Source organism: Chelon labrosus, assembly GCF_963514085.1.
Source record: "Chelon labrosus genome assembly, chromosome: 18".
Lineage (NCBI taxonomy): Eukaryota > Metazoa > Chordata > Actinopteri > Mugiliformes > Mugilidae > Chelon > Chelon labrosus.
Window position 1 is genome coordinate 2,185,085 of NC_140351.1, and position 144,179 is coordinate 2,329,263.

Here is a 144,179-nt window from a genome sequence, read left to right on the forward strand (position 1 = left end):
TCCTTCCTCCTCCTCCTCCTCCTCCCCTCCTCCTCCTCCTCTTCCTCCTCCTCCTCCTCCTCCCTCCTCCTCCTCTTCTTCCTCCTACTCCTCCTCCTCCCTCTCCTCTTCCTCTTCCTCCACCTCCTCCTCTCCTCCTTCTCCTCCTCCTTCTCCTCCTCCTCTTCCTCCTCCTCTACTCCTCCTCCTCCCTCTCCTCTTCCTCCTCCTCCTCCTCTTCCTCCTCCTCTACTCCTCCTCCTCCCTCTCCTCTTCCTCCTCCTCCTCCCTCTCCTCCTCCTCCTCCTCCTACTCTCCTCCTCTCCTCTCTCCTCTCTCCTCCTCCTCCTCTCTCCTCCTCCTCCTCCTCCTCTCCTCCTCCTCCTACTCCTCCTCTCCTCCTCCTCCTCCCTCTCCTCCTCCTCCTCCTCCTCTCCTCTTCCCTCTCCTCCTCCTACTCCTCCTCCTCCTCCTCCCTTTCCTCCTCCTCTACTCCTCCTCCTCCTCCTCCTCCTCCTCCTCCTCCTCAGCATGAAGAAGAACACGGCTGCAGATACGGGACCGTCCCGTTCCCCTGTCCCGCCCACAGTGGCCATCCTGGGTTCAGGAGACTTTTCCAATTGTCTGACCATGCGCCTGCTGCGCTGTGGCTTCCATGTGGTGGTGGGCAGCCGCTATCCCAAACTAGCAGCCCATTCATTTCCTCATGTGGTGGACGTGAGCCACCATGAGGACGCTGTGGGGAAGGCTGACATCGTCTTCCTGGCTATCCGCCGCCAGCACTACTCCGTCCTGTGGGACCTCAAGCATCTACTGGAAGGTACATGAGACACCTTCAGGCTAGAGTCAGAGAGTTTTTACATTTCCTACATTTATCTTCCAACATGTAGCACCCACTTAGACCAGACCAGGCCCCCCCCACCCCATAGCAATGACACTCCTTGATGGTTTACAGCAGCCATCCCCAGCAGGATGCAGCCTGACACACACACACACAGACACACCCCTTCTCTCCGCAGGTCTTCATCTGCACGTTATGGAGTTAGCTCGACAGATCCACTTCCAGCCAGTGGACATGGGCGACCTGTCTTCGTCCTGGGACATTGAGAACAGGTTAACCCTAACCCTTGAGTCTTGACTTGTACTGACAGCCATCAGCAGCTCCTTCAGTCTCTGAGGGACGCCTCATCTCTTTGAGTCTCTCTACTCTGTGCAGGTCCAGGTGTCTGAGTGATTCAGCTCTTGTTAGTGAGTGAAGGACACTGAAAAGCTTGAACCTCCGTCTCTGTCTCCTCAGCTGTTCAGCAGTCGGATCAAGATGTCCGACTCTCTGTCTGGACCTCTGGACAGTCCTGTGAGCAGCCACACCTCTCCCGTTATAAACCACCACCTCAGTCCTCACCTGGCCTCCCCTAGACCACAACACCTCAGGTCAACGCTGGCCACGAGCACCGGCCAGAGCCACAGACACCAACACGGCCTGCACCCCGACAAAGCCAGGGGGGTGAGGCCTAAATGTCCTGGTTGCTATGGTGACAGAATGAGAATGCTTGTTGAGGATAAGGACAACTTTTTTATTTGCAGCCTCGTAGCTCCTTGCGAGGAGGCGGAGGCGGAGTCGGTCTGCACGCCAGCAGACAGTCGTATGCAGAGATGCACAGATGTCAGCAGTAACAGTGCTGTACTTTAATAGATGTCTGTGCTTGGTTATCAGCCACAGCTGCTTCATTAACATCATGAGTCATATTAACAAACACTGAGTTCTTCTATTTATTTATAGCGTAATCTCTGCTAGAAAGTAGCCAGATAAATGACATTTCATTTCTAAAAGGACATGTCTTGTAGACGTGGTGTGTTTCCTCTGGAGTTAGTTAGTTAGTGTGGATGCTGGGAGCTAAAGAAGAGGCTGGCTTTCAATCCTAGACAACGATGCACTTCTTAGAAGAACAACAACTAAAACCAAAGAGCACAAGTAGTTCTGAGTTCCTCTGACATCTAGAAAAGGTCAGAGGTCAGACAGGTGTCCCAGTTACTTCCTGGTCATGGTTTGCTGTATCTCTGAGCAGTGAATGGTGGACGCGTCTCCTGTCTCTCCTGGACTGGAATTAAATCAGGTCTCAACAAATGAAAGAGCTGTCACGCCTCGTCACTCTGGCCTATTTCTCAGGTGTGTTTCAAGACGTGCTGCACAACAGCTCCAGCTGACACGTATGTAAACAGTGGACAGTAGAGTGGATGATGGATTAGCATTTAGCATGGAGCTAACACTGTCCATCAATGTAGGTCCTGGAATGAATCCTTCCTCTTTTCTCTGTAATGTCTGATCCAACCTTCTAAATGATCAAGGACAGCACAGCAGCTGAGATCCAACTCTGGACAGAGATCTGTACAAGTCAACAAATAAATGAAGCTAGTTTTATGCTCAGGGCTAACGGGGTAAAACAGCTGTTGACGTGGACTCCCAGGTCACAGTGGGATTCTTCAGCATTCAGACGGAGAAAGCAGCACAGGACCAGAACCAGAACAGAACCAGACTCAGTCAAAAGAGACTGGTTAGCATCCAGCTGAGCAGCCTAGCGCTGCACCTGCACAGCTGACAACAGGTGAACGTCACGTTGGTAGTAAAGTGGCATCAGGTGCGTTTGTATCAGAGCTGTTTTCCAGATAGCAGCACAGTGTGGGACCCATGTCTGTGTTATCAGTTCATCAGTCATTGTGTCATGGAGCTAAACCTCCCTGTCTCCATGTCACATTTAATGTCAGTCTTATTCTTCAGAAGTCAGCACCTGGAACAGATCATGTCTGCTCTGTGATACTGTTCCTTTCACTCCAGTTAAAGCTTTGACTGTTTGTTCCATCATCACTCCATGAGTCTGAACTAAGTCACACTAACACGCTGCTATTAGACTCAAACAATCCACTTGATCTGAAAGATTCATTTACTAATCAGTCTTTTCTAGCTACACTTTCTAACTGATTTCTACAACCAGAGTAAAACACTGTTCTCTAATGCTGTCCTGGATTTACCTGCACAGTCTGATCCACACCCAGAGAGGAGGAGCTCACCTGAGCAGGTGATCAAGTTTCATGAGAACAGGGAGGGAACTCTGAGGTGGACAAAACAAACACACAGACAGAAATGTGTGTGTGGAGTTTTCTTGGAGTGTGTCTCTTTAAAGACTTGTTGGTCCTGATTCATCTCAGACTGACTCCATTAGAAGAGGACGAGAAGACAGGACCAGCCAAAATGAAAACTCCAACTGGTCATCACAGAGATAGCTGTACAAGAACTAACACACACACACACACACGTCACTTCCGGTAAACGGAGCAGAAACGAAACTAAAGTTTGTTCAGACTCCATTTTGATTCAGAGTAGAAGGAGGAAAACTGAAGGTTGAAGCGACGTAAGTGTTAATATTCTTCTTCTTCTTCTTCTTCTTCTTCTTCTTCATGTGGACTGTAGAGGGAAGAAGAGTCAGAATTTAACAGTTTGATTCAACCATTGAAACAAACTAGTGATTAATCAGTTGTAGTTCTGCTGCTTTTATTAAACTGTGTAGTTTGTGTTTTACTTCCTGTTCTCAGTCAGACTGACTCTGATATTATATTATATTATATTATATTATATTATATTATATATGACCTTTAATGTTTGTTTCGGTACTGAAAATGTGTTTGTGTTCTTCCGTGTTTTTCCTTCCACTGCTTTTATTTTGTATTTCCTGTTTATTTAGTTTATTTTGAAAGGAACGTATCCGGATGTGATAACCGTTAATGACAGTAACGGAAGTTGGAACAGAAACGATAATTCTCTGTGTTTGTGTTAAATTAAATTATCGTGTTAGAGGTGAATGACTTTAATGATTTCTCCTGTTTCTAAGTGTTTTGAGTTCATTTTTAAATAAGTTAGCTAACTGCGTTGTTAGCAGACAAATGTAGCATTAGCATCAACTGTCACTTTGAAGACTGCAGAGGGACCGTTGATGCTAATGCTAATGCTAACGGTTTTCCTTCTTTAGTTTGTTGGACTTTTCTGTTGCTTTGTTAAAGTTTCACTGAACTAAATGATTAATATACATTATAGAATCATTTTACTCTTCTCTTCCTTCAGTTTGAAGCTAAATTATTTTTATGCTAAGCTAACAGCTACTGACGCAGCTTTTTAACTTCTGTTCTAAAAGTCTGGAAGTTCATTTTTACTTTTTAAAGCTTAAACACAACGTGTGCTTGTGGTTTTCTGTCCATATTCTAAAATACACAAGTGTTTATTTTAACTTGACAGATAAATCTTTAATAAAAACTACAGTTCCCATCAGTCTCTGATCAACCTGGAGTACTGTAACTGAAGTTGATGTAAACTCACTGAGTGTTTCTGGTTTACCTCTCAGACTGACTGAAGTCCAGAAGATGGAGGAAGAGGAGGACAGAGTCAGCTGTCTGTCTATGAAGAGTGACTGGTCCAAAGGAATAAATCCTCCACACTTCAGAGAAGAACCTGGACCCTCAGACACAAAGTAAGAGAACTACTACTAACTTGTTCATGACTCATTTTAATCACTTCTGTCAGTTCCAGTTTATTTTCTGTCTCTGATGGTTGATTCATTTTTACTAAAATACTCTGAAAAGGTTTTTGTGACTCCAACATAAATAGTGAGTCCTGTCTTCCTCTCAGCTTCTCTGACAGCTGTCAGTCACCTAGAAAAGCTGTAATCTAATCTCAGAGGACTGTTACAAACATGAAACCATCTCATTATCTGCAGCAGCTGTAGTTTGTGTGTTTACTGCTACTGAAATGACTTTATCTCAGAGTTTATCAGTGATTGATGAGAATAAAACATATTTGTTTCTGCAGAGGTCAGTACCACAGACAGAGACCAGAGTCTCCAGTATCCAGCTGTCTGTCTATGAAGAGTGACTGGTCCAGAAATGATCCTCTAAACTTCAGTGAAGAACGTGGACCCTCAGACACAAAGTAAGAGACTGTTTCTACTGTAAACTGACCTGATGGAAGATGATGATTTTAGGATGAAGCAGAAATGTTCTGCTGAAAGATTTCTAGTCATGATGCAGATGTTTTAGTGCAGGTAGGTAAGATCCTGGTCTGGGTTTTAGAAGCAGGAAGTACTCATGGTATTTGTGTAGTAAAACACCTGAGAACCTCCATTTCAGAATGTCCACTCATCAATATTCAGATATATTTGTCCTAATGTTGAAGTGTGTAAAGATGTTCAGCTGGGCTACTAGTGGATGGATTGAACTGCAGTTTTCTCCTCCTCCCATAGTCAGTGTGTAGCAACTAGCCAGTATAGTTAGAATGTGATCTTTATCTGATCAATACTCCCTATCAGTCCAGTTCACTATCAGTAACACTTCTTAGACTCTTCTAAGCTCAGTTCAGACTGAACTAACTCAAGATAAAACAGTGAAGGACATAATCAGCTCTCTTTGATGGAAGGCTTTTACTGTGAAGTCTCTGCAGGAAGTGTTGAGTTTGTATTAACAGCAAACGGCAGGTAGATGACTCAGTGTTTAATAAGACAGCCAGATAGGAAAAGCAGTTGATTGGTGTTGATGAAAGCAGGAGAGTTGAAATCAAAGGAAGTCAATTCAAACTTTTCCTGTTCTCTGTGAGCGTCTGAGCTTCTGGACAGTGATGTCAAATGTTGACAATCTGCAAATGATTTTAGTGATGAAGAAATGTGTTGACAGAGAGAGGAAGAGGAGTCATGTTTCTGTGGAGGAGCAGCTGTCCTGCTGTGCTTTGTGTCAGGACGTCCTGAAGGATCCAGTCTCTAGCAGCTGTGGACACTGGTTCTGCAGACAGTGCATCACCTCATACTGGGACCAGTCTGCTTCATCAGGAGACTCCTCCTGTCCCCAGTGTGGACCAAGATCCAGAACAAGTAAGACTGTACATCTGTCTGCTGATGGACTCTTGATAAAATCATTTATTAGTTTCCTACAGTTTTATTTATTCTCTTTTCTTTCCCTGCACTTCACATACCAGCCTTATTTTACTCATAACTGAGCTTTGTTAATTACTGTTGATATAAATTAATCTGTTCCTGTTGTGACCAGCCACTAAGAGGCTTTTATTGTGAAACAGCCAGAGGAAATGTTTGTCACCTGATTAGCAGTATTTTGTTGTTAGTGCAGTTAAAAACAAGAGATGAACATATTGCTCATCATTTTATTAGTGGATCAGTCTTAAATGTTACAGAGAGGAAGGAACAACCACAGTGAGCTGTTAGATGAAGAGCTGCAGACGAGCTGCCTCTGCTGTCAATCAAACACTGACACGCCCCCTCAGAGGCTGATAGAACAAAGAGCATTTCTAATGTTTCCTCTAAAAATGAGTTATTATGAGAAGAAAAAAACTCTTTACAAAACATTTTAAGTCAGTTTTCTGTTCTTTGTGACTTCAAACAGGGATGACTGTTTTCTTTCTGTCTCACGTTTGTTCTTCTTTCCAGCAGATGTTGGTCTGCAGAAGGTTTTAGATGAACATAAGATCAGTCTGAGGAGGACATGTGAACGTGTGACTGAAGGAAGTGATGTAACAGGAAGTGGTACCCTCCTCAACAGGATCTACACTGAGCTCTACATCACAGAGGGACAGAGTGAAGAGGTTAATACCCAACATGAGGTGAAGCAGCTTGAGACAGCTTCCAAGATGAAGGCCCTCCATGACACTCCAATCAAGTGCCACGACATCTTTAAAGCCTTACCTGACCAACAGAGACACATCAGAGTGGTTCTGACCAACGGCGTCGCTGGTGTTGGAAAAACCTTCTCAGTGCAGAAGTTCACTCTGGACTGGGCAGAGGGTTTGGAAAACCAAGATGTCAGTGTGGTGATTGTGCTTTCGTTCAGGGAGCTGAACTTGATCAAAGATGAGCAGTACAGTCTTCTCAGGCTGCTCCATGTTTTCCATCCAACATTACAGAAGGTCACAGCAGAGGAGCTGGCTGTCTGTAAACTTTTGTTCATCTTTGACGGCCTGGATGAAAGCAGACTTTCATTGGACTTCAACAACAGTGAGGTTGTGTCTGATGTCACACAGAAGGCATCAGTCAACGTGCTGCTGACAAACCTCATCAAGGGGAAACTGCTTCCCTCGGCTCTGGTCTGGATCACTTCCCGACCTGCAGCAGCCAATCAGATCCCTCCTACATGTGTTGACAGGGTAACAGAAGTACGAGGCTTCACTGATGCCCAGAAGGAGGAGTACTTCAGGAGGAGGTTCAGTGATGAAGAGCAGTCCAGCAGAATCATCTCCCACATCAAGACATCCAGGAGCCTCCACATCCTGTGTGGAGTCCCAGTCTTCTGCTGGATCACTGCTACAGTTCTGGAGCACATGTTGACTACAGAGCAGAGAGGAGAGCTGCCCAAGACCCTGACTGACATGTACTCACACTTTGTGATGGTTCAGACAAAGAGGAAGAAGAACAAGTACCATGAGGGACATGAGACGAGTCCACAGGAGCTGATGGAGGCTGACAGGAAAGTTCTTCTGAAGCTGGGGAGGCTGGCGTTTGAACATCTGGAGAAAGGAAACATCATGTTCTACCAAGAAGACATGGAGCTCTGTGGTCTTAATGTGACAGAGGCCTCAGTGTACTCAGGAGTTTGTACAGAGATCTTCAAAAGAGAGAGTGTGATCTTCCAGAAATCAGTCTACTGCTTTGTTCATCTGAGCGTTCAGGAGTTTCTGGCTGCAGTCTACATGTTCCACTGTTGCACCAACAAGAAGACAGAGGTGCTGAAGGACTTCCTGGGGAAAGACCACCAGGTCTCCACTGAGTCTCTGGATGACTTCCTGTATGGAGCCATGAAGAAATCCCTGCTCAGTAAAAATGGTCACCTGGACCTGTTTGTTCGCTTCCTTCATGGCCTCTCTCTGGAGTCCAACCAGAGACTCTTAGGAGGTCTGCTGGGTCAGACAGTGTCCATTCAGAGACTCTTAAGAGGTCTGCTGGGTCAGACAAAGAACAGTCCAGAAATTATCCAGAGAGCCATCAGCAAGCTGAAGAAGATGAACACTGATGAAATGTCTCCTGACAGAAGCATCAACATCTTCCACTGTCTGATGGAGATGAACGACCTCTCAGTTCATCAGGAGATCCAAGAGTTCCTGAAGTCAGAGAACAGATCAAAGAAGAAACTCTCTGAGATCCACTGCTCAGCTCTGGCCTACATGCTGCAGATGTCAGAGGAGGTTCTGGATGAGTTGGACCTGAAGAAGTACAACACATCAGAGGAGGGACGACGGAGACTGATCCCAGCTGTGAGGAACTGCAGAAAGGCTCAGTGAGTCGTATCATTAACAGAATCAATCAGATGTTCATCAGATGATCACCTCACTCTGTTTAATCCTCATTCAGTCTGTATCTAGAATGTAAATGATCTGATTTTACAACAGGTTTATATGTTTTCTAATCACAGATTTACTGGATGTAGACTCTCAGAGACTCACTGTGAAGTTGTGGCCTCAGCTCTGAAGTCCAACCCTTCCTATCTGACAGAGCTGGACATGAGTAATAATGACCTGAAGGATTCAGGAGTGAAGCATCTGTCTGCTGGACTGGAGAGTCCAAACTGTAGACTGGAGACTCTGAGGTCAGTTCACTGACTGGAGCTGTTGTAGGTTTTCTTTATTTATTCAGTTCAAATCATTGACTGATGTGTCAAATGTTCTTTAGTTGATAAATGTTCAGTATTTCAATGAGCACGATTATGAAGAAGTTTGTTCTTTTTCTCATTTTTTTTCCAAACACCTGAAGAACACATCATACATCATACATTTAATTGGAGATCACTTTAATACTTTATTCAGATTGAGGGGCTGCAGGTTGTCAGAGATCAGCTGTGATTCTCTGGGACCAGCTCTGAAGTCCAACCCCTCCCATCTGAAACATCTGAACCTGAGTAACAACAAAGACCTGAAGGATTCAGGAGTGAAGCAGCTGTGTGGTTTTCTGGAGAGTCCAGACTGTAGACTGGAGAAACTAGAGTAAGTTCACTGTCTGTTACTGTTGTAGATCTGATATGTTTAATCACCAACTGAATCTAATTCATGTTCATCCAGAACTTTCCTCCATAAATCTGTAAATGTTCTTTAGTTCAAGACGAGTGTTTGTATCAGAAACTGTAGAAAATGTCCACTGTTAGTTGTTAAAGTCAATGAAGCTTAAAGGCTGTTAGGACACAGTAATGCAGGGGAGCTGCCTCTAGGGGGGGCACCAGATGAAACATGTCATGGTGTAGAACAGACCTGGGGCCTCATGTACGAAGACTAGCGTGGATTTCCTTCTAAAACGTGGAGCACGCTCAGATTTAGAAGCACATTTCCTTCGTACATCCCAATTGACCTATGGCTAAACCACGCCCCCTCCACTCACTAGGACAAACAATCAACATTCGGTGACAGGCGCTATGGCAACTTTCACAGAAAGAGACATTTGTCAGGAGGCTATCGATGATTTTTGGAGTCAGAAGGATTACATTTCATCTCGAAGTGACCAAAAGGGTCTACACTATGCGTTGGAAGGTTATATTAATGATGTTATCATTGAGAAGGTCGGTAAGAAGCTTCTACTTCAGGTAGGTTTGCCAAAGTACAAAAACTACATAACAGGCAAATTAACTCCGAGGAAACGAAGTGAAATGATGTACAACGCAGCTAGAAGCTAACATTAGGCTAGTCTAATGTTTTCTAACGTTAGTCTAACGTTACGTTAAGCTAACGTTAGCCTAACGTTACGTTAGACTACGTTGTTAACTAATAAGTCCTTTGAACAGATGTAGACGTCTTTGTTGATTTTATTCACGTTTAGTTGGTGGTGTGGTCTTCCACATAACTAATTAATCCAGAGCAGACACTTCTCTCGGTTGAGATATGGCTTTGGAAAGGGTAAAAAATAGACACCGTTGTGGCCCAGCCTCTCAGGATACCTAGTATCGGAGTTGCAGGTACCCCATGCACACCGTTTGACCATTTTAAACTTATAATGTCACGAAAAAACATATAAAAACATTTAAAAACGAACGAAAACTGACTAACTGCAATGCATTTCAATGGACCACGCCCCCTTTTAAATATCTCGACAGATGATCCAGACAGAACATTTATTTCGTGGTGTCCTAAGTAAACTGTGTGTATGGCATCAATATATTGGTTGTGTCCATTTTTATCATGTGTCCTAATCTTCCATAGTCTAGTTAATGTATTTCATGTATGAGTGGAACATATTTAGTCTTGTTGATCTGACATTAAACCGCACTGAAAAACAAGGAGATGAGGCAGCCAGTACTTCTGCCTCATGGAAGAGGGCGCTAGTGAGCCACTGCTTCATGCTGTTGCTCTTCTTCTACTCTGAGTCAACTCTACTGTCCAGGTCCATTTATTGGGATCTATTCTTTGTGTGAAAGATAAAAATAGAAGATTGTAAATCTAAACCTTCAGTCAAAACAGGAAGTGGTAAATGATGGAAGATATTCTGTTAAACAGTCTGAATTAAAAATGGATCAGATCATCAGAAGATTTAACAACTCAATATTATAATTTGATTAAGGTGATGATTTAGTTTCAATTCTAATCCATATTTCCATTTGTCTTTATTTTTTCTCACTGGCTACTCTCATGTTGAATGAATGAACTGTGGAGTTGTGGCGGCCAACGCTCTCTCTGTCTCATTCTGTCTCTTAACTGCTATAGATTGACATTGGTCCTTTGTCCAGATATGAACCTTATACCTGTGTAAAGAATCCTCATTGAGATATGAAACGTAACCAGTTAGTGTGAAAGCAGCCAACTGATGGAGAATTGAAGCTGTTTCATTGGGTTCATGATTGTAAATGTAGAGGCAGGGATGTGTTTGTCACTTGTCACCAGGGCTCCACAGTGCGAGCACCTCGTCGCAAATGCTGGTAAAAAATAGTTCTGTGCGAATTGTGAAATGCAATTAGTAGCACGTGTGCGACTACCGAAGTTTACCGTTCAATAAATGTTTTATGATGTGTTGCTGACGTTTGGAGGTTGAGGCCGGTTGTGCTCTTGAATGCAGCCTCAGCTGAAAAAATAATAATAGGTGATTTACACGTAGTGAGCGTGGTTGCTGACGTGCTGCGGAAGGCGGTTAAAGGCAGAGGGAGAATCTATGGCAGGGTCAGCGCCGTCGTTTAGGGGGGAAAGGTGATGACAGGTCTAAGGGCCCACAGCCCATCAGGGCCACACACAGCCCCCAGTAGCCTCTACGACTACATTATATTCATAGTAATGAATCAGAACTAAAATAAAGCCACAAAGTCACGACATATTTTAATTTTAATAATTTCAATAACCCTCTTGGCCCCTTCTTAAAAAATGGTTTGGTCCACACCGCGGATTCGAATTGAGCGCGAGCGAACTCCAGCAGGGAGTGAGGAAGATGAAGATGATGGAACAAAAAACACAGATCTGGAGACTAGAAAAGACTAGAAAGGGAGGCCAGGGCTAGGAGCAACAGAGCAGGGGCCCAGGACATCAACATTTTATAAGAATGGTGAGAGTAAAACTACCGAGGGCGCCTCTTGTTCATTCATTCATTCATTCATTCATTCATTGTCTGTAACGCGTAGCTGACGGGGCCAGGGGCTGTAGCTTACCTTAGCTGTCAATCATCGGGTGAGAGGCGGGAAGTGGCCAGTTCATTGTAGAGCAGCGATTCCTAGTGTAGATAACTGAACGTTACTAATGTGGAGGCTATCTACAGCGGACTGTGTGTTTCACACATATTACTGTCGGACAGTGCTCCAGTCAGCACCAAGCACCCGCTCACTTACCAGGCTACACTGAACTGTATTATGACGCATTCAAGTTCTACTCAGTAATTATGAGCATTAGGCGAAGGTCAATAACGTTATCATGATGTGTTCAAGTGTGGTCTTGTAAAAATGTGTTCGCTATTGGTGGGACATTTGAAAATACAAAGAAGTTAAATGTTCCAACAAGATTTGTTGTTGTTTTCACAGCGATATAAAATAAAATAAACCATAATGGCTGACAATAACAAAAAGACAATTTAGATAATAATACTCCAACTCATTGTTGAGTGATTATACACCAGGCATCAACAGTAAAACAAAGAAAAACATCATAATACACAGTTGTAAAAAAAAAATTTGATATTATTTCAGGGGCCCAGAATTCCTAGCAGCAGCCCTGGGCAGGGGCCTCATTGAGTCGATCGTGATCGACCGGTAGATCTCTAAAGTAGTGCGGGTAGATCACGTGCCATTGAATTTTAGTCTAAAACATTCATCTGTTGCAACTCCAAAACAAACAGCAAGACAAACGTTCATCTTTATTTATTTTACTTTATATTTACAACATACCCTCAGTTCAGCGGCATAAATCCACAGCCACGCACAACTTCAACAACAATCAACAATCAAGACTACCGTCTTTCTGAAAGAGACAGCGCTGTTGTTCTAAAGGTGCAGTGAACCAATTGTTCTTATAAAAATAAAAGCAAAGATGGATAGAGCTTTTAACACTGTAGCAACAATTAATATGACAGTTAATGTGAAAATACAGGTTTAATGCTGACTGGCAGAAAACATTCCCGTGGCTCCTTTACCAAAACCAATTAATGTAAGTACTGCAAAGCTCAGAAGCAGCTGGAAAGTCCGTTTATGTCACAGGCAACGTGAACTTCAGACGAGATAACTTAGTGAAACACAGTAAATCACATTATGAACCTGCCTGTTGTATGAATGTTCTATGTTATAACACAGGCCAGATAAGCTTCAGTCTGTGCAGTACTTGTAAAACTTAAAAAGATATGAATTGAATTGTTTTGCTTATAAATGCCTCCTCGTTGACCTCATATCACTTTATTAAAGAAATACACATTATTTGGTAACTTTTCATCGTGCCCCTAAAATTATTTGTGTGCTACTAGATTTTTCAACTTAGGAGAACACGTGCTACTTGGGACAATGCTAAGCTCAAGCCCTGCTGGTCACCAGGGGCAGTGGGTGTGACTGGGGTTGAATGATTGCCTCATGAATATCACCTGCACCTACCTGTCAATCTGTTCTGTCTGATACAGAGAGAGGGGGAGGTAGGGGAGGGGTTTTACTGTTGACCTCTTAAGCTATTGTTCATCATAGTTTAGTCCTGCAAGTCCATCTGCATAATAATATAACAAGAAGTATGTGTTATCAGAAGGATCAAAATAAAGGCCCTTAAATAGCAGTAATGGTTTCATGTTTCCTCCTTGGACTCAGCGTGTCAGACAGAGCTCCACTTTCTCCTCTCAGTGACTAACTTAGTCCTGATAGTCACACTACAGTAAATCTGAGCCACCAACCTCAGCGTACGTTACTGGTGCACACCAAGCTGAGCCACCTGCTCTGCTCTTTAACATCCTCAGATGGATCCTCTTGTTTTATCTCTTCCTGAGCCTATGCTCTTTGTTATTTATGTTGTGGCTCGTGTGGAACTTTATTACAGTTTCATTCAAATGACTGGCGTTGTCATTTTATCTCCATAACCGCTGTGCTATGATGACGGGTTGTGTTAGCTCCACGCTCATTTAAAGTTGCTGCAATTTTAGTTGAAGGCGTCTGAAAATCTTCTAACATTTCCTCCAACTGATCTGCTTTCTGCCTCTGATCCTGAGCCTGTCATCATCCTCTTTGCTCTTTAAAGTGGAAGCTTGTGCTAAATTTGTTCCATTCTATTGAAAATGTTAGTGTTTGACTTTAATTCAAATGTGAGAGCTCATTGTTGTGATGTGATTATTTTGTTCTATGTGTGTTCTGGTCATTTGAGCAGATTAAACATGCTGCCTTTAATATGGCTATAAAAAAGATGGTTGTGTTTTTAAAGGTGTGGGGGATTGGGGGGGTGTCAACCTGGTTGGGACATAGAAGGGGGGGCACAGCCAAAAAAGTTTGGGAAACGCTGCAGTAATGTTGAGCTGCACATTTAAAACCTGAACACATCTGATTGAATTATTCATCATTTAATCTACATCTTTTATTCTTTATTCAGATTGAGGGGCTGCAGTTTGTCAGAGATCAGCTGTGATTCTCTGGGACCAGCTCTGAAGTCCAACCCCTCCCATCTGAAACATCTGGACCTGAGTTACAACAACCTGAAGGATTCAGGAGTGAAGCAGCTGTGTGGTTTTCTGGAGAGTCCAGACTGTAGACTGGAGAAACTAGAGTAAGTTCACTGTCTGTTACTGTTGTAGATCTGATATGTTTAATCACCAACTGAATCTAATTCATGTTCATCCAGAACTTTCCTCCATAAATCTGTAAATGTCCTTTAGTTCAAGACGAGTGTTTGTATCAGAAACTGTAGAAAATGTCCACTGTTAGTTGTTAAAGTTAATGAAGCTTAAAGGCTGTTAGGACACAGTAATGCAGGGGAGCTGCCTCTAGGGGGGCACCAGATGAAACATGTCATGGTGTAGAAGATGTGAGCACCAGGGACGTGTGGTCAGGGGAGTCATGTGAGGTAGTGCCTCACCTAGCATCATGAAAAGTAATGACAATAAAATAAATTATACTATTGATAAAATAACTTCTGCTATTTATCCATTGGTCTTTGATATAAATCCATTTTCTGTATGATTCCAGTCATTTCAATCATTTTTATTGTCAGAATCTCTGGATTTAAGTATTTCTAATGTGAATACAGGGAGCGACCATATATGGTCATATAGGGAGAGACACCAGTTGAGGCAGCAGGAAGCAGAGCCTCGGATTGCGCAATCTGCCTGTGGCTAACTGTGTGTATGGCATCAATATATTGGTTGTGTCCATTTTTATCATGTGTCCTAATCTTCCATAGTCTAGTTAATGTATTTCATGTATGATCCATGAGGCAGCCAGTACTTCTGCCTCATGGAAGAAGAATTAAAGTGACAGTGCTCTACTGGAGTCTGTGCAAAACGACTGCATTCAGTGCAGAATGTATCTGTGGTTGGTTGTTGGGGGTCAGGGGCTACAGGGGTCCTCCAGTGTTCAACAGTCTCACAGCCTCCAGGAAGAAGCTGGTCCTCAGTCTGGTGGTCCTGCTCTTGATGCTCCTCAGCCTCCTGCCTGAGGGGAGAGGAACAGGGTGGGTGGAGTCTCTCTGAGGGTGATGGAGGAGGAGGAGACATCGTGGATCCTCACAGACTGTGGCCTGTCTGTTAAGAAGTCCTGGAATCAGTTGCAGAGTGTGGAGCTCAGTCTGAGTGTTGTCAGTTTCTGTACCAGGGTCTGTGGTCTGATGGTGTTGAAGGCTGATGTGAAATCCACAAAGAGCATGTGAACATCAGAGTCCTTGTTCTCTGAGTGGGTGAGGGCTGTGTGGACCACAGTAGATATGGCGTCCTCTGAGGATCGGTTCTTCCTGTATGCGTACTGGTGCAGGTCCACAGTGACGTCGATGCAGTCCTTGATGTGGACCATGACCAGTCTCTGGAAGCACTTCATGACTATCAGGGTGAGGGCTACTGGTCCATAGTCATTCAGGCTTGTCACTGTAGACGTTTAAGGAATGGGGATGATGGTGGTGGTCTTCAGGCAGGTGGGGGCCACCGCCTGTTGGAGGGAGGTGTTGAAGATGTCTGTCAGCACCTCGCTGGTGTGTGCAGCCCCTCAGCACCCACCCAGAGATGTTATCTGGACCAGCAGCTTTGTGTGGATTAATCTTCCGGAGCATTGGTCACCAAACTACGGCCCGCGGGCCGACTCCGGCCCGCCACCCCCCTTTGACCGGCCCCCCAGCCCCTCTGCCCCGCACCACTTGAACCGGCCCCATGAGGCAATCCCCAAAAGTCGTCATGGCCTATTTTTTTTAATTGCTTCTTGGAAAATAATAGCATGTCTGCATCTGGTATTTTGTTGATTGTTTCAGTTAAAAATTGATATTTAGTTATAAAATGAACTATATTTGCCGAATTTTCATCACATGCTCGAGATCATAGCCGCGAGAACATATTCTCAGTAGGGGGTGCTGAGAAAAAAAAAGCTCTGCGCTGCAACTCGCTACATTAATAATAATAAAAATAAATATCCTACCAGCGCGGCTTGACTCCTACACCATGGCAATATTGGTACATGCAGCAGTGACACATAGTCAGCAGCGTTATTTATTCACGAAGCCACCCAGAAAATACACAATGATACAAGTGAAGCATGTGTAGCCTACGTGTAGTATACACACTGATATGAATCTCATTATTAGAAATAAAGAGAAAGTCATGAAACGCAAGACATGAGATCAGTTCTCAATCGGAAACCGAAAGGAACTTTTAATTCAAAGATAATTCAGAGCTGATTGGTCGTAGGTTTGTAATGACAATGAACCCGGAGCCTCGGCCACATTCATTAAGCGTGCAAAAATCTTAACTTGCACAAAACAATATTAGGCTACATACACATACATAGTGGAACCAGAACAAACAATGTGTCACAGAGTCCGTGTAACTGTTCATGGTGCTGATCACTTTGGCAACAGTAAACAATTTACCACAGCTGTCCATGTAACTGTGGTGCTGAACACCTTGCGTAAAGTCGTGCTGCGCAGTTGCAGCATTTGAAAAAGAAACGTGACTTACCGCCTGCATCACACAACTCCAAATGTGGCCTTCCTCTCCGGGTTGGCGCTGATCAGACCGCGACAATTCATAGTTATTAGTGTTTCCAGCAGTTTCTTTTTTCCACACATTTTTCACTTTATTTCGTGTATTTATTTTTGGGTAAATACATTTTTGGGGTGCAGCAGCCCCACCAGCAGGGGGAGCTGCAGCACCCCCAGCACCCCTACTTCCCGCGGTACTGCTCGAGATCAAGCAGTGACAGACAACGTATAAATAATGTCTACTGAGCATGCTCACCTGGATAGGCATAAGAGCCGGCTAGTTGTTCTATTACTCATATTATAATTTCAATGTTTTTTTTAAATTCTTTTATTTATTTTATAGGCCTATTTATTTGACCTTTATTAAGTGCTGCACACAATTATTATTAATATTATTATTAATATCAATAGGCCTACCTATATTTTTATCTTTATTACAAAATAAATAAATGGAATACCTGTGGTATTGCAAATTAAAACAAAGTGTGAAGACTCGATTACTACTTTTGCAAAACACTAGTAAAGCTAAACAAATATGTGCCAGGAATCAAGTGTTGATATAGTTGTGTGGATATAGTAGTGGGGATGGCTGTGCCAGGCTAGTAATCTCTACTACACAATGCTGGTGGTCATTTTGGTCTGGGTCATACAATTCTATGTTATATAGCTGACCAGGCCCCGGCCCCCCATCACAGTCAGGAACGATAATGTGGCCCCCAGAGAAAAAAGTTTGGTGACCCCTGCTCTGGAGGGTCCTCCTCACTTCTGCTGGGGTCACACTGAGGGGCTCTTCTCCTGGTGGGGGGGTGAGTCTGGTCTAGGTCCTCAAAGCGGCCGTAGAATCTGTTGAGAGCGTCGGGTAGAGAGGGGTCCCTGGGGCATTGTACATCTCTGATGTTATAGTCTGTGATGCACTTTATGCCCCTCCACATACTCCGTGGATCGCTGGACGTGAAGTGTCCCTGGACCCTCTGGGCGTATGCAGCCTTAGCCCTCTTCACTCCTGCAGTCAGCTGTCTTCTAGCCGCCCTGAGTGTCAGACTGTCACCAGACCTGAACGCAGCATCCCTGGTTTTCAGCAGAGAGTGGACCTCTGCATTCAGCCAGGGTTTCTGGTTCAGGTAGCATGTTACTGTCCAGGTGGTGGTGACATCCTCTGTACACTTGTTGATGTAGCTGAGGACAGCAGATGTGTGTCCTCTAGATCCAGCTCTCCCTCACAGACAGCTGCCTCTCTGAACATCTGCCAGTCTGGAAACAGTCCTGCAGCACAGGGACAGCATCACTGGGCCACACGGTGATGGTCCTCTGTGTTGGTGTGTGGCGTCTGAGCAGGGGACGGTAGGCTGGGACCAGCATGATGGAGATGTGGTGGAGAAGCTGAGGTGGAGGTGGGGGACGGCTCTGTATGCGTCTGTTTTGTTGGCGTGAACACGGTCCAGCGTGTTATTTCCCCGTGTCGCTATGGTGACATGCTGATGGAACTTAGGCAGTGTGTCTGTCAGGTTCACGTGGTTGAAATCCCCCACAATCACGTAAAAAGCCTCCGGGTGCTTGTTCTGGAGCGAGCTGATGTTGTTGTGGAGCTCCTTTAGCGCATCGTTAGCATTAGCACCCGGTGGATGTAAACAGCCATAATAAACACTGCTGTAAACTCAGGAGGCAGATAGTGTGGCTGCCATGTCACAGTCATATGCTCTATGGCCTCAGAGCAGTGGCTGTTCACCACAGTACAGTTCATGCACCAACCTTTATTCACATAGAAGCATAATCTGCCCCTGTGGGCTTTCCCTGACAGCTGGTTGTGGTAAACACAGAAGAGAAGCTGGCCGTCGATCTGGAAGGCTTGGTCCGGCATGTTGTCGTTCAGCCAGGTTTCCGTCAGACAAAGCACTGCACAGTTCCTCATCTCTCAGGAAACCCCCAGCCTCAGTCCAAGTAAGTCCATCTTGTTGTCCAGGGAGCGGACATTGGACAGGAACAGGGACGGGATCGGTGGTCTTCCAGCGTTAGCCTTTAGCCTAGCTAGCAGTCCGCCCCGTTTGCCCCTCTCCTCCTTCCACCCACACCGCTTCCTCTTGCCCTCTGTCTGGTGTGATCTGCTACACCAGTCCAGTGTCCTCAGGAGCTGCAGTCTGCCCAGCAAGACTCTTGAGTCTGAGCACCGCTGTTGTTGTTGTCTTTATACCTATTGGAAAGGTTAGTCTGACTATGAATGGACCACCTGACAACTTCTCTCCAATCAACAGCAGAGAATAGGTCCAGAATTAGCGCTGAGACTTCAGCTTAACCACTGTTGAAGAAAAAAACAATCCAAGTCTAGTTCCAAGTTTGCTGCAGTGGTGGAGGTTTATTGGAGTTCCAGGTCATGGTGAGCCTGCCGACACAGAGTGGATCTGAGACCAGAGACTGACCCTGAACGCAGGGCCAGAGCACAGATATACCCTGTCCCCGGGTGTGGTTGCAGACAGTTCCTGATTAGATCGTATAGTGGATGTATATTGGTCAGTCGAGAGCAACTTTACACAGGAGGGTGAACTCAGTAGGGGGCAGGGGTGGCTCCCAGACATGATCAGAACAAAAGGACAAAAGGACAAAGGAGTGACACTCAGGTAGTATGATCAAGGCTCTGATCAGCAGGGGAGAGGAGATGGGGAGGGTAGACAAAGGAGTATGATCAGGAGGCTCTGATCGTCAGGGGAACAGAGACAGGAGAGATCAACATATGGCTGGAGTTGCCCCAGACGTGTCAATTCCAATGTCCCTTCAAAGTTTACTTCTTCACCACCTTATGGGTAGAAAAGGAGAAGCCCCCAACTATGTGTGCACACAAGTTTGATTCTATCTGGGCTCCACCCGAGGACAATAGGAGGAGCGCCGCCTTTAGTGGATCAGTAGTTTCCCATGTGTAGCCGAGGCCGGCTCTAACTGGTTTCTACAAGGTGAAATATTAGAGTGTGGTGCATCTGATCTAGTGAGCAAAGCTGCAGCAAAGTGGTCAACAAGCCCGTACCTAGTACGATAGAAGAAGACTTCTTTCTGTTTCTGATCTCACATAACTCTTTAATATCCAATATTGTTATTGTTGCGTTGGTGGCTGAACCATCCCTTCTATTAATAAGGTCGTCCAGCTGCACCTTACACGCTTCACACATAAAGATACTCATTGAGATATGAAACGTAACCAGTTAGTGTGAAAGCAGCCAACTGATGGAGAATTGAAGCTGTTTCATTGACTTCATGATTGTAAATGTAGAGGCAGGGATGTGTTTGTCACTTGTCACCAGGGGCAGTGGGTGTGACTGGGGTTGAATGATTGGCTCATGAATATCACCTGCACCTACCTGTCAATCTGTTCTGTCTGATACAGAGAGAGGGGGAGGTAGGGGAGGGGTTTTACTGTTGACCTCTTAAGCTATTGTTCATCATAGTTTAGTCCTGCAAGTCCATCTGCATAATAATATAACAAGAAGTATGTGTTATCAGAAGGATCAAAATAAAGGCCCTTAAATAGCAGTAATGGTTTCATGTTTCCTCCTTGGACTCAGCGTGTCAGACAGAGCTCCACTTTCTCCTCTCAGTGACTAACTTAGTCCTGATAGTCACACTACAGTAAATCTGAGCCACCAACCTCAGCGTACGTTACTGGTGCACACCAAGCTGAGCCACCTGCTCTGCTCTTTAAAATCCTCACATGGATCCTCTTGTTTTATCTCTTCCTGAGCCTATGCTCTTTGTTATTGATGTTGTGGCTCGTGTGGAACTTTATTACAGTTTCATTCAAATGACTGGCGTTGTCATTTTATCTCCATAAGCGCTGTGCTATGATGACGGGTTGTGTTAGCTCCACGCTCATTTAAAGTTGCTGCAATTTTAGTTGAAGGCGTCTGAAAATCTTCTAACATTTCCTCCAACTGATCTGCTTTCTGCCTCTGATCCTGAGCCTGTCATCATCCTCTTTGCTCTTTAAAGTGGAAGCTTGTGCTAAATTTGTTCCATTCTATTGAAAATGTTAGTGTTTGACTTTAATTCAAATGTGAGAGCTCATTGTTGTGATGCTGATTATTTTGTTCTATGTGTGTTCTGGTCATTTGAGCAGATTAAACATGCTGCCTTTAATATGGCTATAAAAAAGATGGTTGTGTTTTTAAAGGTGTGGGGGATTGGGGGGGTGTCAACCTGGTTGGGACATAGAAGGGGGGGCACAGCCAAAAAAGTTTGGGAAACGCTGCAGTAATGTTGAGCTGCACATTTAAAACCTGAACACATCTGATTGAATTATTCATCATTTAATCTACATCTTTTATTCTTTATTCAGATTGATTAACTGCAGTTTGTCAGAGATCAGCTGTGATTCTCTGGGACCAGCTCTGAAGTCCAACCCCTCCCATCTGAAACATCTGGACCTGAGTGACAACGACCTGAAGGATTCAGGAGTGAAGCAGCTGTGTGGTTTTCTGGAGAGTCCAGACTGTAGACTGGAGAAACTACAGTAAGTTCACTGTCTGTTACTGTTGTAGATCTGATATGTTTAATCACCAACTGAATCTAATTCATGTTCATCCAGAACTTTCCTCCATAAATCTGTAAATGTCCTTTAGTTCAAGACGAGTGTTTGTATCAGAAACTGTAGAAAATGTCCACTGTTAGTTGTTAAAGTCAATGAAGCTTAAAGGCTGTTAGGACACAGTAATGTTGAGCTGCACATTTAAAACCTGAACACATCTGATTGAATTATTCATCATTTAATCTTCATCTTTTATTCTTTATTCAGATTGTGGAGATGCAGTTTGTCAGAGATCAGCTGTGATTCTCTGGGACCAGCTCTGAAGTCCAACCCCTCCCATCTGAAACATCTGGACCTGAGTATCAACAACCTGAAGCATTCAGATGTGAAGCAGCTTCTTGATCTTAAGAAGAGTCCAGACTATAAACTGGAGACTCTGAGGTGAGTAGAGGGTTCCAGTCAGTCCATGCTGCTTTCATCAGTATTGTCCTAAACACAGTTAGTATCAAAGATCCAGTGTTTCCTGTAAACCTGCAGCTTCTCAGTGAAGCTGTGAGAGGAGAATGGAGACAGGCTTCAGGATTGGACAGAAAGACAGAGAGAGAGACAACAGTCAGCCAATCAGATGAGCCAGAAGCTTGTTGTGATCATGTGTTTGAGTTGATGTGAAGACGACTGTTGTTGTTGTGTTGATGTGTCCAGGAAATAAAGCTGGATTCCAGCTGACAGCCTTCCAAGATGTATAGAGACAGTGGTGGTCATTCATCAGATCTGATCAACAACTGATCACAGCTCTGAGATCAGTCTGACTGAAGCCTGCACATCACAGAACCAGCATTACATTTAGTAACCATGAGCAGAGTCATCACATGTGTCATTAGTTCGATCAGATCTCTTCAATGACAGCCTCCATGTTTATTAGTCAGCTGATCTTTGTTTAAATGGAGCAGCAGTAAATCCATCACTAAAGTGTTGGTGCAGTAATGAAGCGTTCAGGACTCTCAGCAGTTTATTAGTCAAATCTGCAGAGGAAACAGACTTGATGCTAAAAGTCTCTGCAGGTCTGTGTGTGTTCACTCCAACACGTTAACATGAAGCTGAAAGGAAGCTGGCTGAGCTCCACAGCTGCTCCACAGCTGCTCTGAACAGGACTGAAGTCCCTGCTGCTCTTTCTACTGGATGTGATGATGAAGGGAGACTCTGGAAACACTCCTTCACCTCCTCTCTTCTTTCTCCTCCTCTCTACAGGTGGAAGTGGTGATAAGTAGGACGGTGTGTGAGGTGAGAGGATGAGCTGTGTCCTGATGCAGAAGCAGCTTGTGTGAACAGAGACTCTGACTACAATCTAACATTAACTCTGATCATAGACTGTATAGAATTAACTGCAGTTTATCTAGTGGCCGCTAGAGGCACATTTCCTGTGTGTCAGCAGATATTTTGAAACTTATAGGAACAGGAACCTTCTTGCTGTGAGACATCAGTGTTAACCACCATGCCACTGAGCCGCCCAACCAGAAAACAACTGAATTGTATTATTATATCGCTTAATCAGCTTTTATAACTTGTTATATATAATATTATTTTAAGGATGCACAACAAGATAACAATAAAATCCAATAATAATCATCATATCTTATTCAGACTGAGATCATTTCACCTCAGACACCTGTAGGTTTTGTTGGGTGACTCTTAAATGACCTCTGACCTCCTGCTCCAGATGTTTCATTCTGTCGTCTGATCACAAACAGAAGCTACAACTTGTCGCCGTTTTGAAATGTTTATTTATTTATTTACAGTAAACAGGACATTCATTCATTTACAAACCCGTTCCTATGGTAACAGAGCTTATCGTTTAACGTCCAGACCTCGTGGAAGTACGGAGCGCTCGACGTCGTCGTCCGCACAAACAAAGCTGGAAATGAAAGAGGACTGAAGCCTCTAGGAGGAATATGTGACATGGCTCTTTAAAACAGCAACGGTCAACACAAATTATAGTAAAAAAAAAAAACTGCAAGAGCTAAAAATCATCAAATATTTTCCTCATGGCACCAGATACAAAAAAACAAAGGAAAAAATACAAACACTTAAAAGAGTTAAGAGCTCGTTCTGTTCAGAGGAAATGGAGAAGAAGAAGAAGAGTTTGTTTCTGCTCAGATGCTAATCAGTCTCTTCAGTCGTTAGTTCACATGCAGATCCTTTAAATGAGGACTGGAGCCGCTGTACACTCTGAACCAAACTCAGAATTAACTCTGTGGCGTCAGGATGTCGTTAGTAGACTCTGTTTGGAAAACTGTGACGGGTGTTATTTGGGAACATGCAGCTGCCAGACTTTTAACCAGAACCAGAACCAGAACCAGAACCTCATCAAATGGACGCCGTGTCACTTCCTCCCACTGGTCAAACTGAGGCTCGTATCCCAGGGATACGGGCGGCGCCATCTTGTTTCAGTTTGGATCCAGAGTCTGATCAGAGCCACGTTCCTCCTCTAGACTCACTGGTGTTTTGTTTTTTCATGCACTTATTTTATTTTAATTTACAGGACAGCTTCACAGAGGAGCTTTAGAATCTATGTTGTCCACTGGCTCCCAGTACGTTTTAGAAACCATTTTAAACTGTTACTGATTAATTTTAAAGTTCTTGGTGGCCAGAGGCCCGGCTGAAATCAAAAGGGGACAGGGTGTTCACAGTCAGGGGCCCCAGGGCTGCAGAACGATCTGCTCGAGGAAATCAGGTCAGCTGTGATCTCCTTTAAACCTCTGTTTTCATCAGAGAGATTTTCCAAGTTTTTAACTTCTGTTTTTAAAATTGCAGATTTCTATGTTTCTGTGAAGCTCTTAGTAAATTTGTAAAGTGCTAAATAAATAAAGATTATTCTTACTGACAGATGTTATGTATTAGTGAATGTTCAGATGGGTCGACAGAAGGTTATTTATGGCGTCTAATATATGAACATGTTTTAACCTCTTCTTCGTGGTGACAAATTTATTTCAGTTCTCTAAAATCCATTTTTACCCTGGCTCTGATAATACCTGCTTTTACAAGACTGTACACGCTCTGAAGTCCTGAGGGTTCATATTTAGACCGACGTCTTCCTCTGCTTTTAAATCCAAATGTTCAAATTAAATCTTCATTTACAGAGCAGCAGACTTTACAACCTACAGGTCCTGGGACGTCTAGAGAGGCTGAGGCTGAAGCTCTACGGATCTAACATAAATAATAATAATAATAATAATTAGAAACTATTTAGATATACTGTATTATACACATATTTGCTGTTGACGTCACACAGTTCACTGAGATGTCATGGAATTAAAGGTAAATGGTCCGTGTACATTCTGGTATTTAGTTTTATTTTCTGGTATAAAATAAAAAGTAAATAGTGAGTGTTTATTAGATTTTTTTAATTTAAATTCCCCAGAAAAACTAAACAGGACTACTTCCTGGACCAAGGACTGGTTGAACTTCTGTTTTTTAAATTACGTCAGTAGAAAGAAAATTAAGCCAAAGATTGACTTGATTATTTTTTTTTTAATAAATTTGAAATAACAAAAAATGCATGGATCAGAATGTTTTAGTTTTTGCTTTTTAAATTTAAAAATAAACTCTCATTTATTTATTTTCTATTTTACTTGAAATACCCAAAAGTACACGGACCGGTGTATGAACTGATTTACGAGTCTTTATGGGTCTTCATATTGCACTCAACTCAAACTCTTATAAATGTGGATTTTCTTCAGAGAAACTCAGAGAGAATTGTGACATAGATGACAGTAGTGGAGCTGCTGATGAGTCGTATGTGAGAAGATCCTTTAAAAGCCAACTACTTAAATAACAACAGCATGTGATCACACACTGACTGAGTAGAAATGGAGGGTGTATTTTATAATCAGGAGCTTAATGTCGTTACTGTGACAACACTAACTTGTCCTCCTTTTGAGGCTGGTGCAGGGGGAGCTGGGGGGGGTCAGTAGATGAACTCTCCAGGGACGTCCTGCAGGGCGCTGAAGGGCTCCTCGAACTTGAAGCGTTTGGAGACGGCCTTCTGCTCGGCGGCCAGGGCCTCCTTCTCTGAGGTGGAGCTGGACGACTGGCGGCACTGGCCCAGGGTGTAGGCAGCCACGACTATCAGCTCCTCCGTCACCAGGCCACCCACCTCCTCTGCCTCCTCCTCCTCCTCCCCGGCCGTGCTGGAGCTGCTGGGGGGTTCGGGGCTGCTGGCGGAGCTGCTGATGCTGCTGACCTCCTGGTCCTCCGCTGGGACGATCTCCTCCACCGTCTGGGTGTCCTGAGGCTCTGAGGGCTGGAGCCAGGGGTGTTTGAGGCACTGCTCCGCTGTGGCCCGGTCCCTGATGACACAAGAGTCTAAAGTGATGCCTCATGTTTTCCTAGACATAGTACAGATACAGGTTAGACTGTGAACAAGCGTCTATGAGGAGGAGAAGGTGAGGACTGACTGTGGCTGTTTGCGGAGCAGCGTCTGGATGAAGGACACGGCCGTCCGGTCCAGCTGCTGCAGCTCCTCCTCGGTGTAGCTCACGTTGAGCTGAGAGATGTTGAGGAACGTCTCCTGTTTGTCCTCGCCCAGGAACGGAGAGATCCCCGTCAGCATCACGTACGCCAGAACACCGATGCTCCTGAGGAACAGAGAGCAGACCAGGTTAGAAACAAGAACATGAGGGACATCAACGAGTAAAGTCTGATCACTTCTTATTGAGATGGAGAAATTATGGACAAAAAACTAATAACTTCTTTCTTTACGCACTGACAGTGAAAAGAGAAATATGTCGACTCTTTAAGTCACTAAGATGGATTTACATTTCCAAAAGGAACTGAAGGAAGAACAATGGACTTTATTCCTGAGTAATACTGAGATAATATTTAAACTGCCGTTTGGTTTATAATGTGATCAAAACTGTATAAAGCAGAGGTTCTGCAGTGTTAAAATTGATTAAATATAAGACTTTATTGATCAGTTTATATTGTTTATTACTCTACATGACAGAAAGTCTCCAGTTTTACGTTGTTGATATGTTTTATCAGACTATATTTATGTCAGGGTCTTTGGCAATAAAAGCTTTTAAAATCCTTCTCAGGACTTTTTCTGGTGGAACTGAATTTGTTTTTAACTCCTGCAGATTATGCTCTTTGCTGGTAATGTCTGTAGGGGGCGCCAGAGTTTGAGATTCTACAAACTATAAACAGGAAGTTACTTCAACATGAAAAGAAAAGCAACAGATCACACATGACAAATACATAGAGGGTAAAATAAGACATCACTATAAAATGAGTAGGTAATAAATGCTATGAGTGTTATAAATAAAGTTATAAATGGAGGATGTGGTGGTCTAACGACAGGAGGAGAGTCCTCTGGTGTTTCTAAACCTGGGCCGTTCTGTTTGGAATAAAAATAACGGTTCATCGTCCAACTTAAACTGAACTCGGTACAAAGAGAAACACTTTCTTACCACATATCTGTTGCTGTGCTTATGGGCTCATAATTCAGAATCTCAGGAGCTAAAAAGATAAAAACAGAAACAAGTTATCATCAACTATCAGACGACTGCTGGATATTCCTGCCAAAGTCACAGAATCAAGAACTCACCAACGTACTCCGGGGTTCCCATGATCTCTCTGAGTTCCTGGTGGCTGCTGACCATCCTGGACAAACCGAAGTCAACGATCTTAATGTCTCCCAGAGGAGAGCTGCTGGTCAGCAGGATGTTCTGAGGCTGAAAGACAGGAGACACGTTACTGTCTCTCCTCCATGTCAGAGATGTCTTTTATGTCTTTTAAACCCTGATCACTGTGTTTAAAGGTCTCTATCTCCCACATGTAGGTAACACCTGTTTATTGGATGGTGCCACTCATCAGTTCTTTTCTTATATATGTGAGTTATATTAGTCAGGCCTCTCATCTTCCTTGTTGGTTGTTCCTAAATTCCCTCTCGTGCCACCGAGGGATGTAACCACATGCAAAATAAAGTGACAGCAGAGAATCAGGTGTTTTTTGTTTCCTCTGACCTTCAGGTCGAGGTGGACCACGTTGTTCTGGTGGAGGAAGGCCACTCCCTCTAGAATCTGTCTCATGAGCCTCTTCACGTCCTCCTCCCTGAAGGACTCGTCCTCCCGGTCCGACACACACTGGTTGAAGATCTCTCCTCCGGCAGCGCTGCAAGAGACACATACAGACATGTTGTTTAGAGTCAGCTGTCCGTCTCTCACAGAGACAAAGTTTGGTCAGTGGGAGGAAACCGGAGCACCACAGGAAACCCAAACCACAGCCTGCGTTCCCTCCTTCATCTACAACCTCAACAAAACGAGCATGAAACTTGTCTTTTTTTTTTTTTTTTTTTATGGCGAGTCCCACGAGACACGGTGGATATAAAGCGCTCCCTGACCTCGGCGAGTCAACGCACGTGTTCTGACTCGCTGGAGGCGGCGTCAGAAATAGCGAGGCACCTCCAGATATAGCAAACTAATTATGAGCTTGGGTTGAATGAGGCCGTTTGTAGGTGTTGACTGATGGTTTTCTCTCCACCGCCACGTGAGGAAACACGGCTGTGATTATAAAAACAAAAGTAAACTGCTGCCACCTTTTTCTACCACCTTTAATTTCCTCTGACCTGAAATAAACTCTGATGGATAAACAAAGAAGAAAATCCAAATAAAAAAAGGAGGGAGAGGACATTCAGGAATAGACAAGGCGTCCCCTAAGGGTGCTGGTGAATTAGGCTTTGTCTCAGAGGAAGGTGGAAAGATATAGGATATAGGATATAGGAGGAGGAGGAAGAGGAGGAAGAGGAGGAGGAGGAGGAGGAGGAGGAGGGTTGAGTGACTGTTATATTATTTCAAAGTGAGAAGAAAAGGCCTTTAGCATGACTGGTGAGAATTAGAAAAACTAACCGAACAAACTAGACGTTAGAAACAAGACACGTTAAAGTCAGATCAGGACACATTGATCAAAGTATGAAGAACAAATCAGTGAACTAAACTATAGACAAAGACATGCTGGTTAGGTTCATTGGTGATTCTAAAATGGCCGTAGGTGTGAGTGTCTCTCTGTGTTAGCCCTGTGATAGACTGGAGACCTGTCCAGGGTGGACCCCCCCTCTAGACCAATGACAGCTGGGATAGACTGGAGACCTGTCCAGGGCGGACCCCCCCTCTAGACCAATGACAGCTGGGATAGACTGGAGACCTGTCCAGGGCGGACCCCCCCCCTCTAGACCAATGACAGCTGGGATAGACTGGAGACCTGTCCAGGGTGGACCCCCCCTCTAGACCAATGACAGCTGGGATAGACTGGAGACCTGTCCAGGGCGGACCCCCCCCCTCTAGACCAATGACAGCTGGGATAGACTGGAGACCTGTCCAGGGCGGACCCCCCCTCTAGACCAATGACAGCTGGGATAGACTGGAGACCTGTCCAGGGTGGACCCCCCCTCTAGACCAAAGACAGCTGGGATAGACTGGAGACCTGTCCAGGGTGGACCCCCCCTCTAGACCAATGACAGCTGGGATAGACTCCAGTTGGGAGTAGTTTCAGTTTTAGGAATCGTGCAACAACTTTGTCTTCTTCCTCTTTTGGGATTTTGAATTTTGGAGATCTTAGATACACCCTCCCATCACTAAAGCCACTGTCTGGTGATGAATGAATGACCATTAGGACCAGTAGGGTTAAGATCAGAATCTACAAATCATAAATGATGTGATTTTCTTTGTTAACTGTCGACACAGAGATTGTAACGTGTCCCATGTGAACATCTGCGCAGCCAGAACAAACTTGAACCACCTCCCCACAGAGGAACAAAGGCCACAGTGAAACGTGTGAGGTTTGATTTTTCATTGTTGAAAACCACGACTCTTCATGAAGCTATTGGCTATCAGTTATTGGTTTAGTATCTTAGCCGTGGCTGAGAACGCTCCCTACACACAGACAGCCTCTTATTACATACGGCAGAGATCACTGTGCATTAATGGAGGGAGCGCCAGAAGAACAGAAAGGATTATGATCAACAATTAGGTCAGAATGTGTGAAGTAGTGACGGCTGGTCACACCTGGTCACACCTGATCACTTGGCTGCTTTCTCACACGTGCATGAAAATAGTTGGAGTGAAGGTTAAATCCACAGGATCAGGCAGAAACTAATCCAGTCTGACAAACAAACAAGAACTTTTTAACTAATGTGGCTTCAGAGGAAACACAAGCTTTACTGCATGGTCCTGATCCTCTAACACTGATTTATAAACTAGAGGTGGTCTCCTGTAGCGTCCTAAAGTCTGTCCTTGTCTTCCTTGTCTTCTCCTAGAGGTGGTCTCCTGTAGCGTCCTAAAGTCTGTCCTTGTCTTCTCCTAGAGTTGGTCTCCTGTAGCGTCCTAAAGTCTGTCCTTGTCTTCTCCTAGAGTTGGTCTCCTGTAGTTTCCTAAAGTCTGTCCTTGTCTTCTCCTAGAGTTGGTCTCCTGTGTCTTCCTAAAGTCTGTCCTTGTCTTCTCCTAGAGGTGGTCTCCTATAGCTTCCTAAAGTCTGTCCTTGTCTTCCTTGTCTTCTCCTAGAGTTGGTCTCCTGTAGCGTCCTAAAGTCTGTCCTTGTCTTCCTTGTCTTCTCCTAGAGTTGGTCTCCTGTAGCTTCCTAAAGTCTGTCCTTGTCCTCCTTGTCTTCTCCTAGAGTTGGTCTCCTGTAGCTTCCTAAAGTCTGTCCTTGTCTTCCTTGTCTTCTCCTAGAGTTGGTCTCCTGTGTCTTCCTAAAGTCTGTCCTTGTCTTCCTTGTCTTCTCCTAGAGTTGGTCTCCTGTGTCTTCCTAAAGTCTGTCCTTGTCTTCTCCTACTGCCTCCTCAACAAATATCCACACTGTAATATTTGGAAACAATCTCTCTGGCCTTATTTTCCAGATTAAAGTTCTTCCGTACAGCAGCCATCTTTAAGCACGTGATTCTTCTTCTTCTTCTTCTTCTTCTTCTTCTTCTTCTTCTTCTTCGAGCCAACCGCCATTAAAACAGAAGAAGAAGACGACGTTTTGACGCTACCCGATTGCATTATGTTTTATGTTTTAGCTGTTGAAACAAGCTGGTAGTATAGAACGATACGACTACCCCCAACAAACACAAACATTGCAATATTTAAAAAATCATAAAATTATTTTCTAAACTTGTTGATTTCATATTTATTATACTTCTTCCAGACGGCAGCCATGTCCTTCTTCTTCTTCTTCTTTGATTTTTGGCCATTAATACAGAAGAAGACGACTTTTTAACACTACAGGGACGTGGTTTTGGTTTATGTTAGACCTAAAATAAATAAATACAAAAGCTCAGGTCTGTCTGAACTCACATACCATTTTAAAAATGCCTGGATCGTCCCCGATACCGATGTCCCGATACACTCCTAATTCATATTTGGAAGATATTATCATGTTACTAATTTCCTTGCAGGGTCAGGAATCATCAACCACTACATGAATATAAAGTCAGACACTGTTCTTTTATGGTGAGGCTGAAACTCAAAGTAATTGGTTTTATCTGTCAGATTCTGGTTAAATCTATGCTGGTTGATTTTTTAAAAGGCACGTTTTAATGATAGATGACCATCCTTTCTAACATGGAGTTGAACTGTAGTTGCTCAACTTTCTAAATAAATAAGTTAAATTAAATACTCTTAAAAACATTTTGAATGAGTGGCCGAGAAGCCAAACGAACTGGGTTTTTTTCTGTTTCCGTGGATGACCCAGTTCCACGGAAACATGATGTGATCCTGAACAAACTATTCAAGCGGGCTGGAGGGCAGCTGCAGTTTGATTGGCGTGTTACTAATGTAATTAATGAAATCAGTGTCAGAGCAGTTCCTGTGGGAATGGATCGATTCATCTGTGACCAGTCACCCGTTACGCTCAACCTCAGAGAACATGTCAGCTGACCTGAATAACCTGCTTCATATCTGACCAGGAACACAAACACACGCATCAACCAGGAGACATGAAGGCAGAGCGTAGTCCTTTAAAGGAACCGAAAGGGTTTGAGTGAAAGAAAACAACATCAAACGTGAAGAGGATACGATCACCACAGGCAGCAGAGACAAATGTGCGTGACCGTATGAAGGGGAACAATAAAGTCAGAGCGAGGTCAAGTGAACGCCTCGGCGTGGCCCTGAACTCATCGTGTATTCATGTCCAGGAAACTAGAGAATCCCACATCCTAATGGCTCTATTTATGGCTGCTAATGAACCCACGCTTGTCCACATGGCTGAAACCTGACACCACCACTTCATCAAATATACGGGCGAATTAACCTCCTATGGGGTAGCAGGGTAAAACATGACCTATGGGCCCCTAGTGAGCCACACACGGGCCCTGATCAGACCTCGAGTTAACTGTGTTCACACCTGGTATTAACATGTGTCTCCATCCAGCTCTTCACATCTGATCTCAGTTTCTCTGGATGTAAATAAACTCCAGTAGAATATTTTAACATCTACTGTCTCTAATGGATCTCTACTGCTGTTTCAGAACCAAGAACAGAGCTGTGTTTTGTGTGTGTGTCCGTCGTACAGTCTACAATAATAGAAAGATACTGGGGCAAAGTGTGTAAATATATGTGACAGTATAAAATATGAGCTATACTGTATATATGTAAATAAATATTTTATATACAATAAGTAAGACTATGAGAATATGCACAAAACTATACGAGATATGTAAATACTGTAAATATAAAAATGTCTGAGATGCATAAGATGTTAAAATCTGTAAAATATAAAAGTAATTGGAGCAGAGTCCAGTTCTGTCCTCACAGGGAGACGATGTAGAGACATATTCTGATTTTTTCCAAGGACTGAAGCATCTAACTAACGGCTGGTATGTGTTTATCAAAGCCTGACACATCATATCCCTCATCTGTGCCACAGATCTACAGTGTTATTCACCTACTGAACTTTGAATTAATAAGCTGTACTAGGAAATGACTGAGGTCTTCAGGTTGGAGGTTTGTTTTTGTTTTGTTTTTTGCCAAAACTTGGGTTTAGGTGTCTCATACACACTAGGACTAAGAAATAACTGGTTCTGATGTCTCTTGAATGAAAGCCACAGCTGAAGTCAACAGAACTTCAACTGGTCCAAAACACTGCAGCTCGTATCATCACCAGAACTCCCTCCATGAACCACATCGCCCCAGTTCTTCAGCAGCTCCACAGGCTTCCTATAGCATCACATACAATACAAGATCCTGCTACTTACCTTCAAGGCTCTTCACAACCAAACTCCATCATATCTGTCTGAACTTCTCCAACTATACGAACCCTCCCGTTCTCTCAGATCCTCCTCAGCCACCTCCTACCTGACTGTCTACCATGGGTTTTAGAGCTTTCAGTCGCTCAGCTCCACGTCTTTAGACTCCAACATAGACTCTCTGACAACCTTCAGACTCAAAACTCATCTTTTTAAAATCTCCATTTAACCCACATTCCCTATTAACTCATGCCCGTGTATTTTTAAATGTGCATTATATGTTTTATTCGTATGATGTTTTATGTGAGGTGACACTGAGTGCTTTGAAAGGCGAGACAAATAAAACGTATTATTATTATCAGAGCACTAATAGAGTCTTTACAGTTACAGTCAGTGTGGATATCAACTGTCAACTCATTCCTCTCTCTCTCTCTGTCTCTCTCTGTCTCTCTCTCTCCCTCTCTCTCTCTCTCTCTCTCTGGGCGAGCGGCCATGCTTTGGCTGGTCACGTGCTCTCATGCGGCTCAACTGACATAATGAACTCTGGGCTGGATCGAGGCCAGCGATGAGGCCACGGACCTCTACCATCACTCCATCAATTCATTCTCTCCGGGCTCCTTCAGAACCACTCTCCCCGTCACATTTACACTATTCTCGTCTCATCACTCTCCCTCTTTCTTTCTTTCTTTCTTTCTTTCTTCCATTTCCTCGCCCATCCTCTCCCCCCATCCATGAATGGCATGAATAGTTTTCTATGACCCTCATTCGTAGAATATCTGCCCACCCCCTCCCCCTTCCTCTCCTTCTACTCCTCCTTCGTATGTATCCTTCAAATCATCCTTCATCACCATTTGCCCCACTGCCCGAAATATCTGTCAGCTGCCAGGCGTATAAAAGACGGGGGAGACTATGTTGTCAACATCCCTCCCCAGAAAGAATGAAAGCATTATGCTCCATTTCCCTCTCATACAAGACAGACAGAAAGACAGAAAGACAGAGACAGAGATAGAGAGAGAGACAGAGACAGAGACAGAGACAGAGAGAGAGAGAGAGACAGAGACAGAGACAGAGAGAGAGACAGAGAGAGAGAGAGAGGGGGTTTGACTGTTAGATGGACTGAATGGTTCCACACAAGCCCTACATCTTCTGTCCTTTGTTGTTTATTAGGAGCTGATCAACATAATAATAGGTCACTGACAAATAAAGAGTGACAAGGAGAGTAATTCATTACTTTTTTTTCAGCTTACATCAAAAAAAAGAAATAATATTAAATAATTGTGATTACCTAAAATGGGATGACAGCTCAGTTTGTCACTTTGATTTGGTTTGACCTCCAGAGGTTTGTTGTGGGCGACGTCGCCATAGAAAGTCTTTTCTATTTCTGGATGGGGTGGTAACGCCACGGCTCAACACAGGAAGCAGCTGGACGGTATCGTCTGTATCATCCACTAACTCGCAAGTTATCAGACCAACATTTAGTAAAAAGACCTTAGAAGGCTACAGGACAACCTGCCAACCCCCGTTCACCACAGTAGAGATGAGATCACATGTCATTTTCACAGATTAAAGATGTTTATCTTTAAAAGGAATCCATAATCAATTCACGTCACAATCCAAACCACAGTGTCTTCCTGTGTCAGCTGACTGTGTGACATGGATCCTCCACTATCCTCATTCAGGACAGCAGTTAATTCTGGGATTATCCTTCATATGAACAATGGCTGGGAGTGGGATTATGGACTGAGGTGGGGGAAGCCTGAGGTGACTGGAGACTTTTATGGGATCCCCTTAACGGGACAGATTGCAGTGTATGGCATGAGCTGCTGACAGCAAACACTGGTAGCACCTCTACTGTAATCCAAACCTCAATTAATGCTAAAATAGAGTGAAATCAGAGAGACAGACTGTAATTAAATTAATTAACAAGTTGACCAAAAGTAGTAATAAAATAAATGGTACAAGAGCCTAGATTTCTTGCTTGAGCCCGTAGACTGTAAAAAAAGTGGACGCCATGACAGCTCCTTTAAAGTGAAGCCAAAGCGAGTAGAGCTCCCCCTGGTGGCTGGCTGTAGTATAGGTCATATAGGCTCCGCCTCCTGTGTTAATAGATGGGCCGAACTAAAACACTAAAATACACGTAAATAAAAGATGTCATTTCAGTTAATACAGTAACAGTAGTTAATACAACAATGACGTGTGTTCAAGTTTCATTCCAGTTGTAGTTGCCGTAGCAACGTCAAAACAACCGTTTGTAATTAGTTGGGCTGTAAACTGAGCTGATCTTTTTAGATTGTCAGTGAATTAACGTAATTAACTAGCTGACTAAAAACAACACTAATTAGCATTTACAAAGTCTGAATCCATAACGGTTTGCTTTAAAACTTAGTTCATAGTGTGTCGTTATTATAAAATGTTACCCGTTTATTCTTTTAATTCATCATGTGCAATTAACTGTATAAATGTGCATAAATACAAGGTTTAAATTAAATGTTTATTTATATTATTTTTCATTAAATACAGTAGTAAAAATAAAAGTTAAGTGAATGACAGATAACAGCTGATCCAGAACACGTTCATACCATCTAACCCTTCGACTATTTTAACACAGACTTTCTGTGTCTATATTGGGGGGGGGGGGGGGGGCAGAATCCGATGTGGCACGACCAGACACAAACACAAACGCTATGGGAACCAGGTCAAGCGTAGCCCAGGCATGACCAGCGAGATGAGCTCATCGACAACTGGTGCAGCCGCCCGCCGCGGTCAACGCCACGCTATGTCACGTGTGGATCCCAGATACTGGGTCAAACCGCCTCAGCTGGTCCTCATCCAGTGTGACCGATGGATTTAACACATCAAAACTGTTGTCAGTCTCAGAGCCATAACTCAGCCAGAACACAGGAAACCTAATCCACACATATCCCACAACACAAACTTCCATGTGTGTGTTTGTGTGTGTGTGTGTGTAAGAAAACAAGCGCGCCTCACATTGTTGGAATAGCTGGAGTTTGCTGGAGCATTAACGTTTGGCCCGGAGCTCTGCAGGAATGAAAAGCTCCAGCTATGTTGCCTGTTTCTCCTTTCACACTTTTCATTTTGAGAATATCACACTGTCGACTTCACGTGGATTTCTATGTTTAGTCACACGCCGCCACTAACATGATGATATGATGACTAATATGACCAGCTGGCTTTCTGACGGTTATAATGGTCACGGTGACTGGTCAGGAGGTATTTATGAAGATGAAAACTCTTCTCTTTCTCATGAACCCACCCAGGGCTGGTGAGGTGAACCCAGAGAAGAACCCCAAGGCTTCTGTGTCGTGTGAAAGCCGGATACTCACAACTCCAGAACCAGCACCATCTCAGAAGCCATCTCGTAGACCTGGTGGAGGTTGACCACGCGGGGACTGGCTGTGGCCAGCTCGAGCACCGCGATCTCGTGGAGGATGTCCGTCCGGCAGTCCTGCCCTTTCCGTCTCTTCCTCATGAACTTGGCGGCGTACTCGTGACCGGTGCATTTCTCCACACACTTCCTGACCACAGCAAACTTCCCCCTGAAACACAAGACAAGTGAGTAAGAATGCAACTGCAAAGAGACCGTGCTGTAGCAAAAATCATACATTATTTTATCGACCCATATATAGTGGTGAACCCTCTCAGAATTATCTACATTCCTGCATAAAAATGACTCAAAACTTCACACAAATCCTGAAAGTAGACAAAGAGAACTCACTCAAAGAAACGAAACAGAAACATTATGATTTTGCATTGTCTACTCAGGAAAATGAGCCAATATTACATATCTGTAAGGTGCAAAAATAAGTGCACCTCCAGGATTACAAGTTAATTTCAAGCTCAAATTAGAGACCAAAGTAGAAACAGCAACAACACCCAGCATCAGAACCTCCTCCATCAAACATGGGGGTGCTAATGTCCTGGTTTGGGCCTGTTCTGCTGCATCTGGACCAGGACGGCTTGTCCTCATTGATGGACCAATGAATTCTGAATTCTACCAGTGAACTCTAAAAGAAAATGTCAGGACATCTGTCCATGAGCTGAATGTGAAGAGAAACTGGGTCATGCAGCAAGACAACGAGAACCAAGAACACAAGTGGTTCGACAAAAGAACGGTTAAAGAAGAACAAGATGAATGTTTAGGAACGGCCAAGTCAAACTCCTGACCTTAATCCAATAGAAATGTTGTGGAAGGACCTGAAGCAAGCAGTTGATGTGAGGAAACCCACCAACATCTCAGAACTGAAGTGGTTCTGTTCTGAGGAATGGGCTAAAATTCCTCCAAGCTGCTGTAGACCACTGATCAGCAGTTACCAGAAACATTTAGTTGCTGGTAACTGCTGATCAGGGGAACTTTAGCATCTCAAAGATATAAACAAATGCTAAAGCATAATATTTTGGTTTCATTTCCTCTTCCTCTTTCTCAACAGTTTCCCGTGACCCAGTTTTATTAAAGAATGAAAGATGGTGCCACGTGACGACCATGTGTGCACATGTGTAGGCCGCCCAGGGGAGATCCTCTGAAATGTAGTTGATGATGGAGATGACAGGCCGACCCTCTGGCCAGTGTTGACAGTCGATGCTCCAATAATAATCATCAGCAGCACTCTGGCTGAACCTCAACGATGCACAGCCACACAGACGTGGCAGGACAACTCTGGATGTGTCCAGACATCAGCAAATATTTAGCAAAGAGAGAAGACTGTTGTGGTTTATGACTTGTGACCTACTCTGTGTAAGAAAGAGAAGACTGGACTATGATTGGTCTGTGTTAAGTTTAACCAATGTGAGGATGTTTAATGTGGAGCAGCACGGTGGGCAGCCGTTCAAGAGTCTCCCGGACACAAAGCCACTGACCCAATTTGATTTGGTCGTTCCTGGAAGCCTCCGTCTCAAAAGAGAACACGGTGAAAATGTTGTCCTGAATGACAACAGTACGACGCTAATTCATTATTTTAGATCCTTCAAAGAGGACGTGGAATGCTTTTATGTTCAGCTCCTAAACGTGATGCATGACCAAATGACAGACTAGTTTACAGGACTAGTTCTATTCTCCAGAGGCTGTCTAAAATGATGACGGTGACGTTTCCTGGTTGATACTCTGGGAGAGTGATGTTATTTAAATGAGATTATCTTGAAGTTTTTATAGTTCATAGTGAAACTGGATCTTAGTTATTTAAATGAAGAAGAAAAAACACAAGGCGTTCACGGCTTAAACTTGAAACTAAAATGTTTTATGCTGATTTCAGATCTCACACTCCAAGTGAACAGGGACTAGGGATGTCCCGACCAGTATCAGGCCTGATCCAGGCGTTTCTAGATCAGGCTTCAGCCAAACCTGATCTATTGTCGGCCACAAACCAAAACCACGTCCCTGTAGCGTCAACATGTCTTCTTTCTTTTAAGGTTGGGTAGCGTCAAAGAAGATGAACCAAAATCTTTAATCTGGAAAATGAAAGAAGAGAAAAGTTTCCTGGAGACAGCGTCAAGGAGAACCATCTTCCAGAGAGGGTTAGGGAGTTTATGGCAGCGTTGGATGACCAGAACATTTCTGGAGTAGAGAACACAAGGTACCAGCTACCCTCTCCACACTACATTAACTTTGACAGAAAGATTTATTGGACTGAATCCAGTCGACTCTAGGAGAAGACAAGGAAGACAAGGACAGACTTTAGGAAGCTACAGGAGACCACCTCTAGGAGAAGACAAGGAAGACAAGGACAGACTTTAGGAAGACACAGGAGACCAACTCTAGGAGAAGACAAGGAAGACAAGGACAGACTTTAGGAAGCTACAGGAGACCAACTCTAGGAGAAGACAAGGACAGACTTTAGGACGCTACAGGAGACCAACTCTAGGAGAAGACAAGGAAGACAAGGACAGACTTTAGGAAGCTACAGGAGACCAACTCTAGGAGAAGACAAGGACAGACTTTAGGAAGACACAGGAGACCAACTCTAGGAGAAGACAAGGAAGACAAGGACAGACTTTAGGAAGCTACAGGAGACCAACTCTAGGAGAAGACAAGGAAGACAAGGACAGACTTTAGGACGCTACAGGAGACCAACTCTAGGAGAAGACAAGGAGGACAAGGACAGACTTTAGGAAGCTACAGGAGACCAACTCTAGGAGAAGACAAGGAGGACAAGGACAGACTTTAGGAAGCTACAGGAGACCAACTCTAGGAGAAGACAAGGAAGAAGACTTAACACCAAGAAATAACTTGGTTTGAAATGATGCATCCCCAACACCTGGTAGTCGTAGTGAATGCTGCTTCCAGGCTGCATATTACATCTTAAAGTATTATCTAGAGTTGGACTGCACTTTTAAAAAAAAGTTGATAAAGAGATATGAAAGCAAACTAATGCGTTCAGAGTTCTTAAGTAACTCCAGAAACACTGGAAGGTTCTCCAGACCTCCACAAAGAGGAGTATTCTAATCGTTCTGTGACACGGGGACGGTTGAACACATTAATGTTCGAGTTAGCTGAGCGAAGAGATAAATTCACATCATTCTTTATATAAACCAGAGCTCACAGCGACGACAGAGGCTGTGAGCTAAAAACACAATGAGAAGGACTGTGAGGGAGTCATAAAGGCCTGGACCTGGAGCACTAGACTGTGGTGCTTCAACCACAGCTGGCCTCATGTGAGAGTCATGGGGCTGATGCTGCTGGAAGCTACAGATTTATACACCGATACCAGCGTCCTGCCACTGAGATCACAGCTCACAGCAAAGACCAGTTTATTAGTGCAACCGGCTTCTTCAGTTTAATGTGTATTATTTAATAATGTGGATTTTAATCAGTCAGGCTGTACGACTACTAACGGCCACTTAATTGATAACTAAGAGGAATAAAAATCATCGTTTTAAACCCACATCATGGTCCATGTACTTTTTAGTGTCTGTGAATCAAGAAACAAGAAAGAAATGTAGAGGAGATCCAGTGGTTATTAGAGGCATAGAAGAAGAAGAAGAAGAAGAAGAAGAAGAAGAAGAAGAAGAAGACTACTTCCTGGACCAGAAAGACCTGGACCAGTGGTCACCATGGAGACTACTTCCTGGACCAGAGAGACCTGGACCAGTGGTCACCATGGAGACTACTTCCTGCTTCAGTCAAGGACAACAAATCACCTCAGTAGAAACATGAAGACAGAGATTAACTTTCTCTGTTTACTTTTAGACTTCAGAATAAAAGAGGTTTATGTTTTTCATTTTTTATGATTTTGGATGAAAAAACAAACTTGAGACTTGATTCACTACAGTGCCTCAGTCTGAGCTATGATATCATGTTATAATAAATCAATGTATCATCATTATTATTTGTTTAATTTATAAAGTGATTCATAGTGAACACGTTAAGGTTCTATCAGGTTCCTCAGTTTGTCCACAACATAAACTGTGACTCATTTATTTATGGAGCAAATCTTGCTTCATTAATATTATCACTCAAAGATGAGTTTAGGTTTCAGTGGAAATCCAGCCTCAGATCTCCTTCATTAGAGCAGGAGGAGGAGGAGGAGGAGGAGGAGGAGGAGGAGGAGGAGGAGGCTGTTTATGCAGCGATACAACACCTTCCTGTTACAGTGAGGCTTCCTCAGGTCAAACTCTCAAAGAGCTCTTTCTCTCCTGCAGACTGACTGGTTCATTTCATTTATCCAGACTGCTCCGGCTGACGGGTCGTTTTCTAGAAAACACAGTTACTTCTCTCCAGAGTGTTGCTCGGTGAAGATGAAAAAGAGAAAGAGAAGCGTCCACATTTGATTCCATGAAAACCTCAAGGAATAGGTTGTTACTACGACACCTGCAGTGTGACAATCCTGTTAATAGCCAGGTATTTATAATGTGTCTCAGTAGATGTGTCTGCTCTTCTTTTTGGACACTGAGCTGAAACTGTGATATAAAAAAGACAAATGTCCAAAGAATGATCCTAATAATGAAAAAGGAGAGTGATTCTAACACATCCCACATGTCCATCATCCATCAGTGCCACATGCTTATCAGAAAATGTTAACATCAGAAAGTATGGCCTTATTACTATTTCTCTTTGTCACCCGTTTTATTTGATCATTCTCTGGGCGTGCTCACGGCACAGAGAGACGGATGCCGTCTGGACCAGCCCTTTAGAAACCATACCGGCCCACCGCGCTGCTTCTCTAAAGCACCGTCAGCACATTTCCCCAAAGCGGCCAGCGGCCTCGTTCACAGGCTACACCCTGAAAGAGGCGGCCCTTTGTGCATGTGTGAATATATACATGTATGCACACACGGACCAGAGCCAGAGGTGACGGCACGGTCACAGTTAATGGAAAGAAGCAGGTTAATGGGCGCAGGAGGTTGATGCCTAAAGCCAAGCAGCAGTAGAGAGGTCTGCTTGAACACCAGCCGTTCTAACATGTCCCAGCTACAGTCAGTGTGTTTATTAAGAGAAGATACGCGTCACTGATTTATAATGGGCTCAGTCTTTGCATCGTGCATCTCCTCCTTCACTTCCTCCAGAATCTCTGTCTAACTACAGATTAAACCATTTATAATAATCATCCTGGAGGTTACATGCACCACTAACTAACATATCAGTGGACCCGTGGCTCTGTTTGCAGCCTCGTACTTGGGCTCCGTGATAGACCGGCTGGCAGACCTGGGTGCATTTAATGAAATAAAGATTTTCAGTGGCTCGGAGCCAAATTCACCCAACGAGCATCAACACGTCCACCACGTGCGCCACCAGGGCCGGGGCTGATAGAGCGTCTGCTCCTGTCAATTTACTGTCATCATCGGGACGACCTCAAAAGAAATTGATCTGCTGTGTGCTCCCAACCCCTAGAGCCTCGACAGGGGCCCATCAAGCATGTGTCCGAGGCTGCACAGTTTCAGAAAAGCTTCTTTTATTCCAAGTTCAACTCTGGAAACACCCTGATAATGATGAAACATTAAAGGGTCATAGGTCACGGAGCAAGACCAAACAAAGGGAATTAAAGTTATTAAATTAATCTTAAAACATAACCAGACCTGCATCCACCGGGACACACTGGAGGCTGTGTGATGGTCTAGTTTTTGTGAGCAGTCACTAAAGCTCCTCCCGGGACCATATGGGCTAATAAGTGAGGGTCTGCCACTAAGACCCCTCATGGATAAAGCTTTGGGTCTTAACCACATGGAATTCAATGACTCCCTGACCACCACTGTCATACACACTAAAGAAGCTTGGCCGTGGGCCATCTGGGACTCCAACTGCAGGGAGGGTATTACCTTAAACCCCCTCGGACCCTCTGTGTGAAGAGCAACCAGTTAGTTCTGGTCTGAGAGAAAGATTTTAAAAGAACCATGTCTTATAGATTTGATTCATTCATTCATCTTCTGTAACCACTTGTCCTCTGGAGGGTCATGGGGGGCTGGAGCCTATCCCGGCTGTCACTGGTCTAGAGGGGGGGTCCACCCTGGACAGGTCTCCAGTCTATCACAGCTGTCATTGGTCTAGAGGGGGGGTCCACCCTGGACAGGTCTCCAGTCTATCACAGGGCTAACACAGAGAGACACTCACACCTACGGCCAATTTAGAATCACCAATGAACCTAACCAGCATGTCTTTGGACGGTGGGAGGAAGCTGGAGAACCTGGAGAGAACCCACGCAGACACAGGGAGAACATGCAGACTACACACAGAAAGGAACCAGTCGGCCTGGATTAGAACCCAGAACCTTCTGGCTGGGAGGCATCAGAAACTAGAAGCTGACTGATTTAACATGATGCGGAAAGAGATGAAAAGATGCTGGTGATAATTATTTGGTTCAGATCTCGCATCAACATCCGTCCTGGTGAACCTGATCACAAGGAGGACACTCCCAGGACACATTTGAGAGATCCGATCTTCTTTTAAATGTAAATCAGCTCAAATGTGTCCTCTGCATATAACCACCCACTTGGAGATGTGGTGGGCAGTCATATACCTGGTGCCCAGAGAGCAGCTTAGGGGTCACATACCACTAGTCCATGACTCCTCCACATCATCACAGTCTAATCTTAACCAGCGTCAGTGCAGCACAGCTGTGGCAGACTAATGTTCATCTGATGACTATCGCTCTACTTCACAAGACTTTCGTTTTAAACAATCAGAAAAACCCAAAACTATGACATGCTGACCTGATGAGTCACCAACAAACCAAACAGAGGAAGTGGTCTCCTCTTGGGACCGACTCAGATCAAAACTGAAACAACAGCTTGTGATCACTTGATGATCATGATCTAAACAGTGAGCCTGGGCTTTAAGCATGTCACGTCCTGGCTATAAACTGAATGTCCACTATTTAATAGCAAACGGCTGGAAAAATAACAACGTGGACATAAATAATAACTCCCTTTCCTCTTGATATGAAGACGGGAAATGAGTTTGCTGATCAGACGGGCCGATGTCTTGTAGAGTAAATATACACACTGAGGCTTGTGTGGAGCTTGAACGCAGCCCTTTGTAGAGTCAGCCAGCAGAAAACCCTTCAGTGCTTTAGTCCACATATGCAGGGAGTTTCCCTACAGGGCAGGAATGCTGGGAGGGTAACAGGGCAGGAGAGGCCTGGGGAACATCAGCAGCATCTACCAACGTCCCAGTCTGGGAAACTGATCGCTTTATGGACACACTGATAGAATGATAGGCCACATGGAGAATATGTTCAGAGTCCATGTGTTCAGAAGTGTCTCCATCAAAGAAATGAGACTCAGGTGTGGTTCAGTTCCTGGTTTAGTTTCAATAAATCAGGGATTTGTCTCAGTCTGATCTTCACAACACATGTTTGTGGACAAAGGAGCTTTCTGAGGAGCTCAGAGAAAGAGTTGTTGTTGCTCATCAGGCTGGAAAAGGTTCCAGAACCATCTCTAAAGAGTTTGGAACCCACAAATAATCCACAGTCAGACAGATTGAAGACGACTGTTCCCCTCCACAGGAGTGGTCCACCAACAAAGATCACCCCATCATAGTCTGAGAGGTCCCAAAGGAACCCAGGGGAACTTCTAAGCAGCTAAAGGCCTCTCTCTCATTGGCTGATGTTAATGTTGATGAATCCACTGAACAACCATGGTGTGATGGACAAAGACACTGCTCTCCAAGAAGAACATTGCTAAACATCATGTGGACAAGACAGAAGACTATTGGGACAATGTTTAGTGGACAGATGAGACCAAAGTAGAATAGTTTGGTTTAAATGAGATGAAACAACAGAACCTCATCCCTCCATCAAACATGGGGGTGCTAATGTCCTGGTTTGGACCTGTTCTGCTGCATCTGGACCAGGACGGCTTGTCCTCATTGATGGACCAATGAATTGTGAATTCTACCAGTGCACTCTAAAAGAAAATGTCAGGACATCTGTCCATGAGCTGTAGAGGACAGATCAGCGGTTACCGGAAACGTTTAGTTGCTGTTGTCGTGCTCCTCATAGATGTGTAGATTATTATTTATTTATTTTCTTGAATAAATTAAGGTACAAGTATATTATTTCTGTTTTGTTTCTTTGTCTGGGTCCTCTTTGATCGACATTCATGAGCCCACAACTCTAACCACAGAGCATGTTCCTGATCCTGAACACATGAACTTGTGTCAGCTGATACGCTTCCACTACAATGGTGTAGATCAGTGGTGCTGCAGATTAATGTAACCTTTCATGTTGTTCTGCGGCGGCTAATCTCAGTCACAATGTCAGGTCATGCGATGCAAAGTCACACACACACACACACACACACACACACACTGTTGTGGTCTCAAACATATTTCCAGCTGAAGTGACTTTGATTCAGCCTCGGATAAACTCACTTCTTATCTTGGGTACTTTCTGTGCTGCTATCAAAGAGAACTAATTCATACCAACAATGTGACTCAAGTCATTCTGTGGGTGATTAGTCATGGAACAAGTGGAGCTGCTATGTTAAAATAAATAAATATAAAAATAAATAACTCCAACACCTTCAACTGGACGAAATAAGTCTGGGATGAAACGACCAGTGTGGGTTTTAATGCTTTAACGTATGAACTCTTCAGAGAAATATATTTAATGATTCAAGGAGACGACTGTTCCGGTTGGTGACGTTTATCATTAACTCACATGTGGAGGTCAACGAACAATCAATGATCAACAGTGGCACAGGATTAAAGAATATTTTAGATTTTAGATGTGAGGAGGGCGAAGAACATGGACTCAGAGAGACACGGTCCTCTGCCCTGGAGCCTTTACAGCTACAAAGAGACACAAGTCAGCCACTACACTACAACTACAAAGACACAAAGGCTGCAAAGACTCAAAACAGACAAAATAAGCACAGACATACATCTACTACAGGCAAAAGAATTACTTTAAGACAACGAGAGACCACATAAAAACAACTACAAAGAGACATAGGCTGCAAAGACACAAAATAGACACAATATCCACAGACACAAATCAACTACAGGCGAAGAAATTACGTTAAATAGAATGTCAATAGAGACAATCAAAGACATAAAACAACTACAAAAAGGCACAGGCTGCAAAAATACTAAATAATCCCAGACACATATCAACTAAAAAGACAACATGACTTTGAGGAGTCACCGCATAAATCCAGAAATAAGATAACTGGATACATAAAACAACCACAAAGAGGCACAAATAGACTACAACAACAACTACAGAGATGCACAGGCTGCAAAGACACAAGATTAGCACAGGCACACAAAAAAAGACTTTAAAGAGTCACTAAATCATGACAGAGTGATTCATTAACTCCAGAAACAAGACAAGCAGACACATAAAACAACTACAAAGAGGCACGGGCAGCAAAGACACAAAATAAGAGCATGCACAAATCAACTACGGACACAAAAATGTACTTTAAAGAGTCGCTAAGTTATGATAAAGAAATGTATTAACTCCAGAAACAAGACTACCAGAGACATAAAACAACTACAAAGATGCACAGACTGCAAAGACACAACACAGACAAAATAACCACAGACGCACATCTACTACTAAAAGATGACTTCATATAGTCACTAAATTAAGACAAGACTACCAGAGACATAAAACAACTACACAGAGGCACAGGCTGCAAAAATACAAAGGAATCAGAGACACAGATCAACTAAAAGGACAATATGACTCTGAGGAGTCACTACATTACGACAGAGAGATTAATTAAATCCAGAAAGAAGACAACCAGATGCATAAAGCAACTACAAAGATGCACAAGCTGCAAAGACACAAGATTAGCACAGACACAATTCAACTGTAGGCATAAAGATTACTTCTAAGAGTAAATAAACACATAAATGACAACCACAGACTAAAAACAACCACAAAGAGACACACAACAACCACAGCAACAACTACAAAGATGCACAGGCTGCAAAGACACAAGATGAACACAGTCACAAAAAGAAAAAAAAATCTTTAAAGAGTCACTAAATTATGACAGAGCGATTCATTAACACAAACATGACAACCAGAAACAAAGACCAACTGCAAAGATGCACAGGCTGCAAAGACACAAAACACACGCAATAAAAAAATAAAATAAAAAAACAACAACAACTATCCGATCTCTCAGGAAATAAATATTTCTGCTCATACATTTTATAATTTTAGACAATAAATAAAACAGTAAATCTCCTCCACACCCACAGGTATCTCTCATTACTGTAATATTTTCCCTCCGTACCTTCCGAGCTCTTTGCCGGGGATGATGGTGTAGTGGTCGCTGAAGGGGTCGCTGCTGATGGGGGTCCTGACTCCGGACAACAAGCCGCAGACTCCGCGGGCCTGGCTCGGTTCTGGAGCCGCCGGGCTGTGCTGGAAGCGGGACCGGCTCCTCGTGTCCCCGGTGCGTGGACACTCTGGGATCATGGCGTCGCGTTTTGTTTTTTTTGTTTTGTTTTTTTAAACAAAAACAAACTTTTACAAGCACAAAATGAATAAATACACGAAGCTGATAAAAGTTAAAGAAAGCACTGTGAGTGTTGTTTAAGTGTAGAAGTTAAAAGTCGTCCTCAGAGCGTGATATTCTCTGGACTAAAGACGCAGAGCGGCTCATTTTGACGCAGCGTTTGGTTTTTCTGTTTGGGAACTCTCTGACAACACGGAGCCGGCGCTGCGCTTTCTGTAACCATGGAAACACGTGCTGAGTGACACGCTGATTGGCCAATTGGACCCAGCAACGGTCAGGGGGTGGAGCGTTGTGAGGCGTTCAAGTGAAAAAGGGAAAAAACTAACTTCCATCAGCGAATTTCTTCGATTAAACATTTAAAAAATAAAAAAGTAAAATTTATTCCTTTTGCAAAACAGATACTGAAGCCATAGGACGTGTTTCAACTGATTGTGTGGACTGGTGGAGAACGAACATTTCCGTAATGACAAAATATGTTATAGCCTTCACATATCCACCTCTAACTTTAATGAGGTTGGATTTTACTGAGTGTCCCTGAAGTGGCTGATTTTTAAAAACATACTTTTCCATTAACTTTTATTTCTCTATTTATTATAATTTATAGATTGAAAGTAAGTTTTTCACGCTAGGTTTTAAAACATAGCGTGTTTTAAACATCGGTATTTTAAAATTTTTTATTAAAATACTAAGTTAAGCAAAGTTTTACCACAAAGTTTTGCTAATTTTCCCCACACTATGTTTTTATTTACACCTGCATTTTTACATATTTTATTTTTTTTATCTTAAATTAAATTTTTGGTTACGACCACAGACAGCTGGTTACAGCTTATTGATGTATATTTACTCATTGGGACATAAATTTAATTTAAATATTTAAACTGATCAAAAATGGATTCCGAAGAGACACAAGATGACTTTAAAGAGGTACCAATGAATGTAGAAAAATATAGATGCAAAATAACCGCAAAGAAACACAACTATTCCAACTGAGTTGTCAGATGGTTCTCATATATTACTGTATGTAAATAACATCAGTAGAATCACATGGTGACATAAAATATTCTTAAAATTATACTAAAGAGCATAAAACCTTATGGATGTTCAGAGTGTAGACGTCCTGCAGCCACTTTTAGTCCCAGTCCTTCTTACCTGTATGAAGGTAGATCCACTTCTACATTATATTCTGTATAAGCTTCATATTTATTGTTTTTGCATTTTCAATCTGCTTTTTTAAAAAAACAAGAGTGGCAGCGCAGTAACAAAGTGACTGTTTTATTGAGATTCATAAACAGTAGTATGGTACGGTGGAGCGATAGCACAGCCTGAGTATTTAGCAACCCGTTCTTCGTCAGATCAGCACTGCACCGTTCGACATTTTATTTAGTTTTTTTGTACATGTGTGTTTAATTCACGCACATAAAACTAGAAACGAAAATAAATAAATAAATAAATAAAATACGCTGCATGCTTCATCGTCACCTCCCAGCAAAGTTGCCACGGTCCATATCCAGTCATTCACACGCTCCCTTTCATAAACTGTTTGATTCTTTACCAATATCATGTTTAAATAGTTCTAGAATAACTTCATCAATGCACTTATAAATCAGTGTTGTTGTTCTTAATCGTTCTCCACCTGCAATAAATATCAGTGTTCAAGATTTTACAACAAGAACCCAATAAAAACAAAACAAGATAAAAAATAAATGTGATAACCTCCCCAGGGCTCAGATCAGTTGCTGGACGCATGCAGCAGCGACGTGGAATGAATCTAACGTTGAACAGAAGCTCAGAAGTGACGGTGCTAACCAGGAGGAGAAAAAGAACCACCGCTACGTCAACGGACAAAGATGGAACCGTTTCTGCTCCAGTTTGTGACATGAGACAACAATAATAGAAAAGGACACATATCAAAACACAAAAGGCTTCGAAAGCGAAGGCTAACTCTTCGACAGGCGCTCCTCGTGGCGCCGCCGCAAAACTGCAAACAAACAAAACATTCAAGGGAAGCTTCAGACTTCCCCTTAATTATAAATACGATACAGTATAAATAACAGTACAAAAGATCGTAGAAAAGAAAAGAAGAAAAGAAGAAGACATGGGATGCAACAGAATCACAGCCTTGTCCTTGTGGATGTACACGTGTGACATGATAAGGCCTTGCCGATGCGACAGTGACAGAAACCACCAGAACAGTCTCCAACGAGAATCAAACATCCTGAAGTTCTTACTGTTTTTAGCTCCATTGAACCGTTTTCTGAACTTTTCACACATCATGAACAAAGAGGCTTTGAGACCAGACAGGTTGCCGGTCAGGTCAGGTGACAAACATGTGGACAAACTCTTACATAAGTCCTGCTCAGGCTCAGGGGACGGAGGGCTTCCTGTCCTGCCCCGTGTGGTCGCACAGGTCGCCAAACCCCAGATTACGTTCAAAGACTTTTCTTTTTTAAAACATCCAGCGCCAACAGTTCTGGCTTTATACATCTTCAAATACAGTGTGGGTCCGTTTATGAAATGATTGTCAAGGGTTCAGGTGATTTTAAAAAGAAAACAGTCTGCTGAGTCCAGTATTGTCCCACCTGCTACATAATCTACAGCCAGACACTGAATAAGAATGGTCATGTTTTGGGGATTCAGGTCTGTAAAACTGGATAAAATCCACATGTAATTTAACATATTTATCTAATTTATTTATGTATTTTCTTAGATGTGTGTGTGTGTGTGTGGGAGGGGGTGGGGGCAGACCCTATCCCAAACCAACGTTGGGGCAGTAATCCACTTCAGCCAGGAACGGGCTGCACCAGTCGTTCATTAATCCTTTAACATGTTAGAACACAGATTATTTCCCAAATTCCTAGAAACAAACTAGACTCAGATTATTGGTTTAATACATCAAGATGAACCAAATCACTGCCAAACTGTCACTTATGTAATTAATCGACTCTTTACATCTTCTGCCGTTAACTCGTCTCTTTGTCTTTTATCCAAATATATTACTTAGCTAATGTTGAAGCTTTGTAAGTTGTAGTTTTGTACAAAGCTCCACTTTTTAAATCCATCGCTCGGTTTGAACAACTGGTGCGACCGCTAGTCACATGACCTCCAACGATTAACGCAAACACACGTGCCACAAGTACGAACAAGCAGAACGAGCGTTATCGTATTTTACGATGGTGCCCAGATTACCCACAATGCAACACGACTGCCGACAGTTCTGCTGGACGTTTGTTATCTAGCTAACATTAACACCCGATCACAAGTGTCCAGCTTTTAGTGTTTGTGTTCACACCTGGTGTTAACATGATGGATCTCTGCTGTTGTTTCAGAACCAAGAACGTTAGGCTATTATCTATTGATCTCCGTCCTGACGTTCTTACGCAAAAATACATAATCTGCATAAAGAAGCCTTCATATTTTAACAGCTGCTGTCTCTAATGGATCTTTACTGCTGTTTCAGAACCAAGAACCAAGATTTTCAACACACGTTAAATTATTATCTACTGATCTCCATCCTGACGTTAGTTATTTTGGAGACCTGCACTAAACTCAGATTATAACTCCAACCCTGGAAGCTTCATTAGTCACATGATGAGACATCATTTATTCATGTGATCATTTCTACTAGTGGTTGAATGAATGAGTTAAACTCCTCTTTGACACATCAGCCCTGTTGAGTAGGTGGTCTTTAATGTGACCCAGGACTCATTGTGTGTTCACAGACGTGTCCCAGACCACCTCCACATGTGGACTGACACCAGATCAGTGTGCACACCTGGACCTGTTTAACCTGGACTCTAGAGACCAGATCAGTGTTCACACCTGGACTTGTTTAGCCTGGACTCTAGAGACTAGATCAGTGTTCACACCTGGACCTGTTTAACCTGGACACTTGTGATCTGATTCCCCAGGACGGATGTTAATGTGAGGCCTGAACGGGACCTTATTTAGAACCACGGAGCAGCACCCACCTAAATACATGGAGACATCTGAGTTGCTTGTTAACTTCTCATCTCATTCAGGAGTTTAATTGACAAAAGCCTGCAGTTAAACGTGGGATGAGGAAGGTTATGTATCCATGCTTTATACCCTTTGAATATTTGGCTTCCAAACCTCTTTTAATGCTCCTTGGTTGCATTTCTATTGGCTTCTTTAAATAAATCAGACAGTTGTCTACCCATGCAGACATGGGATAACCAACGAGGTCCTCACCTCATCAACCTGACACCAGGAGAACCAAAGGCAAATATCTGAAGTCAGGACTTTTCCTTCGCGTCAGGCTTGAGCACTGAGCCCACAGGCAACATATGAGGCAGTAAGTAACTGAGGCACAGTTTCATTACTGGGCTGGAGATGAGGACAAGGGGCTGGGCTGCTGAGGGTACACTGCACTCGGAAAGAAGACGGTAGAGTGGGGGACAGACGGGAGTAAAGGTCTTGACTATTGCATATATTACACTGGTTGGTCCACGGGCCCACCCCCTGTACACAAGATCGCTTTAAGGAAGCTAGTCCACCTAACTGGGGCCCTTGGAAACCTTACATGCTGCTTTGCACCAGTCAAAATGTTTGAGACGGTAAAGGTCCACGTGATGGAGTACCTGCTCCATGCAAGAGAGCAACACCATGATGACGGTCAGAGAAGAAGTTCAGTCAGTGGAAGACTTGAATAAGAGTCTGAGCAGCTCCCATTCAAACAGCAGGACCAGAGGACGCAGAAGGTCTGAAGCACCGTTCTTTGTCGTCGAGAAATCAGAAGATGCCCGTTTGCTCGGTCTCTACAGACGATATCCCAGAAGCCCTTGAGTTGGAACCGAAGGCTCTTTTTTAGTTCGTAGAGGACATGACATCGTTGTCTCGGATTGCGAAAGTGTTGCTAAAGCTGGAAAGAAACAGTCAAAGTCCGGCTGCACGTCACAAAATAAGGGAAGCTGCAGGTCCAGATGTTGGACGTCCTGCATGATACCAGTGCTTCTTCAGTATCTGACCTGTAGTCTGTCCATTAGGTGTATGTACAGTATTTAAAGGAGTATACTTCAACCAGTAGGATCAGTATTATATTGAGTTAAATCCTTCTCTTCGCTCTTTCTCCAGTTCCAGTGTACGACTCGTATTCTCTGTGGCTTCTCTAGCATCTCTGCCAATGACTGAGGAGATGGTTGAAATAAAATTAAATCATTTCTACAGTTAACTGAGAGAACAGCATGAGAATGTGTTGGCTTAACTTATCCTGGTCCTCTGGGGATAGATTTGGGAAATAGTTTATTTTACATTTTTAGAAGTTGTCTGCAGACGTAACTGCAAAAACGTACCGTGACAGGCTAGCCTCTCAGCTTAATAAAATGATATAAACTTAAATTAATATGATGATATCTCTGTTTTTTCGTATCTCAGGTCCACGGGGCCACAGCCACATGACTCATATATTGATCTTTGTCAGCTCTCCGGATTAAACCAGACATGATTGTTCCTTTGGCATGAGGCAGCTACTAGACTTTGCATCCAACCGATGAGCTTCTCCACGTCTGTATTACACATCTGTGTGTAGGAACAGCCAATCACCTGAGGATATATATATATATATATGTATCTGTGCACCAAACTCTGCACACGTCATTTATTGTTTTAGTTTTTTTGTGATTTACATATTTATAAGTCTTAATTCTTTACAAATAGTTATTTTTCTCACCAATTCTCTGATTTCATTCTTGATTCTTAGATTTATTTTTATTTTTTTTACTTTTATTTCACTTAATCACTTAAATCTGCTTTAAAGATAAATTCCAACACATTCTCAAGCACTTAAGTTGTCGTCAGGTTAAATCTCCAGTGCTCATGTGCTGCTCTTATTCTTCATACCTCTGTACACTGCTCTTTAGTTGTGTCTGGCTTTGATAGCATTTAATATTACTGTACTTACTGTGTGATGCATTTTGGTACATGCAACAAATGATCTGGATTCCACTTCGTCTGCACAGACTGAATATATATATATATAAATATTATTTTAGTTTTTTTAAAAGTCAGTGTAGTGTCTCACATTCCCCACTCGTACTGATTGATATAAAAATAACCGTAGTCCTGTGGTGACGTCCTAAGTGCTGGGTGTGGTCGTTAACATCCTCATAGCTAAGTGACAGACTCGAACACGTAGAACCACGACAGTGACGTACATTATATCCACACCACCAAAAAACTGTGTCCGCTACCGTTCAGGTATATTTTCAGCCGACCAGAGGCATCCTTCATGTTTTTTTTTTACTTCGTTAAACAGAGAGGGGTGCAGTGTTTGTTTTTTGTCTGCTTCACTCCAAACCAAACGTGCTCGTTTCCTCCACAGCGATCAGCAGCTTCTCATACAACATGGTGTATGACGGGTATGGAGGAAGGTCAAGGCGGTTAAAACACGTATGAGCCCTGAGACAGAAAGAGAGGAAGCAGAAGGAAAGAGGTTATATTGTTGAGGAGGTGTCGATCAGAAGCAGAAGTCTGGCTTTAGAGCTTCAGACAAACTGAGAAAACTATCCTGGAAAGACCTTCCATTCAGTGTCCATGATGCTAGCCTTACGTGTATTAAGACAGCAGTGAATAACGGATTATTCTCATAATAGAGAAGTTGAGAAGTTTATAAAATAAATAAAGATGTTGACTCAGTCAGGCTGGTAGATGGCAGCTGTTAGCTCCATGAACGCAGGAATGTGACGGAACAATATGTGGATGGACTATGATCCGTTAATATCTAAGATATTTATGAGGCTTCAGGCACGAATCATTATTATTACATTTTTGGCAAATCAAGATGTGGCATATTTAGCGCTTAGACCTCTAAAAACAAAATGTGATTTTTGCAAATTGGATTCAAACCAGAGATGGAGGTGGTTTGAATTTGAAATGAAATTGCAGTCATTTTCAATTTGTAATAAATAAATAAATAAATAAATAAATAAATATTATAATAACATGTGCAAAAATAATATGTAATAAAATAAAAAATAAAAATAATATGCAATAAAATAAAAATAAAACAATATGTAATAAAATAAAAAAAAAAATAATATGTAATAAAATAAAAAATATGTAATAAAATAAAAATAAAATGTAATAAATAAAAATAAAAATATGTAATAAAATAGAAATAAAAATATGTAATAAAATAAAAATAAAAATAATATGTAATAAAATAAAAATAAAATTAATGTATTTATGTAGCACTTTTTTAAATTAAAGTTACATGGTTGTTGGTTGTGAATTCATTGCAATTTCATTTTTAACATTGAATTATTTTATTATTCTTGTAAAGATTGTGTATGTACATTTTTTGTTTTTCTATTTTATTTTTATTCTATTTCATTTATAAATTATTATCTCTGTTTTATTTATTCATTTATTTTATTTTATTTTATATATTTTATTTTATTAATAATTTTTTTATTTCAAGCCCATCACATATTGCAAGTGTATTATTGTTATTATTCTTATTATTATTCTCTATTTTCCTCCTTTAGATAAATACACTTCCTTTCAGACTTTTTGAGTCTATTTAAATATTATTTATTATTATGTTCGGTCAAAACGCCAACGTTTGTAACGTGTCCTCTACGTTTTGAGCATCACATGATGAACATGGTAGTGGGATGGTTGCAAATCGCTGACTCGCCTCTTATTTAGAGTAAAGTCTTCATAGTTCATCTATCTCTGTCCACAGAGTCAAGCTCTGGCACGTTTCCCTTCGCTGCACTGAAACCTGAGTCCTGTGTTCTGTGTTTTTGTTTCTGCTGAGGACGCCAATATTTTAACAAATTAACGTCCTGCTCTAAGGTCAGAGGAGCACACCTTGTGCAGCGTGGCGTGTACCTGCACTGCAGAGGAGGGGACATACCAGAATAGCCCCTCTGCTGAGCTGATGCTTTCTGATAAACAATGTCAAAGCATCTGTACTATATATACGCTAGAGCTACTGTATATACTGTAGAGCTACAGCTGCAGTCAAATCATATAGGCTCAATCAAAATGCTGAAGTGTGAGCATGTACAGCTGGTTCCAGCTTACAGCTATTTCATTTAGACCTTCTCACTGTTTATTATTAAAAAACAACTAAACTAAACTAAATCATGAGCCGTCCTGTCTCTGATGAACACATAGTCCAGGTCTGGGATCAGGAGAGGACAAGGTACCTGGGTAGCGACGTGACTTTGCCCCACTTCTCGATGCAGAAGCGTCGGAGGCCGTTGGACCCTCGCAGGGCGGCGAAGCCCTCGTAGGGAACGCTGGACGTCCCGGTGACAAACTGCAGCAGGCGGAGGCGCTGCTCGTTGTTGAAGCGCTCCACGGCCGCCCAGAACCACCGCATCACGATGTGGCCGTCATGGTAACCTAGGGGGAGCCGGTCAGAAGGTTCATGGTCAGACGCCTCAGTTCCTTTATTCTGAGCTGCTCAGACTGGTCCTACTCTGCAGTGTGTCTGCACACTAAGCTGGTGTGTGAGGGTCAACACACACCTCCTCTGTACTCCGTGTTGCTCCTCCAGTCACCGAGGTCAATCTCTACCGTCCCTGCGATGACCAGCTCCAGCTCCCGAGCATCAAACACCGACACCAGCCTGGAGTCCACCACCTGGGGACAGGTAAAGGTTTAGTTAGTATAGGATCTACATGTTTAGTACAGTATATACATGATTATGATCCATTCACATCTATGGGCCTCACAGTCTAAGGCCTTCATGGGGTTGGGTGTTTTTGTCTGAGCTGTAAAAAATAATGAAATGTCATTTTTGCATTCAATTTAAAATAAAATAAAATAAAATAATATTAAGAAGAAAACTAATCAACTCACAACATGTAATAAATAGAGGAAATTGAGTCTAATAAACCCATAAATAAAAAAATAATAATATAAAAATATTTCTTATATTTGGTTTTATTTATAATATTTAGAATTTCCTGTTTCTATTTTTTACTTCTATTTTTGTTTTATATTGCATATTGTGTGTTTATCATACATAATAAAATAAAATAAAATAAACCAGTAAGAATAATAACAAGATTAATAAACTCACAATATGTAATAGTCAGTTTATTTCGTGTAATAAAAAACTTAAAGAAAAAAATTAAATTTAGTCTAATTCAATAAACCCAGCAATTTTCAATTTAAAATAAAATAAAATAAAATAAAATAATTAATAAACTCATGATATGTAATAATGAAAAACTTAAAGAGAAATGAAAGTTAGTCTTAATCAAAAATAAAGAAACAAAATAATACAACAATATGATATTTATAATATTTAAATATTCTGTTTTCAATTTTTTTATTTCAACTTTTATTTTATATTGCATATTGTGTGTTTACTAATAAAATAAAATAAACTAAAATAGACATCCACCTCGTAGAATCCTCTGACCAGCGCCTCCGTCTGCTGCACCACTCCTCTCTCCACCCTCCACTTGGCCATTCGCTCGATGTAATCCTTCTTGTTCTTCTCCGTCACCTGCAGGTTGGAGCCGCCCGACTTCAGCTCTCGCTCCGTCACCTGGCGTTCAGAGTTAATGGTTAAAACCATCATCAGAATAAATACTGAAAGGTTGTCATGAAGGGAACATATATGTGAAAGGACTGGACACCAAGCAGATATACTGACCTGACCAAAGACCTCCTCATTGACGGTGAAGGTGAGGTCCAGGATGTCAGTGATGTCGTTGTCTTTCATCCACTGCAGAGACTGGTGGAACTCCTCGTCCAGATACTCCAGATCAGACAGATCCGTCGCTCTACAGGACACACACACACATATATAACTCTCACCGTACCGTCTAGTCAACAGCTTCATGTTGATAGAAAAACAAAACAGATGGAAATATGCATCTTAAAAGTTCAGAGAGAGGGAAAGAGAAGCAGCAGGAAGCTAAACGTCTGAAATATAACCTCAGTTTTCACATTAAATTGATCCAAACTGTCTGTATTAGAAAAGTTTGCAAAGCACTGAGATCAACATTTACATTTATTTTATTTTATTTTATTAATAAACACAGAATACGCAATACAAAGTAAAATAAAAAAATGAAAACAAAAAATTTTAATATAATAAATCAAATATTTTTATATTAATTTTTGTATTTATAGGTTTATTGAATGAGACTAAATTTCCTTTATTTATTACATATTGTGAGTTTATTAGTTTTCTTATTATTATTCTTGTTATTATTCTTATTGTTTTAATTTATTAATAATAAACACATAATATGCAATATAAAATAGAACAGAAATAAAAAAAATTGAAATTCTAAATATTATAAATTAAATAAAATATATGAAATATTTTTTATATTATTATTTTTATTTATTTTTGATTAAAACTAAATTTCCATTTTCTCTTTAATTTATTTTTATTATCTGACTATTACATATCAGGGGTTTATTAATAATTTAATTTTAAATTGAAAATTGCTGCATTTTTATTTAAACCACCTTCAAATCTGACGTGATTTCATAATTGTTTACAGCCCAGATAAACTTAATATACCAAATAAAGAAGAAAAAAAACACACAAAATATAAATTTAGACTGAAATCCCGTCAAGGCCTTAGCACAGTGGTTCCCAACCTTTTTTGGCTTGTGACCCCATTTTGAGATCAGAAATTTCCGGTGACCCCAGAGACATTTTTTTTCTTAGAATTAGTTTTTGATCATGTTTGTTTTACCGAGTTGCAAATACAGAGTATCCAGATTAGTGCACAAAGTGACATTTTATTTTAAATGTACAGTTAGGTGTGCCTGTCTTTACAAGTCTGAAAATTAAAACTGAACAATCTCTCAATGAATTATGAAAAACTAGTGCAGCATTTTAAACTGGCCACAGTGAAAATTTGAACAATGGAAAGTTACAGTGCTTCCTTCCGTTTCAGCTTCAGTTTGTCTTTTGTGTATTGTTATTGTCTCTTTCAACTCACCACATTTAATAAAATAATTTTAATGGGATGGCTGAGCCTGCACACCTCGCTGCAGCCTTGCAAAGTCAGGTGCTGTAGTAGACACAGCGCATCTCATCTCTGACGTCACATCCAGTCGGGAACGGTACTTCGACTTCATGTACACAAGGGCACTAAATCCAGCTTCACACAAATATGTGCTTCCAAAAGGAACCAACATTTTTAGAGCACACATTGAGATCTCTGGGTAGTCATTTTTTGTTCCAAACCAGAATTCCTCCACCGGCACTCGCGAATGGCATCGCTGTTGCGCTTTGTCATATGACAGATCAATCAGCTGTTCAACAGCGGTGGCAGGCAGGTCAACTGTGCCTGCATCACAGTGAAATGGGTCCCTCACCCAGTCAAACTTTGACATATCCACGTCTGGGAAATAAGTGGCGAAGTTCTCTTCTAGGCGTTTCAGGTGGCTGCACATCTCCGTTGTGGGGCACTTATCGATGCTGTTGTCTTTTAAAAACTGACTCATCTGGGGGAAAGGGGCGAAGTTTGCCTTTGAAAGGCTTTCTCGCCAGTAAGCGAGTTTCCCCCTGAATCCATCAATACGATCACTCATCTGCATGAGATTCTTGCTTTTCCCCTGCATGCTTGTGTTTAGTTCGTTTAGTTTTCCAAAGATGTCCGTTACATATGCAAGGAGACACATTTTCTGCTGGTCACACAGAAAGTCAACAAAATCAGTTTTTTTCACATCCATGGAAAACGCTAACAGTTCGTTTCGCATATTGAAAAACCGCCCCAACACGTTACCTCTGGACAACCACCGTGCCTCTGTGTGAAACAGTAAATTTTCATACTCTGAGCCCATGTCGGCACATAGTTTTGCGAACAGACGTGCGCGCAGAGGATGTGGCTTGATGTAGTTCACCATGGTTACGACCTGCTGCAGTATGTCTGCGATGGGCGCACTCAGTTCTTTAGATGCCAGTTGTTCACGGTGAATCATGCAGTGATTCCATATTGCAGATGGGGCCCGCTGGGTGATACAGTAAGTGTACGCAAACCATTTCGTCGTCCCGCCATAGACGGAGCCCCGTCAGTGCAAAATCCCACCATACGCTCCCAGGGAATTCTGTTTTCCTCCATATAATGTTGAAGGACATCGTACATTTCTTGGGCAGTCTCATGTTCAGGAAGAGGGAGACAGAACAAAATATCCTCGTGAATTGCATTCTCCTGCATGAAACGAACAAATGTCAAAGCATGGGCATTTTTTCCTTCCGTACTAACATCCATTTGAAGAGCATAAGCTGGGGAATTGCGAAGTTTTTCTGTCAGCGTGCTCTCTTGGTCACCAGCAATTGCGTCAATCCGTCTTTTCACAGTGTTATCGGACAATGGTATGGTCTTCAGTTTTTGAGCGTCTTCCTCCCCGCACATCGTTCTTACCATTTCGATCGCAGCTGGTAATATTAATGTCTCAGCAATGGTATGCAGCTTCATAGCCTTGGCAATGAGATAGCTCACCTCAAAAGAGGCTTTCAGAGCCCGCTCACCCACCGTCATGGCCTTTTTAAAGTACACTCGCTGTTTATTCAGCTCGGCACATTTATTTTCGAAAAAAGATTTTGGTTTGCCGACATGTTCTTTGTGTGTTGTCTCAAAGTGTCTTTTAAGTTTGTTAGGTTTCATATTCTCGGCAGACAGGACATTACCACACAGCAGACATTTCGGCTTCTCCTCGTTGCTTTCAATAACGCTAGTAAATCCATACTGAAGGAAACTTTCGTCGTATTTTCTCTGTCTTTTTGGTGTCTGTTTCTCCGTTCCTCTTGGAACCGTATCAGTGTCAGGCTGGCGAAGAAATCTTTCCATTTTGTTTTCTGTTGTTCTCTACTGAAGTTTGTTTAGACTCGTTGAAGCGCGGGAACTCAAGTAGCTGTGGCTCGTGCAGTCACGTCATCGCAGCCGTGAATCAAGATGCACCAGCGCTGATATTTTTATATGCTGCATTTTATTTGAACTCGATTTATATTAATGAAAGTGAAAGAAAACAGTTGTTTAATATTTTCTGTGGTGTTTTTAATCATAATTTTAAAAATAATAATAATTTGTTGATTTTTTTATTTATTTTTTAATTATTAGACATTTCAGGCGACCCCATTTGAATTTCAGGCGACCCCACGTGGGGTCGCGACCCCAAGGTTGAAAAACACTGCCTTAGCATGTGAGGTCCAACCAGACAAATTAAAACATTAGAGGCTCATAAGGAGCAAATATAAACACTGATGGTTCTTATTCCATAACCGTCACGTTTTATTGTTCTAGTGGCTAATTTAACATCTGGCTGAGGGACAACAACACCAGTGATCAGACTCAAGAAGTAAATGACTCGTAGACTTGAAGATGAGATGTGTTTGTGTTTCTACTCACAGTCTGAGCAGAGCCTTGTAGAAGGGTCTGGTGAAGAACGCATCCAGTAAGTACTGATGGATCAGAGCCAGGCCCAGAATACGACCACTGAAACGGAACCTGGACACAAATATACAGAGAAGTTCTAGTCATTTGATTCAACGGAAAACAAAAACCTTGTTTCTTTAGGGTTTTGTTAATTAACTTTGACAGAAAGATTTATTGGACTGAATCAAGGAGAAGACAAGGAAGACAATGACAGACTTTAGGAAGCTACAGGAGACCACCTCTAGGACATTAAGATCAGATCAGGACGTCCGAAGTAATGATAAAATGAATGTTTCTGGAGGTTTACCACTAGCTGACGCAGTGTGTGCTCATCAGTCATTTCAATAACACGTTTCTCACCATTCCAGATGATTCTCAACAAAAGCCGACATGGGGCTGATCTGAACGGTGTAGGTGTCGTTGGCTGAGTATTCAAAGAGGCCGTAGTACGGGTTGAACAGCTCCTGAGACAAGAGGAAGAAGAACTCCCTGGATGGACCGCTGTAATCTAACCTGGAGAGACAAGAGGACAGAGACAGGGGATTAAAACACTGACAGAGCTCAGTTACGTAGTCTTCATGTTTCAAATAGTTTACAAACTCTAAAAGCAATGTCAGATAAAACCAATTAGGTGACATGAGAGCACAGACCGTCCTTGTTTATTGTTTCTCTAACATCTTTCCTCAGAACACCATAATGCATTAAGCTTTACAGTTTCTTCTGCTAGTTGTACAACGTCTCCCCCACAAGCAGAGAACGCCAGATATTCTGTTGTTGGCTGCAAGAACAAACACGAGAGACTTCACTCTGTCACACATCTGAGGAAGTGAACATGCAGCGGATTACTTCAGTTCTGCTCCTGCAGCCAACAACACAATATCTGGAGCGTTTTACTTGTACAACGAGGCGGCTGCTTGTTTTTGGGAGGATCTGAACACCGGCCGTGGGCGCTTGTTGTGTTTTTATCATCACAGCGGGGGCTGCTAACCTGAACGGTTCATTCAGGCACATTGTTTATAAGAAAGGGAAGTAAAGCGGAGAAGGTGGATTTTGGCTAACATGCGCCATTTAACCCTCATACCTGATATGGACAAAAGTGTCCTTTTCAGGTTTTATTTTTTTGATTACTCAGTGTTGGTTATGCTTGCTGCTATGATATTTGGTAAAGGTGTGTATTTTTTAACAAATTTTGATATTTCAAAAACAAATCCCATAATACTCTATTTTTTCACTGTGTAACCTAGTTACCACTAAGGGGCATCAAAAAAACTGGCATATAAAGCGTTAAAATATTGAAAATAATCAAACATTTGGTATTTATGATTAGGACTGAAGTAGATTAAAAGATTTATGTAAAAAAAGCAAAAAAAAATATTAACATATGCCATTTTTATGGCATTTTAAAAGAGGACACTTTTGTCCCTTAGTGGTAACAACGTAGCTATTTTAAAATAAATCAGGTATGAGGGTTAAAGGAGCATTTACTAAAATATTGGCCACTTGCAGGCAGAGCACCAACCGTAGCATAAACCTAAACTCTCACTCTCAATAGAAATGCATTAACATGAGGAATAAGTTGTAGTTGTGACAGCCAAGGCCACACTGCTACATCTGATCCTGACACACAGCTGATGAAGCTAGTGTTAGCATTCCTGCAGGCAGCTACGTGGCTGATTGGCAGATTGACAGCTGTCCTGATAGATAGTTCAGGAATGAATGGACAACTCCACCACAGAAGCCGATGAACTCTTGTTGAACAGTGTCACATCTGATTCTATATCTGTGTATTTCCACTCGTTCCTTACACTAAGGAACTACCCAACTTAAAAAGAGATGCCGTTAAGTCCACTAATGTGCCGTGTGAACATGTCCTGCTCCTCCTGCTATTTGAGAAAAGTTTGCATTGTTAGAATCGTCGTTTCTGGACGATAACACGTTAATTTATTCATTTTCTGTAACCGCTTGTCCTCTGGAGGGTCATGGGGGGGGGGCTGGATGGAGCCTATCCCAGCCGTCATTGGGCGAGAGGCCATCCTGGACAGGTCTCCAGTCTATTACAGGACTAACACAGAGAGACAGACAACCAGAAAGGACCCAGTCGGCCCCTGGATTAGAACCCAGAACCTATGGAGGTCTGGGTCGTATGGAAGCTTCCAGGGTTGGAGATATAATCTGAGTTTAGTGGCAGGTCTCTAAAAAAACTAACGTCAGGACGGAGATCAGTAACTAATAACGTGTGTTCTTGGTTCTGAAACAGCAGCAGTAGAGCTCCATTAGAGACAGTAGCTGTTAGGAGTTTGTTAATACCAGGTGTGAACACTGGACGGATGTCAATGCACAGGTTTGGGTTTTACAGTACAGTGAGAATGCCTCACCCCTCCTCCCCCAGGAAGGTGACGTAGAGTTTGTTCCTCTGCAGCTCTTTGCGTGAATACGCCATCACTTGGTTAAAGGTTCCTTCCAGCAGGTGTTCTCTCCTGATCAGCAACCTGCGGCAACCCCAACGCACCAAGAAGAACCACAAGGTTATAAAAATCTTTCAGTGATGTGAACTTTTTTACAAACACAAAACTCTGAGGACATCATCATATCAGTCTCAGGAGTATACAGTGCAATATTAGGATTAGGGTTGGTTGTTTTGATGTATTTCCATTTCTGTAATTTACTAAAGGGTCTTACTTGATCTTTCCTGGTCCCTGGCCGTAACCTTTAGCTTCTAACTTCCTGTAGAAGTTTCGTAGTTTGGCTTCAAAGTCCCTGCGATAAGGAGCCGGAGCCCTGGCTCTCTGCAAACCTGCACACAAACGCACATTAATAAAGAAATAAACGACGGGGAAAGAAGAGTCTGAGGATGTGATGGGACATGCAGAATATCTGGGACATCAGTTCATATCAGTGAGGCCTTTAAACTGTTTCCTACTTATCTCACATTTCACTTCACTGGCAGGAGAAAAAGGTGGAGTGAGCTCTGGTGGATCTTTCTCATAATGAGACTAATGTTTCTGCTTTCTACAAGGACAACAGCCAAACCAATGAATGGAGCATAATAACAGGCCGAGCTTCCCTGCCGTGACCCAATTTCCTTTTATAGAAACTCCCATTAATATAACACACACAAACACACACACACACACACACACACACAGACACATTTAGTTGGCCTGCTTGAGGTCTGCCGGAGCTCGTTAAGATAACATTAGTGCTCAGTAACACAGCAGGCTCTGTCAACCACTGTGGTTAAGGTCTTTCTCTGTGAGTGTCTGATGTCCACTGTCGACATTCACACAATAGCGTGTATGCAGGTGAAGGACGTCTGGAAACAAATGGACAAACCCTGGAAACATCTTCTACAAAAGGACAATCAAGGCCCACTAACCCCAATCAAAGTCATGTATTTGCCACTGGATTGCTTATGTATTACTAGCAGGGTTCACTGAGCTAAAGAAGTTAAGACTTGCAAGTGACCACGGGTCTAGATGGATGAATAGGTCAGAGACATCTCCACTTTGCAGCCTAACGTCTGTCCAGACTTCATGATTCTTAACAGGCAAGAGGCAGAAACACTCTTGGACACTGGATTAGTTTTATGACAGGACTTCTGTGTTAGGAGAAAGAGGGTAGGTAATATCTAAAGGTGTAATTTTTACTTTACAAGTTACAGACATGGATGATTCACACAGGATTAAAATCACAGACGACCTCTGTGATTATTACAAATTACCGGAGGTCCCCAGATAAAACTAGTCCCGTGTAAACATGGCTTTACTCAAATATACTGACTTTATCTCTGGTTATGACGTCTCTGCTGCTTCCTGCTGCCTCTCCGCTACAAGTTAATGTTAAAACTTTTATCCCTCTACACTTTTTGAAAGCTTTAGTTACTTTGTAGATTAATAATAATAATATAAAACACATAAACACACATCTAAATCTGCTGCCACGCATGTTTTGAGCTTCTTCCAGTGAATGTGTCTCCATGCTACGCGGCCACATCTTGACTTTGCCTCCAAACATCTGTCCAGACTTTGATTTATTACAAGAAAAAAAAAACATGAAACCTCAGGATTTGTTCTCTGTTGTGTGATAAATTAAAGGATTATCTTATTTTATCTTATAAATCAAAGTTTGGCAAAGTCAAGACGTCGCCTGAGTGGATTAAAATCACACAGTGACTGATGTCAGATCATATCTCAGTCCACCTCTCCTGTTCACAGAAGGACTTACTCCTCTTTCAAACCATCTGGATAAAATGTGGACCGTCCTTTGTCCCTCAGATGCCGCCATACCAACGATAACAACCACAACAACAATATAAAACCACACTTAAAGATGTAACGGAGGCTGGTCCTACCTGGAGAGTTCTGTGGGGAGGAGGCGGGTGAGCAGCGAGGAGAGAAGCTGAAGCCGGGGTGGATGGGGTGAGGTGGGACGTAAGACATGATTTCCTCTTCAAATAAACTGCAGAGAGGAGACAGAGCACGGAGGATATCGTTTCATACACAGCACAGCGTCAGAACACTTGATGCTGGGTCCGTGGCAGGTTTGGTGAAGTTTCTTTACCTCAACAGGATGACCAGGTCTGCATCACACGACAGCTTCTCCACGCCCTGAGTGCCTTCTGTCCGGATGTAGTGGATCTTTTCTCTGAACAGTAAAGAGGTGAATCCAGTCAATGTTCATACAAGCCAATATTTGGAAAATACAGATTAGATTTTATTAGATTTTTTTTAAACCACATTCGCAAAAAGAAAATTAAGTCTAATATTAACCTTACGAGTATCTCTTTTTCCAGTGTTTTTCTCTTAGGATTTAAAAATAAAAAAATCAAATAACAGTTTTAGTTTAAATGCAAGCTTGAAATACTCCCCCAGAAATGCATGGACCAATAACAATCTATGCACAGCATGAAGCTCTTTTAAATCTGCCTACAGCAGGAAATGAAGTCGTAAAAACCGAGCATCTTTGATCGTTAATCATCTCTTTGTTGGACCTGTATTTCCATGCTATCGTTTCTGAGTCATTTGAGGAGGAGGCCTACCTCAGAGCGTGGTTTCTGCTCAGACTGGGCTGCCTCTCCTGCAACATGTCAAATATGTTGGGCTGTCGAAGGAACGCCACGATCTTGTCATTGTACGCTGATGAAAGAGAGATCAGACACGGAGTCGTCAGAAGGTGAGTGAGCTGTCTGTGTCTTATACGTGATAATGAGAGTGGCATACATGGAGCGCTCAGCTGCTGTGGGTCTGCTTGGTGCTGGCTTCGTATGGCGGCTACCAGACTGTTTCCAGGTCTGGCCATCAGAGAAGCTCCACGACTCCTGGACACGTCAGAAGCCTGAGAACGACAGGACACACCTTTAAAACTCAATGATCCGACAAGGATCATTCAGGTCTAGAGGTGGGGTCCACCCTGGACAGGTCTCCAGTCTATCACAGGGCTAACACAGAGAGACACTCACACCTACGGCCAATTTAGAATCACCAATGAACCTAACCAGCATGTCTTTGGACGGTGGGAGGAAGCTGGAGAACCTGGAGAGAGGGAAGGCATGCAAACTCGGGGAGGATTTCAGTACCTCGCCGGCGCTGTAGCTGCGTAGTCTCTGCAGGTGCTGCCTGTGGGCGAGGTGGCCGGGCAGACGTCCATTCTGCAGAGGGATTCGAGGGTCGATGAAGGTCGTGGCTCGACTGTTGTGATCCACAAAGAAAGACTGGAGGACAGAGAGAACATGGACTCAGACTACACAGTATACAATATATTATAAACTACAGGTTCTGCAACATGAGAGTATCAGACATTCGTAAACATCTCTTATTGGAAAACAGTTTGAAACTTTAGTATAACAGCATATATTTTTATATTTTCTAGATTCCTACTCCACGGTAGACCTAATAGGTCCCGTTCAGTGTGTCCTGTGTTCACACCTGGACCAGCTCTTCAGATCTGATCCTAGTTTCTCTGGATGTGAATAAAATCCAACATCATTCGTGGTGCAGTAGAAGATTTTAGCAGCTGCTGTCTCTAATGGATCTCTACTGTCGTTTCAGAACCATGAACAGAGCTGTTTTTCGTGTGCGCGTCATGACGTCTTCATTGATCTCCGCCCCAAAGTATTTACCCATTTACTGAAATGTCCTGTGACTTGTGTAACGAGACATTTCAATAAACTCTTTGTTGCGTCTGACCTTCTCTGGAGCTCATCCAGCTTGAACCAGCAGATTTCAAACAGCTGAACAGAACTATCAGCCCAGTTGCTCTGTCCTTGCCTTGTTTTCGTCTAGCTGGCATTTCCAGGCATGACGCAGTGCCGACTTTAAGATGTGAAAGGGTCGTTGTACACGTGTGAGGGGTCCTACCTTGCCCTGAGGGTCAGTTTTGATCTCCCAGCCCCTGGGCAGCTCCAGCTGGGTGTCTGCAAACTTGTTGAGGAAGACCACCAGGTCCCTGTTGTGTTGGTAGCGCTCAAAGTTCCTGGCATCGCGACGCACCTTCAGGATCATGTGCTTCACACAGCTGCTGCTGGTGAACATCCGGTAGGCTGCCTGAGGAGACAAATGACACCTACAGGTTTGCTGTCTGCTCAGCTGATGATGTTAGTTATTTTAGACCTAAACTGTTAAAAAAAGCATCACTGACAATAAAAAATCAGTTTAGTTGTCAGACTTTATGTCATGAGATTCTAACCATAGTAATTAAACATGTAGAAGATGCAGTACTCACATAGTTGCTGTGCAGCACCGTGAAGAATTCTGGATGAGTGATGAACTTGACGGCAGGTGATTGGAGGAGATGGCTGATCTTCTGGTGATTGACAGGGGAGGCGGGGCCTGCAGAGAGACGACAGGTGGATTAGTAATGATCAGTGATGGGACGTACTGCGCCGAGGCTTCGTAGCGTGTGTCGAGAAATCCAGGAAGACTTTTATAAAGTGCTTGACGAGGCTTGCTTCATTAAGGCCGAGTGACGTCACCGATGACGTCTGAAGCCTCAGCTGTTGAGAAAGTGGTTTGATTACAGATCTTTATTATAGATTTAACTGCCAAACACCATATACAAACAGCTGAGAGGTAATAGATTAATATTTTAATCTTGTTTTATTTAAAAAAGCAAAATATTGAACGTTCAAGAGCATTTCTTTTAGATAATACTCACATATTTAAGTATTTAATACAGTCTAAAGGATCTGAACACTTCCTGTATTACTGTATTACTGGAAACTTTAGATTTCTATTTAGATTTCTTCAGTAAAATGGATTTTAATCCACAAACACAACAGAACAACTGTAGATGGAGCACACACTGAAAACACTGGTGTGGTACATTTAATAATGGTCCATCCTCTTCTTGTGTTAAGCAAACCTTTTTCCTCTGGACAGGAAGATTTTGAAAACTGCTAACACAAGATTTTTTTTTAACTGAGGTATTGTATTTATACATATTTCACTACATGATGTAAGGCTTAAGTCTTATAGCTGGGTGACGACGTCTTGCATCAGACATTATAAAACCGCAAATGATGAAAACATGTCGAACCAGAATTATTCTTTCGATATCAAAACAACTCGTCTCTAAACAATCCAACACACTAGAGGAAGAACTATCTCTTCAGTCTATTCTTTAGTTGATAAGTGTGACTTCTGAGAGCTGTACCTGTCGGAGGAGAATCAGAATCGGTCTCGGTGCTGCCGCTGCGCTCTAACCTGGGACCCCCACCGTCCTCCTCTGTGGCCATGGTCCTCTGGATGTTCTGGTACCTGCAGGATGAAGGATTAATGGTTTTACTAGATCCTATTTTATGTCTTCACGTCTATGACACATTTCACACATATGCAGACATTGTGTAACGTTGTGCATGTTTTTTATTATCATTTGTTTCTGAACTTCACTGCACCGCTTAGGTTGAGTTCCCAAACCAGACACCAGGTGTCAGCCTAACGCCACTAAAAGAACTGGATGAGCTTCAGCTTGACTCAGACTGTTGACTTGTTCAGCTCAGCATTTTACTTTCTAACTACAAGCTTCAAACTTCCAAACCAAAAAGAAATGAAAAATGGTCCGTGTATTCTTTGGTATTTCAAGTTTGGTTTTAGATTTTAATATAATAAATAAATACATAAAAGTTTATTAGTCTTTCAATTTAAAAAACATCCTTTACAACAAACGTCCTTTAATCTATGAAAACAGAAACCACAAAGAGAAGTAAAGGAGGAAGGTTATTTGATTCATATGAAAGCAGAAGTTTTTGTAGGTGAAGAAGAAGAAGAAGAAGAAAAAGAAAAAGAAAAAGAAGAAGAAGAAGAAGAAGAAGAAGAAGAAGAAGAAGAAGAAGTTGTTTCCATGAATACAATGATCCTGATGCCTGGACCGGAGAGACCTGAACCAGAGAGACCTGGACCAGTGGCCACCATGGAGACTACTTCCTGGACCAGAGAGACCTGGACCAGAGAGACCTGGACCAGTGGCCACCATGGAGACTACTTCCTGGACCAGAGAGACCTGGACCAGAGAGACCTGGACCAGTGGTCACCATGGAGACTACTTCCTGGACCAGTGGTCACCATGGAGACTACTTCCTGCTTCAGCCAAGGACATTATGGATGTTGTATTTGGTTTTTGACTTTTTCCAGTTTTATTTTTTAAATCACGTTAGTAGAAAGAAAATTAAGTCTAATATTAACTTCATCTTTTACAGAATAAAAGATTTCTTAAGAAGTTTCTTTTTCATATTATTTTTGGATTTAAAAATCAAAGAATCAAATAACAGTTGTTTTTCCTGTTTCTGGTTTTAAATGAAAACTTGAAACACCAAAAATCAGACAGACTTAAGCACTTCATTGGAGTATTTTTTTTCCCATTTTATATAATTTTTCAATTCATTGTATTTTATTTTGTTGGGTTGTATAATAAACGCTTCTTCTATTTGTAGAAGAGTTTTGAGCCAACAGGGGTAACAATAAAGCATCTACATTTCCTTGCCAACCTGCAACTCCCATCTGCTACTGCCCACGTCTAAATATAGAACTTTTAATTTATTTTACTTTTAGTTATTTCATTATTTTTGTGCACACATTTGTAAATTGTGCTCAAATCAGTGAATCGCAAAAAAGATCTTTTTTAAAAACCCCGTCCAACGCTGAAGAGTGACATTAACTCAGTCTGACCTCCGGTTGAGCTGCTCCATCTGCTGGGTGGACCCTGAGCGGGGGATGCCGTGGCTACACTTGCCGCCGTGGCTCGGCCTCTGCCACGTCGTGGTCCGGTTGACGTGGTCCACGTAGAAAACTCTGCCATGGCTGTCGATGCGAGCTTCCCAGTCTGTGGCAACAGAAACATGGAGGAGAATCAGACAAAACTCATTTGCTACAAGAGATGTCTTGACCCGGTAACGATCTTTTAATATTGAGTCCTGATCTGATGTTAAATGTCCTAGAGTTGGTCTCCTGTAGCTTCCTAAAGTCTGTCCTTGTCTGTCCTTGTCTTCTCCTAGAGTTGGTCTCCTGTGTCTTCCTAAAGTCTGTCCTTGTCTTCCTTGTCTTCTCCTAGAGTTGGTCTCCTGTAGCTTCCTCAAGTCTGTCCTTGTCTTCCTTGTCTTCTCCTAGAGTGGACTGGATTCAGTCCAATAAATCTTTCTGTCAAAGTTAATGTAGTGTGGAGAGGGTAGCTGGTACCTTGTGTTCTCTACTCCAGAAATGTTCTGGTCATCCAACGCTGCCATAAACTCCCTAACCCTCTCTGGAAGATGTTTCTCCTTGACGCTGTCTCCAGGAAACTTTTCTCTTCTTTTAAACGTTCAGTGTTTGTTGTTGTTGTTTGGGTGCAGCCTTTGACTGAGTGGACTCCATGGATTCTGTTTAGATGATCAACTACTACCACCTCACCAAACATCTACATTACACTATTCACCTATCAATAACTGCTATCTGACTCACTTCGTTTTAAACAGCAGATATGGTTAGAAACAGGATTTTGGTTCCTCTTCTTCTACTCTGATTTTTGGCAGCTTTCCCGCTGGCCAACCTCCATTACAACAGAAGAAGATGTTTTGACAACCTAAAATAAATAACAACAAAAGATAAGGCTTGGCTAAAGCCTGATGCCGATCTCCTGATACCAATTTATTACAGTATGACTCTACTGTTAGTGACTAAGAGTGTGCTCATCAATAAAATGAGTTATTTACTCTCGCTGTAAGCCAGCCCACTAAACCTCAATTTTCCCCCATTGACTAGTTTAAAGATCTTCTTTTTTTCACCTGAACACAAAATACAGATACACTGCATTATTATCATCAACAAAAAGTCCACAAAAGACTTCACTGAATGAATTGGCAACGGAAAACCCAGCTCCTTGTGAGGTCACATGAAGAAAGCTGCAGATCCCCCACGATACAGCGTCAACGCTCGCAAGGGGAAGAACGGTGAACACCTGCAAAAGGGGGATCTGAGGCTTCAGCTTCAGGACCTCCAGTCTCCTCTGTGACTGAGCCAAAGAGCTCAAAGTTGAAAAGGTCAAAGGTTTTGAGAGGGATTCCAGTCGTCTGCCCATCTGCTGCTTCCTCCATCGACACGGAGGCAAACGAACGCAGAACAGCATGCGATACACCGAATGTAAATTTAGTCCTTTCACTCTACTTGGTAAGTTCCAGACTTGTCCATAACTTGTGTAAGTTGTATAATACCTTCTATGCATTGTTAGTATTTCCTGCTGGCTAAAAGAAATCTTTCTTTGTGTTGTATCCTGTACGTGGTGTTGTTTTTACTGGACACTGTCAAGATGGCGGACGCCAATTAAGAGTTATATCATTCAACTTCAGAAGTGTGTTGTTTTCTTGGAGTTACCCAGAGTTATTGGCTAGTTGTCATAGAAGGTTAGTGAGCAGAGGTTTCGTTATACAAGAAGCACCCAACGTTTCCTTAAATCACAAATGTTCCCTTTGTGCATGGACTGAAACAACCAGATGGAGCAGCCAACGTCTGAATCCTTTGTGTAAATTAAATGAATCACTACTGTATCAGAGACGTTGGATGGTGATGTAACAGCCAAGTGTAGTTTGAATCCTCAAGCAGCTGACCCTCCCACTCTGAATCAGCAAAGACAAGCAAGAAATCCAACTATCAAATACTGAGAGCAAAGCCAACCATGAACCAGTAGCAGAGAGCAGCAGATAGCCGGGTAAAGCTGTCCATTTAAAGCTGGAGCATGGATGGGGAATGAGATGGAGGAAGAGGGGGACATGGAATATGGTTAGAAAGCAGACATGTAGGGCAGCATGCACAAACAAACAAACCACCACGGCACACTGATGGCGTTAGGATCGGGACTCCAGAGTAAGACTGGGGAGCTGTTGGTTCTTACTTGGAGGTAAGGCTTGATCAGTGGCAGCAGGAAAATGGTTTAGGTCATGGCTGGGTCGCAGGACTGGATGATGGCCAACAGGAGGGGAGAAGCCTGAGCCTACGGGACACCAGAGAGACAGTACGGGACAGATTATCACGAGACTGGGGATGTTCTATCGAAAGCAGAGAGGGAAAGGACTGAACGTGGCAACAAACATATGTATGGACTGTCTACATTTGCTCTCAATTAACCATGTAAGGCCAGTGTCCTCAGGGATTCAATCATGTTTTAGTAATTTTGGAAAAAGTTAAAGGTGTGAAGATTGAGGTGGTAGAGTAAGATTTTTAAAATATTCATACAGTAGAAGTTCATGTTCTGTCAGTGTTTTAGTTGCATAATCTCATCTATTTTTATACTTTAGTGTTTATTGGGTTTTTCTCAGGACAAACAAATACAAGAACTTGAATAAGTACAAATCCACAGCCCTTTCCTGTCAATTAAGTAGGGGTTTAATGGATGTATACAAGGACAGAGTGAGAACACTCTTATGTATCTTTAATTTCTTCCATTTTTTGACAAAGTCTGAGTTGATTGAGCAGTTGGTTTTATAATTTATAGCCTCTGCTCTAAAGTAGAGGATCTGTCCTTGTCAATAACAGAATTATTTGTATGTCCTAGATACATAAGTTTGCATTCCTTCGTTATTACCCTAACCCTAACCCCCCAACCGTAACCCTAACATAACTCTATAAATGGTTGTAGTTTATGGCATTCCCAAAATAATGTGTGTATGATTTGATTTGCTTCTTCATTCCCACAGGCCCACCAACATGGATACTGTGAATTAGATAGTTTACTCCTTATTTTAGGTGAATTAAAAAAGTTTTTTTTTTGTGATTTTCGGCAATGGGACACACTCTAAACATAATGCCGGTCACTTGTGGTGCATGTGGTAGATGTGTCTGAAAACTAAAGCCATAAAGTTTAGTTGTTGATCAGTGAATCAAAAGTAAACAAACAGTTTTTCATGCAAAAATGCCAAAAATGCGATGATCTTGACAACATATAGCACAAACAATTAATAAAGACGGAATGACAGAGACAATTAAAATGTTTGTCGTCCAAAAAAGCTGAGACAACGGCAACTAGACGTTTTCACCACTCATCTAAGTTCTTTCTTTAGAACTGTTCCAGCTTTTTTTGGACATACCGTGAGCTGGATGAGCGAGAACCTTCACAGAGATCGAATGTTTGTTAGTTACACATCAGTATTAAACATTTCCCTATGAACACGTCTACCAGATATGTTAGGAGCATTAGCTTTATGCATATTGAACATAGACTGTATAAAGATGGACGGTGAAACAGCTCCTCTAAAGTGAAGCCAAAGCAAGTAGAGCTCCCCCTAGTGGCTGGCTGCAGTATAGGTCATAAGCTCCATCTCCTCCTATCATCAATATCGTCAAATATTTAAGGATCGATTAAGGATGATTTCAGTCATTGTTGGTAGTTGAGAAAATGTTGATGAATGTTCAAATATCAATTGTTTGGATAAGTTTTGTTTTAGTTTGTTATTTGACGCTATAGAAACAGGACGTGACACAATGGTGACCACCAGTTGCCATGCCGACCGCTCTGTCATGTGGTCCCGTGAGAGTTGTAAGAACAATTTTTAAAATCAAGCCCAGTGTATAATCCAACATCTCCTTGTAACAGGTGGAGGTAGAGCAGAGCGTAGTATTAATTAAACTAAGACATGAGTGAGTCTGGAGGAAGTGTGGGCGGGGCATCAATATCACGGCTCCACGTGGCTCCGCCCTCAGACCGTACTGATCAGACTCCAAACTCACAAGATGTTTGGCCAATGAGAGGAAGTGGTGATACATTGTCCATATTTATATACAGTCTATGCATATTCTCCTTTTAGCTCTGTTGGTCTCCTCAAACACCTGAGGACAATATCTGGGTCTTTATCTGCTCGCACAGATGTTTTCTGTTTAACCACTGTAAATATTAAAATCAGTGCAGCTTGTGTTGAGCAGAGGAAACATTGTTCAGGCGATAGAACGGCTGACTGACCGCGTGCTCATTGGCTAATAGCGGTCTGTTTTGAATTAGCCCCTGGCAGCTTTTCCATCAGCGACTAAAACGCCATTTGTGACTGAATATGTGATCCGGATGTTTGGAAAATGCTTCTTAATGCAAAGTGGAAGTGCACACAACATGCTTTGAGACGGGAATGTGGTCAGATCAGCTGCAGCCGGCCTGCTGGATATGTGGTGTAGTGATTGACTTCTCCATCTAGCTTAAGTTAGACCCGCTGTCCGGTACACACCCACAGAGCCAACACAAACCTCAACGGCTTCAAAATCCCCAAAATAACACTTTTCACAGTGACACCACTCTGCAGGCCACTTTAAATATCTTCTACTCTTAAAACAGCATTACTCATTCACGTCCTTGCTCACTCTGCTGCCTGCTGGTCTTCTATCCGAGTTGACATCGCGCTAAAGGAGACGGAAGACGCAAATACCGTCCGACTAACACCCACATCCAAAATCATTTGACTGTATGATTTGAAAAGCACTCATGAAATCAGCGGCGCCGACATCAAGCTCTGGAGGAAACTCTCACAACGTCACAAATAATCACACAGAGTGGTCATCTAAAATATGTCAGAGGCTGTAAAGAGTGAAACTATAGTACGGATGGCTTTAGATAGTTAACAAAAAAGCACAAATAGCATTTCTTTTTAGAGCAACAACATTTAAAATCATCTTAGGAACGGAGAGTGTTTTGATGGGACCGGTGTACGAGGCAGAACAGAAAGAACAAACCTGGCAGGGAGTCTGGCAGCGGTCCGATTGGATTTCAGACGACGAGAATTTCATTTTGTTTCTGCAGGACTGTGTGTGCATCTGTGTGACCTACTTTTCCACCACAGTCCTTAACAGGCATCATGTAAAATGCACAAATACAGTATAAGACGTGAAGACGTACGCAGGGAACCAAGGCCTCTGAGTTTCTTTTGACTGCAGGCAATTTATCTATAAACTATTACATCTCTGTTGTTTTTTCTTCTACAGACTTGGTTCATTTGTGCCTTTGAAGCATTTTTAATTATGTTACTTTCTTCCTTTTCTTCTCTTCTAAGAATTTTACTCAGACTGTTTGTTGAAAGTATAAGAAATGAAACCAGATCGTGTTAAATCTCACCTATGCTGTTCCTGTCACTGGGCCCGGCCACAGCCGTCTCCCCCTGCTCTCCTCTCCTGGCCTCCTTCCATCGCCCCCTCCTCCTCTCTCCTCCCGACCCGCCCGCCTCCTGACCCTCGGGGCTGCAGCCGCCGTCCGGCACCGACTCAAAGGCGCTCTCCTCGTCCTCGTCCTCGTCCTGGGAGGAGAAGACGGTGCTGCCCGAGAGCCGGTTGCTGTCCACCGAGGAGAGGCGGGTGTGGCTGCAGAAGCGGCCCCTCCCCTCGTAGCCCGAGTTGCTGTAGCAGGACGTGCTGTAGCAGGAGGTGCTGTAGCAGGAGGTGCTGTAGCAGGAGGTGTCGCAGAACTCACATTCGTTTTCGTGTCTCTGGGTGCTGCCTCCGACCCTCCTCCCGCCGCTGTTACTCGAGTCCACCTCCTCGCTCTCCAGGCAGGACGGAGAGATCCTCCTGACTGTTGCATGTCCTCCTCCTCCTCCTCCTACACCTCCTCCTTCACCTTCCAGGAGCTGGTTCAGCTCAGAGAGACGTTCGATGGAAAGGCTGCGGGGCAGGGTGCGCCGGCAACAGGGGCCCGGACACTCTGGGACCTGCAGGGACACACAGATCTATTTGGTTTCTGGTGGAAAGTTAGATTAGTTGGACTAAGATTTATGTGCTTATGCTTCCAGCTAGCAGCTTTTAGATTAGTTTAGTAAAACGTCCAGGCATTTTTAAAATTATCGGATCTGATTTCAGCCAAGCCTGATCCATAAACCAAAACCTTGTCCCTGTAGCATCAAAACGTCTTCTTCTCCTGTTTTAGTGGAGGTTGGTTAGCATCAAAGCTGCCAAAAAACCCAAAGAAGAAGACCTAAAATCATGTGACACAATTTGTAAAAGTGTAGTGTGGATGTTTGAGGTGAGGTGGTAGTAGTTGATCATCTAAACAGAATCCATGGAGTCCACTCAGTCAAAGGCTGCACCCAAACAACAACAACAAACACTGAACGTTTAAAAGAAGAGAAAAGTTTCCTGGAGACAGCGTCAAGGAGAAACATCTTCCAGAGAGGGTTAGGGAGTTTATGGCAGCGTTGGATGACCAGAACATTTCTGGAGTAGAGAACACAAGGTACCAGCTACCCTCTCCACACTACATTAACTTTGACTGAAAGATTTATTGGACTGAATCCAGTCCACTCTAGGAGAAGACAAGGAAGACAAGGACAGACTTTAGGAAGACACAGGAGACCAACTCTAGGAGAAGACAAAGAAGACAAGGACAGACTTTAGGAAGCTACAGGAGACCAACTCTAGGAGAAGACAAGGAAGACAAGGACAGACTTTAGGAAGCTACAGGAGACCAACTCTAGGAGAAGACAAGGAAGACAAGGACAGACTTTAGGACGCTACAGGAGACCAACTCTAGGAGAAGACAAGGAAGACAAGGACAGACTTTAGGAAGCTATAGGAGACCAACTCTAGGAGAAGACAAGGAAGACAAGGACAGACTTTAGGACGCTACAGGAGACCAACTCTAGGAGAAGACAAGGAAGACAAGGACAGACTTTAGGACGCTACAGGAGACCAACTCTAGGAGAAGACAAGGAAGACAAGGACAGACTTTAGGACGCTACAGGAGACCAACTCTAGGAGAAGACAAGGAAGACAAGGACAGACTTTAGGAAGCTACAGGAGACCAACTCTAGGAGAAGACAAGGAAGACAAGGAAAGACTTTAGGAAGCTATAGGAGACCAACTCTAGGAGAAGACAAGGAAGACAAGGAAAGACTTTAGGAAGCTACAGGAGACCAACTCTAGGAGAAGACAAGGAAGACAAGGACAGACTTTAGGAAGCTACAGGAGACCAACTCTAGGAGAAGACAAGGAAGACAAGGACAGACTTTAGGAAGCTACAGGAGACCAACTCTAGGAGAAGACAAGGAAGACAAGGACAGACTTTAGGAAGCTATAGGAGACCAACTCTAGGAGAAGACAAGGAAGACAAGGACAGACTTTAGGAAGACACAGGAGACCAACTCTAGGAGAAGACAAGGAAGACAAGGACAGACTTTAGGAAGCTACAGGAGACCACCTCTAGGAGAAGACAAGGAAGACAAGGACAGACTTTAGGAAGCTATAGGAGACCAACTCTAGGAGAAGACAAGGAAGACAAGGACAGACTTTAGGAAGACACAGGAGACCAACTCTAGGAGAAGACAAGGAAGACAAGGACAGACTTTAGGAAGCTACAGGAGACCAACTCTAGGAGAAGACAAGGAAGACAAGGAAAGACTTTAGGAAGACACAGGAGACCAACTCTAGGAGAAGACAAGGAAGACAAGGAAAGACTTTAGGAAGCTACAGGAGACCAACTCTAGGAGAAGACAAGGAGGACAAGGACAGACTTTAGGAAGCTACAGGAGACCAACTCTAGGAGAAGACAAGGAAGACAAGGACAGACTTTAGGAAGCTACAGGAGACCAACTCTAGGAGAAGACAAGGAAGACAAGGACAGACTTTAGGAAGCTACAGGAGACCAACTCTAGGAGAAGACAAGGAAGACAAGGAAAGACTTTAGGACGCTACAGGAGACCAACTCTAGGAGAAGACAAGGAGGACAAGGACAGACTTTAGGAAGACACAGGAGACCAACTCTAGGAGAAGACAAGGAAGACAAGGAAAGACTTTAGGAAGCTACATGAGACCAACTCTAGGAGAAGACAAGGGAAGACAAGGACAGACTTTAGGACGCTACAGGAGACCAACTCTAGCAGAAGACAAGGAAGACAAGGACAGACTTCAGGAAGACACAGGAGACCAACTCTAGGAGAAGACAAGGGAAGACTTTAGGACGCTACAGGAGACCAACTCCAGGAGAAGACAAGGAAGACAAGGACAGACTTTAGGAAGACACAGGAGACCAACTCTAGGAGAAGAAAAGGAAGACAAGGAAAGACTTTAGGAAGCTACAGGAGACCAACTCTAGGAGAAGACAAGGAAGACAAGGACAGACTTTAGGAAGACACAGGAGACCAACTCTAGGAGAAGACAAGGAAGACAAGGACAGACTTTAGGAAGACACAGGAGACCAACTCTAGGAGAAGACAAGGAAGACAAGGACAGACTTTAGGAAGCTACAGGAGACCAACTCTAGGAGAAGACAAGGACAGACTTTAGGACGCTACAGGAGACCAACTCTAGGAGAAGACAAGGAAGACAAGGACAGACTTTAGGAAGCTACAGGAGACCAACTCTAGGAGAAGACAAGGAAGACAAGGACAGACTTTAGGAAGCTACAGGAGACCAACTCTAGGAGAAGACAAGGAAGACAAGGACAGACTTTAGGAAGACACAGGAGACCAACTCTAGGAGAAGACAAGGAAGACAAGGACAGACTTTAGGAAGACACAGTCCATCCCTAAGTTCATTAAAGTTCTTTTGTTTCCTGTCTTAGGTCAGTCTGTGACTGGTACAAAATATAAGCTATGGTTGAACTAAACACAGGTGGTGACTGACCAGCACACATAGAAGTAAAGGTTACCTAAATGAATGGGTGAGTTGATGCAGCCCTGTTGAACCACACATTGCATGAGAACAGGACTCATGATGGCTGTGGCTGAAACATGAATCATTCAGTGATGAATCACGTCAAACACTCCAGCTGATTGCAGTAATTATATGAGCTACTGAGAACGAAATAACCTTTGGAATAAACAAAGAGCCTGGACCTGGATTGAGGAGGACTTCACAGAGAACGGTCCCCGAACAGAAAAGGACATTTTTAATAACATCAATGTCTCTAATGCAGAATTGTACTAAGCTACATTAAGTATTTGGTCCTCTGCATGGAGGATGTTTTGCCATTATCGAATATGTTTCCTATAAATCTGTTGAAGCTACAGGTAAGGCGTACCTGAGAGGGAGAGTGTGTTGTATCCTCCTCTTCCTCGTCCTCCTGCCCCTCCTCCTCCTCCTCTTTGGAGGTTTTAAGCGTCGGCGACGTGTCGTTGTTGTCCAGAGTGATGCTTGTGTTCTCTCCCTCCCCTCCCTGCTCCTCCTCCTCCTGGCTGGGAGGCCTCTGCTGGGCCGAGGGGAGGCTGTGGAGGAGGTGGTGAATGCGGATGTAGTGCGACCGCGGCGTCTCGGGCTCGCCGCACGCCGACGCTATCACCGTCTCCAGCTCCGACACCGGGAGGGAGCAGGGCCGGTTCTTGCGGCGCGACGGAGCCGAGCAGTTGTAGTTTGAGAAGAGGGACTGGCAGGAGCAGGGGGTGGAGCTTCTTTCTCCTCCCTCTCGTGGTGACCCCTCGGCTGGGTCTGCAGGTGCATCCTGGGACACGGTGTTTAGCTCTGAGGGAGCCTCGACGGCAGCAGCTTCCTCATCCTGCGTCACTGCTGCTGCTGCTTCAGGATCGTCAGACTCAGGCCCCGGCTGGGTTTCACCTCCAACCTCCTCCGCTCCTCCTTCTGTCGTCACCTCCTCCACAGCTTCTTGAGCAGACGACTCCTCTCCTCCTTCCTCCTGCTGCCTCTCCTCTGTTGCCCCTTCCTCTCCTCTCCCTGCGCTGCTCTCCTCCTGCTGTTCAGGTGAGTTCCCCTCCTCCTCCTCCCCCTCCTCCTCCTGCTGCTGCTGCTCCACCACCTGTGGATCAGAAGTCGGGGGTTCCTCCCTGACCGTACTCTCCTCCTCCCCCTGCGCCGCCTCCTCACCCTCCTCCTCCTTCTCGACGGGCTCGACTTCCTCAGATGTGGCGGCGGCTGGCTGCGCTGAGGTCTCGCGGTCAGGAGGGGCGTCCAGGGGGAGGTCGGGCATGTCGGGGCCCACGCTCAGTGTGTCGTCTTCAGGTGCATCAGGATCAGCATCGTTGCCATCTGCTCCATCTCCCCCCTCAGGGCAGGCTGGCTCTATCACCAGGGACACCTCCTCATCATCTGAGGACAAACAATCAGATTCATTTTCTGTTCTGTTCCTGTTGTATTTAGCATTCAACAGCCTTCTTCCTGCTCAAAGCCTTACGACTACGTTACCCACGATGCAACTCAACAGACGAGCGATTCAGGTTAATTGTCGGTGATGCCACTTAAAAACGGCATTTTTATATTTAATTTAAAACTAATTCAAGAGTTGTATGAGACTGTTTGAACTTTAAAAATCAAAGACAAATTAAATGCTTTTTATTGAAATTCCCTTAAAAATGCAATTATTATACCGGGAACTATATTTTTTATGCTGCATTCTGTTATTATGCAAAAGCAATTTTATAAATTCAAGAGGAAAAAAACATGAATTATTCATTTGAAAGCACGAAACCATAACTGGTGCATGCAAATTACAGTTTCTCTCTCCACGCTGGGCTCTGCAGCTCTGAAACGCAAAATCTGCAAACATAATGATCCGTCCAAACCTCCAGCTAAGTGAGCAGTTGACATTCCCCCTTCTGAAAATGCAAACTCTGGAGTTCGGGAAATGTTCAAAGCCGTGTCAGTATAACAGCAGCAAGAAATCAGCTTCCCTTTCAGTCCATTATTCAACTCATCACAGCTGCTTTTAATTTGCAGTAGGTCACATATCTAGAAGTGAACTGAGCTCTGGATGCTGGAGGTTTAATGACGTGATAAAACTCCTAACATGAGAAAGGTTTTACAGTGCAGGGGTTTGTTTTTATTTACCGAGCTAACCCCAAATACCACTAATAAAAACAGCTCATGTTCATGGCTCCATGTGAACACAGAGGGGGGAACAGCAGGGTGGATGAAGTGTCTGCTGTGCTGCTAGATGGCCTGATGCCTAATGTACCTGGGTGAATGGAGGAGGTCAGCTCGAACCGGAACTGCAGCTGGCCGCAGACATGATCGGTGGGCAACCTGCGACCCAGGGAATAACTCACTACTCGATCCCTGTGGACCAGAGAGAGAGAGAGAGAGAGAGGAATTAGAAAAGCGCTTTGAAACAAACCACCAGTATATTTGATCAGCAGAAAATAAAATAATAGGTGCAGAGAAACCACCCACGTCCTTTATCCTATCCACAGCTCTACAGATTTAATTCATTGAACAGAAGCTGTTGCGCTGACAATCCTGCAGCTTTCAGCCTTAAACTGTAAGAATCCTTTTTTTTTTTTACCCGATGGCGTGTTTTTCCAGCAGCCTCTGCACGGGGACGGAGAGCTTCCCCAGGAAACGCTTGATGATCGGACGGCTCTTGGCAAACTTGTCCTTCACCTCGATCTCCAGGACGTCGGTGGGCAAAGACACAAAGGTAAACCTCTGGAGAAAGAAATGAGAGGAGAATAAGACGACTGGACTGGAAGCAGTGAACTACGAGGTGGTTAAAATGTTTACACTGGATGTATAAGTATTCAATCGATGTCTGAACTGAACTGAATACGACCACAATGGATGAATTCACCACAGACTCAGTAACTGGCTTTGTTTTTCAGTTTGCAGTGGCTGGTTCATCCAGTTTGGTTTCCTGCTTTATTTTGTAATCGATTTTCTCGTTGCATTGAAGTTTTTACTTCCAGTTTTTCCGTCTGTGACTTCACTCGCCTGTCTTGCCTCTCTGCAGCTCTCGTTTCTGATTGTGTAAGTTTTTACTCAAGTTCTTTTGTCTCCTGCCTCACCTTGTGTCTGCATTTGGGTTCTACCTCCTCAACACTCGATGTTTGGTGATATTTAGCACGCAAACACTGGCATTAAAGTTTAAACCTTCTGAAATGAGTGTCAGATACAGAGAAGCTTCTGCATCTTCAGAAGTTTCTACATTTCTGCATAAAAATGACTCAAAACATCAACGGAAGTCCTGAAAGTTGACAAGGAGAATCCAATCAAAGAGATGAAACAGAATTATCATTAATCTTAAAGAAAATCCATCGTTTGAACACAGATTTATCACGCATTGTTCATAACTGATGCACTTAATAAGAGCTGTATTAATCCTGCATATCAGACAGTCACAGCAAAGTACATGAAGAATTTCAATTTTGAGCAGATGATGGAGCTGGAGGGAAGTTTCAATTCAACAAAAAGGTTAAAGATTTCAGTTGTGTAAGTAGCTGCACATCAGTGGTGTGGTGGTCAGCACTGATGAAGGTTCTGGGTTCTAATCCAGGTCGACTGGTTCCTTTCTGTGTGTAGTTTGCATGTTCTCCCTGTGTCTGCGTGGGTTCTCTCCAGGTTCTCCAGCTTCCTCCCACCGTCCAAAGACATGCTGGTTAGGTTCATTGGTGATTCTAAATTGGCCGTAGGTGTGAGTGTCTCTCTGTGTTAGCCCTGTGATAGGCTGGAGACCTGTCCAGGGTGGACCCCCGCCTCTAGACCAGTGACAGCTGGGATAGACTGGAGACCTGTCCAGGGTGGATCCCCCCTCTAGACCAGTGACAGCTGGGATAGACTGGAGACCTGTCCAGGGTGGACCCCCCTCTAGACCAATGACAGCTGGGATAGACTGGAGACCTGTCCAGGGTGGACCCCCCCTCTAGACCAATGACAGCTGGGATAGGCTCCAGCCCCCCCAACCCTCCAGAGGACAAGCAGTTACAGAAACTGTTGCACATTGAGGGGTTTACCAGAGAAATCTTTCAGTATCAGAATGTGAGAATAAACCCATACAGTGAATCGTTTTTAAAGAGTGCTTTAAACCACAACCAGCCTTTTTGTCGATTGCCATTAAGTTAAAATGACTTTTTAAACGTTGACTAAATCCACAGAATCCTTTTTTTTCTTTGCAATAAGTGCACAAAGATCTTCACGTCTCCGTTGCCAACTGCTCTCTTTTATAGAAACTACAGCGTTTTGCTGGATTAAAACACTTTTCCACAGCTTCTTCATTTAGTGTTAGTATTTTTCTTTCTCCAAGTCAGCTGGAGACGTGTGTCGTTTTAGTTAGCATGAAATAAATAATCTTTCTCAGCAGGGGTCTGATCACTGTCCAAGCCTCTTAGAGTCTGGAACTTCATCTGTCCAAATCCTTTTTTTTCAACTCTCACCAAAAATAAGAGTCGGATGGAAACCCAGCGCAGATTAAAACCCTCTGAGATGCACTTCTAAATTTCTGGCATTCGATTTCTTAAAGCTCAAATGAACACTGTCACAAACCTATTAGCAGCTTTAATCCCAAGAAACATCCACAATAAGAGGCTGGATGCTATGTTTTACACTACACTGAGGATGTGTGTTTTCATTCATGTCCCAGGACAATCATCGTCCCTTTATCTGTCTCTAATCTCATCACTGGTCCATCGTTACTGCTCTTAACGCTGACTCAGACGGTGGAAAGAAACTTGTATCTTTGTATTAACATTGATTTAGAGCCACTTGGCAGCTGAGGCGCTGATGCAGACGACTCTGAATCAGAACAACCTGCAAATGTTCAGTTTCTCGTAGACGTCTGCTGCAAAAAGACACAAATCAAACTGAGATGTAAGATCTTAAATCAAAGTAAAATAAGCTCGAGTGTTTGAGTCTGTTTCAGTGTTTAGCTCCTAAATGACCTTAATCATCTGTTCTAACTTGTCGTTGAGATGTTCTTCCTGGTTCTTAGTTCAGTTGAAGCTTCAAATGAGAACTAGCACAACTCTAAAGGTTTTAGATGAACACAGACAAGAGCAACAACTACTTTGTCAGAGTCAGAGTTTCTTCTTTCCAGCATCTGATCCTTTTCATGTGTGAACACGTTAAAAACAGACTCATTGATTCATTGTCAGTCTGACAACACAGCACAGCAACTAACATATGTCCAGAGATGAAATCCAGTCCAGAGCAATGACAGTACTGACTGGAAAGTAGAAACTATTGCTACTGACTAAACTGTTCTGGTCACATTCTCCTTGGATCAACACAAATCTACTTGGTTTTAGTCTGAGACTCTAGTTTGGACAAATCTGGGCCTTCTTGGAGGAGACACACATTTACTCAGTTTAATCAAATGCTCCTGTTCTATAGATTTAAGTTGTATTTCCGTCATTTAAATTTTTTTTTTGCAGTATGGCTGCACGTTGCATAGTTTCATGAAGAGATGAGCTGTATGCCTTTTGTCTTTCTTGTCTACAAGCTGCAGACTTTCACAAAAGTCTCTAAATTTCCACATATATTTATGTGATAGGCTTCAATTCTACGTTTTCAACCACAAACAATCAATATAACCTTAAGTGTTGACATCAGATTTCACTGTGTGTGTGTGTGTTAGCCGAGCATATTTCAGCCAGACGGTAGCTGCTGTCCTCTGTTAACCTTGCAGCAAAGCTGTGTACAAGCCAGCGTCACACTCACTGATGTGTACTGTATATGCTCTGTATATTTAATTTTCATCCGCAGAGAAGGAGGACGCGGGAAAACAGATGAAAGTGGAGGGAAGCGATGAAGGAAAGACGAATAAAAAAAAGGAAAAAGCAGGCACAGAGTGAAACGACACTGTGGTTGCTGAGAAGGTGGAAAAATGAGAAAGGGGGGAGGAGGCTGGGCTGGGGAGACCTCTGTGCTGAGTGATAAAGGAGGAGGATGAAAAGGAGTACGAGTGAATAATTTACTAGATGAGCCAGGAGGGAGCAGACAGAGCAAAAGTGTGTGTTTGTGAGAGCAGAGTGCAGGACAAACTGGATGGAGATGGTGAGACAGTACAGGGGAGGATGGAGAGGAGGAGGAGGAGGAGGAGGGAGTAGATATTGTTGCAGCAGAAGTGTGCCATGTTGATTTGTAGTGAGAAACAAGAAGTGAAGCTGAGGAGGAGGATCAGAGGAAGGGAAGACATACATTCTCTGAGAAGAAATATTCCATCACAGTCCAGTTTTACACCGTTATACAACAGCAGTACAGTACGTTCATGAAGTTTCCTACTTTCCCACAATACAATGTGACGGCGGCTCTCCCTCTAAACCCGCCCCGTCCGGTAAAGTCCATGCTGACGTAACCTGACTCTTAGATCATCAGGGTTATCTCCTCATGTGATAAAAAGTCCTCCAGACTCACAGCAGACGTCACTCAGCACACTTCACAGAAACTGCTTCTTTAAAACACACAGGTTTGCTTCCGCAGCTTAGAAAAAGTCAAATATACTTGGTAAGGAAAAAAGGAAAAGTGATCTATCTATCCACCCACCCACCCATCCAACCACCCACCCACCCATCCATCCATCTATCTATCCATCTATCTATCCACCTATCCATCTATCTATCCATCTATCCATCTATATTATAATCTAATACAGTTTTATAATAATCATTTATGATTCTATTTACTTTCATTGTATAAGGATCCATAGCAGTATGTTCAGTGTGCTGACTGAGCTAGCATCCAGTGGATACCATTACAGCTCAGCATCACTGCCAGGCAGCCTGAGCCTCACTCAACATGGGAGTAGTCTGCAAAAGGAAAGTGGCTTAGAGCTGAGTGGATGACGCCAGGAGGGACACTGCATTAAATCAGAGCACAGAGTCTCCAGAGGGACACAATACAAATAAAATAAAAAGCAGAGGAGCTTTCTGAAACGTGGAGACACTGTTCTGTCAGACAAAAAGAAACAAAAACACTCCTGATCCAGATCCTGATCCTGATCCTACACAAAACACTGACTCACTTCCGGTGATGTTACAGTCCAACACATCCATTTCATCAGCCCCGACCGACTCAGATCAATTTAAAGTCTGCAGACTCTGACAAAACCTGGAGCAGCCTGTTGAGTCACTGGCTGTCCATAAATCTGGATCATCTGCAGAAATGCTCTCAACTCAAGGTTTGTGTAAAGCTTTAAAATATTGAATTGAGGCTAAAAAATGCGGTTATAATGGGAGTCAATGGAAGTTTTTTGTGTCTTTTCGTACAAAACTTTACAAACCTGGCATTTAAAAGGTTAAAATCCTCAAAATGATTGAATGTTTGGTAGTTTTGTGAAGTGCTGAAGTGGTTTAAGAGATTTATGCAGAAATAAGCAGAAAAAAATATTAATCAGTGAAGTTTTTATAGCAGCTTTTTGGAAGCGGACATTTTTGTCCTTAATGACTCAACCTGCACTGCCATGGCGATCTACCGGTCGATCAGGCGCCACTGATTTAGACATAAGAGATAGTTCAGAGATAGTTCTGTCTCTGTAGTGACTTCTGTTTATAATGGTTTTATGTTTGATTTATTTTCTTGAGTAATAAAGTCATTCTTTGGTCTATTATAGTCACTGAAAGTTGGCATTTCTATCATCGTTCATGTGTTCAAAAATCTGCCCAAACCACAATCATATTAAATTTAGTTTAACAGACTTTGACAGCCAGATGGTTTTGCACATTTCGCTCTGAACATCTGAGAAAACATAAATCAGTTATCAGGATGGCTGCTGATAATTGTTCATTAACTAATTAATTAATTAAAATATGTCTTTTATGTTCGCATTAGCTGACAAAATCAAGATAATTAAGAGGGGTTGAGGAGTTGAGAGGTTATTTTTCAAGAGGGCTAAACGGCAGCAGCACTCTATGACTCTGATTATAACGTACTGGAAAGGAACATTTATTAGATTACATAACAGGAGCTGAAATTAGTGATATTACTCACCTTAAATGTCCAGACTCATGACACCGAGCAGGAAACTATGAACCATTAGTCTTAAGCAGAAAGATAATAAAGTGACGGTGGAAATGAGTCAAGATGATGGAGATAAAGTGATGCTGATAGAGGAGGGCGGGACATTATTAATAAATACCCCTCACTAAAGTCTGCTCAAAAGTGTGTAGCTTGGAAGTAAGATGTGAAAGTAGCTGAGTTGATAAATAATAAGCAGTATAACAGAAGTTAAGTAATAACAGATATAACTTTTAACATTCAAACCAAATTAAACTTTGAGGGTGAAATGGCTAAATTTGAATATCTTCCTTCCTGTAGTCTGTTTTTATTAATTTATTTATTTATTTGTGCCTCATTATTTCTTGTGTCGTGATGATGATGCTTCAGTTTGTTTAAATCTTTTTGTAAATGTAAATTATGCGTCTTGCAGAAGAGTATTTTGCTGCGTAACACCGGTCAAATAAAACCTGTCTTCTTGAACATTAGGGATATTCACTGAACAGATGGACGTTTTGCTGTTTTTTATTTTATTTTATTTTTTTGTTTTATTGCCCAGTGACCACAAGAGCGTTGTCTTTCTAGAAAAGCATGTCTTTTGTTTTTTTGTTTTTTCTAAGAAAACGCCCCAGATAAGAAAATCAATTGGCTGATCTTGTTTTCCACAAAGCAAACATGATTATCAAGGATTAAATTGATCCTCTTACTCTGCTGCTGAAACCAAAGAAGAAGCCAATCCTCTCCTTTCTGTGTAGGCCAGTCTCCTGCTGCTGGGTTTGTATTAGGGGCACGTGGACGTTTTCCCTTTTAACTATCCAATAATAAGAAAATCTATATGGCACAAAAGTGTTATTATATTGTTCTATACATATAAAATGACATACTCTACACCAGGGGTGCCCAATATGTCAATTGAGATTGAACAGTATATAGTGAAGGTAGTGCAGATAGATCACATGCCACTGAAAAAGTGTTTTAGATGTTAGTATATCATTTATCTGTTGTATCTCCAAAACAAACAGCAAGTCAAACGTCTTTCTTAAAGGGACACACTATATTAGCATCTGGGAGCTAACAGAGTGGCCGCTAGCGTTTCCGCTTTGTCCAACCAATCACAGAATAGTTACCGGACACAATGCAAGAAAAAAGTTCTCCCTGGTTGAAGCTGCAAGAACAAACTGACATCACTTTGTGACGTGTCGTCCATTTGTTTTACAGCCTATGATTGACAGTACACAAATCACACCCACTGTTGACGACTCACTCAGCAGCATCAGGCCACATCAGCTCCACAGAGGACAGATAACACAGGAACCGACGTGAATACTGATAATGACATTTAACCCATTTACATGTCTAAATGAAGCACGGAAGTCCATCAACAAACAGAGTGTGTGGGAGAGGAATTGTGAAACTGTGTGCGGGTAGAGAGCGACGCGCCCACCTCCGTGCTCCACTGAGGGTTGATGGTGTTGCAGACCACTCCGGAGCGTTTCTCCTGGCCGTGATGGGGCAGCGAGGGGAAGATGCTGTGCTTCCCAGGCTGGATGGAGAGCTTCAGGTACGGGTCAGGATTGAAGAACATCCCCTTCTTCAGTCCAACGGCCTGGAGGTCTGAGAGATGGGGGAAGCAAAGGGACAGAGGGTTATGGGCAGAGAATAATCCAATAAACTAAGATGGCAGCGTCCATATCCCTGAGATTTTAGCCTCAGTTTGACCAATGGGAGGAACATTAATCTAAGGACTATGAGTGTATGAAGAAAGCACCAGAAGTAAGTGTGGAAGTACTAATATCCTACCTGACAGGGAGAAGTTAATGAGTCTCCTGTTGCCCAGTCCATGGTTGACTTCAGGACTAACCACAGGCTTCAACACCTGAAGACACAACCAGACGTGAAGAGATATGAAGTGGTTTATAATCAGAGAGAACATGAAAACACTTTCATCCCCGCAGTTCTTCTTCTACACCTGCGTCATTCTTCCTTCATTCCTGTAATATGAAAGTTTAATGATGAAGAAAGTGGGCCACTGCAGTCAAAACAAAAAAGTAAATAAATAAATACATACATAGTGGTACAGAAACATATTTTAAGACAGTGTTTTATTTAAAACCCCGTTTTCAGTCAGGCTGACAGCGTCCTGTGATCAATACTCCGTCTTCATTATCCTGACAATTGATTCCTGAGCCAGGAAGAGGAAGAGCATGGGGGAGGGGAGATGGAAGGAAGTGGAGCAGAATGTAAATATTGCTGGGTTGCGTCAGCTTTGCCATTTAGTGCAAAAATGTCTAGCCAGGTGTCCCTTAAATGCCTTCATTGTCGCATACTGAAATATTTCAAAAAGTCACAAATTCAGGACTTTTCTGAACCTCTGAATGCAACCAGCCGTTAAGATGTAAAGTATACTGAAACCCTTTAAGGTTATAAATATTAGAAAAGATGGTACCAGAAAAACATTGTCAAGCAATCATTAATATATCCACCTTAAGGTCCGATCCACAATGTCACAAGCTCAGTGGGAACAAAAACTCAATGTTCGATTTATAAAATGTCGGCAAACCTGTGAGAGTCAGGATTTTTATTAAAATGGTTCCAGGTAAAAGTAAAGTTGGTGTTTAATGTGACCCAGGACTCATTGTGTTTTCACAATCCAAAACGAAAGATGTGAAATATGTCCCAGACCACCTCCACATGTGGACTGAAGTGTGATTAATACCTCAGCGGAATGAGACGCCATAACCTACGTACGTAGCCTACGCTACTTGTTCTTCGTCAGTCTGGCTAGTCGGCGCTGTGTCTTTTTTGCAAATCGTTTTTTGTTTCTACTTCCTGCTTCACTTTCAACATTTGCCGATATTCCATCAAAGTCGAGTCGTACAAATGTTTGTATCTCCGAACCTCCTCAGTTAACCTTTCCTCCATTTGTTCCATCTTTATTGATCCAAAACAATCAATGCGAAAATTGCGGATTTGGAGAAGGAGCCAGAAATACTGAAGAGGAAACAGGTGGACCACAGCTCTTGGTCTGCGTCGCTGTGACGTACATTTCTGGGAAGGTGGACGTCAGGCTACGGCTACAGGCTAGGGTCTGTGCTGTCGCCGTAACTATAGCATCAAATTGACACTGAAGCATAAACCACCTATGAGATCAGACCCCTCAAATGTGTCCTCTAAGGGGTCTTGGGTGTGTTCACACCTGTACTTTAAGATGGACACTTGTGGTTGGATGATAACATGAAGTCTGAACGGGGCCTCATTATCAGCCACGCAGCGTAAGTTATAGTCAAACAAATCACTGGACTGTTTTTACACTTTCACCATAAGGCAGATGTTTTGCAGTTTGTCTCAACAACTATTAGATGGATTGTCATTAAATGTGGTTATGGAGGCTAGAGGATGAATCCAAAAGACATGATCATCTGGCTTCTCTTCAGATTGTGACAGTACAGCCCCCTTGGTGTGGCATCTCTTGACACTGAAGTGGCATGTGCATGTAAATGTGTATTTTATTTCATCTAAACTTAGAGACAGAAGATAGACTGTCAAGAAACTTCCAGAGTACAGCAGCACTCCCTCTCAAGGAGTCTGGACGCTTACGCAACTGCCTGGAAACAGCAAACAAACTAACAAGCAAACTAGCAGTGGAAAAACAACAAGCGATAAAGGGACGAGGAAAAATGACAGATGTTTGGACCAATTCATTTTAATGAGACGCTAATCTGCCCTGCCGAGCAAAGTCACGGAAAAGAGATGCCAGAGCGGGTCTCCTCAAATGATCCTAATCTCACAGATAAACCCAACGACGACTCCGTCCACGCGCAGCACACTTTATATAATCTACCACTCTACTCTGCGGAGAAAGAACAAAAACTCCAGCCCCTTAAAATATATAAAAGGAACAGTATCTACAATTTATGAGCACGCTCGCAATGTTGCAAGAATCTTAAATGATGGAAGAGATGATGAGCCTGAAAGAGACAGCTAACAATCCCCGCCTGATTACAGGTCAGACACAGAGAGACTGGGTGAGATATTTTAATACATCCCAGTGCCTTTTAAGACAGACAGGCTGAGTGATCTAACTCAGTTAGTGTGGTTGCATAGATAGACATGGTAGTGGACGGTGTTTAGAGTGTGGTGGGGGGGTGGGGGGGGTCTGTCTGTGGAAAACCATCCTGTCATGTCGATCACTCAAGCAGCAGTTTATGGTTCTGGTGCTTTATGCTCTTTAGAGGAGATGGACAGGAACTTACTCAAGTTCCTTACGGTAATGTTTAAAGTAATTTCCTTGAACGCTGAACTACATTTATACATTTATATTTGATCTATTCACAATCAAAAATCACACTGATCAGACTCTAAGGGTAAAAGTCATAGAAGTAGACATTCTCTTGTAACAGGAGTATTTAAGCATTTAAGCACTTCTTATCTGGATAGGGACAACAAAAGAGTGACAATTAAAACCTCTAACTACAGACCAGACAGTGGTTTCATGGAAGGATTTCTGTGTAAACATTGTGTTGCTACGGTCTATAAAGCCTGGGGTTTTATTTAACCAGACGTTTAGGTAAAACATCTTCAGACACACTAGCCTGGAAGCCAGACAAACCTCCACCCCCAACTATTTTTTTTGTGGCGGAAAATTTGTCCATTGGGAACTGATTATGCTCCGGCAAAATCTCCCAGGCCAATCAAATCATTTGATCAGGCTTCATGCCTCTGATTGGTTGGACGACTATCCAAATGTGTGCAGAGGTAATTTGAAAAACCTATTTGGTAAACTGAGTGAAGCTAGAAAAGCCAATCACTAAGAAGTGGCTTAAACCAGAACTGCCTACTTTAGATGATTGGTATAAAATAATCCAAGATTATTTTCATAATGGAATAAATCACCATCTTTGTAAACTTGCAGGAAACTAAATTTGATGAAATCTGGAATAAATAAACACTGCTGCTTAAATGCATTTACATCCCTGACAATGTTTGATATTTCTGCACAAAAATGACTCAAAACTACCTCTCATTTAAACCAAACTATTCTACTTTGGTCTCATCTGTCCACTAAACATTGTCCCAATAGTCTTCTGTCTTGTCCACATGATGTTTAGAAACTTTTTGGAGAGCAGTGTCTTTGTCCATCACACCATGGTTGTTCAGTAGATTCATCAACATTAACATCAGCCAATGTGAGAGAGGCCTTTAGCTGCTTAGAAGTTCCCCTGGGTTCCTTTGGGACCTCTCAGACTATTATGGAGTGATCTTTGTTGGTGGACCACTCCTGTGGAGGGGAACAGTTGTCTTCAATCTGTCTGACTGTGGATTATTTGTGGGTTCCAAACTCTTGGTGGTTCTGGAACCAATTCCCTGATTTATTTAAACTAAACCAGGAACTGAACCACACCTGAGTCTCATTACATTGATGGAAACACTTTTGAACGCATGGACTCGGATTTAATCCGAGAGGAGCACCTCTCTGATATGTAATATTGGCTCACTTTCCTGAATAAACAAACACCAGAGTATAATATTTCTGTTTCATGTGTTTGATTGGGTTCTCTTGATCTACTTTTAAGGAACTGTGTGAAAATCCGCTGATGTTTTAAGTAATTTTTATGCAGAATTGCAGATAACACTTTTAAGCAGCACTGTATTTACCCCAGACCCCCTCCTTCCTCTCTAACTTGTACTATTTAATTAAAATAAAGAATTACAATAAAAATAAAGATGCATTATTTGTCAGTTTGTCAAGTATGAAGTATGCTGAGTATTAGTTTAGCTTAGCATTAAGACTAAAAGCAGGAACAAACTTTAAAAAGACTATTTTGCAAAAATGTTGATCTACTGCTTTAAGGTTTCATCTGCTCTTGCAACATGAAACACCACAGAATTAACTCCACACACCACCAGTAAGCACAGCATCACATTAACCAAGCAAACATCAGCCCCCTGTGTCTATCATGTGTCGTATAACATGTCAGAATCTCAGACATCTTAGATTCTGAGACTGAACATTTCTGGTTTCTAACCCGAGCAACCCGAGACACATGTGTCTCTGAAGCTGCTGCAGGAAAACAGAAACAGATGACAGAATAAAAAGGGAGAGACATGGACAGAGTGAATATTTACGGTTACCCAGGCTATCCAGCTGAGCCTGGTCCTCCTCCTGCGCCTCCTCTCAGGGCGACTGGGAGACAGCCTTCCCAGCTGGAGACACATGCCGTCCATCACACACATGCACAAACAAACACCGTATCTCCTCCGTCTGCAGCATCTCACAGCTTCCGAGCAGCTACTGTACTATAACGCCTGTCCTCCTCCTCCTCCTCCTCCTCGTCCTCCTCTTGTCTTCTTCCTTTGTTGTATAAGATCCGTCGGTTTGACCCAGTGCCGTCCACCTCTTGTCTTCAAAAACCTGAATGTCTTACCTGGACTGGACTGATGTCTATTCTCTCTACTCCCTCCCTCCCTCCCTGTCTGTCTTTCTGTGGTGGTTATTTTTATTCCTTTGTCCTCAGGAAACAAGTACAGATCAAGTTCTGGGCCCATCAGCATTTCCACGGGCGCGCAGCAGCAGCAGGATGGAAGGTAAGCACGGAAATCCAATCTCTTGGCTGGACATCCTCTTGGTATCAGCGAGTGACTGATAAAGGTTTTTCAAAGGACAATGACACTCGTGATAGACTGCTATGTAATTTATCACACTGCCACGTCACTGTGCTATGTTTTTTATTTTTTAAGAGCATGTCAAATTGTCAAAAACACCCAAGACATGCTGTTGTTGCATCTGTAGAACCAGCTGTTCTGATTGTCGCTGTCTAGAGCTGGTGGGCTAGCTCTGGGAAATTATCTCATTCCCTCTGTATGTTGTAGCAACATTTTGCTAACCCACTACATGGCTAACGTTGATATGTTGGTTTCTTTCTCTTGTTAGTGTCAACAGGGGTCCATGAATTCTAGGGGACCAAACAAAGAAGCCCTGAAAGGCTGTTTTGTTTAGTGTTGGGCTCAAATGTCAAGATGTTTTTCTTGGAAATGTCTGGCTCCACCTTTAAATTGAATGTCTACGATTAGGGACGTCCCAATCAAGTTTTTTTGCCCCCTGATCTGATACCAATCTTTTAATACTCAGTACTGGACTGATCTGATCCTAAATGTCCTAGAGTTGGTCTCCTGTGTCTTCCTAAAGTCTGTCCTTGTCTTCCTTGTCTTCTCCTAGAGTCGTCTGGATTCAGTCCAATAAAACTTTCTGTCAAAGTTAATGTAGTGTGGAGAGGGTAGCTGGTACCTTGTGTTCTCTACTCCAGAAATGTTCTGGTCATCCAACGTTCAGTGTTTGTTGTTGTTGTTTGGGTGCAGCCTTTGACTGAGTGGACTCCATGGATTCTGTTTAGTCATTTTATTGGAGCTGTTGAATCATTTAGTTTATTTAAAATAGGATCTTGACTTGGATCGGCCGACACTGAATATTAAAAGATTGGATTGGGGGGCAAAAAAACTTAATCGGGACATCCATAGCTACAACCCACCTTTAGGCCACAAAGCTGATTGGAAAAATTGCACAAACTGAAGCCATATGCAAAGACGTACCAACTACAGGGAAAATATCGCGGAAATACCACAAATCTATGAAACCAATGACAACACTAGTTTGTGAAAATCTCTTTCATAACCAACTCAAACTGTTTCAAAGTCAAAATATCTTAAAATGACTAAATATCGAATGGAATCAAACTGGGACTCAGTAGCGATACTCATCCCTATCATGTACAGCATGGATCCTAAGTCTCAGAGGGATTAGCTCTAAGTAGAATCCTGCTTGCTGCTCGGACTCAAATCTAACTGCAAATAAATACTCTGCAATCAGTGGTCAGTTCTTTGACATGTCTGACTCGGGGCCATCAAGTTGGCTATCGCTGGACTTTCATCGTACTTGTAGCAGCAGCTTAGCTATTTCAGGAGTAAGCTCACGGGCCTGACAAGCTTGACTGACAAGACCGACTGAAGTTATTCCTAGTATAGAAGCCGCCCTGACATTCACAGTGAGACACAAAGGTCTGTGCACTTGCTGTATCATGTTTCAAGTTTGGTTTTAGTTTACGTTTTAGATTTTCAATTTAAAAAGCAAAAAACAACTTTGGTCATTTGTCAGTCTTTTAATCTGTAGGTGAAGAAGAGGAAGAAGAAGTAGTTTCCATCAGTGATTTCAAATCTTTTTGAAATGGACAAAGTCCAGAGTCAAATGGACATGACTCTGGAACAATATTCAGATGTAGTTTTAGACTTTCTGACTCAAGGTATCTGGTCATCTGAATTTATCTCTGAATCTGGAGAAGAACCAGGTTTATTTAGAGCTGAACACAATGATCCATGGACCAGAGAGACCTGGACCGGAGAGACCTGGACCAAAGAGACTTGGACCAGAAAGACCTGGACCAGTGGTCACCATGGAGACTACTTCCTGGACCAGAGAGACCTGGACCAATGGTCACCATGGAGACTACTTCCTGGACCAGAGAGACCTGGACCAGTGGTCACCACGGAGACTACTTCCTTGACCAGAGACAACTGGACCAGTGGTCCCCACGGAGACTACTTCCTGGACCAGAGAGACCTGGACCAGTGGTCACCTCGGAGACTACTTCCTGTACCGGAGAGACCTGGACCGAAGTCACCATGGAGACTACTTCCTGGACCAGAGTCAAGGACAATACAGCTGGTTTTTTTTTGTTTTGTTTTGTTTTTTGACTCTTATTTTGTTAAATAGTACGAAGAAAATTTAATCTAATATTAAGTTTCTCTTTCTTGTTTTAGACTACAGAATAAAATAAATATTGATTTTTTATTTATTTATTTTGTTTGTTTTTGGATTTTAAAATAAAAGTCAAAATACGGTTGTTTTCTCAGTTTTCAAAGTTTTCCAAAGTTTTCTTCCTTCCAGCAAACTTTAAATATCCCCCCAAAAATGCATGGACCTACGACATCCAGAGAGACGAATGGAGACTGCTTAAATAAATAAAAAATAAAGGTACAATGTATGTTGACTTACAGGTGCGGGGGCCTTCTTGATGGTTACGCTCGGCGTGGTGGCCCTCAGCGCTCCGGTGACACCGTGGTAGTACCTGAAGCAGACCTGCGTCTCACCTGTGGCAACACAAACAAAGATGGAGGGAAAGTTAAATTAGTTTCCTTTCACCAACACAGACTCCCTGGATTTTAAAATGCATCTTTTACAAGACAAAAAATGTTGAAGATGATTAGTGAAGATTGGTGCTGATGAATTTTTAAAGCCGGTCTGTCATGTTCTGACATCCTTAGTGGCTCCTGAATGATTCACAGGACGACATGAACATTTTAAACTCTGTGTGGTCATTTATTAATGATGCCATAAAACAAGATATTTTAACAAGATTACATCATAGGTTCACAAGTTTTATAATCTATTTAAATCTATTTGTGGACTAATTGGTGAAAGTAAAACAAAAAAAAGTAGAAAGGCTTGGGGGACACGAGCAGATTAAGGTCAAAGTGAAGCTCCATGTTTTTCTGCTTGTTTGACCAGAAACACTCAGATGATTTGACAAGAAGAGGAAACACAGTAAGACTCCATGTGAGCCAGATGAATGTTAACCATGCCAGCAGTCTGGTTTCTTCAGCCTCGAATAGTCTAATAACAGTAAAATGAAACCGGTTAAGAGTGTTTAATGCATTAAGAAGAACACAGAAGACATATTAGGAAGGTTTAGGGATCCTAGTGGACGGTTGTAATAAAATAAAGAGATTATCTGTTGGTAAGAACCGTTGTAAAGCTGCTTTTCAGTCCTTACTGGTTATAATGAATGTGAAAGTCATCTAATCTAATAATCAGCTAATAATGTTTTGACTGTCGCTTTAGACGTTGTTATTTTTCTGTTGTCTGAGGATTAAGCAGCTTCTAACTGGCTAAATTTTCTCATAGTACATTACATTACATTACATCTACTTTAAAAGACCTTGAACAAAAAAAATGAATAATTTAACAGTGTGACCAGGCGCAGAAACCAGCTGCATCTGCTCAACAATTTAGTCAATCATAAAACAAACTCTGATTGCATGACTGCACCTCAAAGATCATTCGCCGTCCTCAATGAGAAAACACTAAAGCTTGGTTGGATGTCACTTGCATGCAGCTATAACATGATTTGTCTTCTCAAATAATATAATGGAAGACATGTTCCCAAGACTGGTTGACATTATTAGCTTTCCAGATCTTTTCAAATGTGAGAATATGATTCTTTTCCAAACACTGCAGCTCGTATCATCACCAGAACTCCGTCCATGGACCACATCAGCCCAGTCCTTCAGCAGCTCCACTGGCTTCCAATAAAATCCTGCTACTTCTCCAACCATACGAGCCCTCCCGTTCTCTCAGATCCTCCTCAGCCTCCTCCTACCTCCTACCTCTACCGTGGGTTTCAGAGCTTTCAGTCGCTCAGCTCCTCCACGTCTTTGGAACATCCTCCAACATAGAGTCTCTGACATATTTCAAATCCAGACTCAAAGCACATCTTTTTTAAAATAGCTTACTCCATTTAAACTGCTTTCCATCTCATCTCATTTCCATATACTTTTAAATCTGCTTGTATAATATTGCATATTGTATGTTTTATTTGTATGATGTTTTACGTAAAATGACCTTAAATGCTTTGAAAGGTGCCCGCAAATAAAATGTATTATTATATCTTATTATTGTTATTAAATGCAGAAGAGTGACGATGCATGAAAAGCTGATGCAAAGTCAACCTTTTCTAATCAAAACTCATAAATGTAAGTGAATGTCTTAGTATTAGTGGCTGTAGTATTGGAGTTGTGGTGTTACTGTTATTATACTGTGAGGTTTAAATACTGTCTTTAAGGGCTTCACCCTGCTAACGAGAGAAGCAGTCTGGGAGCAGCTGAATGCTCGACACAGTTTAACAAAACACCATCACTCATACGAGGCGAGAGCTTCTGAGAAAGGCTCCTCCACCTGTGATAAAGAGGCTGGTGTTACTAAGTGAAAACACCTGTTTGTCCTGTTTCATCCACACAATTCCCAGTGTCCCTAAATGCAGCGATTGCGCTCCATTTGAGACTGTCTCTCTCTACACTCTCCCTCCCTCCCTCAGATGATGTGCCTCCATCATGCTGCAGCACTAAATGGACTCACAGGCTCACTGCGCTTTGTTCTTTGAAAGAGAATAAATAAAAAGAAAACAGTGAAGTCTACTTGGCATGAAACTGGAGAAATAATAATAATAATGCTGACGTTTATGTGTTTTATTTCTGACATATTATCACCTTAGGAAATGCTTCTAAGTGACGTATTAGCAAACACTTATTATTACACATCTAACAGACACAGAGTGACGTCAGAACCAAGTGTTGGGACTAGTTTGCACAACGTACGACATGTGGCTGGGGGAGAGGGCACACGTATTGCTGATGATACTGCAAGACAAGACGCCATCGCTGCCCAATGAATGAACTGCATGGATTTGCAAAGTGCTAAAATTAGGGTGAAGACATTAAGTGTAATATTTCAATAAAAGTAACTGCTATTCCAAATTTTAGGAAGAGTTGCGTAGATAACACAACACAGAGACCCAGAACTAACCAGCAGATGGCAGCAATGTGCTAAAACTGCACATCTTTTTCTAAAGAAACTTTAGGTTGTTCACAAAATGTTTTGTAAAAGGACAGCTCATTAGATGTTATATAATCTGGAGTTATTTACAGTATAACTCATTACGTATATGCCTCCCTGAACTAAAATCTGTTTGACACCCTTGGATTATACACACTGCAGTTCCTACTCTTACGGTTGTCAATGGCAACTGTCAATCATCTTGATGTCACCTTCTGTTTTTATAGCGTCAGATAAAGCAAAAAATTTACTCTTGAACATAGATCAGTATTATATTAACTACCTAAAATGACCTTTCAAAAAAAATGTGTGACACCCTCTGATATGGAGGGGGCGGGGCTTATGACCTATACTCCAGCCAGCCACCAGGGGGAGCTCTACATCTTCACTTCTGAGGAGCTGTCATGACGTCCACTTTTCTTACAACTTATGTTTCAAATCTTTAAGCTTTAATTGAACGTATACATGTTTCATTTAGAGATAATGCCGAGCTGCTATACTTTTACTCACCAACAAGGCAGACTGCAAATGTGTTACAGAACAGCTTACATAAGCTGAATAAAGCGGAACAATTGATTCAACACGGGCTGTTCATGGTGAAGACTTTCACTTGAACAGATTTTTAATGAGAAACTTATTTTGGATGGAGAAAACAAAAAAATAAAACAAAAAATTTTACTTACCGTCTCTTAAGTGAGAGCTGGAATCAATCTTCCAAACGATCTGTCCCTTGTGAGATCCATTGATGCCTCGGTTCTTGTAGTCCAAAAAGTTCTCAGACAGGGGCTCATCTGGAAAGAGACAAGAAAGAGAGCGATGAAACTAAACTACTCCCCGATCCCTCTGGAATATTTTTGTTGTTCAATGTTATGACTCATTTACCAATAAGATACATTCCGATCCAGTCTCCAGCGTCCACTTCCTCCTTGATGTCCCATGTGATCACCAGGTCTTCGGACTGGCCGACGGTGTAGTGGGAGGAGCTGATGGCGAGGGTGGAGCGGGCGTCCGGGGAGACCAGGTCGGTGTCACTGGTGGAGCGCGGCAGCCCCAGCATGAAGGCCTCCTGGTTCAGGCCGTTGACGGCGTAGGTCTCGGGGCCACAGCTATGACGAGCCGCGTCCTTACAGCGCTGCCGCGTCTGGCCGCTGCGGGTCGGGGAGGCCATGGCCGCCAAGCCCAGGAACCGGTTCTGGTACAAATTCTGTAGCAAAATACACAGAAATAAAAAGGTAAATGATTTTCAACCCTTACTGGTTATCTGACAAGTAGGACTTTAGAACTACAGAAAAACTACCTTCTCCAGCTGCGCCCATTCAGCTTTAACTTTGGAAGTTTTTCCAAATTTACAGTGAGAGACATAAGCTAGCATCAATATATTTGATATATATTTATATTTAAAGAGCGGAAAATTGTCCCATGGTTTAGCAGAGGGTCCAGAAGGATAGCACAGAGAAAAGGAAGAGATGTCTGACTTGCATATTCATGTTCATACAAAGTCAGACGTTGTTTTCCTTTCACACTAGTTTCCAGCTGAAAGCCGAGCAGACCGTGTTGGCCAACAGATGGAATCTGTGTGAGAATCTAAATGCTTTGGTAACTTGCTTTTAAACTGTGATGAGCGGCTGAACAGCTAGCTGCTAATTCAGAGATGCACTCGTCCCTCTATTCTGATTTGACACCTTAAATATACTCCGACAATCAATAATCATGTTGCCTTCAAAAAAATTCACCAACACAGAACTGGAGAAGGTATAAAGAACATACCATCCCTTAGTTATGCTGCCTAAGGCCTAGGCTGCTGGGGGACGATGCACTGAGCACATGTCCTCTACTCTCTTTTCTCTCACACCGAGCTCCTGTCCTCTAATATCTAATTTCTCCTCTATTATTCTGTGGTACTACTTTATAGCGTGTTAACTGCTGTTTCCCCTAAGCTCCGAGCTCCTATCCTCTAATTTCTTTTCTCTGGCACCGAGCTCCTGTCCTCTAATATCTTGTCTCTGGCACCGAGCTCCTGTCCTCTAATTTCTTTTCTCTGGCACCGAGCTCCTGTCCTCTAATTTCTTCTCTATTACTACCCATGCAGTTCTGTGGTGCGCTCTCTTCTCTCTCTTTTTCTGTCTTTTTTCTTTTAATACAGACTTAGTGAATAAAACCACTTAATGAAATTAGATAGTAGGACATATTTCCTCATTCTCAGCCAGTCCTGAGGTTTTTGTCAGCAGATATCTTTCCAGACAATTCAGTTCCTTTCTCTCTCTTTACAACTATTAGAACTGGGCAGCTTGTTCCTTGTCTCTTACATTTGCTCAGATATGTGAAAAGCTATAAGCTGAAAGGACATTAACGGGATGTTTTTGTACTTCCATTAAGCCGATACCCTGCGCTGACACAGCAGGAAATCACTGACATTAGGTTTTCTGATGGAAACATATAATAACAGAGTGCTGTATCACTCCCAGTCATTCACAAAGACACTGGCTGCTCCTCTGTGAGTTACACTTATGAAAAGCATAATAGCGACGTCAAATAAAGACGTTGACAGATCGGGGTAAAGAATGACCATTACAGTCATTTTAAATGCAGCACTAAAAGCTCGTCTGAGAGCTTAGATTAGATCAGATTAATGTTAACATAAAGAAAATTGCTCACACCAGCAGGCAGAGACGTAATTAAGACAATCATTCAGACACACAAAACACTGACTGTGCAAACACAGGCACGCATGCATCAAAACATTTGTAGGACCAGTGCACACAAAACCTATTAAAATAGGCAGAAGACGAATCATTAAGGCAGTTTAATGAGAGCGACACTGAAAAGACCGCTCATATTACGGGAGGAGATGAGGATTTAATCACGTATCTGAATAATTTTTGTATTTTTAGCTTTAAATATCTAAATAAACCATGTTAATACAGGAATGTGTGGAGCTACGTTAATGTGTGTGGATAGCTGAGATATAGTAGAAGGTAGCAGAAAATAATAATGGGTCAGTTTGTCGATGGTCTGTTGAACCCTGGCATCTGCTCTGCAGCCAGTCCACACTTCTTTTACATCAAAACACTACAGTTCTGATAAATTATGAATGAATAGAGCAATATTAAAGTTTCGGCATTTCAAACTCAATTTCTGAAGCAGGTTTGCTTGCTCTAATGCCTGCTACTGCTGCTGGCCTGCTTACTGCACGCATCCAATTACATCAATATTTCTTGTGTCTTATCTATTTGAGATTATTTGTATGTATCAGTAGCTTTCCACATAGTATACTGAAATTATAGATTAAATTAGAAAAGTTCAGGGGTTCAGAACTGGAAAAATAAACTGCCTAAGAGCCAAGATGATCCTACAAGAGAGTTTACAGATGCATTAGTTGGCATGTCTGAGGTTCCTCTGCAGTTGGAGTGGAGTATGTGTCTGTTTCATAACTCTTTATTAATCTGGTCTTAGATATGCACTGAATGCATTTAAAACAGATATGACTATCTATTCTTCTGTCTTATATCTGACAGAGTTGCTGCTGTATACAGGTTTGAGGCTCCACAGCTGTCTCCAAATTAAGCAGAACTCAAATGCTAGGTACCTGCACCTGTTCCACCTCGCTCATTAAGGAAAGAGACTGTGAGGCTGAGGTTATAGATTCCAGTATACGAAGCCATGTTCACAAAACGCTTGGTGTTTAATCGGTAACATCAACCATGAGAAGCCTTGGATGCTAACAGTTTAGCAAGCTAAAAAAAACTTAATGCAGTTAATGCAAACGCATAAAGAAAAGATGAGACCGTTGAGAATATCAACATATTATAAATGTATACGACTAAATTACATATTACCACTATAAAGTTACATATTAGAACATATTACTAATGCTACACCCCTCACCCCCCAGGCTTATTCACAGAATTTAACACTGCATTTAGTGTTAAAATAAAACATCGCACTGGTGCCAATTCATTTCTACTGCCATTTTTAATTATTGCATGTTTTGTTTGGCTATTCGTTGACCAAATAAATGAAAGATTAGTCTATTTTCTCATCACCGTAACAAAATATAATCATAAAGAAATCATACAAAATGTACTACAGTTAGATGCAAACGTTAGGCACCAATAAATATCAAAAGTGGCTGATATTTAGTGGGATCCAATTCAATTTAATTGAATGAAATAAGTGAAATAACATTTGAAGAGCAAAGGCTCAGGTGCAGGAGTTTTTCCACCTTAAAAATCAACAAAATATGCTGAAAACCTTTGCACAGAATCATTTAATTGGTGGTGGACAAACTACAAATACCATTAAATAGAATTATTGCAGTATAACGATATAACAGTTGGAACACTAATTGTTATTTTATTGGTTGTAGATTTTACAGAAGTCTGTTATGGATGTTATTTTGTCCACTGGATCCACTGGCAGTAATAACAGATCTCAATGGACAGTGTATGATTTTAAAAAGTAGAAAAAAAGTGTAGTTTGTGGTCCTATGTAGAAATGACTTTAATGACCATTTCTCAATGTGAACCTTTCGATCTTTCTGAACCTGTGGACGCGTTTTAAAGGTGCTTCACGACCCGATGTAAGCGTGGCGTGCTCTGATCAATGTAAAGATGCAGCATCATCACCAGGAAGTCTGAATGTGAGGGAGAGACTTTACCATCCTGAGAGCTCGGATCAGATCAGAGAATGCTCCAGTTAGAAAGCAGCTCCGGGGCAAGACTCAAGTCAGCCTCGTATTTCTTTTTGCTTGCAGTTGGTGCTAAAGCATGGTTATCTGCACGCATAGCTCTGTTTATTTTACGTGCTTCCTTGTCCCATCGTGTAGCGTGAATATCACTGATATTGTTATTGTTAAAAACATGATATGATAAAGTCAGGCTGTGTCTTGGTATGGTTAGAATAAAGTATTGTGCACATAAATATACTTGAATATTCCACAATGCTACCAACAACCTGGGAGGTGGGTGAAGGCAAGCAGACAAATGGGGAAGGTGGTGGTTGGGATGGATGGAGGGAGGGGGGCACTGACCTTGAAACTACAGAGCTGCATCAGCATAATGACCAGTCAACCCAAAGCAGACCAAAACCTGAGGGAAGTGGGAGGAGAAGGGTGGCGTGTTACAAACGACAGGAACAAAATAAAAAGCAAGAGGCAGTGAACGCAGCAGGTGACAAATCAAGTATGGCATTTAGGGACAAACATCTTCATCAACGTTTCATACTTGATCTTTTTCGGATGGACATACGAGAGGACACAGAGACAGAGACACATGGAGGACACACAGATATACAGCGAGTAAACAGACAGAACTCAGAACACGTTCAACGCAGCAACAGAAACGACGTCATGTGCATCGTCTACGGATGGTCACATGGTTTGTGTTGCTGCAGTGGAGAGACAAGCCTGCAAAGGAAAAACAGATATTAGCAAAGAGATGTGGTCCCACGAGTGTCCATCAATACTACAGCCAGTGTTTATCAGAGGATGTCCACCCTTAGTGGAGCTACATATACCGTCCATAGTTTTAATAGCTCATTGAAAACGCTCTCCAGGATAGAAATGGAAATAGAAAAGACATAAGACACTGTTTATTGATCCCACGTGTGGGAAATCACCAAAGAACAAGAACAAATTCAATAGGAAAATTACAAAAAAAAAACAATAACAAATATGAAAAAAATATACACAAAAAATAACAACACTATAGAGAAAAATAGAAATATAAAGACATTCTGTATATACAGTGTGGTGGTGGAAACTTTACAAATAAATAATTGCTAAAACTATAAAACTATAAGATGGTGAGGTAGTGGTTCGTACACAAAAAGCGGATTTATTTGTTCAAAAAATGATTGTAAAAACCAAAAATGAGGCCAACGTGTGGGTTATTGTTGACTCAGGTTGGTGTTGTAAAGCCTGATGGCATTTGGGACGAAGGACCTGTGGTAGCGTTGCTTCTTGCAGCGTGGATGCAGCAGTCTGCTGCTGAAGGAGCCTTTACTGTCATCATATGCACGATAAAACGAAATTGCAAAGTCACAGACAAAGTAAGACCTTATTAAATATTAGGGATGCACCGAAAAGTTTCGGCCGAAAATGGCCCGAAAGTGCATTTTCGTTTTTTCGGCCAAAGATTCCAGTGGGTGTTGCTAGCATCATCACAACATCCTGTTTCGGCCGTGTTGTTTCAGCAATAAATTGCCAAAAAATCTCAGACTTTTATTGCCCAAACAACATGTGCAAGCAACAACTATAAGCAATTTTCGGACGAAATTTTTTCGGTGCATCCCTAATAAATATTAAATATATTGCATTCATTCATTCATTCATTCATCTTCTGTACCCGCTTATTCCTGTTAAGGGTCGTGGGGTCTGCTGGAGCCTATCCTATCATCGGGCGAGAGGCAGGGACGCCAGTCCATTGCAGGGCTAACACAGAGACACAGACAAACATTCACACCTACAGCCAATTTAGAATCACCAATGATTGAGGGAGAACATGCAAACTCCACACAGAAAGGCCCAGCCGGCCCATGGATTCAAACCGGTGACCTTCTCCTTCTCGCTGTGAGGCATCAGTGCTAACCACCTCGCCACTGCGCTGCCATTAAATATATTGCACATGATGAAATCAGATAAAATAGACCAGGTCCTATACAGGTGCATTTCTGACCATTCATTCATCTTCTGTAACTGGTTGTCCTCTGGAGGGTCATGGGGGGTCTGGAGAGGTGGGGTCTACGGCCAATTTAGAATCACCAATGAACCTAACCAGCATGTCTTTGGACGGTGGGAGGAAGCTGGAGAACCTGGAGAGAACCCACGCAGACACAGGGAGAACATGCAGACTCCACACAGAAAGGAACCAGTCGGAACATGGATTAGAACCCAGAACCTTCTGGCTGGGAGGCATCAGTGCTAACCACCATGCCACTGTGTCTTCCTATTTCTAACCAAGTACTGAGAAATCGATCTTCATAAGAAAAGATCCCAACATCGATTATTTTTTAAGAATACATGCCATTTCCTGCCTCCTCTCTTTAACAGTCTCCCTGTGTTTGGGTGGTGACTGGTCCTCCACCTATGCTCCTGTGTTATCTGCCAGCCAGTCATTGCACTCTGCTGCTATCGGTGCTGCAGGAAAGCCTCTATTAATACACTAAAAGAATAGTTCCTGCTGCTGCTGCTATTAAAAGCCCTGCAGGAATGCTTTTACTGCAGCTAAAGAAAGTGTGAAGGAAGTGTGCATCCAGAGGACTGAGGAACCGCCTCGTACTTTTCCCCATAACTCCAGAGGTTCAACTACAAATACTACAGTAGGCACTATGTGACACACACATCCAAATAAGTAAGGCACACTACAAAAACCCTGTCTTCAAATCCCTGCAGTGCTCATTAGTTACACAGTCGACTATTAGTGCAGTGCCATCGCTAGCTACACTGACAAGCACGCACAGAAACCTCCGGGGAAATATCTCCACTCGTTCTTCCTTCTTGTTCCAACGCTCGCATAATTAGCCGGTATGATCGCGTTCAAGAGGACGTGATTATTAGTTCAGTGCACTTTGTAAAGGAGGCAGAGTGGACGAGGCTAGAAGCAGCTGATCCAGTACTGAGAGTCATGGTGTCCCTAAAACTGTTAAAGTTCACCTACTGTACGGATAAGTATTACAGCTAAGGTCTAATCATTTATGTCCACATAAACACTACACTCTGCTCTATTCTACACTTCTAGTGAAAGCTGATATATACCAATCAGCCACAACATTATGACCACTCTGCTGGGAAACTTCTGGACCTGGCATTCATTCATGTGGTACTTGGACATGTAGCACCCACCTAGACCAGACCAGGCACCCCCACCCCATAGCAATGACCCTCCTTGATGGACAACTCCTTGATGTTTAGGAACAACTAAAATAAAAAACATGAAGAACAGCACAAGATATTGACCTGTTCTCCAGATTCACTAGATCCCAAACTGATCAAGTATCTGTGGGATGATCCACAGAGGCCCCCCTCCCCTCAAAGGCCCCCCCCACTAACAACGGGACACCCTCAGAAGGCCCATGTCGATTCTCTGATGAGCCACCACAAGGGAGACCTAAACTATATTAGGAAGGTGGTCATAATGTTATGCCTGAGCTACCAGTATCATTATTAATACTGATTTACATGGACAGTGTTACGGTTGGCACAGATATTGATAAACTCCAGTAGAACCTGCAGTTGAAGCTATTTTCTTGCGTTTACTCTTCCATTTGTCTTCCAGTCCTGTGTTCTTAGTTTTACTTGGACGCCTCAGCCCTCTTTTCCAGGACCTCCAGCCACACCACATCCCCTCAGTATTTCCCGCCTGCACTACTTAATTCAGCCATCACGCCCTGCCTCATCCCCAGGGATCCCATATTAACTAAATAAACTCAGTTAACACATTTTTCTCGCCTGCGTTTGGCTTCACATTCCCCCAAAAAAACGTGACCAAAGCTGCCATGGATTCATTTAAGCACACGGCATGTAAGGGTGTGTTGGTCTGAGCATACAGCCTCCAGCGTGATATGAAAGCTCACTGCAAAGACGGACACATTCATAAATAAACACACACTCTTCACGAGCAGATCAGTCGCAGTAGACGAGGTGGGAGCTGGGTGGCATCGCTGTTTACAGCCGAGCGCCAGAGTGTGAAGTAAATGCAGGAGAGCCTTATGGTGATCAGCTGCTGACGGCAAACACTGTGGCTGAATCGATATGAAATGATCTCGACATTTATCCGTTCAAGCCACAAATCGCTGCGTACGCTCTCCTGACTCCCTACGGTCGACTATTCCAACTAGACAAAGCAGATGAACCCTGCTAACAAGTCCCGGTAGAGGCTGGACTAGTCGCTCCATACCACAGGGAATGTTTTACATCCAGGTATCACTGATACGATTATAGCTCAAACTAATCTAATTCTCATTCAGCGTACAAACTCCCTCGGGAAACTGGTATTCAGCACTTTGAGGTGTGTGATGGATAACTGGAATCTTACACCACTGCCACCAAAACCCGTTAGGTTAACCTAATACTATCATTGTAATGTTGCCTCTGACTGTCAGATTTTGTGCCGTGAACTGGGCCAAAAATAAGCATCATCAGTCTCTGGCGGAGACGAGAGGTGGTCATGTCATTACCCACACCACAGCGAGGCCTCTACCCTGCAGCAGAAACAGAGATCTGCTAAATTCAATTCCTTTCCAACTCCAGATAGATCTTTTTTTTAATCTTTCCAAACGTGTGGTCCTCGGCTCCAGCTGACGATAAGATAACAGCTTTGTGCTCAGCTCACGTAGCTGTTATCTAAAACCAAAACTGACCCCGAGCCAGTGACATCCATAACCCACAATGACATATTTACAGCAGTCTACTGTGGTTAAAAGTAGGGATGTCACAATCTTTATTTATCACGCTTCAGCCAAGACTGATCTTTTGTATAAACGTGGCCATAAACTAAAGCCACGTGCCTGTAGAGTCAAAACATCTTCTCCTTCTTCTGTTTTAATAGTGGTAGGCTAGCATCAAAGCTGCCTAAAATAGAAGAAGAAGAAGATGAGGAACCAAAATCACGTAAACATGTCTGCTGTGTGGCAAAACTTTACTCTGGAAATGTGGATGTGTGGTGAGGTGGTAGTAGTTGATCATCTAAACAGAATCCATGGAGTCCACTCAGTCAAAGGCTGCACCCAAACAACAACAACAAACACTGAACGTTTACGAGACAGCGTCAAGGAGAAACATCTTCCAGAGAGGGTTAGGGAGTTTATGGCAGCGTTGGATGACCAGAACATTTCTGGAGTAGAGAACACAAGGTACCAGCTACCCTCTCCACACTACATTAACTTTGACTGAAAGATTTATTGGACTGAATCCAGTCCACTCTAGGAGAAGACAAGGAAGACAAGGACAGACTTTAGGAAGCTACAGGAGACCACCTCTAGGAGAAGACAAGGAAGACAAGGACAGACTTTAGGAAGCTACAGGAGACCAACTCTAGGAGAAGACAAGGAAGACAAGGACAGACTTTAGGACGCTACAGGAGACCAACTCTAGGAGAAGACAAGGAAGACAAGGACAGACTTTAGGACGCTACAGGAGACCAACTCTAGGAGAAGACAAGGAAGACAAGGACAGACTTTAGGAAGCTACAGGAGACCAACTCTAGGAGAAGACAAGGAAGACAAGGACAGACTTTAGGACGCTACAGGAGACCAACTCTCGGGGTAGACAAGGAAGACAAGGACAGACTTTAGGAAGACACAGGAGACCAACTCTAGGAGAAGACAAGGAAGACAAGGACAGACTTTAGGAAGCTACAGGAGACCAACTCTAGGAGAAGACAAGGAAGACAAGGACAGACTTTAGGAAGACACAGGAGACCAACTCTAGGAGAAGACAAGGAAGACAAGGAAAGACTTTAGGAAGCTACAGGAGACCAACTCTAGGAGAAGACAAGGAAGACAAGGACAGACTTTAGGAAGCTACAGGAGACCAACTCTAGGACATTTAACATCAGATCGGCCGATACTGAATATTAAAGCAAGATCTTACATTATATAAGATGATATATACTGATGCTAGCCTGCTATGCACATCTAATTTTCAAACAGCTGTTCTGTAAAAAACAACATAACAGCTTCTTATATTCCAACATTACAATTAGTGCAACAGAAACGAACTACAACAAATTAAACGTACGTTCACATAAAACACGAGCTAACAACGCAGAGAGAACGTTCCACTTCTGGCAGAGTCTCCCTCAGCTACAGGGCTACATACTGTGAATCAATACAAACTCTATAAACAGCACATTATGAGCAGCTTCTCCAAGTATTTAAGTGTTCTTTTCCTGCAATATGACTCCCTGTAATGTCCTTCCAGGAACAAGTTTAGAGAGCTCTGTTCTGTTGTTGTGTTTCTGTAGACTGCGCGGTGCACTGCAGCGCCGAAATGAACGTGAATTTGGTTAATTCGTCATTCGTGTGGTTTATGCAGTGTCCAAAAATAGTAAAAAATATGTCCACCACTATGCCAGGGACCGACGGGAATCATGCAAATTGCTGCTTTTGTCCTTTAAGGCATTAAAAAGGTCTGATTTTCTCTCTTGCTGGGTTCTGCTCAAGGTTTCTTCCTGTTAAAAGGGAGGTTTTCCTGCCACCGTCGCCTTCAGGCTGCTCTGGGGGTCTCAGGACGGGTTTAGTAAAGCGTCTTGAGACGATTTGTATTGTTATTGATGCTATATGAATTTAACTGAATGGACCCTGTGCAGGATTGCTTCACAAATTAAAACAAACAACCGATAAATAATTAAAAGAGTTGTTTAATCGACTAGTTGTGAAACCGCTGGTCTGCTTTGATCATGTACTCCGTCACTTTATGATCAGCTATTTGGTTTCCTGTGCTCTTAAAGGCAAAACAGCTGAAGGTTGCTGCTGAGTGATTCTGTGTGTTGGAGCTTTGATGTTTACCCAAACCCTAATAAGTATCTGCAGGGTTTCTAACATTTCTCTGCAAAAAAATAGAAAATAAATAAATAAATAAAGAAAAAAGGCAGCCAGCTAGTAACTAAACCAACACCAAACATTTACTGTGAGTGCTCCAAACACTCCAGTGAAAACATTTACTCTGGAGCTCGGCACTGGACTTATTTTGCATTCGCAGCATTCTACAGAGTAAACTCTCAGCTTCTCTACTGAAGGTCTTCTATATTTCTCTGCTAACGTTCAAACAAACGTTGGAATTTTGAGCTAAAAGCGTAACTGATCTTATCACTGCTGAATATTAAAACACGTCTTATTTATATTTAACAAGGAACTAATACTTTTTAATGAAACTGTGTCAAAAAAAACAAAATTAAAGCACCCGTGGTAAAATAAATATATATATGTACATATACATCAATCAGGCAGTTTTGGTGAATGCCACTAGGACGCATGTATTTCCAGAAAGAAGCACCATGTTCTGTCAATACCTGTCTGTGTCTATTTAAACCCAAACTCCTCCACTAGTTTTTGTCAAAGTCAAACCACTGCTCTTTTTTACTATCACAACACAGACAGAACGACTGCACCAGCAACAAAACTACATCTAATCAACATGGATCAGAGGATGAGGATTTAGAAGGAGATTTACATGTGCTCAAACTTCCCCTTGGGAAAAAACTACCAAAACTCTGCTCATACATGGAGTATACAGTGACATATCTGGTCTAGGGCTGGTCATATGGCTGCCATGAGTCTAGTATTAATCTTAAACAATGTTATATTCACCTGTATACTGGACACGTGCCTGCTACCACAGAGCTTCAGACAATTAAGGCATCTATCAAGAGCAATATTACACAATACATAGGCCTATAATATCACATGACCATAGGTGGAGAAAATTAGTATATTTACGAGTGTGTTAAGCAAGAAACTACAACAAAACACAGAATTAGGATTATACGTTCAATCAAACTCCTGGAAGAAGTCTGCTTCTGTTAAAACATTGTTCATGTTGCTGCAGGGAACTGGAGGTGATGATTTACTCACCATCTTGACAAACTGGTGATGTGCAGCCCAGAGTCACATCAATACAAATGCATCATCTTTATACATTTTACCTATGGACTGATGGTTTGCATGGCATCCCAACACAAATACAAACAAAGGAAAACACACACACACACACACACACACACACACACACACACACACACACACACACACATTGTTGCCCCAGCATTTAAGAGGATTTTGAGGATGGGAATCCCCACACAAAGAGGGAAGGGGAAGGGAAAGGGGGAGTGGGGGAGTGGGGGGGGGGGGTCTCCATATATACTCGTTTTGCATCTCAAATCAAGAAAAACTAGCGTGACACCAAATTCCATTTAGTAATTCAATTAATTTAATGTTGCACAGCTCACTGACAAATACTGAGATGTTGAGAAACAAAGATTACTACATATATTTTAATTTTAGTGCCTGATCTTTAGTTCGGCCCACGTGTAACAACCAATAGATATTGATTTATTTAATCAACGAGAGAAAATTCAAGCTTACAGCAGAGCTCCCCTCTGGAAAAGGCAATTTGAATTTAAGTGCTGCTTGGCATACTGCGGTAAAGGGGAAAAAAAGCCACACAAACACGCGTCCTTGGCTAATTGTGTGCTGTTGATGAATAAATAACTCGGTGTTTACAGATAATTCAGAGACACGGGAGAGAATGACATTAAAATGCGGGTAACAGAGCCAAGTAGCTGGGCCGCTGCTGCTGCTGCTGGAGGAGGAAGAGGAGGAGGAGGAGGAGGAGGAGGCTGGGGCTACTACATCAACGTTACACGGCAACAATGGAGACGACCTACCTGGGATAAAATAACCTGCCGGTGGATCATTCTCCAAAGGTAAGGGTGAGAAGTCGAGGACATATGCGTTGGCTAATTTCCACCGAGCCCCATTTCGACGGCAAAAAAAAGGGGCAGGAGGAGGAACACACACATAAAAACAGGGACGAGAGGATCCATCCAGTCACATCCTTTCCTCCTTTCTCTGGACCAGAGTAAATTTACCCAGAATGCAACGTTCACTTCCGGTCACAGCCACAATGAGCCCAATATGAAACCGGAATATTTAAAGGTTTTAGTCAATATTTATATTATAAATGTATTTGAAAACATGCGTCTATCTTAAATGGTGTTTTCTTATTAGTTTATACAGTTTTATCGTAAAAAATAATGCATTTTTAATTCATTTTTGTTTTATTTTGAAGGTTTGATTTCCGGTCGTGTTTCCGATAAATCCGTTGCATATGACATATGTGGGTACCAATGTCTCTCAGCCAATCAGAAAGCGGCTCTTCCGCCTCGCGTGCGCTACACTCCCCTCCTCCCCACCCCCCTCCCTCCACCTACCAACCGACGCACACGTAAACACGTAGCCTACGTACGCGCACGCCGTGGCACGCGCGCTACGCTTTCCCCTCAGAGAGCTTGAGCTAATGATGAGAGGAGGCGGATAGAGGCGACAGTTCACCCAGATAAACACTCTTAACCTAAAACATTTAGACGATAAAATCTAACGAGCTTATTTTAAAATACTTTTCTTATTATCTTTTAAGTGGTACGCTACAAGTGATCACTCTTAACCTCAGCATTCAGGTCTGACAGTACGGTTAGCTTGTATGTTAGCTTGTTAATTAGCTTTAATAGAAAGGTACACAACAGGGACAGCTAAAACTTTTTATATGTCTTAGTATTTTATATGAAAATATATGACAAATTGCCTTTGTAGATTGTTTAGGGGTGGTCAGTCAGTTATTAGTATTGCTACCAATCTGTTTTATATTAAAAGCTAAAAAAACAGTGTTTCACATGAAGTTCAGGAAGTAAATAAACTAATAAAACACTGTTGCCTCAACCTTAAAGTGATAAATACTACTATTATAGGCTGGATTTTATTCAGGCATGCAAACTCCTCACCTTTCGGCGAAATTCGCCGTTTTCAATCCAAATTGGGTGACTTATGTGATTCGTGCAAATCCGAGGAGAAAATATTTGGGGGGGGGGGGGGGGGGGTAGCCTACTCGTTGACTTTTATTTTAATATATTTTAATAATATAATAATATAATGTTCTATATACCGTAAATCCTCTAATATTGGCCTGTATTCCATTAGCGGCCGGGTCTCCAACATTTGCCGGTCTCGCTGTCAGCGGAGGTAAATAAAGGCCGGTCATCTCGGCGGGTCAGGGTTTCGGCGGCACGGTGTGGGAGGATCCCCTCAGCGGGACCTCTCCCCGGCGTCGGCCGGCCCCCGCCGGGCGCATTTCCTCCGTGGCGGTGCGCCGCGACCGGCTCTGGGTCGACCTGGAAGTGCTCGGGGCGAAGGTGGCTCGTCGGCTCCGGCCGCGAGCTTTACAGCGACCCCCCGCATCTCACTTGGGGTCCCTGGGGTCGTGGAATCAGTGCTCACTGCGCCCTCTCTCCGTGCGGGGAGGGACGGGTCCCACTCGCTCCCGGCGCGACTGCCGACCGGCAGCGGACTCACTGTCCTCAGTGCGCTCCGACCGCGTCGCGCCGCTCATTTGTTGTTAATATTCTGTATGCATACCATGTTATGGTAACGGTACGTTTTCAATAAATGAACCTAGTATTTTATAGGTTCAAATAGACACAAAATCTTGTTTTTATTCATTCTACTCGTAGTTCGTTTTGCTCAAATAGAAATTAAGGCCTGCCTCTAATTCTGGCCTCCTTCCAATAAAGGCCTGGACCGCGATGTGCTTGAGTAAAATAAAGGCCCGGCAGTGAAATATGCCCTTCAGGCCCGAGGAAAAACAGCCATTGAGCTGTTCAGGCTCAATGGCTCAAAAGTTATTTTTTTGGTAAAAATTAGTGAATTTGTAGTCTGTTGTCTTTGTAAATCTCTGTTTACCAAGGGGGGGGGGGGGGGGGGGGGGGGGGGGGTGTTCGTGGCCATTTCCCTCTTCACACTCTTCTCACCTTTTTGACCCCTGACCAGTTTGCATGCCTGTTTATTGTTAATGTCACGACTTTGCTAATCATAGAAAAGCAACATTACAAAATGTTCCACTGACACCATCACTCAGGTGTTCAATGTGCAGGTCAATGACGCACAAAACGGTGTGTACCACATAAATTTATCCACTCGTAAGACATAATTTGCGTTAAACTGGACAATACAATGATGTCTTAATAACTGGCTGAATTTAAAGATATGGAAAAAAATATATACAATATAGAATTTTAACCTAGAGTCGTGACGTAGCCACTAAGATGAAACAGGAAGTATGTGCAGTGCAGGTTATTGTGCAAAATATCAAGGCCCAAAAAGAAGTACTAGGAATTAAGTAAGAGCCCAAGAACCAAAGAGGGGGAGTCAGAAAGACACGGGGACAAAGCAGAGATGGTTGCAGAGAAAGTGCCAAAGAGAGCAAGAAGAATAATCAGCAGAGGGATCATGAGTGGTGCTTCTGAGGAAACTGAAACCTCTTTCTGGTGAGATCTCTTCATTTCCAAAGGAGATGAATACAAAAACTGTGCACTCAGTATACATTTGCTCAGATGCCTTGTGCTCTCTGTCCTAAATGGGGCATGTTGTTGATAGACAGACAGATAAATAACATAGATAGATGCACTGGCAACCAAAAATAAATAAATAACCACAAAGAAATGCATTAATTAAATTACACTAACAGAAAACTACTGTGTGTAAAATGTGCAATAAATCCAGAGTGTTATCTGTCACACAGATGAGGAGTCGTACAGATTTATGGATTTCTCCTGCTGCGGTACTTGAGACAACGAGGTGCTCCGTTGTCTGTCCAGTAACATGGTGGAGAAGGTGGTCAGGTTTAGCCTTAGCAGAATTACACAGGATGAAGTAATGAAAGGATGAATAGATATGGACACATGTATCGTCCAGAGGATATGTGGTTGTGGAGTAAACTCAGCAGCAGTGCTAACAGACGCTGAGACAAAGGACCTCTGGAAGTGATTCTCATTCCACCGTGGCTGCAGCTGTCTCTGGATGTACTTGAACTCCTAAAACTATCTAATACAGGTTCAAAAGTGACCTTCAACAAAATATAAAACAGAGTGACATTAGCAATTCGCTTTTTAAGGTTTTTGAAGTTTCACATGAGGTCCATCACAATAATGGGTATGAAAGGCTTCAGAAGAAGTTTGTGGAAGAAGTGCAGCCCGAGAGCCTTCAACGAACTCCAAAGCCTTTCATCTCTAATTGACTGGTTCTCTCTAGTCTCTGCTCTCTGGCTGTGTGAGGCAGTATGATGTGCTACCCTGGGGTTCACTGGCTCTGCAGCTTTCTACACCACAGTTTGAGTCTACAAGTACATCTTCTCGTAGAGGCTTTGCTTAAGAGAACAAACATCTCGTTCTCTTCTGAATCCCTGCTACAGAGGTCGGTTTAATTGGTCGTCTGTTTTCATAATGTTATAACTGCATATATTGATGAAATGGAGATACAGGAAGTAATAAAAGATAAAGAAATGTTATGTAAAAAGTACTGTTGGCGGCAATATCCTTGTGGAAAAAGTGCAAGAGCAGGAATATGTGTTATTGCCACACTTTTGGGACTTTTTTTATTTTCGTATTTTAGTTTTTCTTATGCTATAGTTAGTCAGGTAAAGATGACCCATCCAGTTCCACTCTTGTCAGCCAAGAACAGACAGTGGACGCTCACCACAATGAGACAGGTGAAGGCTGATGGACCTCGGTTTCTGCAGAGGCTGCAGAAAGGACGCTCTGAATTTAGCTCTGAATCCATGGACCCGCATGAATTGTGTCCAGTCCAGTCCAGGCTGCTGCTGCTGCTGCTTCTGCAGGTGATGTGATGGTGTTTAGGAAAGTTTTTTTGCAACACCTTGGGCCAATTAATAGCAATCCATCATGATAAGAATGACACGGCCAGTCTGAGTGTTGTTGCTGACCCTGTGCATTTCTTTTCACAGCCACAGTTTATCACTTAATGGTTGCCTCCAGTGTGAAGCAAAATTTGCAGATGTCTACTGGACTCACATCTGCGTGGCTGTGGGGGCGCTGGACACATTCGGGATGTGGTTTGGACAGGAGACTGGCGTCTTGAGTGGCGGCTGACAAATGTGCAAAAACGATGCGATGAACCAAGTCAACATGGAGTCAAATCTCAGGGCAAAGTTTGCAGCATCTTCTGTCCACGACACCAAGAACTGAGACGCAGTATTAGTTTGGTGTTACGTATGAAGTCCTGAGTGAGTGTACACAGATCAGCCACAACATTATGACCACTGACAGGAGAAGCAAATAACAGTTGTGACAATTCAGTGTTCTGCTGGGAAACCTCTGGACCTGGCATTCATTGGTGTGGATGTTACTTAGACATGTAGCACCCACCTAGACCAGACCAGGCACCCCCACCCCATAGCAATGACACTCCTTGATGGCCCCCCCCCACTAACAACATCCTGTTGCCAGACACCACAGGACACCCTCAGAAGGCCCATGTCCATTCTCTGATGAGTCACCGCAAAGGGAGACCTGCACACTATTAGGAAGGTGGTCATAATGTTATGCCTGATCGGTGTATGCCAAGCATGATTCTATTTTTCCCCACTGATCTGATGTGTTTTAACCAGTGTAGTTTAATGGGATCCAGGTTCACCTCTCCGTGGACGTGTTGTTGTGAGAGTGGACTGTTCCTCTGGCGTCATCTGGTGGACGGAAGCTGTTGATGCGTCTGAATTACATCACTCACCATCGGCTCTTTCATTGCTTCCTATGGGAATAGATTCCTCTAAATATATAGAGGCTGCAGTGTTTCCAAAGACAGACGGAAACAACACTTATATATATGTGTTTAAACTATGTGGAGATTGGGTAACAAGCATTTACAGGTTTGTAGCCTTCTCGTGTTTCCCTGCCATCCCACCCCCTCACTTTATCTGCTACTCCCTTTCACTGTGTGCTTCACTTTCACCGTCTTCTCCCTTCTCTTCCCTCGGCTTACATGCCACTTCCTCCTCCTCCTCCTCCTCTCTTCATCCTCCTTCCAGTTCCTGGCTTCATTCGGTCCCTCCGTCAGCTCCTTTCTATTAAGTCTGATTCATTGAAGTACAAGGAGCAACAGCTGCCTATTCATCTTACCACTAACTGAGACAGGAGGAGGAGGAGGAGGAGGAGGAGGAGGAGGAGGAGGATGGAGGGGTAGTCACGAGGTCCAGTCACAATTATACCTAAAGGCCTGCAAATGCAAAAATGGATCCGGGTAGATTCGTCGAATGCCTTTCATCAAAAGGTGCAGCCGAACAAACATATTTGTGGGGTACTGAGGTGTCGTGATAATAGTTGATAATTATCAATAATTTATGAGATGGCCATATGTTGCACAGCCGGCAGTCAATCAATTATAAAACTACAGAGCCCAGCAGGTATCGGGGAGGCTCTCAGTTGACTGACCTCATGCAGGGAGAAAATAATTAACTAATACATTCTTAATAATCAGGGCACTTATATTATGTTTAGTGTATGCAAAATTATTTTATGATGTCCTTAAAGGCCAAACTATATGTCCCCTGTAAACACATTTATGATTACATAATGAAAAACGAAATAAAATAAAATGAAATTAGAGTTATTTGACATAAGCATGCACATTTCCACATGGGTTACTACATGTGCATGAGGTAAGCACTGAATAGTTTATTTTTTCACTTTTAATTTTATTAGTTCATCACTTAAATGTTTACCATGTGACTTTAGTGATCTGGAAACATCAAATTCATAGACTTCCATCACTTTACACATTCCCTCCTCTTAAAACACAGTGTTTGTTGATGCTCTGACACTGAAACGTGGACTTGAAGACGTATTTTTCACTCATCCATGTAGCTTGTTTGGTTCTCAGCTTCTACATGTCCAGTTATTCCTGCTTGTTTTTTGGATTTACTACATCCTGGATGACAAAGAACACGATTTGTAACTGATGGCATCTTTTAAGGCTTGCACCAGCACCCTTGATTGGAGCCCATGCATCACTAACAGTGAAGATGCACTGGACACAATCTGCTGTACTTAACACAAAAAACTGTGCATACAGCACATTAATACCGGAAACCATTAAGAAAATAAACATTTACTAACTGAAATCCCTCGAGTCCGTCGGTACAATTAACTGAAGAACAAGCACAATTATGGTGAACTGATTAAAACAGGAGAACAAACAGGCCAGCAGTGGAAAATGTGTTTCCTGCTCCGCTGACCAACGACAGAATAAGAGCCGTAATGTCACAACTGGATCAAAACAACCTGCATTCAACTCATCCAGGAGGATCTGGCTGGTCCAAGCGGATCATCAGTCAGCAGTCAATCAAATCCATTCTAGGGCTTGATTTGCTATGAAGCTGGGTAATTGTTTTTCTACACCCACGTTCCCTTTAAAGGGGAACTACTGTTTTTTATAACCTGGACCTTATTTCTAGCATAAAATACGATCGTTTACTCACCCATATAACTTTGGTGTCATTTTCACTCGTTCAGGAGATAACTAAATCAGCGTATATCCATATAGTGGGAGTGACTGGGGCACCGAAACGCATCTGCCGTGAAACTCGTTCATTTCACCAATATCTTGTTATGATATGCTAAAGCTATTCCCCGTTGAGTTCGAAGTTACCTGTTATCATCATAAGATGATGTCTTCTGACCTGAATGATGTCATCTCTGAGCGCAAAAAACTAGCATAACAAAATATTAGCGAAATTAACGAGTTTCACGGTAGATAATCCATTATTTAGAGGCTGCGTCTCGGTGCCCCAGTCACTCCCACTATATGGATATACGCTGCTCTAAATATCTCCTGAATGTGTGCAAATGACACAAAAGTTATATGGGTTTTCCATCATTGACCTTTTTTTTCAAAATGGTGACGGAAAAATCGTTTTGACAGATTGCAACTCACACCTCAGACCACTTGGTGGCGAGAGAGCATATTAATTGGCTCTGGTCTCTCTTGATTAGAAGTGTAAGAGTCGGTTAGAGTCTGTTAAGTTTTGTTTCTCTGCGTATTGTGTGTAAGTGAATGAGTGTCTGAGTGCCTTAGTTTGCTAGTGGTCAAGTCAGGTAGTACGTTTTGTTTCTGTGCCAAGTGAGATGTAAGATGTTTGAATGGTGCAGTTTATATCAATCAAACGTGGTAGGACTCAACTGAGCCGGTTAAATAGACTCTAGATTCATGATTCTTGAGTCGTCTTTGATGGCCGGTTATATGAGCCGAATCTTTTTTTCGAATGAATGAAAATTAAATGCTATTGAATATGTCATTGTTATCATTTTAAAGTAAATAAATAAAGTGATCGTTAAAAATAAGTTTAGACGGGATTTTTATGACCCTGTCAGTCAAAATGACAGACAACGAAAAAGTCAAGCGTAAAGTAATGAGTAAATGATCGTATCTTATACTAGAAATAAGGTCCAGGTTGTAAAAAACAGTAGTTCTCCTTTAACCTGCGTCACCTACTCCAGTAGAAGTGTTTCCCAGCATTCCTTTCAGCATCTATTTATAGTGTAATATGGTATTAACCTCCTCTGTAGCTATAAGTGACATCTTTACCTCCTCTTGGTTGATTATTTCAGACTCTCCTGCTGGATTTAACATAGCCGTGTTGCTACCATGCTGTGTGCGCTAAACGCTGTAAGTAGTGAAAAAGGAACCGTGCAGAATGGATAAAAAGTTCTTCCCATTAAGGAGGCAGTATATATTACTGTAAGGACATCTCATTGCCTCTTTTTGACAGTTCTAATTAAGAAAGTTCTGAACTAATAGCGGCGAGGTGAAGAAGGCCCTAAAAGTCGAGGAAATGGAGTTTTTTTTTTTTTGGCTTCAATTACAGCAGGGGCATTAATTTGACGGCAGTAACAGCAGCCAGATCCCAGTCTGTTTACCTTTAAATTGACACTATCCTCTGTATATTTAGCTGTGGGCTGGTGATACAAAGCACAGTGGAGAGTAATTAAAAAGCAGTCTCTCTTCCTTAGTGGAGAGTCAGTTCTCCGGAGGTTTTGTGGAACCATCTCGGGGCTCTCGGGGACGGCGCCAAACCTTAACCCGATAAAAGTAAAAGATGTGGGCTGTAAAATAAATCAGATTTATTCTTATGGGTTTTAAAAACTTTGAGAAGGAAAGAAACACTTTAACTTTAGTTCATACCGTAAAAACGACACACACTTACAAGAGCAGTACTTTTTACTGCATTTATGTGGTGTACTTTACACTATTTATTACATTAGCTTCCATTCAAATGGAAGTATACGTCGCTGCAGAGCCGTTAATATTTCATTTGATTAGGTTATTTCTTTTTTTAAAGCTGTCCTAACTGACAACGCAACAATGCTGAAAAACACAGCCCTGATTCATTATCCACTTACTGAATAATGTAAACGTGTTAGCAAAGGTTTTCTTATTATGACCTCCAGCAGACACACGGTCGCATCAGCATTCATTGGGAGTCATGCTAGTATCCACTCAGTCCATTATTCAGTCTCCATTTAGCTAGAAGAGAAAAAAAAACATCTGCTGCTTCAGCCACTAAATGCTCCACCGTGTCTCATTTTTGCTTGTGATGTACAGTGCCCTTCAGAATTTTCTACATTTCTGCATAAAAATGACTCAAAACATCAGCAGAAGTCCTGAAAGTAGACACACAAAAGAGAAATATTATACTTGTGTATTTGTTTTTTTGGGGGGAAATGAGCCAATATTACATATCTGCGAGTCCCCTGTGCAGCAGTTACCAGCAATTAAATGTTTGTGGTAACTGCTGATCAGTGGTCTACAGCAGCTTGGAGGAATTTTAGCTTCATTGCTTCAGTTCTGAGATGTTGGTGGGTTTCCTCACATCAACTGCTTGCTTCAGGTCCTTCCACAACATTTCTATTGGATTAAGGTCAGGACTTTGACTTGGCCGTTCCTAAACATTCATCTTGTTCTTCTTTAACCGTTCTTTTGTAGAACCACTTGTGTTCTTGGTTCTCGTTGTCTTTGCTGCATGACCCAGTTTCTCTTCACATTCAGCTCATGGACAGATGTCCTGACATTTTCTTTTAGAGTTCACTGGTAGAATTCAGAATTCATTGATCCATCGATGATGACAAGCCGTCCTGGTCCAGATGCAGCATATGTTAATACACAGGATTAGATGTTACAAGCCCTTGTGCCAAGATCCCAGGCAAAACACATTTAAAGGCCCTGTCCAACTAAGAAACCCTAACAAACCTACAGTCATGAGATATGACAATTAAGACTACAATCTAAATGAACTAAGTAAATGCTGCTGGCTTGTATGGCCTGCTCAGCAGATAACCAAACAAAGAAATATCGCTACCAACCAACATGAAGACATCAAGATACCTGGCCTAGTCAACAGCAGTATGCAACATGTCATTGGGGTTTTCAAGCTAAACCCAAACAAGGACATTCATTTTTTTTGCAGACTAGTATACAGTGGATTAAACACATTTATTTTCCACAGAAAAAGTACAAAAAAAAGACACTTTCACATTCTCCATTTGCATTCCTCAAAGTGAGTAAGTGTAGCTTTAACACAGCTGGATAAAGTATATATATTATAATGCATAACTGGTCACATCACAGGGTGACATTCGCTCATCACTCCTATTCCTCAGACTTAAAGGATCCTTGACAAGGAGCATAGAGGCTGCCGGTGTTTCATTTGCCATTTATTTAGTTGCCTGTACGGCCACATACTCTGTTTACCTTCAATTAAGTTGCATACATAAAATTCCACCCAGCAGTCTGTGACAATTTTATAGAGTAGTATACATCCAGGCCTGGAGAGTCTTCGTCCGGGCCCTGTCCAATAAGAGAACCATCGCTTTAAAAGATGCCACACTTTAAAAATCCTCATAAAACAACACAAACACACATGGAGAGAAACCACTCGTCATGTTGTTGCAGTGGGAGGGATGAAATCATCTGCAGTGACTACGCTGGTGTATCCTCTCCCAGCACTAGAGGACAGTGTGGTCCTTCTCCACAGTCGGCATGCTGCAGGTATTTTTCATTTTATTATTATTTTATTTGTAGGACTGGAAAGGCTCACTGTGTGCTCTCTCTCTGTGGCATCATGTGGTTCTATCTATCTCCCCCTTTCACACCAATGCACAATCTTGTATTTACATAACAGGGAGAAGTGCATCTATCTGTGCATGGGTACGTATTGTCTGTAGTGGCCGGCGACATCTTCCAGCGCCACCAGCCTCTCCTCATTCTCTCCCCTCTCTCTTTTGTATTTACCTTGTTCTTCCTCTCCTGCACCGCCGTGAAGGTGACACAATCAAACGGGGTTTCTGCCGAGAGAGAGACGACGCATTTCAAACCGCAAAATCCAATATTTTCATACTGATACGCTGAATAGCTGAGTACTAACACTGCTGCAGCCTCACACGCTTTTACTTCAGCTACTACTTTTCTTACTACTACTACTACTACAATGCTGTCACTGCAGCTGTGGTCCTACCTCTGGTGCAACTGTTGCTGCATCTGCTGATAAAACTTTTACTTTTACTGCTTCTGCTACCACAGCTGCCATTGCTAGGTCTTTCAAGTTGTTTACCACATCCACCAGCCTCCAAAAGCAATCAGATGTTCTAAAAGCATGAAAAAGCCGGGAAGTGCACATTGATTTAAGATTACTTTGTCACAATCATCTGTGCACAGATGCTACTACCCAGTGATATGACTGGATATCTGTTCTACAGATGCACAGTAACATCAGTAGCAATAACAATATAGAATGCCGCTTAAAAGTATTTGCAGCCTTCTGAATTTTCTACAAGTGACTCAAAACAACATCTTCGGATTGTAGACAAAGGACAAACACAGAGACTGAAGTACAGTAGAGGAGACGGGGAGAGAACGGCTGCATGGAGTGACAGTCCTTAATAGAGACGCACTTTTTAAAGAAAGCACATTTAATGCTCATGAACCAGAGGAGGACGGTTGTGTCTGACCTTGCATGGCTGCACGAGGTGAGTTACTAGTGAAAGTGGATTGACCTGAGCTACGCTGATACGTGTGGTCCTCTTGTGGACTGATGTCGCGTGCGCCCTGAGGATCCAACGAGTTGATTGGGAAACAAGTTGATCGATCCGTGATTGCTTCACTCAAACTGAGTCGTTACGGAGCGATCGGATCATTTGTGACCGGCTGGCAGAGCAGTGCAGAGGCATCCAAGTCAATAGTGCAGTCAGCTCCGCCGCAGAAAGAAAATGTCAAATAAATAAATGAAATCTCTCTTTGAAACACGCTCTGCTGATTCAATTAAGATCACAGTGCACTTTGCCTTTTTTATTTATTTATTTTTTAAGATAGCAAGATTAGCAGATAGAGACTGTACAGATGTAAAGATCTATTCTTCGGGACGACCCAGTTTGCAGAGTTAGTTGCAGATAGGTTACGTCATGATACTGATATATCAGCAATTTGGAAAGAAGGCCGACGCTGACGGACTGATAGGACGCGTGAAGTTCAACTTCTCTTTAATAAACTTTTATTTTAATGAACTACGAGCAACCTCACAACTTATTGCTGCAGCACACTGCTGTCTTTGCCTGGGCGACCAGTTGCACGGTGGCATAGTGTGATTTCTAGCACCTAAACAACGGTGAATCGGGTGGTCCACACATAGTGGGGTCGGTGGTTCAATCATCATCTACATCGCACAGAGAGAAGGAGGCTGCACATCAACTAAAGTTATTAGACCTTTAGCTGCTACACTATCCCATCTAACAACACCCTGTGGAGTACTATTAAATGCTACTGATGGTGCTGAGGTGCTGCCTGTTTTTATACAGACTATACATATCTGCAGCTCACAGTATGTAGCACATATTGAGGTCAAGAATATAGATTCTTTGTGACGTCGTCAGAGCTGAACTCGTGTCTTTCTTAAAGACACTTTGGCATGTGCTCCATGTACCAGTAAGTTAAACCACTGGGTTTGTGGACCACCTGCTCTTCCTACTGATCCACACCCACCAAACGTACGTACCTCCAAACAAACACAGATTATCTCCAGCGTGGCAGAGTTCCAGGTTCCTCCAGTGCAGAGTGCTGCAGAGATGTCAGCGGGTCTCCTACTTGGTTTATTAGCTGCTGTCACGATCATAATAGCCATAATGATTAGAAATAATCACATAAGAGGTAGAGAGCGACATTACTACATTATTTATGGACGGAGCCAAGGCCCAGAAGCCTCATCTTTCATCCAGGCTATTGCCATTCATCTGGAGTACCATGCTGTGTGCAACGTGTCCCATCTCACTTTGAAAGTCCTACATTGGATTCAAAGGAGTAGTTCTGCACAATTAGCCTGGTAAACTTGACGTGTCTGTACATTAAATTACCGTCAACGGTTTCTATAAACGGAGCTGTCATTTTTAAGTGCCTTTACAATAAGCCTGAGGGTTTAAGTTTATATCATAATGAAACGCTCGTTTCAGAGTTTTTTAACAGCATCAAAAACCGGAGAGTGATCTGTGAATACTTCCTGGTGCAGTACTCTGCTTCAGAACTTTTCTGATATCAAATAAATGATTACAAGCGTCGGTTTCTTGCAGTAACAAGGGATGGAAATGCAGCCATAACATCCAATTAGCTGTCAGTGCCCACAGCTCATAACCTCAATTACAAAGGTGTCAATAATTAATCTGCAGATGAATGTGTGGAGGTGTGTTTCATTTCTACACGGGTAAAAACTTTGTCCCGTGCACAGAGGGATACTAATTATTACTTACTCCTGCAGCTGCCACTTAAACAACAATAGCAACAATACGAGGTACATGTGCAGCGCGACCTAAAAGTCAACATGAAGCCCAGACACATCATAAGCACTCAGAGGGAAAGTGGCATTGAGCTGCTCTTGTTCTTCCCAGCAGGACGGGTGGTATTATACCACGGTTACCTTACACGATCTTCTAAAACACAGCCACATCGCAGGGGGAAAGGGTAACAATGCACCATGGGAGATAAAACACCTCACTCCTCTGCACTAAGGTACAGCTGACAGCGGATGGACGGTGACAGAAAACAGAGAATTGCTCTTTTCAGAGGTCAATTTCTGGTAAATGTCCAAATGATCATCATCTCACACACTTCACCCGAGAACTAAGAAACTGAATTTAGTGTTTGTTACTCAAGGTACGGCTTTGGACATAATACTGTACGTTTCTGGACAATATATTAGATTAAAAGGAAATAATCTATTAAATATTTCTATTTAATGGAATAGTTTAACTGTCAAAATACAACCTGTAATAATTTTCCTAACCCAATTTATGTATTATTTGTATGTATATTCATTTGTGTGCAGGTATTAGTGTAGGTGCTGCATAGACATGTGCAGCATGTGCGAAGCTGTATTTTGAGAAATGAAAAAGTGATGTTATCATCCTTAAAACACCTTTTGTTTGTTCTGCTCTACATCGTCTATACATGAGCCTTTAAAGACTGTAGGTCACAGATGCTTCTTAACTTCTTTGTCTGAGAGATCGACCACATCAGGGCTAACACCGCGCCTCCTGTCTCTGCTGTGGACCTCTGCTGCACCTGATTTCTGTCTAAATTTGTTAAGTTGCTTTAGGCTAATGCCGCTGCATGCTCTTATGAATACTGAGTTGCACACGAGACCCTCATTCAGTCCCCTTGACATTATCCCCGCAAGACTGTCCAGAGAGATAATAGGGGCCATACGCTCAAATGTGTTCTCTATTATTAATAGCCCTCTCTCTTCTGGATGTGTACCAGACCATTTTAAGGCATCCTGTGTTCAATTGCTGCTCAGGGAACCTGGCGCAGAACCCAGAGACATAATGTTTTTTAGATCAAATATCCTTCACAGCCTTCAGGTTGCCCTGGAAATGGATCCTCATGCAGGGAGCTGCTAGAGCTAATCCAAGAACAGGTAAAACATCATGCATTCAGAGTTTATGTAATAAGGAATTGTACATATAAGGTTTCTAACCTTTGATGCATTATTGAGAACATCATTTCAGTGGTGCTGCTGGTGAATGTAATGTTCATTTAATTTGAACTGTAAACTGCTGGGTACCTTGAGAATTTGACCTCATCATCATCATCTTTTATCATTCATGTTAACATGTATAATAACTAAAGGTTTAAAATAAATGTAGATGAGGAACAAGTGTATCACAAATTTTGTTGTTTTTGTGTATTTTTTGCAAATTTCCCCACTGTGGGATAAATTAAGGATTAAAAAAAGGATTATCTTATTTTATCTTATCTTATCTTATCATGACCTCAGACATAGTTAGGGAAAGCAGGAAGTGATCAAATCACCAGTAACGCTGTGGAAAGCAAGCAGAACTCAAAGAGCGGTTGTAGTAAATCATGCAGAAAAACCCTGCAGAGGGCAGTAATACGCCCTGTAGCATCAAAACTGCCACAAATCCCAACAGAAGCAGAAGAAGAAAGCAAGTAGAACCAAATGAGAAGTTATGAAGTGAGCAGGAAGTTTAATCAATTTACGTGAACTACAGAAATCACACAATTAATCGAGATTAAATATTTTAATCTACTGACAGCCCTAATAACTAACGCATGGGTAAATGTACGCAGTTATTCCCACTGCTGTTAATTTACGTACTTACTCTGGTTTGACTTCAACAACAACAAAACAAAATACATAAGACACGATGGTGCACGTGCAAACATGCAGATTTATATGAATTGTCTTCGGATGCGCCTCAAGTCTCTACAACACGTCTGGTTAGCACAGTCGCAATAAACACGATTGTGAACAGAGTTGTCCTTTAGCAGACGTTAACACCGACGCTCAGGCAACGCGTCTATTCGATGTGTTCATGCCTCTGAAATCACTGCACGCTGGGTTTGAGTACTTCTCTCAGTGTAAGTGGGACATTACTTTGGCGGAATAATCTGGATATTTAATTGGCGTCTGGGGTGCCGTATTTTTTTGTGCAGCCATAATTTCTCAATTTAGCGACGTATTTACTAAGACTACCGATGTAAATGAGGCCAGCTGCCGTTCAACTGATTTGCATAAAGTTGTGTTTAAATAAAAATCTAATCATGGTGGACGTACGTTTGGAAAGATAGTAAGTGATGAAGAAGTTTCATGCCTCCCACAGTGTTAAAGTATTAAAGAGCCTGGAGGGGTTGCATGGCTTGGAGCATGGCTTGGTTGGAGCTGCTGTGGAGGCCACTGCACAAAGAATAAAGGTGAATTTATGTAAAAAAAGACAAATTGTTTCCCTTGCCGTCTTCTATCTTGTGTAATTTGTTTTAAAAATGAACTTTTAAAGCCCTTTTTTCTGCTGTACATAGTGCGTCTGATAAATTACTGCAGCATATTTACACTCACTTTTCCAAGACGATGATGACTTTTTATTCTGTCGTACATATTTCCTTTATTTAGACGACAGGCCTTTCATTTGATGGTTTAGCTCCTAAAATTGATGCCCAATGCGTCACACAATTGCTTTTAAACATATAGTTACTGAAACTGGGTAATTCTGACTCATTTGTCGTCCTGTTGGAAGGAGGTCACAGCTGCATAATTAATAATGATCGGATGGATTTCTGTCAGAAAGTTGGATTAGCTTTAACACTTCCGTGATTTCCTTTAAATTGTCGTGAGAACTGAACTCAAAGCAACAGACAGCATATTTGAAAAGGTGTATTTTAACCCAATCCGTGGTCATTTGCTAAAACTGAGTGAAAGCGACAAAATAATTAAATAACAATAAACAGATTTCTTGACATAGAAGTTCATCTACATCAATGAGTTACTGATATTTCATAGTAAATAAAAGTAGGGACATCCCAAACCAGGCATTTTTAAAACAATCTGATCAGTATTTTCTCGTTCGTCTTCTTCTCGTTCACACTTCACGTCAAAACTCGATTCAACGCCTACGTTCAGAAAAAAATGGAGCATTCATGTCTATCTATGTCGGTGAGTTACTGATATATCATGACTGTTAAAAGTAGACCTTTGATAATTAATTGAATAATCCTGCTCCCAATGAGCCGATGGATTTCTGGTACGTCAGAATTCTTGATGAGCTTTAACACTTCAGTGATCCGATTTTCCTTGGGGCTGCTGTCAAACGATCTCCTTTAAATTGTCTTAAGTACTGAACTTCACTCCAGCGCAGACAGACGTCTTCCATCTGCAGCTCCACGCTTTAAGTCTCATTCTTTCTATGTCTTTTGAGAATGTGATTTGAATAAAGTTTAGGAGGAATTAATGCAAACAAAACCCAGAGAGTGCTGTTACCGCGGCGTTCAACATGATCAAACAAACTGCGTCTACTCATCTATAAGGAAGGAGTCACTAGCTGTACACGCTGGAAGGATCAAATATTATTCTGTACGTCCTGATTATAATATCAATTAAAATTACAGTGACTAATTTACATTAACACACATTAACACAGTGATGTATTCGCTGTTAGGATCTCTTGTTGCCAAAGGCATGCATATGTTTTCACTCAGAACCATTTAGTAAACGAGTCGTTAGCTGATGATTTCTTGTTCTTTGTGTTTCACTGTCTGACTCATTTAACTCGACTGTGGGGCGGAAAGCGTGGGACACTTAGTCCTCTTCCAGCTCCCTCTGCCCTGTCCCAGCACTGTTCCCTGTAGGCCACCGTCTTTATCGGACATCCACATGCTGCAGGATTTGTTGCAGCTGCATGCTCGTGTGCCACAGGTTTCTTGACTCAGACTTTGAGTTTATGGCCTAACGTCGAGCGGCATCGCGACATCCCGACAGCCCGGAGCTGTCCCACTGAGCTCCCAGATCTGAGCGCCAGCACTGTGACTCCCAAATGTCATCTTTGAAAGTGTGTGAAAAAGGCCTGAGACTTTTCCAGGAAGAAGCCCCCGGTGTACAGATTCTAACTCCTCAAAGTCAAAGTCATAGTTTTGTAGAAAAGTCTTTAATTGTTGGAGCCTGTTGTTACAGTTGGTGATGGTGGAGACATTACCACATATTATCTGTAATGATTGCATCATATATAAGAAGTAAATAACATTTAAACCATCTTGTGACAGTTCAATGTTCTGCTGGGAAACTTCTGGACCTGGCATTCATTGGTGTGGATGTTACTTAGACATGTAGCACCCACCTAGACCAGACCAGGCACCCCCACCCCATAGCAATGACACTCCTTGATGGCAGCAGCCATCCCCAGCAGGATGCAGCCACAAAAACACTTTAGGAACAACTAAAAAAAAACATGAAGAACAGCACAAGGTGTTGACCTGGCCTCCAAATTCACTAGATCCCAAACTGATCAAGTATCTGTGGGATGATCCACAGAGGCCCCTCCCCTCAAAGCCCCCCCCCCCCCCCCCCCCCCACTAACAACAGGACACCCTCAGAAGGGGCATGTCCATTCTCTGATGAGTCACCACAAGGGAGACCTACACAATATTAGGAAGGTGGTCATAATGTAATGCCTGATCAGTGTATTACTGAATGAGACAAAAAAAGGTCCTGCCTGATTAGAATAAATTCCAACATCATTTGGGGTGAAGTATCATATTTTAACAGCTGCTGTCTCTAATGGATCTCTACTGTTGTTTCAGAACCAAGAACCATGACTAAAGAACAGACATCACTTATTCATGTGATCATTTCTACTAGTGGTTGAATGAATGAGTTAAACTCCTCTTCCTCAGATCAGCCCTGTTGAGTAGGTGGTCTTTAATGTGACCCAGGACTCATTGTGTGTTCACACTACCAAAGGAAGGAGGTCACATGTGTCCCAGACCACCTCCCAGACTTTTCTTGGAAATTCTAAACTAATTTCACTCGTCTTTTTACACATGGTTTCATTACGACACCATGATGAACACTTGTGTCTTGTTATTGTTCACTTTCCATTCACACCCTCCTCTGCTAAATTACCCAAGATTAAAAGTAATTTTAACACAGCTTAAGACTAATGTGGCAGATTTTCACAAGTCTGGTCTGCACTGCGTCAACACAATTAATCAGCAAACAGTGGAATATGTGTCCTCTGTATGACAAAGACTGAGGATTACTGACTTACATTTCTCAAACCCGGTATTATTGAATCTGCAAAAGCCCTGCAGATGTCACACATGCACTAATACAAAAACACAACCCAGGAACATCTACAGTTTCCTTTATCTACAAATAAACAATGAAAGAAGAAATGAAATGCTCTCGGCAGAACAATGCCCGAACCAGCCCCGAGCTATCAAATGAAAATTCCAAACATTACTCTGTGTCTTTACTGCATGTGGTCCGGTCCGCCGCCGTCTCTCATTTTAAATCCATAAAAATCCAAGAATTCAGTCTCGGTGGCCGTGGAAAGCCCATCATGTATAGCTTTACGCTGCTTTATTCACTGACAAAGACAACAAGCTGTTGTTCAGATGATGCGAGCGCCACACGTGGTGGCTGCCCCGCTGCTAAATTTGGGATTATTCGGCATTCTGAGCTCGGTGTGCGGCGCATCGATCCGAAGCTTTGATCAGAAAGCCCCGGTCCGTTCTTACAAAGCCCACTGTCATCACTCTGTAATAGTTTGGATGCTTTTGGTCTCTAAGAAGAATAAACAGCGTGTAGTTTGTGAAAAGTATTTTGCTTTGTCAATTTTCCAAACAAACACTGGCCTTCCAATGTGTTAAATATTTCTTCTCATTGCCGTTGGCAGTAATCTTTGTGACTGCCTGTATTTGGTTTTTGCACCTCCTGTTTTAAATTGTGCAGATTTATATGAAGAGCTCAAATTAATTTGTACTTATTCCTACAATTATATCTTTCAAACTGTACCTGGTGGTAATGAAAGGTATTAAAGTGCATTCTATGTGGTATGAAAAGTCTAACTATTAACTCGGCTCACCCCCAGAGACCTTGATACAGCACAAAGGCTATATCAAGGTCCACGATATACCTTCGTTTTCTGCAATCTCTATAATAACTAGAAAATAATAAAACTCACTTTAGCTGCGGTTTTAAAGTTTGATAAGGGTTCACTCAGGCCAGATAATTTCTAGCCTGGAAGCCAGAACAACTTCTCTGCCCACAAGTTTTGTTTTTCCCACGTAAAGTTGGTCTAGCCCTCATTTTAAAACTAATTTTTCTTGTTTTTGCAGTGTTGGTCTTGTAAATGGTCTCGTATTTATACAGCAGTTTTCTACCTAATGGTTCTCATAGTGCTTCAAATCACAAGCGCACACAAATACATAAAAGAGGACGCCATGACAGCACCTCTAAAGTGAAGCATGTAGAGCTCCCCCTGGTGGCTGGCCGCACTATAGGTCATATAAGCCCCGCCCCCCTCTATGTTAGTGGGCGGGACTGAGATAGACACCATAAAATATGATGTTTTACAAAAACTGTAAATTAGGAAGAAAAAGAAGAAGTACGAGGAAGTAGAAGGAGGGAGAAGAAGAAGATGATGAAGTAGGAGAAGACAAAGAAGGAGAAGGAGAAGAAGACGATGAAAGAGTAGAATACGAAGAAACAGAAGAATAAGAAGGAGAAGAAGAAAAGGGAGGAGGAGGACGAAGTAGAAGGAGGGAGAAGACGAAGAAGAATACGAAGGAGAAAAAGAAGGAGAAGATGGCAAAAGAGGAGAAAGAGTAGAACAACAACAAAAAGAAGAAGGAGGAGGAGCATGAAGTAGAAGGAGGGAGAAGAAGGAGAAGACGAGGAAGTAGGGGAATAAAGAGAAGAAGAAGAAGAAGGAGGATCTCTAAGAATACGTCACATACATTTTAGGTGGTTAATCTAATTCTGATGTATGTTCAAGTTTTAATTATTTGACGCTATACAAACAGGATATGACGTCATGATGACTGACAGTTGCCACTGACAACTGCTCCATGAAGCCGACCCGACGCCAGGACGGGTTGTCAACAAATCCTCAGGTTAGTCAAAAGTGTCTAAAGAGGCAGACGCTTTCTTGTGTAACTTTGACCTACTTCTGTTACCTGCACGCACACACACCAACGCGCATACCCACACAAACATGCACACACACACAGCTTTCCTGTGCAGTGAGGAGCTCTTAGCATTTAGGTTTGCTCCGTCTCACTCTGACCTCCAAATAAATGAGTTCAGATAATCTGAATAAAGCGACCGATGGTGACCCGTCTGACTTGACCGTCTCTGCTTCATCACAGCCGAACAGGATAAAGGACAACACAACACACATTAAGCAACTTTATACTTACTTTACTGAATGCTTGGAGTGTATAAGAAATAGAAAAAAAGGCCTTTAGTGTCTTTTCAGGGAGCTGTGTGAAGTCTGATGAATGTCTGGTCAGGTTTAAAACATTTAAACATCTTTCTGAATGGAGATTTCACTGTAAGAGAATGTGAAATAAAGCTGATGTCTTTGTAGGTTTTATTTTCTGTAAAGGAGGTCAGATGGTCATACTGAGCTCCATTCAGTCTGCAAATGGAGCTAAATCAGAAGGTTTCTTTATAAAAAACAGAGTGAACGAGTCTCAGGATTAATATGAGATCCAGGACAGCTCTACAGACGTAACACCGGCAAATGCAAAGAAACAGAGTCCACCGTGCAAAAGGCTACAGACAGGTCAGAGGGACAAGCTACAGGAAAGTCTCCTATTACTGCCAATAGAGATCTGGGTGTCGCGTGACTTTTTTTGTTGATGCCGCCATATTGGCAGGAAAACTCTGATGACTTTTAAATTGATCAGTACAAGACAAAACTCCAGCACGGACGCTTATCATGACCCAGGTGTGATTTTTTCGAGCACTGAAACAATCGGACAGACAATGTTCATGACCTGCAGTATCCAGATTATCTGCATCCTTATCCGTATCATTATCCGTATCCAGAGTATCCAGAATTCTTCTGAGGAGGTTCATGACAGTAATGTAACTACAATAACAAGTAACTGTTTAATTTCTTTCTCATTGTGAGTAGTTTTAGTGCTGAATGCGCAACACCCCTTTGTAATCCACGTCATAAACATTAGCCTAATTTGCCTTTATGAAAAGAAATCTGTTGGACACGGTGTTAAAAACATGTTAAATAAACAAGACATTACACTTGGGAAACGCTGGATTCTGTTCCTGATATAAAGTTATCGCTACACAAGACAAATATGTTTCTTGAGGGATCCCACGGCTGTTTTCTCCTTTTGTTGCAGTAATCCACATCTGCCGTCTTGCAGGATCTTTGGGAATCCTATAAAACCATTTCCCCCTTTGCTTGTCCCCGACTATTCTGGCATCCTGGGGCACAACAACTGTCGACCATTTTTGGATGTAACTGGAACAAGGACAAGTTAGTTAGTTGCTCACAGCTGTCAACCGAATTGTAATTTGAAAAGCAGCTTTCCTGCCAATATGGCGGCATAGTGGTGTTGTGGTGTTGTGGTTGCCGGTGCAGGGTGACGTCAGCTACCGGAGCTCTACGATGATGTCTCCTGAGCTAAATTTGATTTTTATTTTCTAGCTTTTGGTTTTGTTTCAGGTGCCACATGAGCATTAGTGTTTCCTCCATCTATGAGCTCCTAGATGGAGGCCATGCTGTTATTATATACATGGTGGAATTAAGTCACATACTCTTCTAGGCTGTGAGAAATGATCAGAATCAGACAATTAATTGTTGTTGGTTGGAGTTGCTGGTTGTTTAAGGAGTGCTGCACTGTCTGTGACCACTACGGTGAATTAGCAGCACCATGTGGAGCTCTGTCAACCCTCTTACGCCAAGTGCATGAGTTTTCTGAGACCTGTGCACCACTCACATGATCAATACTTTCCTCAAAAACTAGAGCTGAAAGCTAAAGACGCCCCTTGTACTTACTTGAACTAAAAACACAGTCTGCAGCTTAAATCAGTACACGTTTTAAATTCTTAATGTTTTTTTTGTTTTGTTTTTTCTGACAGAACTCAGCAGCTGTTAATAACTGCAGCATCCAGGGGTCTGACTGGTCTCTCCTCCGTAGCAAAGCTCCGAGACAATCCTCCGTGAAGTAATTAAAACTGCTCGTCAAACCGACAAATAGCGTTTCAAGAAAAAAGAAAAAGAACTGGTGTGAGAATACAGAATGGGAGGGAAACACGACTCATTCCTGCTTCTATAGACGCATGGATGAGTCCAAGGTGACGTCTCCAAACCCAAATAAAAGCAGTCTAGAAAGCCCTGAGGTCTGGTGGTTGAGATGTGAAGATCATCCCAGAGATATCTGTTGGTCATGCTGGTTCTCAATCTGTTTATCATCATCTTCCTGGTATATAAAGTTAACAGCTGTGTGGTGTCTGTGGAATCTCTTGTCACATGGAATCAACAAGTCTTCAGTTCACAGCTCATCTGTGTTTCATGCTAACGCTGCTGAAGGCATGACTCATTAATCCTGAGACGTTAGTGAGGAACTCTTTCATGAAGTCACCATCTGAGGAAGGTTTCCATGTCGGTCAATGAGTTGACCTCAGATCTGAACCTGTGTTGTGTTAGCATGGATGAAACCAGCTGGAGAGCTTCAGGCTAGCTGCTGTTAGCTGAGCTTTCTGCCCTCGTTAGGCTCCAGGTTTTCATATCACATAGGCTGCAATGTTATAATTGAATAAGTGAGCACAATAAAATAAAGTTGACTCACAGTGGAGCAGCCAGCAGGTGATCACTGATATCGCGGTTTTATCTCGGTGCAGATGATTAATGTCACTCTCTCTTTGTTTAAGCTGCCGCCACCCGCTGCATATTTCCCTCCGTTTGAGAACCACGCTGCTTTTTCAAGCACTTCATTGTGTCACAAACAAATATGTGGACTGCCGTTGTCATCGCAGACGCAGCTGTGATCGTACTGATCGTACTGTCTTCACCCATTATAAGGAACTAGCTTTCCTGCAAGGCCTAATGCTGCTTTACCCGCCGGTCATGAGGGATGATTTGGGGTTAACTCTGCACCAGACATTGTTTTATGTTGGGCGTAAATGTGCTTAAAAAGAAATAGACGTTACTCAAGGGGTTCTGCTGTTTGTAGTTGAGGCAGCTGCAGCCTAGAACGTGGCATCACGGTGGCATCAGTAAAGTGGATGGTGCATTACAAAGTCCGTAAAGACAGAAATAAATAAAACCCCTGGTCTAGAGGATAGATGGTAAACAATGGATGGATGGAAAATTAAACATCAAATGCATGATTATCTACAGTATGTGGTGCATGTTGACCTAGGATGTATAGACATTAGAATAAGCCTGAGTTCAGACCAGGAGTAGACACAGGTGAGAAGAAACCACCCGTTACAGCTTGAATGTCATTCAAACACAAACGGTTACAGGCAACATGGTCCAGATGTGCTGTATCTGGGTTAAACAGGGTGCTGTATATGTGTTGAATGATGCTCCTCTTCCTCCTGACTCCCAGCCCTCTCTCCACGGCCCTGCTAGCGCCACCCCTGCTCTAAAATCATCATTATCATCTATTTCACAGACTCTGCAACAGGAAGGCCGATGCTCTTTGTCACTGAATAAAGGTTTGAGGATAAAAACGCTCCATCATCAGCGGATGTTCTGCTGAACCAAGTCTTGAGTCTTCTCTCATGTGAGCAGCTTCATCATTAACATAACTCTCTGTCTGTGGGACGTCCCGTTTCTCACGCAAGTTCTGCTCAAGAATCTCAACTTTTCGTATTTTCTAAAACTGGCATATGAAATAGATTAGTTTTTTTTTTTAATAAAATCATTGTGCTGACGGTGTCTCTTTTTTTGATGGTACCAACAATATTCCTGACTCCGTCGCCAAGTGGCTGAGTTGAACCCATAATTCCTGCGTCCCGCTGGAGACTCGCCTCAGGCTGCTGATGGAGAGGCATCCTGTCCCAGCTGGACGTCTCACATTGCTGGTGGACGGCGGCTGTCCCTCCAGGCTGTCGATCCTCGCGTCTTACATCCGTCCACTGCCAAGTCTGTAATTGAATGACAACGCGGGAGCTCACACAGTGACGGCTGTTTGGATTGTGTTTTTCCTTCGGCCAAAGTTACCTTCATTTCAACTGGAGGGAAAATGTTTCCCAAACTCTTTAACAATGAAAACACTGCAACACTTCTGCGTGCATCTTGTTTTATTTCTATCAGTTTGTAGCTTTATATAAAACAGAATCCAAAATCAAAACGTCTTCATTGGACATAACCATAGACTGTACAAAAAGTGGACGCCTTGACAGCTCCTCTGTAGTAGAGCTCCCCCTGGTGTCTGGCTGCAGTATAGGTAATATAAGCCCCGCCCCCTCTATGATAGTAGATGGGATTTGGGCCAAACTAAAACTGAATTTTTTTTAAACATGGTTCTGTTATGTTAGGTAGAAGCTTTGTTTTAGTTATTTGACGCTACAGAAACAGGAAGTGACATCACGGTGATTTACAGTTGCCACTGACAACATGACAAACACATAATAATAATAAGTGCAGGGTATAATCCAACATTTCTGTAATCTGTAAATTTAAATTTTAAGTGTATGCTGCTCGCTCGTCCTTGCTCAGAAGTGTCATTTTATCAAATATGTTGGGAAGTAGTTTGACCTGCACAAATGGTAAATGGGAAATTGTCACTTTTCTATCTATTGGTTCATAATCTACCCACTTGTTCACGGACACTTGAGCTAGGTATGTGGTTCTTATAGTATACTATAACCCTCTAGTTTTAGGATTACCTACTGAGCAGCCCCAAGTAGGTAGATTTTGGCCAATTTAACATAATTAAATGCAAGTGCCGTATTTACTTTAATCTCTAGATTCATAAATTGCAATAATTTTGTAAAAGGATGTTATATACGTGAGGGTAGATCACATGGAGACATTTAGAAGGCATTCACATCTGAGCATGTTACTTGTAATCCCTAGCAACTGTTTTCAGTTGCAGAATAAGTCTTGAGGGGTCACTCTTAGTAAGGACGCTTATGTAGCCTCTTAGCGGAACAATAAAATAATTGCTGAATACTGCCCCCCCTCCCCCGTGGGAGAGCCAAAACCCTCCCTGGGGGACTTGGAATTACCTTGAACCACACAAAAAAACTGTCTTGTAGAAAGTAGAGGAAATGAACAGATCTTGAAGAGTACCTGAGAAAAAACAAAAAACATAACAAAACAGAACAGAACAGAGGACTGACCTCCAATAAAACAGGAGCAGCAGTTTCTTCCAGCAGCTTATTCCATCACATAGTTACGGTTTATTGTTAACTGACCTTAAACTAGACGTTAGATATGAGTTGTTTCAGCAAATGACTCAAAAAAATAAAAATAAAAAAACTGCACGACTACGACGGCAGCAAAGAAGGAACTCAGAGGATGTTTGTTATGAAGCAGCTAAATCAGGAGCTCGGGGTGGATGGATGGCTCGACAAAACATTGCACTTTTAACAGCAGTGTTGGCCGTTAGTGGCGTCTTTCAATCTGAACCACCTGATTATTATAAAATGGAACCATGGAAGTGAGCCTTTAGAACAGGGGTGTCAAACATCTGGTCCGGGGACCAAAACCGGCCTGCTAGAGGGTCCAATCAGGCCAGCGGGATGAATTTGCAAAGAGCGTATAAAAGTAACTGCTATTCCTAATCTATCCACTAGGGGTCACACTCTGGTAGTCAGAGTTAGACCTAGAAGTAAACGGCAGATGGCAGCAACATTTGTTTTTTTAAGAATATTGGCGTTGTTCACAAAATGTCATTAAATCATTATAATGTTCTTCTTTGCACCAAAACAAAGGGAAACATTTTTATTATGGTCTTACATTAGTGGTCCATCAAATCGGGAAAAAGAGAGATGATGAATGTGATCATGATACAAACAGGAGAACAAAATACAGCTGATGCACGCTGCATCGGAGACTGATGACGGATATAAACAAGAGCAAAGGGGCTTAAAGATGTAGGATCTGTGGAGTGAAATAATCTAAAAGGAACGACTCCCGTTTTGTTCTTGCCCCTAAATGAAGCTCAGGGTGGGACGACAAGAAGAGGAAGAGAGAAGAATCCACATTAACGGATGTGATGCTGGTGATGTTTTAATTAACGCAGACAGTGAGAAGCCCGGTCGTGCTCTCCTGTTTGTTTATTCCACTCAAGCGGAGACAGAATTATCACGAGCACTCAAGTACGACCTCAGCGTTGGTACGAATGTGTCTGCGTGGGGCTCGTCTCTGGATTTTATTATTTTGTTGAGGTTTGTCAGAGCACCTTCGTTTGTTACTTCTGCTTCTTAACGGTGGAGTTTTACAAAGCGCTAAACCGAACAGGGTCACGTCGATAATAGAGAAAAGAGAAACCTTGATTGAGTGCAGATTCTGTGTCCCATGACGCACCTGCGGCGAGCGTCTCCTAGACTTTTTATTTACCTCCAGGTGTGTTTGTGAATGCGTGCTCATGTTGCACCACTTCTTTTCTATGACCTTCAAGTGGGACACGTGGTTGTAGGAGATCAGAAAGACATGTCAGACCACACTGCTCAGTGAATTATAGGTTCAGCTGCTGCGTTTAGTATGCATGCAGTAAACAGCGTAAATAATTGGTTGCATGTGATAAACATTGCAACTTGAACGTGAGTTATTTGCTCATGTCTGTTGCAGAAATTCAATAGTTGCTGCAGTTGCTTGGCCAGAAAGAGGAGACCTTCTGTACATCTGTAGTTCTGAGTTAGATGAAGCATTAAAGCTAAAACACAGATTTTTATAAAGCTGAATTCTAGAAACACACAAGCTTGTGCCCCCCCCCCCCACATATATAAAACAGGGAAATCCCTGAAAGCCCACCAGCACGGTATGTGGTACGACAGAGTCAGTGAGTCCAGAGAACGAACAGAGTCTGCACCTGACAGGAGAACCAGAGTGTTACCGGCCGGGCCAGTGGGCTGCCAGTTCCTGTGGCTGCCTCACCCTGGCACGCCGTTACCCCCCATCCCCCATCCTCCCATCCCTGCCTCCCCGTGTCTCTGACAGTTTTACAGTTCAGTTTTTTATTGTAGCAATGACTGTCCTCACAACATGGCAGTAAAAATGACAGGCAAAAATAGACTACCGGTTAGTTTTTCTTATCTGATCTCACTGGCAGGTCGGTCTCCACCTCCCCCCTCCCCCGTCGCCTCCTCCCCGCCCTGCACCGCCTCAGTATACAAAGAGGTAAGAACTCCTAAACCTCCGATCATAACTCCCGACAGCGTGAAGAACCGCAAATAGTGGCGGGAAGTCGTCTGCGCTGGAAAAGAAGGAAATGAAAACAAACGAGTTAATGTCGATGAAAACCACTTTAGCGTGAACACTAACATAGATTGCTGTTGTGTGATTTTCATTGTGTTGCTGCTGTTTTAGTTGCAACCAGATTTTTACGTCAACGTACCGTGTACAGCTATCATCCTGTCACAGGCTTGGATAATCTGTCATGTCATCAGGTGAATAAAACAACTAAAGCTAGTTTTATTTTATCAGTCACTAGCTACGTATATTTATTCCTTGATACCAGAGCTAGCTAAGCAGTCCTGGACTTAGCATGTAATTCTTATTTAGTGAATAAATATCATTTAGTGGTATTTACCAAGGGAATTAATTTGGTCAAAACCATTTTTAAAGTCAGCTTGTAATTTCTTACCCTCTCAAAATGTGCCGTTTTTTGACCATCGGTTGCCCCATGGTTGTCAGTGATGTAGGACGACTGTGTCTTTACTGGACAAGTCTCACATGTCCCAGGACTGGGTGCAGGTGGACCAAAGTTCAAGTTCCCAGCTCCATTATTATTATTATTATTTATTTATTTTTAATCTTATTGGTTAAAGATTCCCTATTTTTTTGCCAATTTTAGAGCCACTTTATTATTGAAAATAAAACTTCTTCAGTTTACCATGTATAGTTGTACTTATATATTTTGATGAGGGTGGAATCTACCCGACGTTAGTGATGGTGTCACTAATTATAACATTAGTGTTCTAGGGTTAAGTAGCACGAGTCAAATCTATAAACAGAAGCAGAAGAACTGAGGCATCCCAGATTGTATACCTATGATTTTTACTTCGGCTGTCTACAGATTAAAATATTTCATTATGATTAATCGCATGATCTCCATATTTTATTCCCTTTAACACAAAGTCTCTTTTAAATGTCTGTGGAATGGATTATTTCAGGTTTTTATTTCTTCTTCAACATCTCAGCTGCTCAGTAACCCCCCTGCTGTGAGCTTGATCCGTTTCAATAAAACATGATGTTTTACTCTAATATTCACTATGACTGCACTTCAGATTCTGCTTCCTTTCCACAACGTTACTGCTGCACCGAGGGCTCCTTGAGTTTCCAAATTATTGTTTGTCAATGTCAATTTATTTCGAACGTTGACCAAAGTAGTAGTCAAAGCGCTGTGAAGACTCTGGTGTGATGAGAAACTGTGAGAATAATGCATGAAAAATGAATAACGTCAGCGGCTTGAGAAACGTCCGGCAGAGAGAAGCTGGCTCGGTTAGCTTTGGATGCGTGGACCGATGATTAACACAGACTCCTCTTTGTGCCGTTTCCCATTACATCTACAGCAAGGGAGCGGACTGAGGGAGGGCTTTGTACGTATGAATGGTGGCGAAATGAGAACCTATATGCAGTACACATGGACAAAAAGCAAGCTTTGATGAAAGCTTATACAGGCGACCTCAGGCTGAGGCAGAACCCAGGATGCAAACTAGAAGTACCAAAAACCAAACGATGCATAAAGTTACTAAAACTAAAAGTTACACAGAGGGAAGGTAGGTAAGACATAGACTGACAGTCAAACTGGTGTATGTTTGTGACAAAGGTGCAGACATACTGTATTTGTGGCCGTCACAGTTTTAATCTAGTTTAGTTGAGGGCGACGTCTTTCAGAAGAAGTGACTCTGGGACAGTCTGAAAGAAAAACACTGAGAGCAATGAAAAGAAAAAAAGCATAACCTTTTAGTGACACTTTTGCATTTCTGGCGCAGTTAAAATTTAAACGGACCACTTTGAAGAACACATTAAAAAGTTAAAAAGAAAACGACTCACGGTTAATGGGACTGGGTTTGAAGCACAAAGTATCCAGCAGCCACACATTTATATTTAGATCTGGCTCAGCTAGTTTAACAAATATTTATAAAGGACATTTAGTTTTAAAAACTAGAGCCGACCAGCCAAAACATTATGACCACTGACAGGAGAAGTGAATAACATCGACCATCTTCTGACAGTTCATTGTTCTGCTGGGAAACTTCTGGACCTGGCATTCATTGGTGTGGATGTTACTTAGACATGTAGCACCCACCTAGACCAGACCAGGCACCCCCACCCCATAGCAATGACACTCCTTGATGGCAGCAGCCATACCTAGCAGAATTCACAAAAACGCTTTAGGAACAACTAAAAAAAAACATGAAGACCAGCGCAAGGTGTTGACCTGGCCTCCAAATTCACTAGATCCCAAACTGATCAAGTATCTGTGGGATGATCCACAGAGGGCCCTCCCCTCAAAGGCCCCCCCACTAACACTACAGGACACCCTCAGAAGGCCCATGTCCATCCTCTGATGACCTGCACAATATTAGGAATATAATGTTTTGTTATGCTAATGTTAATGTTATGCCTGATTGGATCTGTCCTACCGTGAGAAGCTCCAAAGTCATCTTTAAACTGTTCAACTGATGTAATAAATGTTTGTCATACTTCATTTGAGAACCTTAAACCCCCTCAGTTTGGATTCGTTCTTTGAGGCAGACCAGGCTGTAAACACAACATTAACTTATTATCACTAGGATCACTGTCACAGTCCCGGCTGCGCCTCCCGCTCATCCCTTAGGCTTTCTACAACCCTTGAACAGAATGCAACCATTTTCCAGAGCTGTTAATTAGCAGCGTAATTAAGCGTTGGACATTTTCTACCCGATGTGTTCTCTTTAAATTTGCACAGCGTGGGATATGTGCTCCTAATACCCTGGCTAATACCGACGAGAGAGGGGCTTTCATTGCTAAATATTTACACTGGAAAAGCAGCAGGTTTGGGATATCGTCTGGTTGGTTTGAGAAGCAGAAACAGAAACTTTTGTATATATTTATTAATTTAATTCCTCTTGGGTTGAACAAGAAGAATAAAAAGCATCTTGACATATTAAAAATGTGCAAATATTAAATTTCTGCACTTAAAAAATGAGTGTTGCCCCATGTTTGGTGGCAGTGTGGATCAAATAATGGATAAAAAAAAGGGTATTGGTCATTTTCTCCCGGTGTTAAATCGCTCGATCCTGGCCAGTTGTAAAACTCTCAGTGAACTTTAGCCAGATATTACTTCACAAACTGCGCCGACACGTTTATTAAAGCGTCAGCCGCCTGATTTCCCTGCAGAGGTCATTAATGTTTCATTGGAGCTTCTCTTATATAAAAAGCTTTTGTATTTGCCAACAATGTAGACTTTGATCTCTTTCCCAGTTTTATTCCTTCTCCCTCTTCAGAGGATTCCTGAGCTAATAAATAAGTTTATTTCTTGGATGACAGGTGGCTTTAATCTGTGATAGCGTCCGTTGGACCTCTAATCTGTAATAGAGTCACTTTATTCTGTGTTAATAAAAAGCAGGATGCATTCTCTGCCCTGGCCGACACCAAGGTCACCGTGCCGATGCAGCAGCTCTAACAGACCCACTGTTTTCTCCCTGTCTCATATTTGTCCCTCCAGCGTCTTGAGCCATCCAAACAAAAGATATGACTCAGTGGATTTGGAGCCCCCCGAGAGGGTGGGACTCATCCAACCTAAAACTGATTTGGCACTGGTGTGTGCGGCGGGTTGATGAGGTGCCAGCACCCCCCCCCCCCCCCCCCCCCCACCACCACCACCACATTGGAGGCCAGAGGATTCCACCACGAGCCTCTAGAGGAGAAAAGATGGAAATAAGTTGCTGTTGCTTGGTTGCGTTGCGTTCTCAGGTGTTGTGTATTTATTTCGCTTTTACTGAAGACCAAAACGGCATGAGTGCCTGTGGCTTTCCCACAAAAATAAAAGCTTACTTTTTATCATTTGTGACCGATCAGGCATAACATTATGACCACCTTCCTAATCATGTGTATGCTACTCTACAGGAAGGGCCAGAGTCGACTCTACTTTCCGAGGAGACTGAGGTCCTTCAACATCTGCCGGAGGATGTTGAGGATGTTCTACGAGCCTGTGATGGCCAGTGCTCGCTCCTGTACGCCGTTGCTTGCTGGGACGGCTGAGAGTGGAGGACCAGTGATGTTGTAGGGGTGGAGCTGGACTCTTTGACCACAGTGTCAGAGAGGAGGACGTTGGCAAGAGTGAAGACCATCCTGGAGAACTCCTCCCACCCGTGGGAATATTTGTGCAATATTTGTTTTTTATGCATCTTTACCTTTATTCTATTTGCATTTGACTCTGTCACCTGGGGGGGTCTTTGAGGGGAGGGGCCTCTGTGGATCATCCCACAGATACTTGGTCAGTTTGGGATCTAGTGAATTTGGAGGCCAGGTCAACACCTTGTGATGTTCTTCATGTTTTTTTGAGATGTTCCTAAACATCAAGGAGTTGTCCATCAAGGAGTGTCATTGCTATGGGGTGGGGGTGCCTGGTCTGGTCTAGGTGGGTGCTACATGTCTAAGTAACATCCACACCAATGAATGCCAGGTCCAGAAGTTTCCCAGCAGAACACTGAACTGTCACAAGATGGTTTAAATGTTATTGTTTTCTCCTGTCAGTGGTCATAATGTTGTGGCTGATCGTGTTTATTTTATGGCTTTGCTTGGTGAAAGGGAATGACTTGCTACTACCTCGTTCGTGGACGGCTGTGGGACGTCAGCAACCTTCTCCTGATGTTCCTACTCTCAGTGTATTTTGCTTTTAAAGGGACATCCGTCACGTTGCCGTGGTGCTGAGGGAAGACTCTATAAAAGATTAAAACAAATGAACAATATCCACAAAGCTTGTTTCCATTGAAACGTGGCTGCTCTTTAAGCTCCTGCTCACCCTTTGACTGAGGTAAACCCTCTGATGTCTGGATATATGTTCTGTTTTAGATGATATTCGCCTCCCTCTGCAGGAACTCCTCAGGTCATTAAGATTTGCAGACTGCAGCTCCTGTGTGTGTCACCTCTCAGGAAACAAGAAAAATGTCTCAGTAAGGATGTGGCGCGACCATTCATCACTTACACCATTTCTAACCGGGTGCTCTCCACATAATGGCCAACACGAGATTGCATGAGTCTGCCTGACTGGGAGCAGATGGTTTCCCGTGTTGTACCACATGCAGGAAAGAGGCAACAAGATACGAACCCTCATCTCTCTCAGTAGGGTATGTGATAGCTTAGTTAAGTTTAAAATATAAAATAAGACAAATAAGGAACCGTGATCAAAGTTAAGATGGGCTCAGACAGGTGGCATCACACACTGAAGGAGAAACTTTGCAGATTTTCTTCTCTTTTATCCCAAATGTGCACACACAACAAGATTAGGGAACATAAACCATGTAATCCCTCTGGGATACAGGTTTAAATAAAACACTCCAGGTCCAGTAGGTAGTAGGTGATAATGCACCTGCAAGATGATTTGTCTTGCATCAATCAGAAGAAGAAGAACTGAAAGCGAACTGGCTACAACTTCAATCAGTTAACATTTATGATATATGATTTATGATCTATACTGCAGCCAGCCACCAGGGGGAGCATGGTTTGGCTTCACTTTAGAGGAGCAGTCACGGTGCTCGTTCTGCAGTGAAGCCAAATCAAGTAGAGCTCCCCCTGGTGGCTGGCTGCAGTATATGTCATAAGCTCCACCTCCTCCATGTTAGTGGGCGGGGCTTGGTCCAAATTAAACGCTAAAATACACGTCAAATAACTTTTTTATTTTCAAGGATAGTTAGTTAATATAATGTTGATGAATATTCAAGTGTCAAAGTTTAGTTTTAGTTAGTTATTTGATGCTGTAGAAACAGGATGTGACATAATGGCGACCACCAGTTGCCATGCCAACTGCTCCGTAAAGTGGTCCCGTGGAACCGTGACAGTTGTTAAAAAAAATGTTTTAATAATAAGCACAGTGTACAATCCAACATTTCCTTGTACCTGGTGGAGGTAGAGCAGAGCGTAGTATTAATTAAACTAAAATGTGAGTGAGTCTGGAGGAAGTGTGGGCGGGACATCAATATCATGGCTCCACGTGGCTCCGCCCCTTAGACCGTACTGATCAGACTCTGGATCCAAACTCACAAGATGGCGC

General features: G+C 42.5%; 3 protein-coding genes across 7 annotated transcripts; 1 reads left to right on the forward strand and 2 right to left on the reverse strand.

Annotated features, from left to right (window-relative positions):
- The first annotated feature begins 3,285 nt into the window (after positions 1-3,285).
- Positions 3,286-25,053, forward strand: LOC311503145 (NLR family CARD domain-containing protein 3-like). 5 transcript variants are annotated; one of them, XM_084565695.1, is made up of 12 exons: positions 3,286-3,386; positions 4,371-4,496; positions 4,835-4,954; positions 5,692-5,885; positions 6,456-7,913; positions 7,956-8,295; positions 8,431-8,604; positions 8,822-8,998; positions 14,027-14,200; positions 20,931-21,104; positions 21,387-21,560; positions 22,368-25,053. In XM_084565695.1, the coding sequence occupies exons 2-12, from the start codon at positions 4,390-4,392 to the stop codon at positions 22,378-22,380; spliced, it is 3,105 nt and encodes a 1,034-aa protein (XP_084421821.1). In that variant the 5' UTR covers positions 3,286-3,386; positions 4,371-4,389; the 3' UTR covers positions 22,381-25,053. The 5 variants fall into 5 exon arrangements, with proteins under 5 accessions (XP_084421821.1, XP_084421818.1, XP_084421820.1 ...); XM_084565692.1 differs by having other exon boundaries at positions 6,456-8,295; XM_084565694.1 differs by having other exon boundaries at positions 6,459-8,295; positions 22,368-25,052.
- Positions 25,054-25,064: 11 nt separating this feature from the next.
- Positions 25,065-46,496, reverse strand: stk17a (serine/threonine kinase 17a). The gene is made up of 7 exons (XM_084565702.1): positions 46,033-46,496; positions 35,679-35,891; positions 27,140-27,287; positions 26,722-26,848; positions 26,585-26,633; positions 25,574-25,753; positions 25,065-25,465 (listed from the first exon to the last, which is right to left on the reverse strand). The coding sequence occupies exons 1-7, from the start codon at positions 46,215-46,217 to the stop codon at positions 25,084-25,086; spliced, it is 1,284 nt and encodes a 427-aa protein (XP_084421828.1). The 5' UTR covers positions 46,218-46,496; the 3' UTR covers positions 25,065-25,083.
- Positions 46,497-52,559: 6,063 nt separating this feature from the next.
- Positions 52,560-102,435, reverse strand: LOC311503140 (E3 ubiquitin-protein ligase HECW1-like; the record flags this gene model as incomplete). The annotated part of the gene is made up of 29 exons (XM_084565678.1): positions 52,560-52,671; positions 54,429-54,627; positions 54,753-54,867; positions 55,637-55,783; positions 55,892-56,021; positions 59,613-59,711; positions 60,000-60,152; positions 62,015-62,128; positions 62,319-62,433; positions 63,991-64,097; positions 64,200-64,283; positions 64,678-64,774; positions 64,859-64,973; positions 65,215-65,349; positions 65,996-66,181; positions 66,360-66,466; positions 67,290-67,393; positions 68,801-68,954; positions 70,995-71,093; positions 74,193-74,781; positions 78,087-79,105; positions 79,971-80,071; positions 80,298-80,440; positions 87,162-87,331; positions 87,518-87,593; positions 94,764-94,858; positions 98,063-98,170; positions 98,262-98,583; positions 102,409-102,435. The coding sequence occupies 29 exons, from the start codon at positions 102,433-102,435 to the stop codon at positions 52,560-52,562; spliced, it is 5,022 nt and encodes a 1,673-aa protein (XP_084421804.1).
- Between the last annotated feature and the right edge of the window lie 41,744 nt (positions 102,436-144,179).

Excerpts from the sequence above, each read along its gene's own strand:
- stk17a (XM_084565702.1), bottom strand. The coding sequence starts at position 46,217 with ATGATCCCAGAGTGTCCACGCACCGGGGACACGAGGAGCCGGTCCCGC. Across the intron at positions 27,288-35,678 it reads ATGGTGCTGGTTCTGGAGTT|CGCTGCCGGAGGAGAGATCT; the intron begins GTGAGTATCCGG and ends TGTCTCTTGCAG. Across the intron at positions 26,634-26,721 it reads GGGAACCCCGGAGTACGTTG|CTCCTGAGATTCTGAATTAT; the intron begins GTGAGTTCTTGA and ends TTATCTTTTTAG.
- LOC311503145 (XM_084565692.1), top strand. The coding sequence starts at position 4,390 with ATGGAGGAAGAGGAGGACAGAGTCAGCTGTCTGTCTATGAAGAGTGAC. Across the intron at positions 5,886-6,455 it reads TGGACCAAGATCCAGAACAA|CAGATGTTGGTCTGCAGAAG; the intron begins GTAAGACTGTAC and ends TCTTCTTTCCAG. Across the intron at positions 8,605-8,821 it reads TGTAGACTGGAGACTCTGAG|ATTGAGGGGCTGCAGGTTGT; the intron begins GTCAGTTCACTG and ends TACTTTATTCAG.